The 119,851-nt window shown below is 40.4% G+C and overlaps 1 protein-coding gene across 1 annotated transcript; it reads left to right on the top strand.

Moving 5' to 3' along the window:
- Positions 1–41,933: 41,933 nt before the first annotated feature.
- Positions 41,934–119,306, top strand: LOC128380936 (SRC kinase signaling inhibitor 1-like). Its single transcript, XM_053340828.1, has 19 exons — positions 41,934–42,239; positions 58,178–58,204; positions 75,698–75,899; positions 78,447–78,576; positions 79,386–79,557; positions 86,252–87,180; positions 88,399–88,488; positions 89,788–89,828; positions 90,832–90,855; positions 92,413–92,573; positions 93,375–93,550; positions 94,550–94,680; positions 107,801–107,948; positions 109,418–109,742; positions 110,080–110,413; positions 111,534–111,676; positions 114,658–114,807; positions 114,933–115,040; positions 119,103–119,306. The coding sequence occupies exons 1-19, from the start codon at positions 41,952–41,954 to the stop codon at positions 119,253–119,255; spliced, it is 3,732 nt and encodes a 1,243-aa protein (XP_053196803.1). The 5' UTR covers positions 41,934–41,951; the 3' UTR covers positions 119,256–119,306.
- The last annotated feature ends 545 nt before the right edge of the window (positions 119,307–119,851 follow it).

The following is a 119,851-nucleotide window of genomic DNA, read 5'->3' as shown; positions in this document are numbered from 1 at the left end:
GTCAAGCTGATGGTGAATATTAAGAACACCCGCTGCTCCATCACAAGTCAAACTACTTCAAACGGTTTGTGGTGCTTTTAGACTGTACATTTTGAATTTGAACAGGTCATTACGGTTGTAATATTTAATTTTTTTCCCCCGCAATCAAACGAAAGCTTGAATAAAAAGTGACAACCTGACATTACTTACATTGAAAGTGCATTAGGAAGGAAGTATTAGAGGAGAGGAATGAGTGCAGCCAGTAAAACATCTTTCAATGTTCATTTGGGAACTAATCTTGTAAAATTTTGAACGCCTCCTTTAATCTTTTAATCAGGTTGTGTCTATACTGTAATGGGACTCCACTTTTGCCCTAAATAGACACTTAAATGGGAACCTGGAAATTGAACCATCATGTTGGGGTTCCCCTTTTTGTTATTTTTGCCCCCTAACCCTCAAGAGTCTGTTCACGTCTCTGCTGTCACCTAACATGAACTTGTGCTACTCTTTCTTGACATCTGTCACTTTTCAAGAACACTGCATCAGTCTGTTTTAAAGTCTTCTCCACTTGTCTGTTCCTCTCTGTCTGTAGGTAATCGCCGTCGCTCCCTGTGATGTATGTGGTGTTACCGCATGTGTCTGCAACACCGGCGGCACTGCGATTCATTATTCAGCTCCCCCTGGCCAGACGTAGCGAGAAAGCAGCTGCTCCTGCTGTCACCGGTCAACCAGGAATCCATGAATCTGTAATTATCCTGTCATCTCCGTCCGTCTCGCTGCCTCCTCCCTCCCCATTTTCTCCTCCTCGTACTCTGTATTTATTCCCTCTAACTTCATCTGTCTTTCTACTCTCTTGTTTCTATGCTTTGGTCTGTCATTCACTCAACCTGTCCACCTGTCACCTCTCTCAGTCTCCTGCCCTCCTACTCCTCATACTTCCACATAGTTTTATTCATCACCATCCACTCCTTCATATCCCCAACTGTTTCCCATGTTAGTGCTTCCACATCTGAAAGTATTATGAATATTTAAATTGTGTGTTTTTTGAGGTTAAATCATATGAAAAACTGATGTAAATTCAGGTAATTATACAGTAAATTTTTCTGTTTCTCTCATTCCCTTCACCTATCCCACATCCCCGTAATTACATTACCTCCCTTCTGTCTCTTCAGGGCACAATTTGTCTCTTGCTGAACTGTGACTTAGTGTATTAATTACCCCTGCGCCTACAGAAGGGTGCCGAAGATGTCGCTGCACAAACGATTCTCGATGAGATTCAAGGAGAGGGGGGAAACCAAGGCTGAGCATACATCATACTGATATATTTTTCTATTAACCACCTGTAGCACTTGACATTTGTGTGTGTGTGTGTGTGTGTGTGTGCGTGTGTGCGTGTGCGTGTGTGCAGAAAAGTCATGGTGAGTAGCTCAAGGGCAAAGAGAAAACACTCTCAGAGCATTATGACGAGCACGGGAGATTCAGCTCTCTCAAGGTCCAGCAAGCGCTATCTTTAATTTATCGCTATGTTTTATTTACCAGCAAGTCAATTCAGGCCACCAAGCATTTAACAAGGCACCGTATTGACTGCTGTGCACCGGCCCGTCCACTTTTCTCTTGTTTGAGTATGCAGAGATGTACTTTTGTCCATTTGTTTTTTCATTTATTTATACAGGGGAAGTTTGATGAGATGAGCTTCCCTTTTCTTTTTTTTCTTTTTTTTTTTTTTTACTTCTTGCTTCTTCTCTTCTATGCTGTTCTGTGGTGGCCAAACCTGTCCTTACCGCCCTCCCCTAAGGTGCTATTATCAGGTGTCATAGTGTGCATGACATACAGTCCCTCCGACCCTGAACACACACACACTCACTCCGTCTCATTAATTCATGGCCTTCAACTCAGGATTGAATTACAGCCGGTCCTAGCCTAGAATTTACTTTGACAATATCCTTTGTTGAAGACACACACACACACACACACACACACACACACAAACACATACGCCTGCAGTGTTTCCTCACAAACACAAGCATACACAGCACCCCTCATGATATGCTATCAGTGTTTGCTATGCCACACTATGCGTGCTGGAAATTCATTATTCATCACCACCATTAGTTTGTCTGCAGAAAGTGTCAAAACATCTGCAGTCACTTTTTTTTTTTTTTCCTCTAGATTTCTTTCCCTTGATCAATTCCTTCCTTCCTCTTCCTCAGCTGCACAGCGGAGAAGTGTGAAGCCCTCACAGTGATGCTGAATTTCTCACTCTCACACACACACACTGTATTCTCACAGACACATGTGAGCACGAGTCAAATCCAGTGCGTCTAATGACGGCACAAAGATCAAAGGCAGGGGGGGAAATGGTGTGCTGGCCCTTTAAGAGAGACAGAACGGGGAGGGCTCTGCATCCATAAAACATGAATTTATTCAGTGGCCATGCTAAGACATGGTTAGGAGCGCCTCTGCACTCCAGCGTGCTCTCATACCCATCACACACACACACACACTCACCCACACTCACACACACAGACGGAGCAACCCGAACGCCTCGCACACATGCTGACACAGCTCTGCCAGAAGCCGAGACATGGACGCGCAGAGAAGAAAGGGATAAAACTGGAGCAAGAGAAAAACCAACAACAGTAGAAGAAGCACAGAGTGAATGGGGAAGAAAAGAAGAGGTTAAAAAGGATAAAGAAGACAAGAGAGAAAGTAACGGACTCTGAACAGGTGCATCGAGGCGGAGAATGGGCAATTCCTCCTTCCCAGGCATGTCCCTTCTCTCTCCGTCCATTCTGTAGTTGCAGGTATTTTCTAACTTGAGTGCCTTTCTGACGTGCTGGGGGTGCTGGGAAACTACCGCTGGGTGCTGTTTACCTCCGCTTTCCCTCGCTTCTTCAGTGTCATGCTGTTTTTGTCTTTTGCCGCACATCTGTCTCTACCTGCATGTTTTTTTTGTTTTTCTTTAAAATATAAGGTTGATTTTTACTTTAAGGAGTTAAAGTACATCTTTTCTTACTCAGTTCCTCATCTTCAGTAGTGCTGCAGTGTATGAATATAATATTAAATCTGGGACAGTGAAGCGTTCAATGTTGAAGTTATTTTTTAAGTAAAGCTTCTTGATTTAATCATCTGTATCCTGTTCTAATAATGAGTTTAAGTGCATTGGAAATACATTAGAAGTGCCTTTTTAAATGCATTTTCGAGCAGATATTGACAGGACTGAGTGTCTAGGAGGATGGGGAGGGGGTGTGAGCGTCTGCTGGTGTCGGTTGCGTCTGGCAGCAGGACTTGTTTATCGCCTGTGAGGGAGGGAGACTGTTGATGTTCCGGCTCTCTGTGGTGGGCATCTGGAGCTGCCTGAAAGAGAGCTATTGATGGATTTTCTACCGGCCGCTGTTGGTCAGAGATGGAGAGATGGAAAGAGTGATACAGACAATGCTGCTTGTTTGTGGGCAAATTAGTGAATGTTAATGCGGCGGGTTTAAAAATATAGAAGCAGTGATCTTCTCTTGGAAAGCTTTGCAAGACACACAGCCAGCTGGAAAAAAACAAAAAGTAATTTGCATCCAAAACATGTTTGCCTCGAAATGGGCATCAGCTTTATTCTTCCAGTATGAAAGCGGGTGAAATCCTCACATCTGCTGCTGACTTAGCTCCAGTTTGTCCCTCTCATGTGTTATCATTACATTCAAGTCACTGCCCAAAGCATCAGTCTTTTTTTTATCTAACAGAAATCTCAGACTCAGGCTTAGTGATATGGCCAAAATATCAAATGTTGTTCCTCTTGATGTGATGAGATTCACAAAAAAAAAGAGCCAGCAAAGCATCAGGAGACACAACAGTCCTGTAAACTGTGGTTGGTGCAGATGTGGTTTAACTGTTCATTATAGTTCATGAGAAAGACTCAAAGACAAAATAACTACTTAGAAGCATGTTGGAACATTTTCTCTAGGGATGCACCAATCTGACTGTCCCGAAACAGATCCCTGCTATATTCCTCAACCCAATTCCCGACCTAATGAGAAAGCTCTGTTTTTCCCTCCAAATTTAAAATCAGAATCCCTCACTGCAGGGAGGTTGGGAGGGGGGGCTCGTTGGTGTGATTATTATGTAAGTTAATATGGGGCCAGGGACTGCTGTGGAACTAAAAACTGAGTCACTGAAGCACTAATGACACTGAGAAAGAAACCATATTTAATTTCAGATGAGGAAAAAACTGGAGCACATTGATTTGCTGCCTTTTAATAGTACAGACAGATCGACATTTCGACACCACTTTGTCCTCGTCAGAGTCAAAGGAGGACAAAACGCACATATAGAAGTGCAACCTAGAAGTGCTGTACTTTTGTCATTTGGAGCCATATTTAATGTGGCTCCAATCACATTAAGACCAATATGTGTTTCTCATCATAAAAGTGTTGCTAATGTTCAGTTTTCTCAAGAATCTGTTTAGTAGGGCTACATCTAACAAGTATTTTATCAGTTTATCTGTTATTTACTGTCCTGATTCATTGATTAGTCCTTTTTATTCAATAAAACGTCAGTGGAAGGTGAATAATGTGGATCACTGTTTCCCACAATACAAAGTGACGTCCTAAAATGTCTATTTTTGTCCTGACCATCAGTCTACAACCCAAAGATATTCAGTTTATTAAAAGAAACCAGAAAACATTCACATTTTAAGAATCTGGAACCAGAGAAATTCAACATATTTTTGTTAAAGACTCAATGATTAATCAGCTGGTGACTAATTATCTGGTGAGTAACGGATGCTGTTCTCTCTCTGGTTTGATTTCTTTGCCTTGTGACGTTATCAGCCCGTCTGTCTCCCTGCTTCCTGACTCTATGTACTGTCCTATCAAATCAAAGATATAATGAAATGAATAGAAAATGTTAGAAAAAAAAGTTATTTCTGATACCTGCCTTTGAAAGAACTCCAGTGTCATTTACCAAGATTTACTAGACACCAAATATTTAATTAATATTCTACTAAATATGTAAATATTTTGTCTGTTGCATGATAAAAAGCAGTTTATATCGTTTATTTCTCCTTTTGTACAACATTAGAGAAGCTTTATTTGGATTAAAAATCTGAGTTTTTAAATTTGGCATATTTAGTCTTTGAGGATTCACATTCATATTTTCAAAGCGGTAAATGTAGCCGGATGACCTTGTAGGTATTTCAGATAATCAGGTATTATCTATATCTTTAATAAACTCCCCCCCCCACACACTTATCTCTGTGATCTGAACCTGATGATAACACACGAGAGGCACAATCTGTATACTTAAACTGACTGTAGGCTGGCAGAGTGCAAAATGGAGGTCTTCACTATCTTTAAATCAGTATTGATCTACATGATACATGACTCTCTTTGCCCCCCCTTCTCTCGCTGCACGAATCTGTCAGAGCAAGAAAAGACTGGAGCCTCTTGAACGTGTTGGGAGATAGAATTGGAAAAATACCAGCTATCTTCAAATTTTAACGTAGTTTTGATAAGAGGCCTGTCATATTCTGCATGCTGTTTAAAATCTCAACAGAGCATTTTTTGAAACGCAGACTATATATTCACCCGTGAACGTCTCAAAATTATGTCTTTGTGCCAGATGACTATGTAAGTCATGTCACCTCAATGACATGCCAGAGCCCTCCTCAACTCCCCAGGAGGTTTTGAGAGGGGCGGGGGTTGGGGTTGGGGTGGATGGCGGCGGTGGGTTAGCAGATCAAGCGTGCTGGAATCACAAGTGACTAGGGAGCAGAAAGAAAGGGAGACGGCGTAGAGGATCTGTCAGAGAACTGAGGAGCAGCAGCCAAACAGCAGTTTTCCCATGTCAGCCTGATCAAACTTGTTGACATCTTGGAAGGAGATGGAAAAGAGACGGGGAGAGAGAGGAGAAGATGAAGGGCAGAGCAGAGGGTGCAGACATCACAAGGCTGATTGATGCGGTTGCCACGGAGCCACCAGGTGAGGGTGAGCTGACTGTAATATTGACTCAGGGATGTCTCATCTCCCAAGAGCTGATTTTGCACTCTGACATTTAGAGACTCTGCTGCTTTTTTTTGTCCTTGATGTCACGTCCTTTGACTTCTGTTATAACACAAAACAACATTTTGGAGAAATTGAGGCTGCCAATATCCAAATGCGGCTTTTTGACAGTATAGACTTTTGTCATTTTAGTGAGAAAATGGCGACGCTGCAACTGACAAATACTTTCAAACATTAAAAACGTACATGTCGCTGCTCTGCTAGAACCAGGCGGGGAGTTCTGGTCCTCTGAAATGAGGCCAACGCGGAAGTAACTTAGAACTGCATTCTATCAAAAGGCCACCAGGGGGCGACTGTTTTGGTGTCAAAAGGACTTCCATCTTAATACAAGTCAATGGAGAATTCACTTCTCACTTGATTTCTAACCTCAGTAAACGTTTTCAAAATGTGTTTATGGTCTCAATCGCTAGTTTAAAGCCTTCTTCAATGCAGTATGATGTTCATTTGTGAAATTTTAGCCTCCCTGATTTTATATTTGATGATAAAGCAGGGTATGCATTAGTGGCTACGTTGTGATTGACAGGTTGATTGAGCAATGTCCTCTAGATCCAGACCTCGCAACCATAGCAACCTCCCCGCTCCGCCCATGGCCCCGCCTCATGCCCTTATAAGTAGAATCCATGTTTTCATTTTTCCCAGCATGCACTTGAAATTTTCAAGATGGCGCTGCCTAGATTCGAAACTACGGATGTCACGTCCATTTCTTTTATAATCATCAGTCTATGGCTAGAACCTGATAACTGATACATGATGTGTTTGAAATGTGTCCTGTGAGATGACGTCAGCTTGTAATCTTCATTGTTTAGGTAATTTGCATTGTCAACTCATATTTGAGATCTCATTTTGGCTCCAATATGTAAAGACGTTTTTGAGAAGTCATTTGGAGTCAAGAACAACTAGAATAAGTTCATTTCTATGACTGTCATTTGCTCACATAGCCTCCAGAGAAACAGGCCTTAGAGACAGGAGCGAGAACGGCCTGTTTTCACACAGAGGCTGAACTGAGCGGCTGCATAAAGAGCCAGCGTAAGATAAAAAGGGAGTTTCTTTTTTAAAACACTAAATCATGCAAAGATATTCCAGTCGAGACCCAGAATATAAATGTAGAGCTGGAAATGTGCAGAGTACATTCCCAAAAACATGCTGACAGTTAAGATATCATCCTTCCCTCACACAGCAGCTGTGGATTAGTTTCATCATCAGTTATCTATTAAGCTAAATTGACTAAAGATGCTCGCACCATAGATTAACATTGTAAATAAAATAAAAAAAGAAGTTATTTAAATGATTATTACATCATCAGTAGTCATGGCTGATGCTCATTGCTGCATAATTGTCCTATTTAAGCCCATGATGATGCAATACGAGTGATAGACATCAATCAAACTGCACCTAAGAATAGCAATGTAACTTAACTTGAACTCCGTCTCTAATTAAGCTATGAGTAGAGTCTCTGTTTGCATTGTGGGACAATAGCATCTATCTAGAGCACACACGGAAAACATTTTAATTAAGCATACTAGTTAAAATGTATTGTCTCTTTTCCCCGTGTGAGCGTACTATAGATTTCAGATACCGCTGCTCAGGATGAGTGTCTCATGAGTGTCTTCTCACAATCTCGTATGTATAGTGTTGATTGAAGAGGATGCAACGTCTCCTGCTTTGTGAGTGGAGTGCAGGCTGAGAGCAGCACCTGTGGAGCTGGCAGACATTCAGTTTGACGATCAAGGACGTTTATTCCCTTCAGTTTGAAAGGCTCGCTGTTCATTCACGAGGCCTCTTTTGCAGAGATTGCTCATATTTCACGACACAGAAACTTGTGTCATTGATATAAAACGAGTTGAACTGCACAAGTAGTTATTTTTATTTTTTACTCTTGGATAATATTGTCATTGAGGATTTTAAGGGGCTCATTGTCGCTGGAACCTCTGGTGAGAGCTGTGAGCTTTTTTTAACCTACAAAAGTGTATAATTGAACATCTCTGGCCTTCCCCCTTTTTCAATGGAGGCAATAAAACATTGAGCACACATCACAGCAGAGAGTCATTAACAATAAATCTCAGTTAAATTTGATCTGCCGGCTCTGTAAAGCTGACCCAGGATAAATTTGGCAGTCTGTCTGCACATGTCCTGTAATTTATTCAGCAAAGCTTGTGAAAGTGAACTAGCTAATCAAAAGCTCCACTGCAAGGTGTGAGATGTTCAAGTATTGCATTAATGATTTAAAAAAATAATAAAAATATGCACCTCTGGTTTTTGCAAGTTGTGTTGCGTAAGAGGCATGAAGAGTCTCCACACTTATTTTCTGGGACACACTCGGAACATCTTTCCATCCACTTTACAATTCAATTACTCACTCCACCTGCTGTAGCCTGCAGCACATGTGACTTTTATCTCTTTTCCTGTAAATTACCGCCACCTTTTACCTTAAGCTTGAAATTCCTTTGGCAGATTCAGGCATTAGGGAAACACGCTGACACAGAGGGACATGTGAGGACTTTGGAAAGATAATTTGTCTTATTATTGTTGCAGGACACATGCTGATAACAGTCATATAGAGCAAGGCTCGCCCAGGGAGATATTTTTAAAATAAGAAAAGGTTTCTTTACTGTTAAAATCCCCCTTTGTGAATACAAATGGATAGAAAGAAAAAAAGATGAATAGGGTCTTTTGCTGAAAAAACTAAAAACTGGTCATGAAAAGTAGGAAAGTCAAGTAGAAAGTAAAAGCAGCCTTTTATGTTTCTTTCGGGGTCTGTGTCATCACTATTTTTTTTTCGCATCCCAGCCTCCAGAAGCTGTGTACAAGAAGTGGAAGAAAAATGGAGGAATAAGCAGAGGGAGAAACCCTCGCTGGCAGGGATGGTGGTTGCTTTTCGGTGATAAATCAGCTTAATTGCAAACTACTGCCTCACATTTTTTTCTGAGTAGCAGCCCGTTTCCATTTTCTCCTCCGTTTGACAATCGCTGGACACAAAGTGCAGATAATGACCTATGTTCTCATTTAAAGTGATCTGCACCACATAACATATCTATCACACCAATTATACATTACTCTGTAAGATTCAACCTTTTTAAAATGATAAACGCACACACATTGAGTCCTTATCATTGAACAATAGGATGTATAATAGATTCATGTGGTGGTGTTTTGACCCAGAGCTGTGATTTCACTGACAGAGCAGATGTGGTACAGCAACAGCTTTCTGATGATTCTCCATATTTGTGTTTATATGTGTGAGTGATGTGTTAATACATTTTATTTTTTGACACATTAGAGGAGTTTGTCTGATGAAATGTGATTTTATTTGGCAGGAAGGATGGTTAAGGGAAAAGGGGAGAGAGAAAGGAGGGGGTGAGGGGGTACCTTCTGTCATCTTACGTACATTAAAAGATCAAGTGATACCAGACAGAAGATGTAATCGAGGTACGGTAGCCAGGATGTGCCAATCTGAAGGGCCAATGCGATAAAATTTCTGCTTTTCTGGAGATTTGATGCAAGTCAACGCTGGGAAACAGGACATATAGGTCATCTCTTGATGATTTGCCACACGTTAACCCCTGTTACGCAGCCTGGTCTCCTAGAATTCAGGTTTGTGTGAGGGCTGCAATTACTGCCAGAAAATAGTGAAAATGACCATTGTCATTTCTCAGAGTCAACAGTTATGTCTTTAAATGTCTCATTTTGTCAGCAACAACAACTTAAAACCAACATATATTCAGTTTACTGTCATATATGACGAGTAAAAGCATTTAATCTCCAAATCTCCAACATTTTTACAACTTGCCAGATGCTATGTTCATTAACATTTTCTCAATATGCTGACAGAGGATGTAAGTTGGGCACATTGATTTACCTTTAAAACTTGTTTGCTCCTACAAATCAGTTGTATATCAGCAGTATACAAATAGTAATGCATGTTTTTAAGTGATTTATTTTCATGGTATTGCTGCTTTATTGGATAGAGAAGATGGGTAAGAGAGAGGCTTAGAGGGGTGAGACATGACAAACAGGCTCAACTCTCCCCGAGGACATCATAAGTCCATGTTGTGCTCTGCAGGCTCGCTGCTACCAGGAGACATGAAGGATAAGTAAAGGTGCAGTGTGTAGACTTTAGTGGCGGCAACAAACGAACTTGGCAGAAATGGAATGTACTATTAATAAGTATGCTTTAATCTCATGAAGATAATCATGTTTTTGTAAAGAATGAGCTTTCATATCTACATGAGGAGTGGCTCCTCTTCCACAGAAGCCGCCATGTTGTACCACCATGTTTCTACAGTAGCCCAGAAAGGATAAACCAAACAGGGGCTCTGCAGACGAGCTTTCCTTCCACTTTAAGTTCTTCTACATGCGTGGAAGAGCAGAATGAGGTGGGGAGGATATTTAGCTGGTTGTAATGTTCAACCTTAGCGCTAGAGGCTACCAAATCTTACACACTGGTCCTTTAATGACCTCTCAATAGATTTCTCCAGCGATTTAGTCTCGACTCTGAGATATTCAGTAGCTAAATCCAAAAACATCTGGACTTCAGAAACATAAACTCTCTGGTGTATGTGGTGGAGGTGTACAGACTGTCAAACAGCACACCTCCTTGTTTGTGACCCAGTATAGATAACCCTGCCGACATCACTACACTAGTTATGCTCTCAGATTTGACAAAGCTCCTCCGGAGACACAGAGGATATTTTTAAACTGTTTTCACAGTCTGAGCAGCACTCATCGTCACTGCTAAATTGACTTTGACGTGTAAAATTGGTGAAGTGCCCCTTAAGTCCCACCAGGGACTTGTCACAGTTGTAAAACCCAAAGACCTTTCTCACTACAGAGAGTTTAAATATTTCAAACACAGGTGTAACTAATACCATTAATAAAGGCTGCTTTCCTCTTCAGTTTCAGAGCTGTGGTGTTGTGCACGCTGGCTTACGGACAAAGCTTCCTCAATGGAACAGAGCCATCATTAATGAAATTAATTACACCTGTTATTTTCCTGTTTTTATAAGGTCAAACTGTCTGCTGTGAAAAAAGGTCCATTAATGTTTAACAGAGTTGAAGAATCAGACTAAGAAATCAGTGAAGCAGAATGATGATATCCTTGATTGTTTAAATATGAACAATCTTTAATAAATGTTTAAGTTTTCTATACTTAATGTGCACAATGAACAGTTTGCCTTCATTTTCTGCTAATTGATTAATTGACTAATCGTTGCCGCTCACTGTTGAACTGCACACATTTCCATCAGATAGTTTGGTGTTGTAAAAACAGTGTGAATGATTTTTATTGTCATGGCAACATAAAAGCACAGATTGATTTTTATCACCAAAGAAATATCTCAAATGTTGCTTTCAAGATACCACAGGAAAGAATTGTCATGGGGATGTGTATTTTGTAATGTGTATTTTATTGTGTGTGTGTGTGTGTGTGTATGTGTGTATATGAGGAGGTTACTTAACACACTTCCTGCTGCTGCCATCTCATATTGTGGCATTTCTAGCGCAGTGTGAAATACATTCAGAGTCTTTTCTTTGACAACTTTTCCTTGAAAAGAATGAAATGTGCAGATGAAAATCAGCTCTAACATTTTGTCCTTGATAAAGGTTTGCTATTTCAGTGACATCTCCTGTAGAGGACAGACTATCAGATAGCATTACTGTCACACATCAGGGCACAAAAAGCAAGAGAGGAATCAACTGGCAGAGTGTACGCTGTCACAGGTAAAAGGGGCTATTCTTTTGACATAGGAAGAAGATGTAGGATGGAAAAAGTGCATGTGTGTCTCTTCTGTTTGTGACTTTTAGTTGTTTTTTGTTTTGTGGTCAGACGGATTTCATAATGTCTGCAGATTTAACGGTGTGTGATTGGTTTGGGGGCTGCAGGCGAAGCACCGTACATTGTTTCACATATTTTTTTTACTGTGAATTGTTCATTCTGGACGTGAAGCCAGAGCTGCTCAGTCACCACCAGGGATATCAAGTCTTATTTGTTTATATTACAGGATTATATTGCACGGATAGGGACTGCGGTTTGTAACTTGAATCACATACAAATTGACTTTAGACATGACATTGAGTCTAGATTTGTGACCAATACGTTTCTATAAAGCAGCAGTACTTGAGCTGAATGAAATGATTGTTTTTTCATTTGCAGACTTGGTAGCAGTTCAGCAAGTACACAGCTGTGGCAGATGTTAGAGAGAGAAATAGTTGGTGCAAACAGAACAAAAGGTTAACAAAAGGTTCAGATTAAATGTCAAAATACTGCATGTTGTTGATCCATTCACTCGAGAAAGAGAGTTTTCTGATGTGTAAGCAGTCTGCGTTTGTCTGCTTTCCAAAACAGTTGAAAAATAAATCATTTTTTAAAAAGTTATGGCTTGAGCTTCTCTGATTAGTTGACTAAATCGATTTGTGTTCACAAAGGGGGATTTTACCAGTAAAGAAACTACTAAATTAATCATCAACCATTTTTATAATTGATTAATTTGTCTTAACCCTCCTGTTGTCCTCGAGTCAAGGAAGGAAGGGAGGAAGGAAGGAAGGTAGGAGGGAGGGAGAAAGGAAAACAGGAAGGAAGGAAGAAGGAAGGGAGGAAGGTAGGGGGGAGGAAAGGAAGGAAGGAAGGGAGGAAGGTAGTGGGGAGGAAAAAAAGAGAAGGAGGGAGGAAGGAAGGAAAGGAGGAAGGTAGGGGGGAGGAAAGGGAGGAAGGTAGTGGGCAGGAAAGAAAGAAGGAGGGAGGAAGGAAGGGAGGAAGGTAGTGGGGAGGAAAGAAAGAGGGAGGAAGGAAGGAAAGAAGGGAGGAAGGGAAGAAGGGAGAAAGGTAGGGGGAGGAAAGAAGGAAGGGAGGTAGGAAGGAAGAAAGGGGATGGAGGAAGGAAAGAAAGAAGAGAGGAAAGAAGGAACAGTCAAAACAGACGTGGTCAGTTTGACCCGGGAGGACGACACGAAGGTTAAGTAATTAATTTTTTTGTTTCCAGCTCCTCAGATATGAAGATCTTCTGCTTTTGTTCTCCTTCTTTGACAGTAAACTGAATATCTTTGTCTCGACCAACAGTCCATAAAAAGCCAAAGCCAGATATTTGAGAAGGTCACTACATGCTGTGGGAAACAGTGATTGACATGTTTCACCATCTTATAGACCCATAATTAATGATCAATAATCATTAGTTGGTTAAAGATTAGTTGGGTTTGGGCACACCAGTTCATGGTTACTTAGATGAGCAATGGTGGCTTAGGGAAACATTGCGGTTTGGCTTAAATGACTAATTAGGGGACCTTTATTGTTGTGGTTACAATAATAATCATGTAGTTAAACTTAGGGGACACTGGCTAAAAAAAGCAACAACAAAATGTTGACTCATGGTTGGAAACAGGAAATAAACAGCTGTCTCATATGTTGAAGATCAATCCTGACCTCCCTACACTGAGTTTGTCACTTTATAATGATGTCATAATTACTACAGCTGTCACTTGAATGTAGTTTTGGGACATCGTGATGAAACAGCTGTATTTTCCTGGGAGGACAGTCTCAGGTGTGTCATACCTGTAACCAAACCCAACAGTGACTCCTCCACACTGACTGCACCACCTGGAGTGAACTCATACATTACTGCAGCACTGTGAGAAGTTAAACCACTCCGATTTCCCAGAATTCAGTATTTACAGGCAGCTCAGTCCTAAAGCACAGCTGCTAACCTGCTGTTATCACCCCTGCTGCTCCTCCCTGACCAACCAGAGTAGAAACAGCAACAACTGCACTTCCTTGCTATTATAGAAATTTGACAGGAATTCAAGAGCAAGAAAGCACATGGTTTCTTTAAAAGTAGGGTCTCAAATAACGACTTGATGGGTTAGGGTTATCTTTAAAATGTCAGAAGAGATTGAAAAGTGCTTTTAATATATTCTCACAGCACAGTTGGATGTATTCAAATATCCTGTTTTATTCAACCAACAGTCCAAAACCCAAAGATATTCATTTTACTACCATATTATACAAGAGAGGAAAAACACCCAACGTATTAGAGATGCAAGACTCAGTGAATATTTGGCAGCTTTCCTTAAACAAATTGATTGAAGTGTCACATAGTCGTCTATCATTTGAGATTTGAGAACGAGCTAATTACACTTGAGTCCAAAATCATTCAACTTATTGTAAAATGTGGACGTTTGGCTCTAAATATAAAACTACAGCTTCTCAATCTTGTGAGAGCTTTACAGTTTGAGCTCCTGCCTGCGTCACGTCACGTGCCATCGTTGGTTGTTTTTTCTACATATGCTGTGTGACAGCTCTGATCTCGCCCAGCCCCCCCCCCACTCCGCCGCTCTTCGTTATCTCTGAAGCCGGCGTGACAGCTTTGACACGTTGTCGTCTGAAAGCAAACACAACAAACGCTGCTTGACCCGAGTTGATGAGTAAATTGCAGCCAGGCAACATTTCACAAGCTATTCATTTGCTGATTATACAGAATGGCCCTTCTGAAACCCCCGATCATACACTCAAATCAAAAGCTTCTGTCCAGAGGAATAATGGGAAGTCTGAAATGAGCAGAGAGGGGGGCCGAGGCAGAGATGAGGATGAGGAGGAGGAGGAGGAGGTGGAGGAAATAACTACATTAATGTTGTTGTAGGACTGCAAAACTTTTATCAATAGTCTTTCATCCACATATCAATCAGACAATATCAATATATTATAAGTCCATTTAATATTTCAGATTTTCTAGTAGTGGAGCCAGAATGTGAAAAACTGGCTGCAAACAGAAGATGCATTTAAATAAATAAATAAACATGTAATTCCTTAAAAATCCCACAATTTCTACAACCAATGAGCTCATATTACTGCAGTGACATTCATTAGTTGATTCTCCTCATTATCTATCGTGCATATCTACACAGCATGTCTTGTGGACTATAAAAAGCCACAGCACATGTGTTTCCTTAGTGTTGTTTTTTTCATGGGTTGTAAACTGGAAGAATTAGATGGTAACTTCAGTTTATTGCTGCTGTGCCTCTCTCCTCACTGCAGGATGTAAGCGTCTGGACTCTCTGTGCTTTATTAGACGGTGATGCTTCAGTTAATAAAGTTGAAGTTTGTGGTGTTTCCCATCGTTGCTGCTTCATTATTAACAGTTACTGAGCTGTGTGGCCTGCCGGACGTTGAGGTAAAGTCCAACTAAACTACTGAATTCTTGTTACCTTGATTATCCACAACGACTTCTCTAGGGCTACAGCTAACAATAATAATAATAATTACTACTTAATTTTAATAATTTACAAGTGCTCAAAGACGCTTTATGGAGGACACAAAAAATATAGAGCAAAGTGGAGTAAACAATATAGAAGGTTAAAAAGACACAAAATGAAAAGAGGATAAAAAACAGTTTACAGGTTAAAAGCCAGTTTAAAAAGGTGTTTTTTTAGGAGTGATTTGAAGGTATGGGGGTCCGTACAGTCTCTGATGGGTTTGGGGAGTGAATTCCAGAGGGTGGGGGCGGCAGCGGAGAAGGCTCTGTCCCCCCAAGTTCGGTGCTTGGTCCGAAGGGGTAGGGTAAGGAGATTTCCCTCTGTGGATCGGAGGGCACGGGGTGGTGGTGTAGAGGTGGAGCAGGTCTGTGAGGTAGGTGGGGGACTATTATCAGCATTATTTAACCAAACGATCTTCTCAATTAGTCTTCTGATTTATTAGATGTCAGAAAATAGTGAACAAATGTCAATCAGTGTTTCCAAAGCTCATGTTGAAGTCCTCAAATGTCTTCTTTTATCCAAAACCCAAATATGCTCACTTTACTATCATAGTGGATTAAAGAAAGCAGAACATATGCTGATTTAAGAAGCTGAAATCAGAGACTTGAAAAATCAATTCAACTAATCGTTGCAGTTTTACTCCTCTTCCAGCTTTCGATCTAACTTTTGATCCCAAAACAACAGCAGACGTTGTGTTTAGTTGATTTTTTTTTGGAAAGTGAACTGTCCCTTCTCAAAGTGAATTAAGTGATTCATTAGAAATACGATTGATTATGTGATGTGATTAGCTGTTTGCAAGTTGTCAAAAGATGTTCCGGTATTGAAAGCATATTGAAGTATTCCATCTGCATGAGGAATCAGCTAATGTGACTTTAATGCTCTGCCTGAACAACGCAAAGCTATTTTTCTATTCTTTTCTCTATTTTTAAGCACTTTGAGTTGAACTTTGTGGATGAAAGCTGCCATGTTATGTTAATTAAGCTTATCATTACCAACTGTGGACACTGTTTTTGGTATATTTTTGGAATTTTAAAGCTCACGACTAAAGACTTTATGGCTCTAATATATGGAAGGGTTAGGGTTAGGGTTAGGATAATTGAAATGAACACACTGTTAATACATTCATGTAATAGACACTTTTTAATTAGGATTAGTATATACTGTGTATCGCTGCTATGGCCCAGCTCTTTATTTTAGAAATGACTTTTCACAATTGGCTCCTAGCATAAAGAAACGATTCACTTAATGTCGCTTTGCCTTTTTAGACTCGATGAAAGCTACTTTGGATAAGAGCGTAAGAACAGATTTCACTGGAATAAAATGATTGATTTCATGGATAACTGGAGTAAATGTCGACGTAATACGACGACATGAATCACGTGATGCTATTTGTGCTGTTGAGAGAAGAGAAAGCAGGAAGATGAAGAGTCTGTGTACGTGACAGAAAACACACAGCGGGCGCAATCAGAAAACAGATTATTTTTTGGGTCGTACTTTTCTGTCTCTTTCAGTCGTTTCGCTTTATTTCTTAGCAGAGATACACATTCCCTGCCCTATACAGCGAGAACACACACACACACACACACACACTGATCTCATCTCTGTGCAGCTCTCGCTTTCCTCAGCAGCCTTGGAGAATGATTTCATTGGGATGACAAGTGTGCCTCTCCCTCCATATTTCTGCCACCCGGGCCCTTAGCCTGGATCCAAAAGCAGTCTGAAATAATAGAGGCCCTATTTTTTGCCTCTCTCCTCCTTCTATCTCCCTCCACCCAATCTGATTTTAGCTGTGCTGAAAGTAGCATTTTCTTCCTATCACAACATCGCTAATGCTTACTTTCCTTCCCCTTCTCTTTTTCCTTCCCCATCTCTCTTCATTCCTCTCTGTCCACCAAGCAGAAAATGGGTCCGAGCGCTGTTGTGGGCTATTATCTGTTTGAGCTATCTATCTTGATAATTGACTAGTGAGAGTAAATGTGTCTGTGATCGGTGTGACGCTAATACATTCTGCCAATTTGACACGCTCATAATCCATCGGGCTCGCGTTTCCAGCCCGCAGCCATCACGGGGAGGCGAGAGGTTTGACGTGTTGGAATACTGTAGCATCATGGATACACACAGTATAGGCCGAGTGTGTGTGTAGGTGGGGGAGAAACACTCGCTCTAAATTAGGAATCGGAGCATTTTGAGTGGGCATGTAGGAAGAGGAAATTGGTCCAAACATGCATAGACACATATTATAAAAAGAGACATTCAGGTATAGATGAATATAGATGTCACAATCTGGACTTGTAAAGCACGCTGCAGGAAATAAAAGCATCTTACCATCACAACCAATTTGTTCAGTATGCTGCTGATTGCTCTCGCAGCAGTCAAAAGCAGTGAAACTGAATGATATGAATAGAAGGTATACTGTATATCCAGAGCAAGAGGAGTGATGAGATCTCAAACTTATTCCACCTGGCATGACATCCTATTTTGGCAACTGGAACAAATAACATCGTGGTATATTTATAGGAATACCCGAGGACATCACAAGGTTGGTTTGAGACGTTTTCTTTTGAAACTTCTGCTGCTTACCAAATACAAAGGAGGTCAATGGAAATTTGGGACTGATTAAGCAAAAAAAAAAAAAAAATCACTTGTTCCAGCTTCTCAAAGATGAATATTTTATGGTTTTCGTTGTCTTCGATGATGGTTAACTGAATATCGGTTGGGTTTTTGGGCTGTTATCAATCAAGCAATTGGAAAAGCTTCACAATAAAGTGACACATTTTATACATAAAGCAAAATATAACAACAGTCCGAAAAAGACACTCAGTTAATAATCATGACCGACAGAAAAGCTTCAAATCATGCTGAGAACCAGTCTCCTAAAATTTACATATATATTAGGTCTAAAACTACTGATTATTTTCTGGATTGAAGGATAAAAAGGTAAATCATTTTCTCTATCAGATGCCAAATTTTCAAACAGTCCAAAATAAAAGATGAACAGTTTACCATCATGTATGACAAATAAAAGCTTTAAATCTTCACAGCATATATTTGGCATTTTTGCTAAAAAAAAAAAAAGAGAGACGTATACAATTGTCAATCACCTAATCAATAAATCGACTAATTGGTGCTGATGTAAGTGATAATCCTTAGTTGCAGCCTTTGTGACATTTTTCAGAAAAAATGCTTCTATGGATCTACCGACCTCACTGTGGACTCTTTTCTTTGGTAGAAAACTGAAAACCGCCTCCACTCTCCTGGTTTCAGGCTTTGGATCCTGGCTGCAGGGATTTTCTCCCATTCAGCCACATGAGCATTAGTGTGATCCAACATCCGCCATATATTTCAAAACCTCAGCAGAGAAAAACCAGAACTATCTGCACTAAAAGGGTTAGGTGGAAAAATATACCCTTTCGGTAATTTGTGTTAACTGTTAGGGAGAGCTACTGCATATGTGGGGGAATAAAGTAGTTTAAAGCTTATTGTGTCACCAGAGGGAGCTGCTGTGTGAAATCTGATAAACTTGATGCGTTCCATTTGTACTCAGAAGTCGGAATTTCTGAGTTCCCAATTGGAAATTTCAACCAGAATGACCCTTGAAGTTGGATATCCAGCTCGGATAGTCATAAGAACCTCACCAGCCCTGACCTTAAAATCCAAGCTAGCTACCCAGCGCATCAACTGTGTGAAAGTTGTAGTGATATCCTGTGTATTAGCAGTTTTGTCGTACACACACAGCACTGTCCAGCTTCTATCTGTGGACGTGTTGCTACGCTGTTTGTTCACGCAGAATATAGCTAAATGGGTTTTTATTAACTGCGATTGCTAACAATGGCTAACATAGCTATAACTTTTGGTTTTCTGACTTCTTCAACCGGCATGCTTCAGACTCAGGTGTGATGTCATTCCCAACTCCGACTTCTAACTTCCGAATAAAACGGAGCGCTGCAACTGCCTCGAGTGATGTCACTTGAGTCAGCGTCGGTTGACGAGTTAAAAATCGTGTGGGTGGAGTTAGAAAGAAGTGAGGTTAGCAGACCTTTGTAGCCCACTCCTCATATCTGCTAGAGGCTAGCAGCTGCAGGCTACATCAGCTGCCACTAGCATAACTCATCCCTAACTGTTAATGGTTGAGTTGAATTATGGGTAATGTAGGCATGTAGAATGTGGAGTATAAAAAAATACTTTATCTCTGGTTCTTCTGCATCAATTTTTATCCTAACTTTTCATCATTAGTCAGGAAATGTTACAAGAGCGCAATGCTAAATTAATGAAGAACTCTTTAAATATTAGAAAACTGAACACCTCAGATTAGAAATACAGTTAAATATGTAATATGCAGAACTGTAGGCAGCCAAGACTTCACCTTTAAAGTGAATCGTTGTCTCTTCAGACGCGCAGCATACAGCCTGTTTTGATGTATTTCCAGACATTTCCAGATGGAATAAAGGATAGTCTGAGTCACTAACAACATTTGCATAGTGCATGTTGAAGTGTTACCAGAAATGAGCACACAACTTCAGATATGGCTGAAGCAGCCGCGCAAATGAGCCTGACTCAAAAACGGTGTCAATATCGAAGTGACACTGAGATACTGTCACGTCCCAAGTGCTTGTACAAACAATAAACATGCGTGTCTAAGTAGCACAGCTGGGGCGACACAGAGGAGTCACTGCGACACAAACGAGCGCGGACGCAGCAGCGTTTAAAAGAGTGTGGGGGGAAAAAAGAGAGAGAGAGGGGGAAAAAAAGGGGTGATAGAGTTGTAGCAGTCATTAAGGGCAAGACTGCTCTCTGCAATTCTGGCTTATCTACTGCAAGGTGGAAGCACGGGGAGGGTAATTCTGCTCGGGGCTCATGTGCAAAGCTGAGATACAGAACAAGAGGGAAGTGGAGGGAGAGAGGGAGAGATAGAGCTGGTTCATTTGCAGCTCGTCCCCGTAGACTGTGGAAAGGATTATACTCACACAGAGAGAGAGAGGGAGAGAGAGAGAGGGAGAGAGAGAGAGAGAGAGAGGGAGGGAGATGCACAGGCTCTGTCTTAGCATACACTGAGTACCCAGCCTCCAATCTTCTACACTGCACTGTGCACTCTCCCCGTCTCCTCTATAGGACTCTCTCTTTTCTCCTTCACATACACACACACACGTGCACACACAAACACACCAGTGCCATGTAGAGTCTCGGCCAGAGGGGGACACCAACCTGCTCAGGACCACAAGCCCAGGTATGCTTCATTCATTCCTTCATTTCTCTGCTCAAGCTGCCACATTATGCACCAGCAGATTTTTTTTTTTTTTTTTTGTGGGTTTGTCGCTGTAGTGATCCAGCCACTCATTCACTCTCTGCAGAAGACTCTTGCAGACTGCATGCACCAAGATTATCCGGCTTCTTTGCATAGCCCCAAGAGAACCAAAAAAAAAAAGATAGGAGAGAGAGAGAGAGAGAGAGGAGCCAGAGAAGAGAGAGGACAGAGCAGAGAAAAGCCAAAGTGAGCAGTGTTTTCTCATATAGGGCAAAAGGAAAGTATGCGGTGGGCAGCCGGCTAACCCAGGTTGACCTTCACATAGAAAGGAGTGCTCCAACTTGAGAGCCCCTATCCAACAGTATGTGGGACAGTGTCCACAAAGTCTTATCAAAACCTGTTCTTAAAAGGCACATTTAGTCCTCCCAACTCCTTCCACTGTATCCTCTCTCTCCTGAGGGCCGTATTAATAATCATATGTGCTGAGCATGCTCAGGGGACTTGCTGCAGTTGGTTGAAATTTAAATGCAAATGGACATGCACGCTGATTATTCATTCTAGTGAAATTAATTTGTATTTGTCACAGAACCAGCGTGCAGAGGGGAAATCACAGTGAGGCTGCAGCTGACTGTCTGTTCTCTGGTGGTAACGCTTTCAGTGCTCTTCTGGGCTTCATCTGACAGAATAGTGCTTTTTTATTTCCTTTTTTTTTTTTTTTTTTAAAGGTGTGTCAAGTTTGTACTTCAACCTCCCATGAGAGCAACACCACTGACTAGCAATCAATTTCAAGCTTTTTGAAGTGGATGTACCACTCTGTTTTTTTTTGCTTTTTTTCTGGAGGATCTAGTGACTCAGAATCTGGGGCTTCAGAAATCACTTTGATGCCGGTTTGATATCAGTTTGTACATCTCAAGACCGCAGGGGCCTTTCTCTTTCTGGAATATGTTGGAATGAAGTTGTGATGGCCTGGAGAGAAAAAGCAAAGCAGCAACCGAATGAAGTTTTAATCTGAGTCATTGCTGACGTTTCCCTCCTATTTCTTTGATCTAGCTAGCACTTTGCCAAAAAGGCAGGGCTGCCTTAATAGCTTCAAGATCAGAAAAAGATCCCAGTGTTCTTATGGAGCCTTAAGAACAAGTGAAATATTATATTGCCTTTCCATTATAATGACATCACAGTTCTACTTACTATAAGATGTCAAAAATTCACTGTGTAATTGTCAAATCGCTAAATGATGATGGCATGTTTGTATATTTAGACTGACAGCACACCATAAAGTCATTGTAGTTTAGATTGAAGTTGACCTGCCACCCATGCAGCATCATTACTTTTATATGAAACAAAATGCTAACCCTGTTGTTGTTGGGCTGTGTGATATGGTGATACAAATCATGTGACAATAGACAGTTTAGTTAATAGTTTAATATTATGCTCTATTGTTTATTTTGTTGTATTGCAAATCAAACTCTTATGGCAATATTTTTCATCCCTCTGATTAGGGTTGCGCTGATGTCATCGATGGCCGATAGTCTTCAACCACTGAGCCTCTATCATTTTAACATTTTGATTTAAAAGCTCCCGCTAAAGCTTTTATTGCACTTACAGTAACGTTGTAAAGTAAGTAAAGACACACAACTGGAGTATTTCACCTGGTTCAGTGTCTCTCCTCTGCTCTGCTGTGTGTGCTAACATAGACAGAGAGCTCAGCCCCACTGCAGAGAGATGAGATCAGAGAAATAGCACCACCATAAATGACAGCAAAACACAGTAGACACTGTGTTTGTTATTGACCTAATTTATTTGCACTAATTTCATTTCAGCTCAGTGTGGGAGTCTCTGCTGCATTTTGCTGTCATTTATGGTCGCCACTCCTTTCCACCGAGGGCTCTGCTCCGCTGCGTACAGCACACACAGCAGAGCAGACACAGTGAACCGGGGGAAGCACTCCAGATGAAGACAACCACACTCTTTACGATACTGTGCAATAAAAGCGCTAATAAGAGTATTTTAATAAAAAATGTTCAGAAGAATCAGAAAAACAACCTATATCGGGACATGAGATTTTGATCATATCACACAGGCCTAAGTTAAGGTAGTTGTGCATGGGCTTTATGCCTTTTACAGAGAATCTTAATATGAGTTTTTGGTCTTTCTAGAATCACAGTCATTCAATTGAAATACATCATCAGTTGAGACAATCTTCTAGATTCATAACACGTAACAAACCAGCCACAACAACAGCAAGACCTCACACACAGTCAGAGGTGAATGCTGAATTTATTTTCTCCTCGCCTGTAATAAGAATCGTACACAAACCACACAAATGCCGTCACCTAACTGTATAATTTTAGGTTAATCAGTTTCAGTGAAAACATCCAGCAGATAAATAAATCACCACAAACTAAGTAAAGTGTGTACCAGAGAAAATAATCAAAACACAACAAATGGACCCGAGCCAGACTATGTACACACACACTCTTGGTGATAAATTAAATGCTATTTAAACAAACAAAGTATGCAGTCAACCATAAAGCACACTTGATCACTTGCTAATAAACAGCTACAATTATGGGCTCAGTCAGCACAGTGTTGACTGGCAACGCTGATGTATATTGACGGACTCGGTGGGTGTGAGAAAACCGGGTGCTTGTTAAACAAGGATTTCCTTAAGCCAATTAGTTCAAAAGACCAGTTTGCACAGTGATTCAAGGTCATTTTGTATCACAGTTTGAAACAACAGAGTGCTCACAACCTGTAGGGGAATGCCAGACGCCACCAAGAAAGGTGAACCATAAATTTGGTGATATCCTATATTTTCCACGAAATGACTAAATCACATCCGTCAAATCATATCCTACAAACAAGAACCATGTGTATCCAACGTCTATTATTATTCCTTAATCCCACACACACACACACACGCACACACACACATATACACACACACACACACACAGACTGTCCCACTGCCAGAAATACTCTAGCAGCAAATGTGTATTAATCCACCACTGAAAGTAGTCCCCATCCTCCCGTTTAAGCAACATCTGTTAAAAACTACAGCGCCCAGCTGTTTTTAGGAAATTACTGAGCCCTTTAAAAAAGATCAGAACTATGCATTTGAGCTGTAATTAAAGTTTTACATCTTTAATAAATGAGCTTGGGGCTGAGTGCTGCAGGCAGGGTGGTGGAAGTTATAAAGTATTGAGAGATGGACTAAAGACATTGTCAGTTTTTTCTCTCCAAAGGATTTGTTGACAGTGTTGACACCATCATTAAAATATGGGAGTGGACACTGTGTTGACACATTGGCCATTGGTGTTGGCTATTACTAATACAGCAATATTTATCTGGATTTGATAACTTTACTATTTTAATGAGACCCTTACATTGTAGCACGATTTTCCCATCTCTGTCAGTGCGTTACAGTGCAGCAATCACCTCATACCCAGCACAGATCACACATGTAATATAGCTGCTCTGTGTGCAGCATTGCACGCTCTGCAGTAGATGAATTGAGTAAGCAGTCGTGCATCGGTTGAGTTTGTTTTATTAGCTGCACACAATGGCAGAGCAGCTATGTGAGGGAGAAAAAAGAAGACATATGACACCCACAGCGCTACATGAACATGACCCACTGAGCCATCAGGGCACGGCCTCCTGTTAACCGTGTTGTGATTGTGTGTTTTGCCCCCCACCCTCACAACCCCCCAGAGAGAGGCTGACCTACAACAGACAGTAGTATCAGCTCTGGCTTGGAGCCCACTGAGCTGTCAGGCTCACATGCCAAGGGCTAAGAGGAGACGGGGGACACGAACAGTACGGAGGAGATCAGGGATAACAAGCAGAGACGGAGGTAGCCTGCAGTCTGTCTGAGTCCGGCTCTATTAGTGATGCCAGAGGGAGCTGGAAGGGCACTGAACTGAATCTTTTAGTGGGTTCAAGATGGTAAAGTGAGGAGTTGAGCATTTAGGGTTTGCAATTCACACATGAAACAGTTAAAGGTTAAGGTTTCCCGTCCTGTCAATGTTAGACATAAAGGCAATAGCATGGGTCGATTTCAGGAAGGAGGTTGTTGTTTTATGTTGGGTGTACATTGACATTACTCATATTTTGGGTTGCTTGGATTTAAAGCATTGATCTATAAAGAGAACGCTACAATGTCGGAGAAGGAACCTCGTTCAACACAAAAAAGTTCTTCCCCTTCAGCATAGCTTCCACATTGTTGGGCCCATAGAGCAAGGGCACCTGCAACTTCAGCTAGCCAAGCTGGATACTTCCGATATTGCCCTCCAGCTAACTTTAGAATAAGGATAAAATGATTTAATCTTGCAGCTAAATGTGATCGGACAGAACGGATCAAATTCTGACCATGAAATACATAAAATTAAGCATTGTTGTATTTTTGTTACCTTAGAATGAGCCCTTTATATCTACGTAAGGAGCTGGTCCTCTTCCATTGAGTCCGCCATGTTACGCCACTATCTTTCTACGGTTGCCCAGAAGGGACAAAGCAAACACTGGCTCTAGCAGGGAGCTTTAGCATTTTTCTCTAGTTTTGTGGCTACTATATAACCTATAGGTACTCCTACTGCACCTTTAAATGGACTCAGTATGTGTGGGTTGACAGATGAAAGACATTTTAAAATTTCAGGTATAAAAAACATTCTCAGTAAGTGTCAGAATGAGTTTTAGGATATCAGGGCTCATGGTTATTTTTGGAGTTATGTATTATTTGTACAAGCAGTTATGGAGGTGGGATTTTGTTATCAGCAAGGTAACTTTGTGCTTTGAAATTCTGAAATATGCATATACAGACAGACAGGCAGAGGCAGAGGCAGACACACACTCCTTTGAAACTGCCTCCTCAGCTGAGTGGATTTCCCTCCTGCTTTACTTTTCCTCCGAGCATGTCAGTCTTGTTAATTGCTTGGCCCACTCCGTTTTAACCACACCAATTGATTAATGACCGTTGATGTAACATTGCTGCCAGTTAGGAAATGGCTAATGTGAAAATCAAGCTAAAGCACCGTCTCCAGGCAAAGCATATATTTAGATTACAACCAGTTAAAATGATTTGGTTGAGAACGTCAACATTTTTATGCAGTCAGAAGTTCACACTTTAATGATATCTAAATTACATTTTTTATATGTAGTGTATTTCAGGTTGTGAGATGACAGAATTTAATATTTAGGCAATTAATCACTGGTTTAGTGTTATAACAGTGGTGTAAATGTGCCAGAGTTTAGGGCTGCAGCTACTTGCAAGTACAGAATCACACAGTACACAATACCCAAATGTACATATACAAAAATATACAAGGTTTTACTAATATTTAACATATTAAAATCATATTTCCTGTACTTATTTCCCTTTAAGTAGCTTTAAAATCACTCTCCTTTCATCCAGTCTGACAATATTAGATTAATCTGCACACTGTTATTTTCTTGATTAGTATGTTTTTTTTCAGTTTATTATCCAGTACGGTAAAGTAAACTATTGAATCATTATTTAAAAAAAGACTAAAACCATTGTTTTTTATCATATACTTGGATATTTTCTGACTATCCATTACATCTCTATTATACATTATATCATCTATATACATCATCTTGTTCCAGCTCTTCTTTGAAGTCAAGCCAAACTTTAATTTTATAGCACATTTAAAATCACAGTTGACCAAAGTACTGAACAGGTTCAAAATACCAAAATAAATAAATATAAAGGTAAATAACAAATAACAATGAGAGAAAATAATAAGCATCAGCATATTAATACATTAATTGCGGCACAATAGAAGATGAAGTCACAGTGTTGAGCTCAACTCCAATTGAAGCTATTTTTAACACTGGGTGAAATATTCAAACATGAGACTCAGACTTTAAGTTTTTTTTTATTGCATTGTTCTAGTTGTTGTGTGGGTTTTAATTACACATTCATCAAAATTCAGCCTGACACATTTGGCATCTCTGAAAACTTTGGGTTCTTCATTAGCATCGAAAATAAAGATCTATGATGTTAACAAACAGTTTGGCTGCACAGCGTGAGCTCATAATGACAGAGCCAGAGGTTAAAAACATGCAACACAGAGTAAGCAACGCATGCATAAATAATAAGCAAATCATAAATCTAGATGTGTGTGTATATGAGTATGCATACTGCAGCCTTCCAGCTGAGTTTCATTAGTAAAAAAAAAAGTAAACTTCAAAAAACCTTCTCAGATCCATGATTATTGTCTCTGAGTCAAGCAGTCACGTCGACATGTCACCTCTCTGCAGGATGACATCTTTTAAGTCAGCATGTCGTGTTGTGTCTGAAAAGAGACCCCGAAGGAATTTTTTTTTCTTCCCTCTCTCTACCTGAAGATTGAACACAACAGTCATACAGTAGTTCATTTAATCTTTTCTCGCAGCACTGATTTGGCTCCTTCATTGATATTTATACACAGATGCTGATGTTCTGTTCCAGTATTTATTTCATAAATGAATCATGCTCGTCAGATTTCAAAGACTCAGACTTGCCCCAGTTGCGGCTCAAATGATTTATGTTGCATAATTAATACTGAGGAGTTTTCTTTTTAAAATGTGATTCCACAATCCTGAGAAGAGTAACTTATTATTGCAACTTTTTAAAACATTGTCACACCTGAATGTATTGAGTGACTGCAGTAACAAACACAAGTTTCAATCACTGCTTCTAGGTGTTAATAACTCATACACACAAAATAAAATGTGTGCTTGTCCTTCTCTCAGTCACACACACACACACACACACACTTGCTCTGCGTTCATTTCGTCCGTATTTCTGCACGTTTCCATAAAGCTTACGGATATAGACCAAACGGAGCAGTACCACCGGAAACCATGGGGGGCAGTGTTGCTGTCACTACTCGATACGTAGCTCTAGTGAGACACGAAGAAGAAATAACAATGGAGGAACTTTTTGAGGAAAGGTTGTGCGAGTTGGTTAGAAACTTTAAACATATCGTTTTTGTCTTTTATGCAAGAGGAACATTATCAATATCTCCTCCACAGTCGCCATCTTTGTCTTTGAGTTTGTTGTTGTCATAAACTTTTGACTCTGCGCTGCCCCCTGGTGGATGTATTGGTTAACATCCATGCCAACGTAAAAAACGCATGGAAGTATGTGAGCAGTGATGGTAACATCGTTTGAAACGGACGTATACATTTTGGTACGTCCGTTGAGCATAAATGGGCCCTTACAGTACAGTAGAGTCAGTGCTGCTGCAGGGATCACCGTTTTCCCATCTGTGACACAGCACAAAGCAGAGCTAACAGTCACCCAGCTGGCTGACTCCCAGCGCCCACTGTGAGACTCTGATTAGTGGCCACTAATAGATCTCGATCCCTGACTCATCCTGTCCTACTGTTCACTCAATGATACCAATTACTCACCTTCAGGACAAGTCCTGGCCTGAGACGAGCCAAAATATCACTTTTTAATTACCAGGACTTCCTTTGGAATTGATGTTCAGCCTCAGATCAGGTTTTGTCCTGACATTGGCTGAGAGGTGGGGGGTAGGACGAGGGAGGGAGGAGAGGGAGGTTAGTGAGGTTTGAGTGTTGCCGCGGGTGCATGTTTTAAGTTGTGTAGCCATTAAAGAAGCCATGTGTATTAGCTGATCTAGTCTCCAGGGGATGAATTTAATCATACGCCTGTGATCATACCTGCGCTCCTCTACCCCCTCTCTTCCATCTGACATCCTAATCAGGCAGCCTCTCATCCTAGTTTAATGGTACCGGGGACAGACCACATCCTGAGTGTCGGTAGATTGATGTACTGAGTGGCGTACCAGAGTCAGCCCATCTGAAGTTCTTGAGGGGAGAAAAAAAAGAGCAGATTCACAGTATGGATCCAGTTCAAGACAGTTAAAGGATCACAGAGGCGGGTAAAGTGAGAGTCCCCACTCTTCATCACGAAGGCATGTCACTTTTTTTTTCTTTTTTTTCTTTTTTCCCTCCCAGACTGTCCTAAATTATTATTCTCTTTGAAGATGGATCTCGAGATTTAAGATCTTCTCTCCCAGTGATGTCAGTAAAAATCTGCACAGTGGCTTGTTCTCTCGGTGTAACAAATGGCCAAGTTGGCACAGATTCTCAGCGATGGCGCCCAAAAGAAAGCACCGTGACGTGTGGTAGGCAAATGTTGACACAGTGATAAATGTCAATGTTTACTGACCGTGTAACAGCATCAACGGTGGATAAATGTCACATGGATGTATCATGAGGGATTATTTGTGCTATAAATGTACCTGGCTTTATTGAAGCTGTCTCTTTGCATCTCCTCAGTCTTCAGTGGAAAAACTTCAATAAATAGCTTTTGAATTTCTCATCAGAAGTTAATTACCTGTTTGTGGAGGAAGCACATCATTTAATTCTGCTAGGATCCTCCTTACCACCAAAAAAAAAAAACATGAAACAGAGGAGTGTGAAGCTTGTAGTGTCTCTGTTGGTGTATGATGACATGACTGTACCCGCTCAGTGACAGTGACGTACATGTCTGCACTGCTGGTAGTCACAGGCTGGCCGGCCATGAGCAGCCACTGATGGGCTTTATGAGTCACCGCTGGAAAGGCTGCACAGGCTGGCGGGGCTTTGGCAGCAAATAAAAAGCGTGTTTATGACCCAATGCCAAGTCAAAAGAGCAACAAAAGATGGCAAAGAGACTGGTGCAGGTTTAAGCCGTCTGGACAATTTTTAACTGTGGGACTCGTGGTCATAATTGTGTCCGTTCTTGGGTCATGCTCTCTTTACACTCACCAATAACAATTACCAATGTACTGTTTTCAGCTGGAAGTCAGCCAGAGATGAGCTGTAATGTGAATGCTCTGTAGGCCCAAATACATCATGGGTGCTCAGTGTGTGTGTGTGTGTGTGTGTGTGTGTGTGTGTGTGTGTGCGTGTGGAAAACGCCAGTCTGTAGTCATACCCTTGTTAAAAAACAGCCCTAAATATCTACAGAAGTTTGAGATATAACAACTCAATTAGCCCATGTGTTGACTCACTGTTGTTGTGAGCATTTTAACTTTTCATCTTCCCGCCTGGTGCACTTACTTAAATTGTAGATCCAAGAATAAGCTTTAGAGGATTGTCCTAACAGCTAGCAGAACAGTTGGCAAACTTTAAAAGTCACTGATTTAACTTTTTTTTTATAGAAATCATGAGGAAGAAAGTGAGTATCCTGGCAGAGAGCTCACATCCAGTTTGAGCTCTTGAGCTCCTATAGAGTGCCTCTGACAACTAAGAATGCATTTAAAAATAAAGTATTCTTAATTCTGCCAAGTGACTGATGAGATTTAAGCCATTAACCATCCTTAATGCGTAATGTGAGCTTGTCTCTGTTTGTCATGCAGACTGCCTCATCGTAAGAATCAGGTGAAATGCGTCTTCATGTTTAGGAGAGCTTGAAGACGAGTTTTCCAATCTGGTGCATAATAAAGATCTGATCTATTGTATTCTATTCTGCTGCTCTAAATGTCTGTAAAGGCTTAATGTTACCAGACACAAGCCATGTTAAGTTAAATTAAATTATCTTAAAGAGATTCCCTGCCACCGCTATTGCAGAGTTGCACAGTTCTGGGAAGTTCAGACAGCATCAGTCACTGAAAAAGCCACTGGTGTTTTCCATAAATCATTTACCATTTAGTGAAAGCTGGAGGCTCTCCTGCTTAAAATCTGATCCCACTCACTGTGAAAATTAAAAAGGGAGCAGATTATGATCATGCAAAATCATTGGCCTCATCAATTTCCCTGTAGCACATAACTTTCCTCCCCAAAGATGTAGATTCATACATGTTGATATGAATATTTCTACACCATCAAATATTACATGTGCTGTTTCTTCTTCTTTGCTCTCCCTTTTGTTGCTTTCAAAGATCAGAAACCTTACAAGCTGGGAAACACTCAGGCACTCTGGGAAACTGTATCAGCCCTCCAGTATTGTGATCTAGGGTTTTTTTCTGCTCAAGTTCATGTGCGAGTGGTCATTGGATGAGTCATGTTATTCCCATATGAACAGAAATGTATCGCTGGAAAACACTGGAGCGTGCTTTCACACCATTGTGTCATCTCATTCACTCTCTCGTGATTCACGCTAACGCTGTATGTAAGTCGGCTCCAGGCTCTGGATTTTAACCACGGGGAGTTGAATATTTATGCCATAATTAGCGCTTTATTGAAATTCATATGGAGTGTTATGTAAGACATAGTGGCAGTTATACACATTGTGATGTGCAGGGGTAGGAGAGAGACAGAGAGAGGAGGGGAGGGGGGGGGCGGGGGGGAGGGGGTAGAGGCGTGGGAGGAGAGAAGAAGAAGAAGAGAGACGCTGATGTAGACAAGAGGACGGAGGGATGAGCTGGGTGTGCTTTCCCGGCACAGCAGAGGACATTAAGTTTGCACTGATGTTTATCCACTTTGTCTGGGATGCAAACACACTGGACCAAGGGGGAGGGGAGGGGGGGGGGGGGCTTTTTAAACAATCTGAATCCATTAATTGAATCTAAATCCTCATCAAATCCGTGTTGTGTCAGCTTTTTTAACATCTTTCAGTCATGAAACTTTAAAAATAACCACAACTTGAAGATATAAAATATCACCAACAATTCTGATAATCAATGAATCATTTTGAATCATTTTAAAGAAAAAAATGTCCGAATTCTCTTATTAATTAGTCATCTTTGATAATAAACTCAAATCTTTATGTTATAACAAGACATTTGAGGTCATCCAGGGTTTAGAAAACAGTGATTGACAAGTTTCACATTTTATAGACCAAATGACTAATTGATTAATCGAGTAAATGATTGACAGATTAATCTATAATGAAAAAAGAATCGTTAGTTGCGGCTCTATAAATAACAACGTGAAAATGAGATGAGCAGCATTAGATATGAAATAAATATATTAAATAAGCACTGCGGCTTGTTTATTTTTGCATAACTTATTTTTCAGGAGCTGTTTGCTTCAAATCCTTTAAGTTTTAATGCAGAACACTTTATTTTGGAAAGTTTAAATCCTTGATATGATATGTATGAATGTTATGATTCTGTCTCAGTATGCCAGATGCCCTCAGACTTTTTACCAGCTTGTTGAACTGGACTGAGTGGGAGAAGAACAGATCAGATATGTGGCAGATTATTTTAAAGGACCACTTGAGATGCTGTTACTCACTGCATTGAACCTTTGTCCACATGATTTACTGCCTAGTTCGTGTACGTGTGCTCGATTTGGAAGAGCAAACAGAAATGAAGTGAGGTAATTTCAGTTTTAAATCTGGGTTGTCAGAATAAAGATGAGGTACATCGCTATGGTAACTTATGTTGGAAAGCTTCAGATGGTTTGATCACAACCTGTCAACACTCTCACAGTGACCCTTCACATCACGAGAAAATAAAAAAGTCATCATTCCTACAGGATCCCAACATGGACTAGTAACAAAAAGAGTATACATATATTTCTGTATCAGTAGTCACATTTATTGTTGCTGTGTTTTTTATCCCTGGAGTGACAGCTGACAGTCTGGATGATTTTATACTCTGTCAGAATAAAGTGAGACAACTGTTTCATGATAACCGCAAATAAAATCTTAAATTTGTCTTTTATTATGAAAAATAATCCACACCCCTTTAATTGGCCTCTATCATTAAAAACACAACATTTGAGTCAGACAGACCTCATCAGTCATGACTTTCCCCACTCTTTGCTTTGGTTACATACATATAGGCGGTTTCTTCATCATCCAACTAAAAAAAGAAAGAAAAGAAAGTCCTCCCTCTATTCTAAGTTATATACAATAACTTCTACATGTACATTCATCCTTAGTTTGCTTTTAATATGTGGAAACTATTTCTAGTGTATCCACATCTTCTTCTTCTTCTTCTGTTGTAATTACAGCCTATCATTTACATTTGACTTCATTAAATATGTCTTCTCTCTGTCTCTAAATGTCACCATCTCAGACTATTGCAACTTCTTCACGTACATGTAGACACAAATAGGATGAATTATTTCCCACTGTTACTTAATATTCAGTCTTGCTCTGACTCCCTCCAAACCTCTTACCCTCTGCTCGGTCTGTGCTTATCACCAGATCAGTCATAGCCGACGTTGCCCTGAGGCTTTTGAGCAGACATGTCGAGAGCCGAGTGTCCTTCAGGCCTGTTTATTCTGCTGCTGCAGGCTGAAGATTGACGATGCTCTTGAGCTGGACAAAGCAGGACTGGATGATGTTGTGTTGATCTGAAGGATCTGCTTTGGACTGACTCATGGGGCATAACTTTTTTTTTTTTGGAAAATCAATCTTCTGACTATAAATGAATAATGAAGGTCTCAAAGCCTTGAAAATGAAACTGAAGGTCAAAGAAAGTGGATGGTTTTACATCCTCAACTTAAATCAGTGTCTCTACCCAACATTGGATACTAAAGCTGTTACTTCTAATAATTACTGAAATTATAAATCTGTGCTTTTAGGAAGTACAACTGTGAAACATGAGGCTGTTAAATGTAGGAGTGACCAATCCTGTCATCTAAAGCAAACATGCGGCCCGTGGGCCAGAACCGGCCCGCCGAGGTATCCAATCCGGCCCACTTTCCTTCCTGTCTGTTTTCCTTCCTTCCTTCCTTCCTTCCTTCCTTCCTTCCTTCCTTCCTCCCTTTCTTCCATCTGTCCTTCTTCCCTTTCTTTCTTTCTTTCTTTCTTTCTTTTTTCCATCTTTCCTTCCCATCTTCTTTTCCTTCCTTCCTGCCTGCCTTCCTTTCTCCCTTCCTTCTGTCCTTCCTCCCTTTCTTTCTTTCTTTTTTCCTTCTTTCCTTCCTTCGTTCCTTCCATCTTTCCTTCCCATCTCCTTTTCCTTCCTTCCTGCCTGCCTTCCTTCCTCCCTTCCATCTGTCCTTCCTTCCTTCCATCTTTTCAATGGTCCGGCCCACATCAGTTTAGATTGTTCTGTATGTGGCCTTTGAATGAAAATGAGTTTGACACCCCTGATCTAAAGTGAAAGCATAAGCTGTTCCTTACATGGGTGATTGTAGGGTTGATGTGTGAGGCGTTTTAAGTGTAACAACTGCATGCTGCTCCTCTGTGATACTCAACCAGCGCCTCCCTGCCGGCAACAGTTTGGAGAAATTTTGTATTCAGCAAAGACAGACCTTGTTCCAAATATAGCCTACTCGGCGTTGGTGTTCTGATCTTGTTTGGGTTTTATTTTAATTTTCGAGTGCCCTGGAGAGCTGGAAATTATAATGTGTGGATGGAGGAGCACCGTTTTTTTTTAGTTTAAAAAAACTCCTTTCACTCACTCCTACCACAGTGCCTTCCTTCGTAATTAACGGCCTCTTGTGAATAGAGAATTTGTGATGGAGAGGGAGAGAGAGAGAGAGAGAGAGAGAGAGAGAGAGAAAGAAAGAGGAGAAGGCAGTGATAGAAATGGAGTCAGTTCCAGCTGGTGGGAGGATGCTGCTGACTGGAACTAGGAATATGATTGAGATCATGAAAAAAAATGAAAGCATGAATAAATGGATGATTCAGTGGCAAGAGGGGGTGGGGGTGGGGGGCAGAGGAGGCAGAGGGACACGGAGGCATAAAAGAGGACAGAAGAGAGGAAATCTTCACATTTCAGGACTGAAATATCAATAATAGGAAGGCTGCAACTACTGATTACTTTAATTGTTTATCTCATGATTATTTGCTTGATTAACCGTTTAAAATATCAGAAAATTATGGCAATAAATGTTTCCCAGATGTCCTCAGATTTCTAGTTTGTTGCATGTTTAGTCTGCTTGAATTGAACTCAGCTGTGTTTACCCCCTCCATGAGGTTTGTGTGGGTTGGTGTGAAAAGAGTTTGGGACTTAGGCCAAACTACTGGACTTATAAAGGTGGTCTCGGTCAGCCTGTAAGTAAATCCTGATATGGTTCATTTCTAAATGTGAACCTCTACTGCACCAAGCACAGGAAGCTTACGCGTGGTGGCGGTAATGCACCATGCTGTGTATATATTACATGTTTTAGGTGTGTAACCGAGAGTATAGGGCCTTGCATGCATTTATTCACGATCATATTCATTCATTTATTATTACTACATGTCGTTATTTAGCCTATAGTGGTCATATGTAGGCTAATATTCATTATTAATGACTATTTTAGGTAGCCTACAGTATAGGACCAAGTATGCATTTATTCACGATCATATTCATTCATATATTGTTCCTACATGTTGTTATTTAGCCTATAGTGGTCATATGTAGGCTAATATTAATTATTGATGAAAGGGTATCAGCTATTTATGACTATTTTAGATATGTAGCCTACAGTATAGAGCCAAGTATGCATTTATTCAATTATTCAAGGAGCTACATGGATTCTGTAAACATAAGCTGCTTTTATGAAAGTCATTTTACATGGGTCAATTTAGTGATGTATCATGTGTGCAATTGTGACCTTACTTCATGGATCTCCTTTATATGGTAAATACAAACAAATCATGGTGGGGTCTCATTAGAGCCAGCTGTCTTCTGTGATAAGATCTTCTATGATCTGAGAACATCCTTCATGATTTCACGCAAAGAGCAATTTGATATTTAATTCAATATATTGTACATATTTCCTCCTGGACTATTTACAAGGCTTAAAAATGATTTCTTTAATCTCTGATATATTAAACCAACATGAATTTATCTTCCCTGCAGCACACATGTTGACGACTACCTGAGATTCACAGTGAAATGTAACATCTGACCACAGCATCTGCCTCATGGTTAATACATGGACCACTATAGAAAAGACAATATGCACTGCAGTACTAGACATTCAGCTTATATACAGACATCAGCAGGCTGCACTCCGCTCCTGCAGCCACCTTCCCAAAAACCAGAGTCGCTTCCAAATCAAACGCTCAAGAAGAAAATAATTTGAAATGAATTTGAGTGAGGCACAGACGAGTACAAATGATTAGACCTCAGCCCGATGAAACCATAAAACTAACAAATGGCCTCTGTCAGAGCCTGGCCAACAGTGGCTGGGGTTGTAGTACCATCACACACACTCTCAGCCTTGTAATGAGAAATGTTTGGATGTGGTCTTGAGCAGCTTCTTGGAAAGTGTCCCAGACAGCTGAAATATGGTATCAGCGACACAATGACAATCACTCACTTGGTTTTTAGTCTCCTCTCAACTATAATGAACACGGAATAATAAATCATGTGGACAGGAGAGCATGGTGCATTTTACAAGTGTGTGTGTGTATGTGTGTGTGTGACTGAGAGAAGGACAAGCACACATTTTATTTTTGTGTGTATGAGTTATTAACACCTAGAAGCAGTGATTGAAACTTGAAGACTTTCCTCCATTAAGTTCAGGTTTGATACAAGTTTGCAGTTATTCAGACTCATTCACACTCACATGCCTTTATTCATGTTCAAAAATGCCTGTGTGCACATGAGTGAAGCTGAAATATGACATATTCCCGACGGTGACAACAGCACAGTTAAACATTCAACAGTGCGAATTAAATATGAAAATTAAAAGGTAATTAATCAGCTGGAGTAATAGCACTTTTTAGGAGTGACAGGGTTACAATAACAGAAGGGGAGCCAGGAGCAAGCTGGGAGGAAGTGGCAGCCCATTAACTAGCACCAGGAGCAGTAATGACATGGTAGAGTTAAGAGAAACATGTATTATTTACTGATCTGGGCTTTATTTGTAGTAGTGAGTAAATGCCTCAAGAAGATGAGATTAGACATTCAAGGCCAGAACAGGATAGTTTGAAATGAATGAACTGAATAATTTAAGTATGTAAAGTGTCACATGTCAAGAGATTGCTATTATATTAAAAAGGTAACCTAGGGGCTTTTAAATCTGTAATCAAAAAATGTCCCAAAGGATGTATTTATACAGAAGCCGCAGGTTTTAACAAGCAATGAAAAAAGGATTCAAATCTCAAGTTGACACAGTTAGAGAATGCTTTATTTTAGAGTCAGTCACTTTATAATTTGATAACAATTTATTGGAAAAAAACTGTAATTTGGTACGAATAGAAATAAAATAGAAACATTCTGTACACATATATGAACTGTAACCAAGACCATATCTGTCTGACTGGTACAAGGAGAAGCAATCCAGAGCTGATCTAGAGATACTCACTCACTGTCTGAGCCTTTAAATGAATATATACAGTGGTCCAGAGTATCAGAAGTAGCACTGAGATCTAACAGTACCAGCAGTACAGAGCTGACGATGAGATGAGAGTATAGGAAATGTGTCTTCAGAAGAATTGATACTCAAATGTATCATCAATAGTTGAGACTGTCCAAAATAAAAGAGCTGTAGTCTATAAAATGTCAGAAAATGATGAAAAGTGTCGATCAATGTTTCCCAAAGCTGAAGATGCAACCTAAAATGCCACACATCAGTTTATAACCCAAAGATATTCAGTTACTATCATAGAGAACTAAAGAAATCTAAAAATATTCACATTTAAGCAGCTGGAGCCAAATAATTGTACCTTTTATTTTGAAAAATTATTTTTTAAAAATGACACAAAATGATAAATGTATCATCAAATGAGTTGCTGATTAAGTTTCTGTCAATAAACTAATGGATAAATCAACCAATTGTTGCAGCTTTAACTAAGACAAATACTAGAGCAATGGATTCATACTGAGCAGATACCTCCAATATTACAAAACATATTCATAGTTTTACTAATAAAGACGAATCAGATCTATAAAGGAATATCTGTGCTAGACAAAAAGCGTAATAATCCTTTAATTATTATGAGCTACCACTGAGCAAGCTGTCATCATTTATGTTACAGTTGAGGAAAGCACTGGCCTGGAAAGAATGAAATGAAGCTGCAGGACAGATGTTTTTGGCAGCCATTATCACAGACACGGGCAATAGATTCCAGCAGGTATTGCATCAGATGACCAGCAGTGCCTCTCATGGTAAAATATAGCATCCCTGTGCCCCACATACATACCCCCCCCCCTCCCCCTCTCTCTCTCTCTCTCTCTTGCTTTGTAGGGGTTTGCTCAAGGCTTCACATAAATTAAAGTGACAAGCCCTTGTCTAGATGTTCCCTCCGTCTGCTCCAGACCCCCCTCTGTTTTATAACACTTCTCTCTTTTTTTTTTTTTTTCGTCTACCATGGAAACACACCGACATGCAGCTTCACTCTTCACTCTGCAATATTTACATCTGTGACCAACTCAAACGTCTCTTCTTTTTCTGTCACAGAGCGAGACTCAGCAAATATTGCTGTTGTTAGGCATGAAGCCTCAAAGGAGCACTTTTCAACTTCTCAGGAATGAACAAACATGAATTGTACGCTACTCATGCCGCTGTAGGTTTGAAATATAACAAAATTAATGAAAGTATGGTTGGTGAAGAGCTTTTGATTTTCATTTATCCACGCTGCTCACATCTGGAAACAAACCTTCTTGCTTTTTAATAAATATACTTTCACTAATTCCCTATACACATGCAATCTAAGAGTCAGTTTCTCACTATATAATTAAACATGTATTACTGGTTAAAAGGATAGTGCTTACCCAGGGCAGTGTGCTGCTATGATATGCTGACTTTGATGAATTTATAATAAATAATATAATGTATGCAGTTACTTTGGGGAATCAATTGCTGTAACCAGTTTATAAAGTTTCTTAACTCCAAGCTAATGAGTTTAAGGTCTTGCTTCAGTGCTCGTTATAGGACCTTAAAGCACAGATCAATAATGACTATAGACTTTCTGTCGAAAACACAGCAGGTCATGTAATTTATAGTCTGCCACTTTAAAAAAAACAAAAAAAACCCCACAACCAACAGAAACGTGAACAGGAAGTAAGGAGCTTGGTGTATTCAGCATGTATGAGTATATAGTACATGAGATAGAACTCAGTCTTATTTTCTACTAAATTCAACAATCACTGATGTAATATACATGTTCAACATCACACTAGCACTACGTTATATTATAGAGTTAAAAAAAAGTGTGATATCTATTCATACATCATTTCTACTTTGGTTATATTGTATAGTTATGGGAAAGTAGCTGGGAAGTGTCTTATTTGCTCTATTCTAGACCAAGAAAATTAATTCAGATAACATTGATTATATCAAAAGTAATATGGGTAAGGTAAAGAAAGGTGAGTTTTATCTGTCTGTATTACCACTCCATGCTTTTTATATTCTGACAAAGAAAGAACAACCTTTCAGAAAATTATCCCTCTTAGAAATCGACTTTCATGTCAGAAACTTTAAATAAGTAAATATATTAATGTTTTAAAATGTACTTTAATATACAAGATCGAAGTCTTATTTTCAACCTAATTTAACAGTCAGTCATGTAATTTAAATATATATAAACCTTATATACAGTCACCGGCCACTTCATTAGGAACACCTGTGCAATCTAATTCAATCCAATGCAACAGCTCTGCTTTAAATTCTACAGTTTTGAAGTTTATACATATTCAGTTTGTTGTTAACATTGTCAAAAATGTGATAATTCTACTTTATGTTTATTACTGAGGTCATACTTAGTGGTGGTGGCATACTGAGGTGCATTATATTGACTGATGTTCCCTTATGTATGTTAATGGGGTGGACAAAATATTAGGTTACATTCAATATAATGGTAAATGGACTGTACTTATATAGCGCCTTTCTAGTCTTTACGACCACTCAAAGCGCTTTACATTACATGTCATTCACCCATTCACACACATTCACACACTGATGGCAGGAGCTACCACGCAGGGTGCCAACCTGCTCATCAGGGGGAATTTAACCATTCATTCTCATTCATACACCGTTGGCGCAGCAACAGAGGTTATTTGGGGTTAAGTGTCTTGGAGGACGACCGCTCTACCTCCTGAGCCACAGCCGCCTCAATGCACCCTAAAACACCACCATCGCCCACTATGACCTCAATAATAATCATAAAGTAGAATTATCACCTTCCTGACAATGTTAACAAAAACTGAAAATGTTCATAAATGTAGAATTTAAAGCAGATTTTTTATGTATTGGATTGCATTACATTACACAGGTGTTCCTAATAAAGAGGCAAGTGAGTGTTAAATAACCTACAGTATACATTTACTGTCTACTGTTTGTACCTGTAAAATCTGTGCTGCAAGCTTGTGTAATATACTGTATACTTACCTGCAGGTTGAACATTTGTCAGCCTGCAGGTCTTTGCATTCAAGCTTTCCAGCCTACATTCACGACCTGTGAGGCAAAAACACTTGAAAATACTTGCGTGGGTCTGTGTTTGCATGCACACAGACGTTTGACATGTTTACTGTGTGGTCTGGTTTTATGCTATGAGCTTTGTAAGAAGATCACATCTGATAAAGAGGGTGATACAGAGCATGTAAAAAGAACACGATAATGTAGTTTATTAGGTTATTTTTAGGTTGTAACATATAACACAATATCTTTGACATTGTTAAAGCTCTTCAAAGGGTTTTATCTTCTCCCTGCACATTCCTTCCCACTGTTATTTCTGTCATTTGTGTGATTTTAATTTGTGTAAATAAGCACTATCTTGTTCCTGTGACTGATCAGTAATATTAATTGATCACATTCCCTGATGCACCTTCTCCAAATTAGCTGTGCTTTATATGTCATTGGTCACAAGGGGGCACTAAACCATTCCCCAAACAAGAAGACTTCCTTTCCATTTATGTCGCCTCTCCTTGAATGATTTTGACATATGTGAGACAACACTGCTGTCATAAACTGTAATAGCAAAGGGATGCTGCTCTGCAACAATTTTTTTTTCTTTTACTTGCCTCAGGGTTCCCAGAATAGTTGCAGTTGTTGGAATAGACAGATGTTGCAGCTGTTTTCACAGAGGGTGTATTGCTAGAGGTGTGTTTGTGTTTTTGTGGTGTTCTCATATGTCTGTGTGTGTGTGTGTGTGTGTGTGTGTGTTTGTGTACAGAACAATGGGACTGTGTATGAGTGTTTAGGGACAAACAAGACACAAACAAGGAGAACAGTGTTCTTTCTAGGCATTAATATACTGTTGCAGGATGCTCAAGGACAGAATCAGTGCAGGGATGTTACGGCTGGAGCATTGTTAGTCCTCACATTAACACTCTCGCTGCTGCTCGCTTGACATGCCTCAAGGCCTAACCTATTAACTCATGTGTTTAAACAATACACTGTGTGCCTGCCGTATTAGTGCTAACCTTCTCTCTTATTTACAGTGCAATGAGCAAGTAAAAGCACGTCTGGTTATCCCTCCTTTTTTGTCTGTTTATGATACATCATGTATACTTTTACATTATTGCTGACCATTTCTTTAATGCTTCTTCATTGATTTTCCATCTTTCAGGCAGCCATTGCTTCTGTTCATTTCAGTAAGCTGTGGAAATGTACTTGCCGAGACTTGAAGCCTCTTGATATGTGTAATCCATCACAATGAACAATTTGTTGCCTTGAGTGTTTATTCAAGAGATGTTGTGGTTGTAAGCAGGAGCCATTTTCTGCATTTTTGTGATGCTCCAACATTTGAGAATTTATATTTATCTGTCTAAAAGCATCAAACTGAATCAAATCTGGGAGACAAACACAGAGCACACAGGTAAAGAAGGTATAATATGAATTTGGTTGTGTCATGCATTGAAAATAATGCTGTTCAACAGCCAATTTTAATCCTAAGGGGATATTGAGCCATTCTCTTAAACCTCTCCTCTTGAATGTCCCTCTCTTATAGGCACTAAATGTCTGATTTACTGATGTATTAATGTTGTGATGTGGCTGATCCTCCTGTGACTTTTACATTTCCTCCATTTTAGGGGGCCATTCTCACACTTTACTATTATTTTCTAGCATCTCAGGCATCTATTGAAATGTGTTTTCATATTCTGCTGCTTCCCAACTCATAAAATATATATGTTATAATCACTTTAACCATTTTTGAAATGAAATGTGATGTAAATTGAGCTTAAAATGTTATCCCTGACCTTGGAAACAGCTTCACTTCAAGGTCTCTTTAAGTATCTTTCTATCTGAACTGTTGTATTTGCTTGATTATACAGACATGTTATTCATTTTGTGTCTATATATACCATACCAGACCTTAGCCATGGGAACCAACACTGCAGAAACATTCACTTTGAAAAATAAGCAGCTGTAATATGTGAAAACGTTTTTTTCCCCTTTCAACAATATACAGGTGACTGCATGGGCTGTACACTGTGATTGATTAAGTTAGGATGAGGTTGAAGTCCTAAAATCAACCAGTGGCAGTCTACAAATGAATGTTATACTTTATAAAAGTGGTTAGTAGTGAAGTAAAGTGTTTATATTAGAGGTTTATGTTCTAAAACAGGCACAACCATCATTACAGTATGTGTCTGAAACGGTTATTTTCCTGTCCTCACACTCCCACTGCAGGTCGAGAGAAGAGAAAGGGTCCCATGATCTCTGCCGGTGATGCCGAGTTCCCGCGGGATTACCACACCATGGCCGCCAGCGGTGGCGGCCGCGGGGCCCGGCGGTTCCCCGACAACACCAACGGGGGGTTCACATCATCCTCACTGGACCGCCGGCACAACTCCGTGGCCGCCAAGAGCCTGGAGGCCTTAAACAGCATCCACAAGGCCGACATCGAGCGCCAACGGGACGCGCTCATGGATCTCCAGAAAAACAAATACTCCAACAGCCCCGGCAGCATGTCGCAAGGGTCCGCTGCTGTTGGAAGACAGGTAACTTCACTGTCCGGCACCTCATTAGCTGACAACAAACAGAATAAACCAAGGATGCTTGAATGTTTTGGCATGGTATGATAGGTATTATTACACCAAGGCAGCATACAGTAGCTCATAATCAATTAATTTCCATAAAAACAGACCAAGGTTGGATTATTTTTCTTATTGTCTCAAATCGTTTTCAGAGCCAAAAGATATGTAGGACTCCCTCAGCAGCATTCATTCATATCATGTATGAAATTACTGTTGTTTATCCTGGTGAGCACAAAGATTAACAAGCTACAGTTTATGCACTGTTTGTTTGACAGTAAATCACTACACAGTCCTTCGAGAACACCAAGAGACAATACCAACAAACACTGAGATTTTATCATTTAAACTGAGATTGAAGGTGTCCGTCTGAACTGTCAGGATACACTAAATACATCATAAACTGTTCTCAGAAATACTGCTGCTAAAACAAATACAACAGAAACTGTGTATATAACAGATAGACTAAGACAGAAAAGGACCAAACTGGGTGTTTTTATGCCTCATTATCCTGACTATAGTTGGTGTATTCCTGATGTTTTTTGTTGGAGTTTCATTATTCAGATTTTAGTTTAGTTGTCAGAGAGGCGATGCTTTTCGTTCGTGTTTGTTTGTCTGCATTTTTAATGTTTTTCCATCTGCCAGTTTTTTAAGTGAACTTTTCAATATGCGCATAACAAGACCTGAGAGGAAGGGTCAGAGATGTAAAAAAAAAGAAAAGGCAAAACATTACGAAAAAAATCTTTATACATAGATGTGTTAAATACTGGTTGAAAGAACGTCATTGAAGCACATTCCTGCCAGATTACTTTGTGGCCAAATTTCTGCTGTTTATGCCGCAATCATTAAGCTAGTGAGATAATTACTGCAGTGATAACGTTCCAGAGTTTGAGTCCAGATGCGGGTCCTTGATCTATCATTTTACACATATTTATTTTAGGACTTGTGTTGTGTGATGGTGATGTTTTGCTCTGTTTTGAAGTAGCACTCCTAATTTCGTTGCATTTACAATACAATGACGATAAAGGCTTTTCTATTCTATTGTTGCACGGCAGCCCCTCGCAATCACTGAAGTGGCTGAGTTTAAAGCAATAGTGTAGGGCTCCTTTAAAATCTCAGGCCATTGTTGTTATGAAAATAAATAAATAAATCAGGACTATTTATGGTAATATTGGAGTTTTTATGATTTTTGCATCAATTTTATAAAGTTCTCTGATTGGTCAGGTATTTAATTTGTTTAATCTATTCTGGATTAGCAGAAAAAAACCAGGCGGGGAGTTCTGGTCCTCTGAAATGAGGCCAACACGGAAGTAAATTAGAACTGCATTCTATCAAAAGGCCACCAGGGGGCGACCATTTTGGTGTCAAAAGGACTTCCATCTTAATACAAGTCAATGGAGAATTCACCAACTTCTCACTTGATTTCTAACTTCAGTAAACGTTTTCAAAATGTGTTTATGGTCTCAATCGCTAGTTTAAAGCCTTCTTCAATGCAGTATGATGTTCATTTGTGAAATTTTGGCCTCCCTGATTTCATATTTGACGACAAAGCAGGGTATGCATTAGGGAGTGGCTACGTCGTGATTGACAGGTTGATTGACCAATGTCCTCGAGATCCAGCCCTTGCAACCTATCGCAACCTCCCCGCTCCGCCTCATGCCCATATAAGTAGAATCCATGTTTTTATTTTTCCCAGCATGCACCTGAAATTTGTAACGTGTTTATTCTATCCATCATAAAAAAATGTTTTAATTAACTTGCCAGAAATTTGACCTAATCATCATAATGAATTTGTTTTAAAAAAACTTATAAAATTACATAAACTGTCTTGAACCCTGTTGTCCACTCCTACACTGGTCACATGAAAATCAGAGGAAACAAATTACTTCATTAAAAACACAAATTGATCTTTGGTGGGAAGCAACAGTAACATTTTGTGATGTACCTGACAAACAGATGCTTGATTCTTGAGTATATTTGCATAATAACAGTTTATGGAAACCTCAGAAATTCACCTGGAAACAAAACTATTGTTAGCAGAATATATATTAAAAAAAATGTAATTCGATGTAAAGTAGAGAGCCAAGGAGCAGATTTTTTAGTTTAACGTCACCAAAACACCACAAAATACACATTTGCACACTATGCCTTTAGTCTCCTAACAGAGCCTAAAATGGGTATTTTTGAAAATGCACTCCCCTATTTGAATAATCTTGTAAATGCTTATTCTGAGATTGTCTGTAACTATATGTGGTTAGATGCAGATCCAGACACACATTTCTTTACAATAACAAATCTGGAAGAGAGTGCAGCCCTGGGGGAGATATGAGCTCTCTGAGTGCTTTTTATTTCCACATGTGAACATTTTCTCCCTGTTGGATAATAACAGCACATTGGTGGGCTCGGAAACCCACACAAGCGCATTATGTGGCGAGGTGCCTCTGGGGTTTTACACACAGACAGTAGAGGTATTTTCACGACCAGCTCGCAGGGTCAGTAATGGGCACTTTTTTTTTTTATTGTTTAGTATCTGACATATGGAGAAAAGGATTTAACAAAGACAGTGAGAAAATGTCAGAATGTGATATATTAAACTCTTCACTCACGTCAAATCCCTCGCCTCTCTGTCTCTCTGCTGTTCATATCCTCCTTTTCATTCTGCCATCAATCACCGCAGGCTCTGACTTGATACCTGTGACAGATGGTCAAAACAGAACAGGCTGCTTCGGCTTCTCTCCGTGGAGCTCAAAGGAATAGTTTGGGGGAAAAACATGTTTATTTGCTTTCTTTTCCACAGTTAGGTGATCTCATGTTTGTGCTTTTTTTTTTTTTTTTTAGTGATGGAGCTGAGTCAGGATGCGTTTCGCCTAGCTTAGCATAAAAATTGTGAAAAAAAAAGAATGAGCCATATCACTGCCTTATAAGGCTAGCTCGCTATACATGTTGCATCTCATTAGTTTAATCCGTTCATGTTAAGAAAACAACTTGGCGGCAACAGAAAGCTGAGTAGCTGAAAAAAAATCCTTGCTTCATCAGCGAATTTTAGCGCAGGGCCTTTCATCAGTGTGATTAAATGATATTTAAACTATATGCAAACAGTAATATAAAAACAGCATTTCTTCATGCTAGAACTGGAGAATAATTTATCCTTCTATGGCGAGGTAGAGTCCCTAAACACAGATTTTGGATCCCTGATGTTAGACATTATTTGGAATCAGACTCAATTTCCATTTTGTTTCCGTTTAGACTAAATGTCTAAAGTTCAATATTCACTTTCCATTTATCTGTGTTTTGCTCTCCACTAGCTCCTGAGTTTTTTACTAAAAAACTGCTGCCTGTGTCTGGACTTCATGCTGATGAGATCAGTGAGAGTGAACCACAGTAAAGATGCTAAATAGCTCAGTAGAGCTGATGTTAAACTGCACAGTCAGATTATAATTGTGTTGATTTGTCTTTACAAGCTATGTGTTTCCTTTACATGATAAAAAATATTGATTTTGAGCTTTAATATCTTTGGTTGGTCAAAGCAATATTGTATTGATTTCAAGAGTTGTCATTTCTATGAGTCATCCTACAACAACCTGAACAGCTGCATTGATCTTATCCATGCTGGTTACCTTGTGGCAATTTTCCTGTAGTTATGATAAAAACTTCATACTTAATGGGTCAAAACTCCAAGCAACACTTGTAGTCTCTTTCCATATACTTACTTACTTAATTACCTACTTCCTTAATCCTCTTTGCTCCCTGTGGAACATAACAAGGCTGCAACTATCTGCTTCCATCTGGTCCTACCCTGTCCAGTATTTTGCGCCTCGCCCCAAGTTAGATTAGTCGTTTTCATTCCCGAGGTCACAGTTTCTCTGCCAGGTTGTTTTTGGCCTCCTTTGTTTCCTCTTTCCAGGTGGAGTCCATCTCGAGGCTACTTTAGGAATGTGGTCCTGATCCATTTTGAGGACATGTCTGAGCCATTTGAGCTGCTGATGTTTAATATAAAGCACCACATTGTGATAGTTTGTGTTTTTGTACAGATCGACTTTGGAGATCAGTTTCTGGCTAAAAGATTCAACATCCATTTGTGGAATTGATCGATCCACTCACTGCAACTCTGAGCCGTACAGCAGCACTGATTTAACATTGCTGTTACACAGTTGGATCTTGATTTTTTTCTTTTTCTTTATTACGGCTGCACTGCTTTGACTTTCAGATGCTTGCAAATGCACTGCAGGCTTTCCTGAGTCTGAGCTTGATGCTGATGTCTTTGCTGCATGCATTGTGCTCACTTAGGAGGCCTCCCTAATATATGTAAACTCCTTGACATAGTCAGGAAAAGGGGCTGTTTTTAATTAAAGTGATTTTAAAGTATGCACCCACCATTAAATAGGCTCATTTTGGGTTAATACCGCTTCTGTACAAACCCAACTATCACCCCTTACTAGCAAATATGGTGTCACCCATGTCTCTTATTGGACTCTCCCCTATCCTCTCTGCCAGTCTCATCTTTTTAGGTGCCCTATTGGTTGATATGTGTATGGATGTATATGATAGGTTATCCTTTATAGTATTCTTTTTACCTTTTTGAATGTTTTTCTGCTTCATACTGGTCTTGTTTAAGTGTTTCATGAGGACTCGGATGAAGGCCACAAACAGAAATACATTGGTCTAACTATATAGCTCTATAAACTATAAGTGTTGCTGGAGTTTTGACCACTTAAGACTTTTTTCTTTCCTTCTCCTTGCACCTTTAAAGTAGGTGAAGTTGTTCTAGAAAGGTGTACTCTGACCCCATTCTGAATGCCATAAAGGTCTGATTGGCTCGGTTGTTTTCCCAGTCAGGAACGCAGTGGTCAAAGAGCACAACACCAGACCTATTTTAATTTGCTAAAGAAAACTGTGACACAGGCATCCATTTAGAGGTCTGGAACAAGAAAAAACATGAAACTTCAATGCACTGTAATTTCTGTCCATGCACAATATTTGCTTATTAGAGATTTTAGAGGTGTTGGTATAAGCCTGACTAGCTGCTTCCAGTCTTTATAGTAAGACTGCAACACTGTACATAACACAGAGGACATTAGATTGATATTGATCTTCTTATCTCACTCAAGGCAAGAAAACAAACACATCTCCACAAAATGTTGAGCTATTCCTTTAAGTCTGCTTCCCTTCAAATATTACTCAACTGTCCCTCTCCTCTCATCTCATCTCATCTCATCTCATCTCACCCGTCCAACTCCTCCTTCCTCTCCTCCCACTCTTTGCTTTCCATGTGCTGTGTCTATTTACCCACACGAGCCTCCATCTATCTCCTGATGGAAAAAGGTGGACACAGCAAGAGAGAGAGGGGAGAGAGAGAGATAGAGAGAGAGAGAGGGGAGAGATGGAGAAACAGGTGGAGTCTGCTGTCGTCATGGCAACCCACCATTTCCCATATAAGGCAACTGAGTGATATCATATGGTTGGCAATGCCTGGGCTTTGGAGGGAGGCACACACTGTACTGAGTGAGAGGCAACAGCAGCGGGAGAGAGAACGACAGGGAGAGAGACGGTGAAGGAAAGAGGGAGGGTTTTCTTTTAACGTTTATGTTAGGGACGAGAGAGAGAGAGAGAGAGAGAGAGAGAGAGAGAGAGTGACATACAGAGGAAGTGAGGAGAGAGAGTGAGAGGACAGGAGGAAGAGGAGGAGGGGCAGGAAGAGATGCTAACTGCCTCTTAGGCGCTACTACGGGTACCAGCGAGGGGGGACTCTGGCAGATCCTCAGGGCGCGGGAAAGACACCGAGCCGCAGTGAGGAGAGGAAAAAAAAAAAGAGAGGAAAAAAGATGGATAGGGGGGAGGAGGAAGAGGGAGGCGTGTGGAGCAGGAGGATGCACCAGGCGGCCGATGTGCTCATTAAGTAGCAACGGTAACTCTCTCTATCCCCTGTCTTTGCATCCTCAGCTGAGACCTTTCAGCGTTGCTCTCTGTGGTGCTGCCATGACTGTGTGTGTGATGCTTCTGTCGCTGCGTGTGAGACGAACGAGCAGAGGGTGCAGGAGTGATGTAAAGTGCAAGGAGTGTGTGTGTGTGTGTGTGTGTGTGCGTGTGAGTGTGCGCTTCTGCTTAATGTATTTAGTGCAAATGATGTAAAGACAGGTAGACCTGATGAGGCACACAACTCATCTCATGCTGCTTCTCTGTTTTTAATGTGTGAGTAAGTGTATAACTAAGTGTGTGTGTGTGTGTGTGTGTGTGTGTGTGTTTTTAGGGGAGGGTCCATTTGCTCCCAGGCAGGCAGGCAGGTGTTGTCCAGGTGTGTCTGTGCTGCCGCAGTGATGTGTGTTCATGTTACTGTGCACATGCATGTGTGTGGCAGCCTGTCAGCGGGGGGGTGGGGGGTGGGGGGTGGGGGGTGTGGGAAAGAAATGTGTTGTGAAAGCAATTAAAACAATGTGAGTTAATGCACATGTGTGTGTGTGTGTGTGTGTGTGTGTATGTGTGTGAGTGTCTGTGTGTGTGTGTGTTTGGGCTAGAAAGGAAGGAAGGCAGACTCTGAGTGAGAGGAAAAGGGGAAAAAAAGAGGGTGGGTACAAAGATGGCTACTTGGCATGCAGGTCAGGGATGAATGTCTCTCTGCTCATCCCTATCTGTCTCTCTCTTATGCTTTTTCTCTTTTTCTTTTCCCTTCTTTCTCCCCCGTCTTCTCTCTTAAGCCCTGTCTGTCTCTGTGCTTATGTGCGCCTTGGGATTTCAGCTCAAGTGATTGAGAAATATTGCAGGCAGTAATCACTGAGTCACGGTGCATAGGGGGCCTGTTTGTGTTAGATGAGACAGGTTTTATGTTCCAAAAAATGTCCGCTTGTTGGTGCATTAAATTATTTGTGGAGTGACTTGGCGGTAGATTTTGCCATTTCAATTTAAGGTGAATAAATGAAGCGGGTGGGTGATTACACAGTGCACACAGCTCTCTGAATGGTAAGATATATTAGGGATTATAACACTGTGGGTGCTTGACATTCAGAATTATCAGCTGTTTGTTTCTGTCTCAATAATTCTGACAAGAACCTGTGAGAGAGGTGATAATATGAACGCCTATTTCCCTGCTGTCAACTCAGAATTACAAAGCTGTCGCCTGCAAGTGCTTCAAAGTTACAGGAGGTTACAGAGGTTGTTGGCTCTATATCTTGAGAAATGATTATGGACGGCATTGTTTTGTTTTTTTGTGTGTGTGCAAGGATTAGGCAGAAAACTAAAGTGGTTAGAAATGAATGGAAGTAGGCTGTTTATTTATTGTAAACTCTCAATTATAGGAAGGCAAATGGTCAGTTTGAAGAAAATCAGGTAAAAGTCAAAACTCTTCCCCAATGTGTCAGAAAGCAGGATGTGATAGATGTTGTTTTATTCATAAATAGACAAATATACTGTGACAAATTTAAGGAAAGACTAATATTTGTGTGTCTTAATATTGTGTTAGACCACCGTGTGCCACCAGAACAGCTTCATTGTGCCTTAAAAAAAAGAAAAATCTCCAATAGGTGTTTAATTGGGTTGAGATCTGGTGACTGTGAAGGCCATAGTAATGATTCACATCATCTTATAATGCTCATCAAACCATTCAGTGACCCCTCATGTCCTTTGGATGAGGGGGGGGGGGGGGTATTTTCATCCTAGAAGAAACCACTCCCATCAGCATCACTCGGATTATCTTTGTATTGATTTGCATTGACCTTTCCCTGTAAGAGTACGAGTAGAAAATACCCCCCCCCCCCCCCCCCCCCCCCCCCCCACACACACACACACACAGCATAACAGAACCAGTGAATCCCCTCACTCCTCACTGTAGGGGTCAAACATTCAGGCCTGTACCGTTCTCCCTCTGTGAATGCCACACATTCCCTCGCCCACTTGTTGAGAGGTGAAGGATGACTCATCTTATCGTATCACTTTTTATCTCTGTATACCAGTGCAGATGTTTCTTGCACCACTGAACTCTAAAATGTGCATTGATCTTTGTAATGATGGGTTTATGCACTGCAGGCCTATTATAATACCCCTCTCTATCTAATTGTCGACAGACTGTTCTTGCTGACAGTCTGATCGCATCCTGTATTGGCAATCTCAGTCATCTGAGGGAGAGCTGATGATCTGTTGATGATCTGGTTTTTATCTTGCATGTGACACTAATGAAGGACCATCATGCTACTTACTGACGTCTTTCCCCTAGATCTAAATGCAGATGTCACTTAAGTCATTTTTCCTATTGAAACACTGACCGAAGCTCCGGCCATCCATTCCTCAACAGTAAACCCTCTTCCTTCATCAAATCAGAATTAACTGGGCCTGCAAATCAGCATTTTCATACATGCCACAGAGCATGATTGGATGTTAATTACTAAATTGTACCATGCAGTGCACCTGTGTGGAAGCATCTGCATTTGTTATGTGCCCCCATTCATTTATTCAGGTTTTTCCTTTTAATTATTCCGCCATCTGTATGTTTCTCTGGCGGGTCTGTCTGTAACTTACCCGCTGCTGCTATCGTTGACAGACAGATACTTAAACTATCATAACTACAAAACAGCCAATTTATGTTTAAAGACGCTGATGCAAAAAGTATTGGTATGAACAGAAGCAAGTACGAGAAGTTTAGGATGAAAATAGGAAAATGTTCTCACATGAAACTCAATCTCAGTTAACATTGAGGCAGAGAAAAAGAAAGTAAAATAAAACTGTAGCACACGTCCTCGTTTGACTTTATCATCAAATTACCAAATTTCATTAGAGTCATCAAACACTCCTAATTAAACTCTCTTGAATGAATCATTTCTTCAGTGTCATTCTGAAGGGTTTTTCATGAAAGATTAGTCAGAATAATTTGTAACCTGTCCGCCTGGGTCAGAACAGACAGTCAAACGTGACAATAATACTTAAAGAAAGGTCTGAACAATTAAATTATTATTTATGTAGCATGATGGTGTGATGGATGCTGTAAATATAAGATAGAATATAAGAAATCTAACAAATGGAAGTACCCTTTTCAAATTTCAGGAAAGGTCAATCATTTTCTGTAGAAAGACTGAAGAAAAACTTGGCTGCATGTTTTTATTTATGGTATAAAAAGTGCAAATACAAATTAAAAATGTGCTGCTTTTCTGGGTAATCTATTACAGGAAATTGAAAATGTTGACCAGACTGTTTTCTGATGTTTTATAGACCAAATGATTAATCATGAATATAATCAGCAGGTTAGTGGGTAATAATTGTCAAAGCATGTCCATGTGTATGATGTTTAACCTTTTGTTGTCCTCCCGGGTCAAATTGACCCCGTCTGTTTCGATTGTTCCTTCCTCCCTCTGTTCCTTCCTTCTTCCTCCCTTCTTTCCTTCTTTCCTTCCTTCCGTCTGTCCTTCCTTTCTTCCTCCCTTCCTCTTTTCCTTCCTCCCTCCCTCCTCCCTTGTTTCCTCCCTCCCTCCTACCTTCCTTCCTTATTTCCCCCGTCCTTCCTTCCTCCCTCCCTCTTTTCCTTCATTCCTCCCTTTCTTCCTTCCTTCCCTCCTTCCTTTCTCCCTCCCTCCTTTACTTCCTTCTTCCTCCCTCCTCCCTCCCTCCCTCCTTCCTTGTTTCCTGCCTCCCTCCTACCTTCCTTCCTTCTCTCCCCCGTCCTTCCTTCCTCCCTTTCTCCTTTCCTTCCTTCTTCCTCCTTTCCTTCCTTCTTCCTCCCTTTCTTCCTTGACTTGAGGACAACAGGAGGGTTAAGTTGGGTTGTAGACATCCTGAAAGACATTATATCTCTTCTCAGGTAAGGGGATCCCAGGCAAATTTAATATGGCCTCTTTAATCCAAGATATTCACTTCACTGTAGTAGATATCATCCAAAATCTGAATGGAATTTGTGTACATAAAGACAAAAAAATAGCATTTAGGGGTCAGTATCTTGCAGCGTATATTTAAAATGTTTGTATAAATGTGAGAACAGAAGCTTGATTCTTTTGTTTTGGTTGTTGTGCAATTGAGTTTAATTTGGACACCAGGCTTGGACAGAGGCCTACAAGCCACACTGAGCTCTAAAATCTGGGTCACATCAGCCCACAGGCTTGTTGGTCTTTCTTTCTCGAAAGACTGTTCCCTCTATCCTGCTCCCTCCACTTTATATTCAAAAAGAAAAGTGAGATGATTTTCACAAGTTTCTAGTGAGATTTCAGGAGAGAGAAGAGAGAAAATATCGGGGATCCAAACAGCTCCCAGACCAGCTGCTCAGAAATTAATTAAGAGTTCCACCTATGCCTTAGTTTAATTATTGAGGGAATTAGTATATTCAAAAGCTCTTTCAGCGTATGTGATGGAATTTTGACAACATTAACTTTCGTGTCGTCCTCCGTCAGTTTTGACTGTTTTTTTCTTTCCTCCCTTTCATCTGTCCTTCCTTCCTCCCTCCTTCTCTCTTTCTTTCCTCCCTTCTTTCCTTCCTTCCTTCCGTCTATACTTCCTCTATCCCCCTTCCTCCCTTTCTTCTTTCCTCTGTCTCCTACCTTCCTCCCTCCTTTCCTCCCTTCCTTCCTTCCCTCCTTTCCTTCCATCTTCCTCCCTCCCTTCCTCCTTTCCTTCCTTCTTCCTCCCTTCCTTCCTCCTTTCCTTCCGTCTTCCTTCCACCCTCCTTTCCTTCCTTCTTCCTCCCTTCCTTCCTCCTTTCCTTTCATCTTCCTTCCACCCTTCCTCCTTTCCTTCCTCCTTTCCTTCCTTCCTCCCTCCCTCCTTTTGTGCCTTCTTCCTCCCTTCCTTCCTTCCTTCCTTCCTTCCTCCCTCCTTTCCTTCCTTTCTTTTCCTCCTTTCCTTCCTTCCTTCTTCCTCCCTTCCTTCCTTCCTTGACTCAAGGACAACAGGAGGGTTAACACACCTGTGCTCTCCTTTTCTTTCTTTTTTTTAGGGTACTCAAAAGTGCAAGTAAAGTATTTGTACTAATACAAGCAGCAGCCGAATTATTAACATCAAATCTGCACAGGCTCAGTTTTGCTGAAATAGTTGCAAAACATTTGTTGTGGCAGTTATTTGAGGATTTGTTCATTGCAACCCAAACAACAGCTGAGAGTGAAACAATAGCTCGCAAAACATTTAACACAATCCACTGTGAATATATTAGGAAGTGCGGAGAGGTGGTTAAAGTGGGAACACTCTGGATAGGGGGGGGGGGGGATGTATGAGGTTTATATGATAGAAGTGAGGAACTATGATTCTTAGTGTGGAAAGCATCTGCAGCAAGTCACGAATGAGTTCTGTCTAAATGTGATGAGACAGGCTCAGAGCTGTCTTTCTGATAATGTGGACTGTAAGTTTGACTCCTCGGTCTCGATCTTCTCCCTCCATTCCTAATTCATGCTGATAAGCCCACGGCGCCGCTTTATTGTTTGTTACTTTGACCATTATTTTTCATTACGAGTCAGATGTGATATTAGACTCTGCTCTGAGACAAATTGGCGGTGATGAGGCCTATACATCATTCAATTACAGTTGACTTGACCTCTAACAGATGTCGGCATTCATTCAAACACTGTAGAGAAATCTTTTGTCAGGCTATCGACAGCAATGCAAGTTATATTCACACCTGACTCAGATAATAATGTATGGAAGCAGCCATCTTGGCACAAACAGTAGCAGCCAGATCCAGACATCGTCCTCTTTTCCAGCTCCATCATGTGTGATTGATTGTTTGAAGATTGCTGATGCTTCTACTTTTGAAGCACAGGACTTGAATAAACATGAACAGACTGTAATCTATTAAACAGGATGCTTTGATTGGTCAATACAAAGATAGTTTTGTATTTTAGCATTGCATCACATGGGACTTTATTGACATGATTGAACAGGCAGTAATGATGGTTGGAGTAGAGTTATTACCACTGTTGATAATGAGACTTTAAATGATATATATTCACACATACACACATAAACATATATATCCATGTTGACATGATTAAAGTTCTAATACTTGAGATTTGCAGTGTTTTTTTAATACTTAATCGTCTGTTTATGATCTTTGTTGCTGAGGTGATTGTTGTATGATCATGGCTCAAACAGGTATGGATGTATATGACAAGTTGACAAGTAAATATTAGGAAAAAGAAGTGAAGTCCTGCTGTTATACTTTGTTGACCTCTGAAGCTCCCTGAAGCTGGCCAATGAGAACAGAGGCTGAACTAAGGGGAGTCAGTATAAGATAAATAAGGAGGTTTTTTTCTTACTTTAAATCAGTGGTAGGTGAATATTGGCTCTTTGGCCGAATCCAGCCCTCCAAAAAAAAAATTGGCCCCTTTAATAAAAGTTTTCCCTTTTTCAAACATTACATCGAATCTTTTACATGACAATTCATAACAATATAAACATAAAGCTCATGGACATTCCAGTAAGTATTAACCTGTATCATCTTATACATTTATGACATGAGTAAAAATTATTGACAAAACTATATAACATAATTGCTGACCTGAAATGTGAATATTCCCCTTTAACTACAGAAGATCAGAAGGTATAGTTGTCAAGTGTCAGTTATCATCTTGCTGGTTTAACATGAAGGACTACATTGGACTTTATTGTGTTACAGCTGGTAACTAAACTGATCTGAATTTGGCAAATAAACTAATCTGTAGATGATGTACGCCTGTATGGATGCTGATATCAGTTTAATGGTCGGTCGTTCCGCCACTGGGTCCAAAATGAAATATCTTTAACAACTTTTGGATTGATTTCCATGAAGTTTTGTCCAGAGAGTCATACTCCCCTTTAGATAAACTGTAATACATTTGGTGACCTCTTTACTTTTTGTCTAGCACCATTATCCGGTCAAAATCTTAATTTGCACCATAGTTTGATTCATAGCTGTACCTAAATACAGTCTGACTGATCTGCAGGCATGACTGTAAGCTCTTATTCTTTTGTCTTTTTATAATGCATCTGGTGAAGAGAATCATTAGAAGCAATTATTTTCTTTTCTTAAAGTGATGCAGAAGGTTCAGTAGTTCACAAAACTGTTAAAAAAATATATTTCAGAATGATAATTAACTGTATAACTGACAGGTTTTGGAGATGTGTTGCTTAATAACTTACAAATGAGGTTTAAAACATAACTAAAGTAGAAAAATTTGATAATGAAGTAATTTCACAACACGAAACAGCCTGGTATAGGCACACAAGGCCACTCCACTTAGAGTAGACACATCCATTATTTCTCTTTCGTACATTTTTCTTTCTCTTTGGTTTGGAACTTACATACTCTGAATTGAAGAACACTTCAAGAGACCTTCTCTAAGATCTGATTCAATACATTCATCCAAAGCGATGAGTGGATATTTCTCAGTAAATAGTGTTGTTACCTTTCATTCAGGATAAAAATGTAATACTCTTGAGCAGGTTACGAACATGAACCTGAAAGTGCAGCATCTTTTCCATGCTGCTCATCTGGTTTCAGTCTTTCCATCTGATTTCTGAACCTGGTTGCAGGGTTTTGCTCCCATTTAGCCACAAGAGCATTGGTGAGGTCCAACACTGACTCAGATGGTGTTTGAGTTCGCCCTAAAGGCTCATTTATGCTCAACGGATGTACAAAAATGTATATGTCCGTTTCAAGCGATCTTACCATCACTGCTCACATACTTCCATGCATCCTTTATGTTGGCATGGATGTTAACCAAAACATCCACCAGGAGGCAGCACAGAGTCAAAAGTTTATGACAACAACAAACTCAAAAACAAAGATGGCGACTGTGGAGGAGATATTGATCATGTTCCTCTTGCATAAAAGATTAAAACGATATGTTTAAAGTTTCTAACCAACTCGCACAACCTTTCCTCAAAAAGTTCCTCCATTGTTATTTCTTCTTCGTGTCTCACTAGAGCTACGTATCGAGTAGTGACAGCAACACTGCCCCCCCATGGTTTCCGCTGGTACTGCTCCGTTTGGTCCGTATCCGTAAGCTTTATGGAAACGTGCAGAAATACATCCATATTTAACGTTGAGCATAAATGGACCTTAAAGGTGTTGGTAGGGGTTGTGGTCACAGCTCTGTGCAGGACAGTCAAGTTAGGAAAAATCTTCCTTTTGGACCTGGCTGTCACACACTACTGTCTAAATAAGCATTGTACTGTCTGCTGAGGCATTAAAGATTTAATGCCTCAGCATTAATTGACTGATTATAAGCGTGACACCCCGAGCTACGGCAGTCAATAATTCACAATTTCTTTAAATCAGGGACTGTGTCACAAGGGTTTCAGGACAGCAAGACTTTATTTGAAGATAACTGATCCCGTATTCAAGGCAAACTCTTTGCTTGGAGAGCTCCAATCATCCCACAGTAAGAGCTGATCAACCTCCCGCTGTTTGATAAACAACTCACAAAGCAACACTGCTCCTCTCTGGAGTTTGTAAGCCTTAAAAAAATCACTTTGGTGACTTTCTTTATTTTCCTAGTTATCAAGAATTCTCATTAAAAGACCAAACACAACAATGAACTGATCTACTAAGTCTGCATCCCCAAAGCCTGATTTATCTTATTCCTCTGTGCCATAGTCCTCTGTTGTTCTCCAAAAACTATTAAAAACACGCCAATGAGCCACACTGGTACGCTGCCTGACAGGACACATCACCATAAACACACACTGTAGTTTATTTTAACTCAATCTCATACACACCATCCTTCTGCTGTATATACTCACCAAAGCACTAAAAGTGGATTAATCCGCAACTGAAAATAGTCTCCAACAAATGCAATATGTCTCCTGTTTGAGTAACGTTTTCTGAAATCTACATTGCCCAGCTGTTGTAGGAAATTACTGAGCTTTTTTTTTTTTTTAAATTAAACTATATATTTGTGACCCATTTTCAAAGATTTACGTCTGGCTGAGAGCCACGGGTTGGATAAGTTGGAAATACATAAAGAGAGAATGGCAAAACTCATTGTTGGTTTTGGCATTTTCATGGGATTTGTTGGCAGTAACAAATATATAGAATATTGCCAGCTTTATCCTTTTAATGTCAACTGAGGCATTTTGAATGGATGGAAGTTGCCTGAGTTGATGCTGTGAGTGTATTAGGGGGAAAGGGGGGCAGTATTTGGATGGTGTCGTCCACATACTTTTGGCCACAAAGCGGATGAACATATTAATTATTGGCCATCAACTGAATGTCACGGATGAGCGCACACATGCAGCTTCAGTAGCCGTACAGTATCTTAACGAATCGGAGGAACATTGACCTGAATGTTGGCTTCCTCCCTAGATGAAGTGAAAATGGCAGCGTCTTAATCCAGTGTCTGTGCATCACTTTAATCCTGCTCCTGGGTCCATGCCAGCCAACTCTGCATTGAGGGGAGTGTGCAGGGCTGAATTTAGGGAGCTGCCTGGGCCTGTATCATTAGTGTGTGTGTGAAGTCATTGTAAACATTTGATTAATTGCTGAGAAGCAATTACAAGCAATTAAAGTCCTATTATGATGGCAGTGAAGGACAACATAAATTAATCTGGCTATCATCACAATAATTAGCCTATCATTTTCTCACCATGCCTAATGTATAAAAAATAAGCCATTTATCGGTTTGTTTGCTTAAGCTTTGCCATGATTTGTGGTCATTTAAAGCACACTGGTGTAGACATTTTGGGGCGTAGCTCACTCTCTGCCTAAAATACTAAACCTCTTAAACTTTATTAGTCACACTTTGTGGTATCACTTATATATCTCCACATGGGAGCTAAGTGACAAAGCATTTTCTCTTAGTCTTTCCTCTCAGTTCTGTTACCATCCAGTTTTATTTTAATACTGTACTGTTTTACAGCTTAACACATGAGCAAATGTCTCACACCCAGTCTTTTTCTCCCTCTTTTACCCTCCCCGTCCCCTTTCTGTCTCCTTTGCTCTTTGTTTTTCTTTCCCCCCCTCCTAGCAACAACCAAACTACTGGAGCTTCAAGGTCAGTGCCAATATTGTGTTTGTGTTTCAGCGTAAATCTGTGCCTCTGTGTGGATTTGTCTCTAATAGGATAACTCTCCATTGTGTCTTTTGCATGCCCGCTTGCCTCTTCTCCATCGCATTTAGTGTTGGTCACATGTTGGCACACACTTTTTTGTGTTTAACTCTGCACCAAGGTTGGATTGCTCTTGTACCACTGTGACATTTCTGTCTTAGCAAGTTAACCGAATTCTTGACTAGAAATGGAGATTAACTGGTGGGCAGGCAGGAAAATCCCTTCTTCTGTGTATTGGGGTGAGTGTAAGTGCTATTTCAATTGGGATTTCTGTCCAACTGAATACTATTACAGTACTTATAACTTACTACAGCCACTTTCTAATCATGTTCCTCAGAGTTTAGTTATTGTAACTATCAAACAAAATATGAGGGGGTTCTTGCACGAGGAGACAAAATTGTTCTGCTGCCGTTTGAGGTACAATATGTGGTTTAGTTTAGCCAGAAAGCTGCTGGTTAGAGCTCAGATTTCTGTTGTTGCTTACAAAATCCTTTGTCTATAAAGACGCTATACAGAGCTCATCATAACCTGTTTACAGGTCTTTGGATCGCTGCCCAAACCTCCAATCTTGTCAGTGATTCAAATAGGTCTGATATTATGCTCATTGACTGCTGTTTTCCTGGTTGTATCAAGTATGCTAAGCCAATCAGAGCTTGGTAGGCGGGATGCACAATGGGAACGTTATCTTCTCGTGCCAGAATGAGATTGATGCTGGTGTGCAGATTGTTACAGGTCAGCTCATAGACAGAAAAACAGAAAAAAATGATGTTGGCGGGATGAATACATCACTCATGATTAACTGGTTAAGGTAGAATATGATTAAATAAAGCTGTCTTACCAAATGGAAATGTTTTAATATAAATATGATGTCAGAATTAAGAAGGAAGAAATGGCCAAGTCTGATTATTAGGCTAAACCCAACAAGTGTTGAGTCATGCTAATAGCAATGTTCATTTAGATGTTTGGTCCACTATTTGAGTCCAGACTGAAATGTGCCAACTATCAAACAGATTTTATGGCCCCTCAGAGGATGAATACTAATTTTATGACTCTCCTCCAGCGCTAACTAGCTCAAAATGTCCACTTATCCTGTGAAATATCTCAAAGTCTACTTGATAAGTAGGAGCAAAATTTTGTACAAACATTCATGATTCCCCGATGATGAATCCTAAAGACCCATCTAGAGACTGATGTGCTTCTTCTAGTGCTATCATGAGGTTGACAATTTTTATTTATTAACCTTTATTTAACCAGGAAAAATCTCATTAAGATTAAAAACCTCTTTTTATAACATCATCCTGGGCCAAGAAAGGCAGCAGCACATTTAACAAGGTTGCAGGCATTAAAAAAAATGAACAAATTACAGTGAAAATAAAGGATTTCTGGTTGGACTCACATTCATTTCTCTCACAGGATGAATTGTGATGACTTTGGGGATCACTTGATGTTTCATCCAGCGCCATCATCCATTTGTGCCCCCGAGTGCTGTATGTGCTTACTGTGCAACATTCACAATTTTTTTTTACTCCAATTCAAGCAGAGCCTAGGTGTAAAGTGTCACTTAATGTGCCTCACTTGCAAGTTTTCACTGCTTTCAGCCCTCGGGGCAGCTACACCCGGGTTACTTGATTAGCTAAAGAAGATCTTCTGAAGCAGTCCCAAGTGTAGCTATGGAGACAGCTGTGAAAGTGATGTGTGTGTCAGTGGTGAAAGATTATCCATGCCCTCCTATTTCTTCAAGTAATATAAATGTAATCTGCACTGTATGTCAACGTTTACTTTACCTAGTGACAGAGAATACGGGAGATGGGGATTAGCTGACGTGAAGCAAACAATCCTGAGCCAACTTTAAGCCCACGCTGTTGCAAACACATGGTCTGCTTCCAGGTTTTTTTGGAACCACTCTGATACCTCTGATGGTTTGCCCACATTGAATGCTTTGCAACCATCAAAATGAAACCTAATTTTCAGTTGGAGTCAGATATTTTACCAAGCACTGGCAAGGCTGGGGTGTAAATAGTGTGAAATGTGAAATGCTCTAGCTAATCTGAAAATGGGGCCATTAGTGGTCATCAGTCAGTGCCAGCTGCATGCTATCTCTTTTTTTTATTAGTTTGTGGCTCTGGCTGTGGCTCTATTGACTAGTTTCAAGTTTCCAAACTGCAGAATTTGACTCTATTTTTATGTTGAACTAGCAAACGCAAAGAGACCAGGTGTGTTGCAACCACATTTACTAAGGTGAGTGTTTGCTACTTGGGTTGTGTTATATCAGCATGTGAAAAGGATGTCATTTAAATCGGAGTGTGAACCAATTAATGGGCAAGCTGCTGTGAGGTTTATGACGAGTGAGAATGTAATCCTACCAATTACAGGGAAGAACCTATGTTTGTTCGTCATGGCTGCTCTGTGCAGTTTTATGGGTATACGGAGTGTAATGAGCATCTGAGCTCATGTGAATGTGTTTATGGAGTTGGTTCATCCAATGATGGAAAAATGCATATTTTCTCATATTTTTCTCACTTACTGCTTGTGGTGTCTTGTCATGCAGATTGCCACCACTACAGAACAATGAGGGTAATCTAGTTTGTGGTCCTCACAGCATAGAAACATTACATTAAAAGAACAGAAACACTGTGTTTGTTACTCTGGATGAGCCACAGTCCTCACTCTGTCATTATTAGAAGGACTATTTCTTTGCCAGAAAGTAGTTCCTATGAAAATGTACAAATGAAACCAAAAGTATCTAAACACTACTAGAGGTATGTGAGAAAATCCTTTTATTTTTATTATCTACATTCACCAATCCTTTAAAATGAACCCTCCTGTTGTCCTCGAGTCAAGGATGGAAGGGAGAAAGAAGGAAGGAAGGAAGGGAGGAAGAAGGAAGGGAGGAAAGGAGGGAGGAAGGAAATGAGGGAGGAAGGAAGGAAGAAGGAAAGAAATGAGAGAGGAAGGACAGAGGAAAGAAGGAAGGAAGGTAGGAGGGAGGGAGAAAGAAATGAGAGAGGAAGGACAGAGGAAAGAAGGAAGGAAGGTAGGAGGGAGGGAGAAAGAAATAGAGGAAGGGAGGAAGGAAGGAAAGAAGGACAGAGGAAAGAAGGGAGGGAGGAAGGAAAGAAGGAGGGAGGGAGAGAGGGAGAAAGGAAAAGAGGAAGGAAGGAAAGAAGGGAGGAAGGAAGGAAAGAAGGGAGGAAGGAAAGAAGGAGGGAGGGAGGAAGGGAGGAAGGGAGGAAAGAAGGAAAGAAGGAAAAATAATAATAAATCTGTTCAACTGTTTCACTATAGAGAAGCAAAACATGTAATTTCAACCTACAATTTTGTCAGTTTCTCTCTCAGCTTGACAAACTGATGCCAAAGCTCAGTTGAGAGTAACACAATGCTGCAACGCTCGAATGCATTATCAGTTCCACCTCAGACTAGAATATATTATACATTACTCATTGAACAGACCCTTTTGACCCTTACTTCACTGTAGCCTGAGGGAAATTGTACTGTGGTGCATATGAAAAAAACCTTAAGCACTTACTGCAGCTTACATCATCTTAACCAGAAAAATTACTTGATATTCTGGTTCCTTGCATACATTTTTTGCTGATACAGCGAATATAAACACTGCCGAGGATTTTCTGAAACCGAACAATAGAAGTGCTGCTTCTGTAGAATTAAAGTAGAGCTTCATTGTTGTCCAAAAGCTAATAGAAACACATCAGTAAGTCCCACTGTTACACTGAGTAACACCAACAATCCAAGTATAAGGCTAGCAACTAAGTAAACTAAGTAAAATGTAAGGTGATACTACACCGATAAAAAAATCCATGTAGTTAAATTTTAAAAGATCATTAAAAATACATAAAAGAACAAAAAAAGAAAATCATTAAAAAATCTTTTTCATACACAAAGGTTTTCAAAAGCACTCACAGAGTTAACTAACCTGTAATGCCAACATGTCAAACTGAGCCCAAGAAATTAAACAATTTTGACAACTGTTTTATCTTTTCAGTAGGAAATAAATGAGTTTGGCAATGTGACGAGAAAAAGCCACTATAAATGAAGCCTTCATAGCAGGTTGAAGTCCTGGGATTTGACATTTTTAGTATAGATATCTGACATCATAACTGTATGCGAATAACAGGAGATCACAAAAAGCACGATATGTCCCCTTTAACAATAAGACATATCAAGAATAATGATAGTCTTGTCTTGGTATCCTGATGCTCGTAGTATTTTAAGTACTAATCCAGTGAAAACCATCCTCCATTATTATATCATATGCATTATCTTGTCATGCTTGAGTTGTGTCGTGTGTTCCTTTTTATATACAGTGGCAGCAGCTTCCTTCGTACCTTCTCTGTTTAGCTGGTGACACACACACACACACACACACACTCACGCACACGTACACACATGCTGGCATTTTTTCAATTCCCCCCATTTGTTGCTGGTCTGCAGCTCGTACAGGATTGGTTATCGCTCCCCCTTCCTCTCAGGGAGTCGGGGAGTCTCGCCTCCTCTTCTGATGCAATAGAAACCCCTGCAGCAGTGCACTGCTGTGCTCGTGTGTGTGAGGGTGTGTGTGTGTTTAATACCGTAGTCTCCCACAGCTCCGCTTTGATGTTTCATTGGTTTGCCAGCTCACTAAATGCACACACAGGCATGGCTGATACCCACACTGGAAAAACACATCATAGATTAGCAAACAATTATGTTAGATGCAGACACGCACACATTTTCATGCACACATGGACTTTGCAATGCAGCGGTCATGGAAACCGTAAATATGGATGAAGTGTGTTGTATATGTGTGTGTGTGTGTGTGTGTGTGTGTGTGTGTGTGTGTGTATATTCTACACACATTTCAAGACGCCCTCTCACATCTTCTCCAACATCCTCAAACCAAACAAAAAGAAGGGATTGTCAGCTTGTCCATGGGGGTGAACATGGATTCGAACACCAGCCTGCTGCTGCTGCTGCTGCTGCCACTGACAGTGTCAAAAACACAATGGAGCCGAGTGCTGCATAATTATCTCCTTTTCATTGCTCCCAGCCTCACTTATACAAATATTAATACTCAATTTTTGTGTCTCTTGTGCTCTTGTATTTTTCGTCTGGAGTGGCCAAAGTAATCACGGCCCATTGTCTCCTCTGTACGCCTCGGTGTTGAATTTGGACGAATGCACCATACTGTGGGCTTAGACAGGGGGAAAGTGGATCCTATTGAAGTTGTCTCCAGTTTTCCAATTATTCACCAGCCATCTTCATTTCCGAGGGCATTATAATGGAGCCTATTGCTTGTGGGATTTTTTCGTGTGCTTGCTAATGTAACCATAGTGACAAAGCAGAGGAGAGGGTTGATTAAAGGGGAATATCACTGGGTGTTAGTTAGTAAGGGGTATCACTCTCTCTATATATAATGTAATGTACCACATTACACAGAAACCACTTCACATTACGCATTACAGGCTGGAGAAGAGCTTTATTTTCTTAAATATGTAATGACACAGAGGTGTGAAGACTCAGAAATATGAGACAGATCATTGATAAGTGGAGGATTTAGGACAAATATAATGATTTTTTTAAAGCAGAAATGCTCCGCTCAGCTTGTTGGGACTGAGGAATGTTAACATTTGTCATTAGGAAATGTCAGCTGGTGCCAGTTTCAAAGCTCTTCAACCCTTGTGCGAACACTCAGCAACCACCGTTTCCATCTAAGCAACTGTGTAAGACTCTGAAAATGAAAGTGATTGATGCCCACAATTCAGGGGAAGGCTACAAGAAGGTAGCAAAGTGTTATCATATATCTTGCAGTGGATCCACAGTGCAAAATGTAATTAAGAGATGGCAGTTTAGGGCAGCTGTGGAGGTCAAGATGAGCTCTGAAAGACTTAAGAAAACGTGGAGAGAACTGCTTGTACGCTGGTCAGAAAGGAAAATCAAATCAGCTGTTTAACTGCAGAACATTTGCAGCTGGATTTAGCAGAGTTCAGGAGAGGTGGTGCCAGTAGAATAAAACCTTACCCGTGTCCTCAACATGAAATCCAACATCAGAAGTATGCTACAGAACATCTACAGGAGCCCAGATGTGTTTTTGGAAGCGAGTACGATGGACTGTTGGACTGTTGAAGTTTGGCCACAATCAGCAAAGGTATGTTTGAAGAAAAAAAGGAGCAGCGTTGCATGAAAAGAACACCTTGCCAACTGCTCAGCATGGGGATGGATGTATCGTGCTTCGGGGTTGTGTTGCAGCCAGTGGCACAGGAAACATTGCGAGGGTGGAGGGAAGAATGGATTCCACTAAACACCGGCAAATTTTGGAAACAAACATCACAGCATCTGTAAAAAGAAAAAAGCTGAAGCTGTAAAGAGGATGGCTTCTACGACAGGATAATGATCCTAAACATACCACAAAATCCAACCATGGACTACCTCAAGAGACAAAGGTTTTGGAATGGCCATCACAGTCCCTTGATTTAAACACAATTGAAAATCTGTGGGTTGATCTTAAAAGAGCTGTACATGCTATACAGCCCAAGAATATATTGCAGAACTAGAAGCCATTTTTGCCAAGAAGAATGGGAGAAAATCCCAAATAGAAGAACTGAAAGAGTTTTTAGCTGGCTACAAAAAGTGTTAGCAAGCTGTGATATCTACCCGAGGGGGGTGTTACTATGTGGGGTGCCCAAACTTTTTGCACATTGTGGCATGTGCATGATGTTTCTATTTTTACTATTTTTGCTCAATACATGACAAAAAAAATGCATTCATGTTTCCCCATGTCCCAGAGAAGCTGTGGTTACATCTTCTCAATTACAAAAAATCAGCTAAATGTTATTCGCCCAAACTTTTGCACACAATTATATATATATGTATATATTTAACAGTCTACCTCTAGTTTATACCAACTGTAAAACAACAGTTTATTGTTGCTACGGTAACATAACATAACTAACCCTAACCCTAACTCTAACAAAATAACAGTTTTTGCAAAAAGCAACAATCAAAGTACTTTTATTTGTTTCTGGATCAAACAATCAACTGAAATAGTGTCAGTTTCAATTATATCCTGATTTATTGTAGATCTATCAAATGGCAGATGAATCATTTAATAAAAAGGATAAGTTTTCACACCACTTTTAGGATCAAGGATGGTAAAGTTAACTTTCTTCTCCAAACTGTTCAGAGAATTCAAAATTACTGATGTGATTCTTTACTCGGCTATCTTGGACAGAATGGTAAGATGATGATGAAAAGAGTCATCTGCAATTATCCACGATAAAACTTTTTTTCAGAAAGGATTATTATTATAATTTTCTTTTTTCTTTTTTGCAAAGGATTTGTGTCACGTCAGGGAGCCTGGAAGCTTTGCAAGGCGATCATTTGTGTTTCACGTGTCTAATGTACAGACTGTGACCAGGGCATTTTCTGTACGGAGAGGCATTCCCAGACTACCCCTGCCATATTTGTCCCAGTGAGCTAGCTCAACTCTAACCCATTCAGACAGCTGCTTTTGTTGCCCTTGTGCTGTTTGGCTGTTGATATGATGCTCGGTGGAAAATCGCTATTCCCCAATCTGACGTGGAGAATAGCGGGAGTGTTTTCCACCGCTAAAAGGCTTAGGAGGACGACTGCTGCAGTGTTCCCTCGACCGGCTCGTCGGCTGGCACTGTGCTGAGGCACGTGCCCAGAATCACTTATTGACACTCCACTGCCATCTGCCAAGACTGTAAGGTTTGTTTGGCAGGCTACACATTAATAAGGTTGAACTTTGGTGGAAACCAATAGCAAGAAAGAAAAGTTACCACTGAATTTCATGTGAAAGACAAATATCTTCCTCAGGAGGATGTGTTTACACTGTAGGCTTGACTTTTATGGTGTGTTGTGTTTAAAAAAAGAAAAAAAAATCCAGTAAAACTCAGGAGGTCACACAGGTCACACACACTCTGGAGATATCAAGGTCAAACCCATCATTGCACAAAGTGTACATGACATCCGATCGAAAATACTACAACCCTGTCTGACACTGGTTCAGCAGGGACTGTCTAGGCAGGAGAGTGAAGAACAGGGTTCCCTCCTCTCTCTCTTTCTAAAACAAGTGCCCTTGTGCAAGACAATTAACCCCCAGCTGCTCCCGTGGAGCTGCTCAGTGGGAAATGGAACAACACACTGGCTATATTGGGAAACTCCCAAGTGAACGTACCATGTGCTCCTCGCCTCCTTCACCTGCCTCTCCTCCCTCAGGTCATTGTTATAAAGGTGTGTGGTGTGTTGACATCCCTCATTCAGTAATAGCTGCATTGTTAAAGCTGATTCATATTATGTTACACAAGAGTTTAAAAGAAAAACATGTCCGTAAACAGACGCTTGCAGATGCTTTAAGTCTCAGTGGAAAGGAATGCCACGGTACGTCATGGTAATGCCCATGAAATATCAGACTTCGTGGGGTGTGGCAGCTGTGTCGAAGTACAGCTGTGCACAGCTGCCTCATCAATCAAGACCCTGTGTATCAGTTGGTGGGAAATCTGCATCGAAGTAGCCAATCGGCGCTTGAAAGGTGGAGTCATAACTCTCAGAAAAAGGACGAGTCTGCTGTTAAAGATTTGAAACAGACGTAAAAGATACAGGTTTTGAGTTTAAAAAGCGATAGAAAGAGCTGTGGATTAATATGCAACAGACCTCTAAAGACGTGTTACATCACGGTGTGAAGGAGACGAGCTAATGGAGCTAAAGAGTAAATGATGAGGCTGTTTTCATGCTTTTAAATAAGATCCTGGAAGCAGAGGTAAGGGTCAGCTGTACATAATGAAAGCTGATATTTAATGTAAATCTGCAGAAGCTCCTCAAATCATCTACTTAGAATTCACTGCTGCTTTCTAATGGGTTCAGTCAGAGGTGATTCATATCATAAAACATTGAATATTTTTATTATTACACAAAAATAATATCACCTAGCCAGACTTTGTGGTGCTTTTTTTTCCCATCTGCAGCATGCAAAATTATGGTTAAGGCTGTAATTAATGATTATTTTCATTACTGATTAAATTGATGAGTACTTGTTTGTTCAATTAATTAATCTTATATTCTGCAAACTGTCTGAGTTTGAGCCCAATTTCTCCCATTTCCAAGCCGGAATAAGAGTATTTTTGGCACTTTTACCTCATCAGTGACTTGAACATTTATTATATTATCAATTTTTTTGTTGAATGTCTGTGGTTATGGTCATATCTTATTATCTCAGACTGTCCAACCCTCCACATAATGCATCTGCAGTAGCCACCACTCAAGTCATAAAACTCTACCAGGCATTAGAAGCTACTTATGATAATGTAATCAAAAGCAAGGTGTTTTCCAGTCTCCCGTTTAAAAAGGAGTCTGCTGCTTGGTTGGCTCGAGGTTGTTGCTGTTGTTATTACCATCAGTGCAGCAGCAGATATGTGAACTGCTCTCTGTGTTTGTGCTGAGAAGAGGTTGCTAATATATGCAACCAGCTGTTCATTTGTTATGGTAAAAAAAAAAAAGAAAAAGACTAGTTGAGTAAATGCTCATTTGAATTATTTTATCAATGAATAATGAAATCACAGTAATCAGTGTCGCACACAGCATGAACATTTTTGGGCTATCTGTTTGAATCTTGTAATTATAGGCTGTGATGTTGAAATGAGAAACAGAAATTGAATGACTTTTTTTCACTTTTCAAGTCTTCACAAAAATAATAATGTAGTTACTGTGCAACTCCATCCTGGTTGTGATGCTGAGAGATAAGAGGCTGCTATCTTGAAGGAGTCCAGATGAACATTGAAACATGTTTTTTCTTGCTGTAATCATTCGTCCTGTTCATACTGACCATTAGAAGATCCTTTCATAATGCACTTACATCTATCTTATCTAAGTGATGGGAGACAGTCCTCCTTCTTCTTCTGTGTAAAAATGTATTTAATAGTTTATCTGAAGTTAATTTGAAGCTTCAGTCGTCCAAATGAGTCAAATCAAGTAGATATCTTTCAACATTACAGTCTTTTTAGTGTCAAAGTTCCTCTTTTTGTTAATATACTTCCACCACAGCTAAACAGGGAAACACAAAGAGGGAATTTGATGCTGAATAGTCTGTAAATGTGTCAGATATCCACTTGATATGACTAATTCTGTCACTTCCATTAAAAGCACATTTGAAGATCTTTTAACAGTCAGTATAACAGCATGAATGATCATAGTGAGGAAAACCTATTTTACTCTTCATATGGTCACCTGACCGCTGGTTTAACCCTTGTGTCGTCCTTCCTTCCTTCCTTCCTTCCTTCTTCCCTCTTTCTTTAATTTTTCTTTCCTTCTTCCCTCCCCTATTTCTTTGCTCCCTCCTCCTTCCACCCTTCCTTGCTTGCTTGCTTCCTTCCTTCCTCTTTTCGTCCTCACTCCTTTTCTTCCTTCCTTCCTTCCTTCTCTCCTAAATTCCTTCCTCTTTTCGTCCTTCCTTCCTTCCGTCCTTCCATCCTTCCTTCCTTCCTTCCTTCCTTCCTTCCTTCCTTCCTTCTCTCCTTACTTCCTTCCTCTTTTCCTCCTTACTCCTTTCTAGGGATGTCCCGATCCGATATTGATATCGGAAATCAGTCCGATATCAGCCAAAAAAGTGAATATCGGATTTTATCGGACTGAATCTAAAAACTCCGATATAAACGCTCCGATATAAGCTGTCCATTTACCGCTCCAGCACTTCTATAATAATAGGTGACTCTGGTTTGATCACACTCCAGCATGCACAGCCCACGTGATCACAACAACGACAACGCGTGTGCCTGCAGCAAGGTGTAGTGATGTCGGCTGTGTGGAAGTATTTTACTGTAAACTCGGACAAAGACGTTGCAGCTAAATGCAACATTTGTCAGGCGCAAGTGTCCCGTGGAGGGACAGAACCGGGAAGGTTCAGTACAACCAACCTCATCGCACATTTGAAAAAACACCACAAAAAAGAACATGAGGATTTTCGCGTGAGCAGCAAGGCGAAGCAACAAGCCTCTGGCTCGCTTCAGCAACCCACGCTGGCCGAAAGCTTTGCAAGACGTGACAAACTACCACGGGACAGCAAAAAGGCAATGGCCATAACAGAGAAGATAGCCCAGTTTATTGTGCTTGATGACCAGCCCCTGTCGGTGGTGAGTAATGTCGGGTTTAAACGCTTAATGGAGCACCTCGAACCTCGCTACATTATTCCTAGCCGCCACTACATTGTAGATAAAACTATACCCCAGATGCACGAAGAGGTTAAAAAGTGTATTGCTATTATTATTTGTTTTATGCTCTTGTTATTAGAGTGATATGTTTATTGTGTTTACACTCTATTCTTCAGTGAAGACTAAGAGTAATTACTACATTGTTTTGGGCACAGTCAGTCAGTGAAACTGGAGCTGTGTGAACTCTTAACTTAGAGCAGTTGGACAGTGGACAATATTGTGTTGTTGTTGTTGTTTTTGTCCCTGCCCACAGTTGTTTCCAACATATGCTGACAGTAAAAAAAATAACTGGAGTGAACTTGAATTGTTTGCACTTTAAAATTTAATTTATTCTATTCAATTGTATAATGATGTTGGTAACCAGTGGTTATTTTGCACTTTAAATATAACATTTTGTTTTTATTGGATTTGTTGAGGTAATACTCTTATGTTGAAGGTTAAAATTTATGTAACCAATTGGTTAATAATAAATGGGTCAGTTTTTCCTATACCTACTGTTGCTGACTATTGTTTTCTGTTATATCACTACAACATCAGTAACAGTAACAGTAACATCACTTTATCAAGCCTTTTCTAACATTCCACACAACAAAATAAGGAATAAATATATGTATGATTCGTGCCTATATCGTATCGTATTGATATCGGTATCGGCCAATACTCAAGGCTACAATATCGGTATCGTATCGGAAGTGAAAAAGTCATATCGGGACATCCCTACTCCTTTCCTTCCTTCATTCTGTCCTTCCTTGACCTGAGGACAACAGGAGGGTTAAGACAGACTTGAAAAATTGCGAACTTGTCCTTTACAATAAAAACATGAATCACACTCAATGATGAACCTAACAAACCAGCTCTGGACTCTGATTTAAAGTAAATATTTTTGACACTACAATATAATAATGACAAATGGAGCCATGCTTGTTTTCTATATTGAAGCTCATTAATAGAAACTGTTGAGTTCTATTCTTGAGCAGTCACAGAAAGCCATTATACACCTCTTTTCATTGTCAGCCTTCAGTGATTACAATTTAATTTTAAGTCTCGAAATTCAATGTGATGTAGGTTTTTTTTACATTTTTTTTTATCAGAAGTCTTGCATGACTGTTCAGCCCTTGTGAAATTCATGGAAGCTTTTATGCAAGAAAATATGAATAGACATTTTCCAGACTGAATTTACTCAGTACTTTTCTCCAATTGCAGAAGAAACTGATGTTTTATGCACACTTTGTAGCTGTTGGTTCAACTTCAGAGACCTTTGTGGCGTTCATTATTTGGTACGATGACTGCGTGCGTGTGCTTTGTACTGTGCACACACCCTCGAGATATTGAAGTCAGACACAGATGTGATGCTCTGCACTGAGCGGAGTAGCAATTTGTCACTTTGAACCCAGCGTTGCTACACGTTGTTAAGGTGCGTCTGGAGCTGAAGTGTCTAGTTGAGTAATGGATTAGTCGATCAAAAGAAAATTAATTGGCTACTATTTTTGTAATTGATTAATTGCTTGTCATTATTGTTCTTTTTTATTTTTTAAAGGGGGAATTTGCAGCTTTTCATGGCTTTAAATGATAGTGAATTGAATAAGTTTTGGTCAGAATGAACAGATATTAGACTTGTGCTGTTGGGAACTGTGACTGCCATTTTTCACTGTTGTCTGATGTTCATTAATTAATTTTCCAAACCGCTTATCCTTCAGAGGGTTGGGGTTGGGGGGCGAGGGGCGGGGGGGGGGGAGTCTGGAGCCAATCCCAACTCATTTGGCGAGAGGCAGGGTACATCCTGGACATGTCGCCAGTCCATCACAGGCTTAACAGAGTAGACAGGCAACCATTCACACTCACGTTCACACCTACGGGCAATTTAGAGTGACCTAAGCTGTATCTTTTTGGTCTGTGGGAGGAAGCTGGAGTATCCTGAATGAACCCACACAGACTCCAGGAGAACATGCAAACTCCACACATAGGGGCCCAAGCACAAGCCTAATTATTCTGACCGAATCATTGATGGATTGAGAAAATGAGTAGCAGATTAATTGATAATATAAATCACACTTTTTGTAGTTTTTTTGTAGTTTAGCTTTACAGTGTAATGATAATAATAATGATGATAATAATAATAGTGATAATAATGGTCACATCTCCTATAATTACTGTTGTTGTGTCTGTCAGGCTTTGCATTTTATCCTGACACATTTTCAGTTTACTATGACAACAGTGGCAGATTTCCCACTTAAATTTTCTAAACCACAGTTCTTTCATTTTACTGCTAAAATGACAACTCTAGCTGAGTGATTTTGTCAGCTGCAGATAATTAACGTTACCTCCATAGTTTGGTTGAACATTCATTCTGCAGCTGACTTATTAGATGCTTTCTGTCTGACTCATTTTAAAATCAGAGCCATGCATGAGGGTCCTGGCCACAATTATGATGATATACTGATTCAGTGTGAGTCATGGTCATGCAGAAAGACTGAGGTTAAAGCTTACAGCAAAAAAAGTCAGCACCCTCAGTGATGATCCAAGTAGAAGACATGGGAAACAACTTTGTATTGCAAACCAGACATTAGGGTTGAATACTGGGGGTTGAGATGACGGTGGCATCCGGGTTTCTCACCAAACCCTGCTCCTGTGTGCTGGGATTTGAAGCATCTGTGTGTCTTTATGTAGTGAAGAATGTAGCACTGACATAAAGACACTTTCTCCTTCTGAGATCAGACGAGATTGGGGGTGTTGAGGGTGGTATGGCCTTATCTCTTTGATGTTGTAGCTATATAGAACAATCTGAAATGCTGTTACGAGCCCAAAGTAATGTGAATGGATCAACTTTTAAGCTGTAACTTTCACAAATTGAATTAAATTAAACAACTTTCCATTCTAAAATGAGTCTCATGATATTAGACATGGGAGGTATTCTCCTACCAAAGTATGTAGTTGCTTGAATGGTGAAAACAACAAACGCTAACAAGCCTTACCAGGAATGATGCTCTCTCTCCCTTTTTTCCTGTATGTCAATGCCCCAAAATGAAGGACCGCCCTAAAGACTTTGGATTGGTTTTGTATTTTTTTAAAACTCTAATTGTTTCCACCAAGTTTTAACAAAGAAAGCTGGGAGATTCTCCTCAGTATCTATGAGCCAAGCCGATTAGAAACTGACCTGTGAGTCAGTTCTTAGATGGGTGAAGCACCGAGTAGTAGTAGAAAATCACCCTTATGTCAAATCTGTGGCCAAACACAGTTCCTTTTTTCTTCCAACTTAAAAAATTGGAAGAAAAGAAAATGTAACTGCAAAGCAATGACATCAGGTCAGCTTTATAAAGATGCAGAAGCTCTCACACAGAAAGTTAGCATACTGTTGGTTTTTTATTACCTCAAAAACAGCATATCAATACCACATAATATGAGCTTTTAAAATTATTGAAAACCCCAAACACACCCTCTTAAAAATAACAAAAAGATCATCAGATTATGTTTTCTAACATTAATTCATTGGTATGTTTATTATAGTGAAACATACTTTGACAAGCAACACAAAGGTTTGATTTATGAGTTATGCTTTGAGGTATAACCCAGGTAAACTTTCCAAATCCGATAAAAAGCAGAAGACAGATTTACAACAGAGAAATATCAGATTTCAGCAGCAGTAGTTTTGGATCCGTTAGACTTGGATTCTCACGTTGAAAACAATGAGGTTATTTGAAAAATTAATCAAGTCCTCTGGGATACCGTCTGAATTTACCCCAACCAGAACATCTCTCTTCATTAGTAACAGTGATATTGTAACGTGGAGTGTCTCTACAGTCTGCTGCTGGTAAAACTCCCTCTGATCTTATCTCTCACTACCTTTTCCACCAGGACTTAAAGATGATTATTGAATGTTTGATGATACATTTGTACATCAGAAATCATTTTTACAGCAGTCAAAATGAAAGCAAGATGAACGGAATAGAGAATTTTAGCAATTTAGCATTATTGAACTTCTATACAAGTGCAATGCAAATAAAGTCTCTTGGACCCATATCCTCACAAGGCAAAATGGCTCAATAGCGCCCCCTAGAAAATTAAAAAATTTAGCCCCTCGACTCAGATTGACATAGACAAACGAAATTCGGTACACATATGTATCGTGTAAAGACGCACAAAAAAGTCTCTTGGATCCATACCCTCACTCCAACAGGAAGTCGGCCATTTTGAATTGAATTTGCGATTTTGGCGCTGTTTGTTTCCATTTGACTCAGAAGATGCATCGGGGGAGCTTGGGCCCGGTCATCGCAAATAATTTAAACCTTTTTGACATTTTCTTGCTTTCTTGACACAATTAATTTCACTTATGCATCATCAGTCATCACATATTCACACTACTATAAATCTAATCACTGTCTGAGCGTCCTTGTGGTTTGCATCGACTATTTCTTGCAACCCAAGTCACTTATAATATGACGACTGCAGTGACTGACTTGCTTGATGATTGCTTGGAGCTTGTGAGAGGGAGGAGGAGGTCCGCTGAGAGATTCTGTGGGAAGGTTTATTGACCGTTACTGTGGAAAAATAAAATACTCCACTGAAGCGTGCAACCAACTTTGCCTTCTCTCTTTTTAACATCCTGCAGCAAATTAGAGAGAAAATGGAAACTAGTTAGAGAATCTGTTGCTTCATCCATCTCTGAGCTGCTCTCTGTGCTGGTCTGTTTATCTCTTCTTCATGTTTCATTTCTCCTGTGCATATGAGTGTTTTTTGCCCCCCCCCCCCCCCCACACTCTCTACTCTTTCCCTAATCTCTATCTGCTCTTCTTTTCCCTCCTTTTCTTTACAGTTCACTAAACAAAAACTTTATAATTCCCGCTTGCTGTATATTCTTCTCTCTTCAGTAGCTCGGTTATCGTGTGGTTGAAGGCAGAAGGTGTGCAGTTTCCGGCTGACATAAATCTCAAAACATATGAGTGGCGGCACATATAATCTGTCAGGCTGTTCTGGGTGTTAAGACGTGTGTGTGTGTGTGTGTGTATGTGTGTGTGTGTATGATCACTTTTAATAAAGAACGAACAAAAGCCCCAAGAGATAATTAAGTGCAACAGCTTGTATGTGTGCATGCGTGTGTTTCTGCACTGCATTTCATCCATCATGTTTATGTCTTTCGATGTGAATTTGAGCGTTTCCTATATGTTTGCGTACACATGCATGGCTGAATACCACGCCTGCATGCTCTCAGCTTGTTCTAGCCTCAAGAAATCAAACATCGCCCATATAGCATTTGTAAAGACTAAGCAAAGACCACAGATGCATAAGGCAATCGGTGCTGGCTTCACATAGCACTGTGGGAGCTCATTACTGTATTCTTTGGGCTGGAAAATGTCTGTCAGTAAGGATTCATTAAAAACCAACCTGTTGCAGCAGCTCCTGGTAGAGCTGTAATGAGAGGTCCTTCACAATTTGGGCTCCCCCGGTGGTTCAAAATTGGACAGGTGAAATATCAGTGGTAATCTTCATTACTGATATAGAAGGTGTCTAGATTGAGTTTGGCTTTGTTGTGGTCATTAGCATTACAATGCTCCCGTTTGCTCAATTTAAGGAGCGGTTGAAACCAGCTCGTTGTCTGCTCGGGCCAGTGTGCTTCCTACACGCTGCAGAATAACAATCATTTATTTTATCTTTCCCTCCACAACTGCTGCCGCTTGCCCACTTTCTGTCATCATTTCCATACACTCCACTCGCCTCTTTTTAAAAAATTACATTGAACCGTTGCTCAATAGCTTCTGTGTTTCCATCATTATTAATGCAGGTGGACATACTGAGGGCATTCAGGGTTTATTGTGACTCTGATGTTGGTTGGGGTTGGTTTGTTTAACCTGGCGGGCTGTGCTGCTCTGCTCTGTCTGCTCTGTCTGCAGTGCTCTAATTTTATCTTCGGGACTCAGCTTTCTTTTTGTTGAGCTTCTGTTGGTAGGAAGATGGTAAAAGCTGCTTTGTCTGAGGTAAACTGTGTATTTTGTCTTTGCCCGTGTGCAAAAGCTTTCTTTTTTTATAGCCGCTCTTTTGTTTCTGTGCATTGATTTCCTGGAGCCATGTTGTTTGCCTTTGTTTTGTATTGTATGTGTTTTTTGATGTCAGCTCATTATTTACTGTACTGCCATCACAGTAGAAATAAATGTGTTTTCTTTCTTCATCAGCCCACTCTACCTGTTTGTTTTTCTCACTCCTTAACTTCTTATCATGTGTCTCGCAGACTCGTACACCACGTGTGACACGACTCAGCCCAACACAGCCGGCTCTTGCTGACCAGGCCAGCAGGGTATCCTTTGCATCAGCTGAAAATCTGGAGACCATGTCCGAGCCTGATATCCCCATCGGCTTTAACCGGATGAACCGGCTTCGCCAGAGTCTGCCCCTGGCCCGTTCCTCCAGCCAGGCCAAACTGCGGGCGCCAGGTCAGACCATCATCTTTATTGTCCACATGATATTATTTATTTTCCTTCCCTGCACACATAATCACATGGATTGTTGTTGGCATGTGATATTAAAAAGAGGTGATTTTCCAATATTGTGTTTTAGCTCGTGTGGGATTTGAAAGTTCAGTTCAGCCAAAGTTTCCTGCCCTTCCCTGACAGTGATATAAAAGAGAAGACCTGAGGCATATGTTGTACCATTAACCTCCCAACTGTTGTATCTAAACTGTTTAAACACCATGCTGGAACACAGGTAATCCAGTTTGTTACCCAGTGGCTTTACATTAGGTAGCAGGATGCTTGACAGAGAAGATTCACGTGGATGGGATTGCAGCCGGTGTTTAATCCCCTGACATTTACCTCGCTGATGTTGAGATAGACACAGAGATGGTCGTGCTTGTCTATCTGATCAGGATCATAGCCAGTGTTTATCCCCTTCACCTTTTACTCAGTGTTTACAGACAGGACAGGAGGAGAGTTTACAACTTGTTGATTTGACCATTTCACTGTTCTGATGAGTGATTTATACATTGTAAAAATAAATGTAAAGAGCATACATTTAGTGGAGCTGGACTGGAAAGGTACAAGCTTTTTAGAAATTAGAGCCTGACTGATATTGGTCAACCGATATTGGCCTATCACACATATACATCATATTGATGTTTATGCGGATCGATATGTGCCAATATATTTCTTAAAGATATATAAGCAATATTTTATGTATAATCCTTTTTCCTAATTGTAGTTTAAGATATACTAAACTCCCAGTCAAGTTTACTGCTTCAGAGCACTACTATCAGTTTTGTACTGTAAAATATCATGTCTCTGTTACATATCCTTGTCTTTGTGTTTGGTAAACACATCTGGGGAGAAAAAGTGCATTTATGGACATGTTCTGTAAGATATTATATTCTGTCAATATTGGAATTTTTTTAACCCCAAAATCGGTATTGGCCCCAAAAATCCAGTATCGGTCGGGCCCTACTAGTAATTCAAAGCCTTTCATGCTGTTTTCCTACATTGTGATGGCACTGTGAGACGAATGGAGGAATTGGATTGACAGCATGAGGTGAAACAGGAACTCCTCGACTCATGTTTCAATGAAAATGTAATTTTTTGCTGTCTTGATTCTGCCTGCAGAAAAATCCATAAAATTGCTTTGATTGACAAGTTGAGAGCCAATCACATGCAGGATGTGTCCACACATGTAAACTATTAACCTTGTTTGTTTCTGACAGAAGGTAGCAAAACAAGAGGCAGTAATTGTGACTGTTGATTGAAGGCATTGAGTGTTAATTTAGTAAACCTGCCACAGCCTCTAAGTGTCACGTCAAAGTCAGACTTCAGCCCACTTCCTATAAGGACTTCTCAGTAGAAACAGAGCCCTCTAATGCTGCCAGATGATGGTGCCAACCTACCTGTCATGTTTTATTAATGGCTTTGGCAGGAACCAAAATCATCTCCTCTTTTTAAAAGTAGCACTCTAGCATATGAGAGGGAGGGTGATGCATTTGCAGGAATTAGAAAAGGTGGGACAAAATGCAACCGAGGGTTTACTTTAAGCTTTGATCGAGCATACTTTTCCAGAGCCAGTTCCCTAACTGCCAGGAGACTGTTAAGACTTATTAATTTATTATAATACACATTTTAACCAAACTAGAAGATTAAAATATGGAAAGGGTTTTAAGCACCATGCAACAAACTTGCTCCAACAGGCAACCCTTTATAGCGCATTTATCACTGTGACCCAAAACTTCCTGGAATTGACAGAAATACAGTCATTATAAATCTTTTAGTAGTTCCTTTCTAATCCCCTTCAGAGTGCTCTGCTTGAGCTGCGAAACACTCGTCCCAAAGCTTCTCCCATTCCTGGAAACATTTCCCGTGGTCATCTTTTGTCACCGTGTGGCAAATATTCTCCCTCTTCCATTCCCAGTTTTGATTGGATTTCTTCACCCAGCTGTAGGCATACCTGTAATTACACCCTTCTCCTGTGTTATCAGTGGCTTCAGGAAATATTTTGGCCCCCTCCTCGTACATGAAGCACACATGACTTAACCGTCTACTGAAGAGACTAAAAATGGTGCCAGACGAAGAATAAATCCTCAAATTTATACATGAAACAAATAGAAACGTCATATATTTCCATTATCTAAATTGTTTTTCACTCTTTTAGGTTTTGACTGGCGTTCTTTTAATGACACCATCTTGCTGCGCCTGCTTCTTCTGCAGTTGTTGAGCACCACATGTATTATGCAGGGATTAACACAGCAGAAATGCATCAGTGCTGACAGTCAGAGTAAAGATAAAGAGATGCTGGAGCTGTAAAGGTGGTAGAGGGTCACTGGGTTGACCAGTGGGTGAGATGTACAGTACCTGGGTTTGAATGTTTTTTGTATGTGATGGAGGATATACAGTATAAGCTAAAATGGTTCTCCAGATGTTTCTTCCACATTCTCAGTTGGCAAACCATTCCCTCTCTCTCTCTCTCTCTCTTCATCCCTGTTTCCTCCCCTTCCATACATGCAGGGATCCTGTTCCTCCAGCTTGGGGAGGAGACTCGCAGGGTGCACCTGACCCACGAGCTCACCAGCCTGGATACTCTGAGGGCCCTCATTGTGCACATGTTCCCCCAGAGGCTCACCATGGCCATGCTCAGGTACACTTGCACTACATTTAACTGACTCTAGCTGACTTAAACTGAACGATACGTGTTGATATGTGTGTATTTATGTGCATGCTATGGCTATATTTTAATTGGTTTCATGATTTTATCGTTTAGCCAATTAAACGTCTGGGAATCTCTTTAACTGTCTGATTTGTAGCTCTACATTTGCACTTCATTTTGTCCAAGATGAGCAGTGTGAGCAGCTGTTTCAACCTCACACACACACACAATTAATAAGTAAACAGACGGAGAAGGAAAGCAGGAAAAGTGAAACAGCCATAAAAATCAATATGCCAAAGGTGATGTGAAGCCGCCTGTTTCAGGCCTCTAGTCACCATAAATAAATAAAATCTCATTTCTAGGGTCAAAGCTCATAAAAATCATGTTGCAATGATAGACTTTAGACATTGCAAAGTGTATAAAAGCCTATTTGTCCTTAGCTAGGTCAGAAAAATCAATTTTCATCAAATTGTCAAGAGTTAATTATAGATTATTGTACAATCTGCTCTGAAACTGAAGTGTCAATACATACAGTTCATATTGCTATTATCAGCAGAAGCCTGTTACCTCCAAACTCACTGAATATTAGATTCTGAGTTCGATATCAGACCGCGTCCTCATTACATGCTCCTCATGCGTTAAAGATTCTCCAATTCTCCTCCGCGACTGTAAATGACTTTACATCTCTGGTTATTATAAAGTAATAGGTGCTCAAATTATTTTTGCATGGACTATTTATCAGTGTTTCATTCTTTTTTTTTCTTCTCCTTGTTTTTCTTTTGATGACTATTGGCGTTCAGGTCACCCAGCACGGCTCTGCTGATCAAAGATGAGACACGTAACGTCTTCTATGAGCTGGAGGACCCACGAGACGTTCAGGACCGCTGCGTAATTAAGATTTACTGCAAAGAGCCCGTCTACGGCACCTACCCCGGACACCACAACCCACACCTGGCTAATGGAGACCTGCGGGTAAGTGTGTGTGTGTGTATGTATGTGTGTGTATATTTCATTGAGTTCTCTTCATTTTAATGATTTAAATAATAAAATATAGAAAGGTTCAAGCTGAGTTCCTGAGAGAAGAAGACAATGACTGAGACGTTATACAGTATTTGTGACTTCTCATCCAAATTAGCTTTGCATTATAGCGATGCCAAAATAAAAAAATTAAAAAAAACAGATGCCAAGAAAATGATCCCCCTTTCGTTACAGTCACCTTTTCTTTCATTACCAATTCATTTTCTGTGCAGCTGGCTTATGACTCATAGATTAGGCAGCGAGACAAACACTTGTCTCTTTCTGGCAGTCGTAGATAGCAGCAAACCAAAATCATGCCACGAATAAAACATTTTGTAATTCCCCTTGAAAATTTGTGTTTATTTTTTTCCCCCCACGCCAATATCCATCTCCCACATAACGCTGATATTATGTCTGTGTGTTTACAAACATTAATTTGGGTTACATAATGTGTCCAAGCAGAAGTTACTTTCATCTACTCTCTCTCTCTCAAGAGGGTCTGAGTGAGTCACGTGACCTTCCTCCTGCACTACTGCTTTTGGATTAATGCCAGTCCTTCACATGAGCGCTGCTGACGAGGCTGGATGTAGACAGACTGTAAAATTGCATAAACACTGTTCCGAGATGATGGACTGCGGTCCGGGTCAGCTGAGGATCGGGTCATGGATGCAGACCCGTGTTGGTAAAATGGAAAATGGACTGCAGTTACGCGTATCGTAAATTTAAACCAAAGAGCGGAGGAGAACGCTTCACCGGTGACTCAACATCGTGTTCACACAGAGATGATGCTGACCTGCAGTGTGAGGTTTAGGAGGAGCCACGCCAACCCTGTGACTCCCTCCTGATAATAATGTCACCATTACATGCAGTGTTACATCTAATGGTGATATTAGTACCACTCATATTGGCTGCAATGTTCTTACATACTAATCAATAGCTATAAACATGAGCTCATACAGACCATAGACTGTATATAAAGATGGATGTAGCCAGGTGTGACATCACCCGGTAGTTTCATTGCACCCAGTTTGAAGCCCAGAGTTGTACCTCATGGTCAAGGTCATTTTCTCCATTTAAAGCCATTTTCAGTGCAGGCTGCTTCCTTTCACCCTCTGGAAACACGTCCTGCTATCCTGGACGGGGTCATCCCTATGTTCCCCCCATCAAAATTAGGCCCTATGGTCCCTTAAGGATTTTCCACCAAATTAGGCCCTATGTTTCCTCAGGCCTGTATTTCCACAGCACAGGTATGACCATTCCCTAATGCACATAACATGTTGTTGCCCCCCAACTTGTTTTTCATCTACTGTATTAAAATGCTTAAAAGACAGGTGAAATTCTTTATCTTATTATTAAACTGAGGGAACATAGACACAATCCCCCTCAAACCTAGGCTAATGCTAGCTTAATGGGAGCACTAAGGGGAGCACACTTGGGCTAAAAGTTAGCTACTTTAGCTAAACTGTGCTAACAGGGAGGTATCATAATCATGTAACATTAAACTGAGTAAAATATTGCGACAATGGTTCGACTCATTTTAGATCCCGGAGCCAGGGAGAACAGCTGGTGAGTGAACTGTCAATCACAGCTGTCAATCAACGTCCATATGGCAGACATCAAAGCTACTATTAGTCAATCTTATTAACGGAGCAATGATTTCCTAAATGACCACCAGTGCACTTATTAGAGGGCTTTGATTGAATGATTGAGACCGGAGTGACTCATTGAAAAAATTAGACTTTCTAGAGAGCAGTTGAGGCTTTTTGAATGGGAGTCAGTTGGAGCATCTAGCGGCCGTCAGTGGCTCTTAAATGTACTTTTGTACTGACTTCAGCCTCAAGCAGTGATAGTTGACGCTTGACACAGACTGACAGGTATCTCATTGATTGGACTGTTTTGGCAACTGTCATCCTGCGTTATCATTGCCGCCTGGGCCCACGTGGGGAAATAAAATTTTCAGCGAGTGACATCATCATGCAGCATTGTTAAACCTTTTCTGTGTGCAAATTTTTGTTCTCCAGTGTCACGAAGAGCTCATTAAGAAATAACTAAGCATTACTATCAGTCATTTATTCATTTATTGAACTGTAAATTGAATGTGTGTTATGATAATGACAAACACACAATCACAAAAATCTCACAGTGGGTTCGCTATGTCACGCACTATTTAATGGATTTAATGAACAGGTGAAGCACATGAAGTAGGATACAAGCATAACACTCTGCAGTTTTAACAGCTTTTGACCTTCAGATCGATCGGGGGAAAATCTCTGCACTCACCTGCTGACGTGCATACATGTGTGTTACCATGGTTACCAAACGATTTGCATAAATACAAGCATCACTCAAACGGATTGGCCATGAAACGTCTCCCCGAGCAGCTCACGATCAGTAGATGGACTGAAAAGTAGTGAAGGTTTTGAAATCATGCTAAAAAGATTTTTTTTTGCTTTCAGATCACAAACAAACTGCATCATTTAGCTTCAAACAGACTAAGACCCTTTGTTCAAGTTCGGAGAGTTTGATTTGCATTTTATATACCAGCCCAAATGGATCATACTCAACTGGAGAACACACCAAAGTTTGTTTTCACTAATCCAAACAAGTGTGAAAGCACCTGAAGGACTTTTTCAAACCGAGGACCTTTGTTGGTTAGTTTGGTTCCATTGAATCAGATTGTAGTTTGTTTTCTCTGTTGGTTTGACTCCTTTAGGCAGACTAAACTAATCTGAGTTTTGTTTGGTGTGGGAACATAATCCAACCTGAGCTAGCACAATGAAAGACATTGAATTTGGCCATTGGGCTTCTTCTGAACCTCCTTCCCCTCATGTGGTTTGTAGTGACGCATTTTGCTTTACTTGATGTATTCTGTGTGAAAAGGAAACATAAAAATTGACCAACTACTGATTTGGACCAAACTATAGGTTTGAAAATAGAGACCCTGACAGTTTCTCTGGAGGAGATAAAAGGTGTGAGTCTAACCTTTGTTTTGGTCGTGAAACCCCCCTGTTGGCTGATTCACACCAGCTATCAGTATAAAAACTCTTGGTGGTACAAAAACAGATTCGGAGCCCCTGATTCAACCAATTCCAATTGCTGTCTAATTGTATCAGCACTACATAGTAATCATGGCAAATGGGTGCAGGTAGGTGCAATGTTTGAAAATGACTTGAAGCTTTTTTTCCTTCCTGTTTGCAGCGTGTCCTAGCTTAATGTGACACAAGCGACAAAACCAGTTTAGTTACTTTTTGCTTTTGAAATCTCCTAACTGGCTGAGACCCAGTTTTCTATTTACTTCCTGACAGTCATGTTGATGGCACATCATGAACGAGGAACAGCTGATTCATTTAGTTGTAATAAGTGATCTCTGTTGCCAACAGCTGGAAGGGAAATCTTCAGACAGCTGGAAGTTTCTGATGAAGTTGCTGTTGGCTTAATAGTGTGTCATTTCAAGTAAAGAAACATCTAAATATCAGAATATAAAACATTTTCTTACACGATGTGATGTGATAGTCGGACACTTGATTGCTGTTAAGACACAGTGTTCCCCTCGCAGTGTTCCCAGTACCTGTAATAACCCTCCTGTTCAGTCGCTGTGCTCTTATTGATGAACCACAACAGGTTTTATCTTAATTTATCAGTCAGCTGCTGGCAAAATAAATGTGGCATGAGCCTGATTAGCATGATTACTAATCCTTTATGCATTTTGGTTACAGCTGCAGCAAAATAACCCTTTTTGCCAACAGATAGACAGACAGAGTGCCTGATGTCATTCAATTTTGCAGTGTTAGTGTTTTCTGTTACAAGGCCCTGTATTTTTGTTTGCCTCTAATTACACTGTGATTATGGAAATGAGAAAGCAGTAATTGAACGTGTTTGAGAATGCTGCTTTTATACAATAAAACAAATTATAAACTCGATAAATTACATTTCAGGAAAACATTGGGGACACGTGCGACACACACTGAGAAATGAATTTGCATGTTAAACAGCTGAAATGAAGCGAGCGTTGTAGACAGCAGGTCATTTTTTTGACACATTTGTTGCCGTCAATCAAACAACCCTGGGGCATTTTTTGTTTACATGCTCGTTTTGTGTGTGTGTGTGTGTGTGTGTGTGTGTGTGTCGGTGATTGCTTTTTTGCCTGCTGGTGTGCATGACTCGCAGCTGACGTTTTGGAGGTCAACTGTTCAGTGTCTCATGGGATCGGTCACCATCTTCAGCTTCAGCACAGCTCTAAAAAATCTTCCTAGCATTTTACAGCCTTATCAAAACCAACCGGCTAACCTTGAGTTTTATGTGTGTGTGTGTTGGCTGCATCTGCCATTGCCAAGGTGAGTGACTAGGACGCTTGTGTGTGTGTGTGTGTGTGTGTGTGTGTAAGCTTATTGAACCCTATCCCAGCAGAGCCAAGATTACTCCCAGATTGCAGATCACAAAAGCATGACCAGGATTACTGAAGTCCATCCAAGTCAGGAGCACAGAATATGGTTAAAGGAAAGAGATTGATTTGCAGATTTTTTCCGCAGCGGGAGAACGATCAGTTTTGAACACAGCAGAGAGACGAACCTTTCAGGAGGTACCTGCGATAGAAATCTGATGACTTCAGGGGGTCTTGAAGGTGGAATGAAATGCCCGTGTGTCTTCAGCACAGTTAAAGGATGGTGTCGATACGAGGTTGTTGCTAAGATACAAGCTGGAAGATGATGGCACTAGAGTCATTAGTCTGCTGTGAGGCTGTCTACAGGGTGTTGTTCTAAGAGGGCCTACAGGCTATTGTGTGGAAATATTGGCTTTTCAATTTGCATCAACTTCAGGAGATAGCCTTGTGCGTCACAAGCAATAACAATGTTGTCTTCTTTTGTGTTTCTTTGCTATATCTATTACTTCAAGCTGGTACCCTCTGATGCATGGCTTTCACTTACACCACACCCAGCTGCTGCTACCGCTGTTGCTGCTGCTCTCCATTTCGCTCCACTTTGTTTTACCTTTCTCTGTGACATTTAGGATTGATGCCAAAAGATAATCCCTTCATGCTAGGTATGTCGATAAGCTATCAAGTGCAACTTAAAACACACTTAAGGGAGCAGGGACTCTTTCCTGTCAATCTGAAAGCAGTATCTCAATTGCTGTGAAATATTACAGTAAATTGCACCAGCGTATTCTGATATATAGAAGTTACTTATATCACTAGTTTCCTCCTCGCCATTTCTCACCGTGCAATTGCTGAAAAATAGAAAATAGACTAAATTGAATAAACTTTCAAACTCTAACTGGATTATTCCTGCAGGAGAGTGTGATGTTGCTGTTTCTTTGACAGCTGCAGGTTGAAATATATGATAATCATGTTATTCAAAATGCAGCGAAAAGCATCTTTTTTTTTATATAATGTGTTGACCTTTATGTAAATATGCAAATAGTTGAGCTGACTAGGATATCTAGGTCATATATGCAAAAATATGCCAAATTTAAAAAAAAAATGCTTACATAAAGTCTTCAACATACAACAACAGTGTAATAGATGCAAAGAACAAACAAGAACTATAACAAGAAATCAAATAATGAAGAAGTAATTGTTTTTCTCATTTGGCATTCAGTCAACATTACAATAAGAACACCACTTCCACTCTGTGTGGGTATAAGGTTATAATAAAATATGAATACATTTCCCAGCAGCAACTTCAATTTTATTATGATGGCAAATTTAATAAGCAGCTTAAATCTCACAATGACATTTACCAATAAGCCATTTGCATTAGACTGGGAGTAAACATCAGCACACCACCACCAGTGTAGCTTCAACAAAAAATTTTAAAATAAAGGAGAAGATATTTTGGCTCAGGTGACATTTCTTAGTCAGCTCCATTCGCCATTGTCTTACAGTGACTATATTAGCTCCACATGTTGTTTGTATTGTGGGATAATTAACACATGGCAATGACAAACCCATCACAAACATATCATTTCTCTGCTCTTCCACTGTCTACTTTCCTCCTGGTGCAGTTTTCCTGTAAACAGACTTTCTGTGTATTTCTTAAGCCTAAAAAATGTGTTGTAGACTTTCTTCCAAAAAAAATGTCTGCAGAGAGAATTTTCAATACTTTTAAAGCCTGCATGGTTTATATTAATGTTTACTAGCTGTCTTCTTCTTTTGCTGCCTTTTGCTGGCACTCATTTCTTTACAGTGGCAGGAATGTGTGAGACTCGCTCATGATATTTTACAGGTGGGGAAAAAACATTTACTTCTGTAATGTCACCAAGTGTAAGCCACACATATGCAACAATATAAACATATTTCTTAAATATAGCTTGTCTGTCATTATACACTATTAATGCAATCAATCAATGTCGAATTTATTGCAGCTGAAATGGTCAAATCATAACTCCTGCAGATGTGCAAAGTTCCTCCAAGAACAATCTTTTAATAAGCTTACTGTCATGAATTAATATTTCTCCTCCCACAGAATGTGAACCAAGAAAGAGAGAAGTCATTTCCTAGGTTAAAAAAGTCAGTAAAATCCTCTCTCAGGCCTCAAAGTTGGACTAAAATGTCAGATGTTTTTTTCCAGTTGGTACTTTTGTCCTCCTCTGAGATGCAGGATATATACACACTCAGTTTTGTGACTCTTGTTCTTTTATTTATTCATAGAGGGAGATGGTGTACGCACCTCAGGACTCACCTAACCGCCGCCTCAGCAACCCCCCCATGTCTTCCCAGCATTCATCCTCCTCTGCCTCGCCTCCCCAAGGCTCACCGTCCCGCGCCCGCCTCCTCTACAGCGGCGGCAGGCCTTCCTCTTATGCCGGGCCGCCCCACCACACCCACTCCCTGCCGCACCCGCACTCCCAGTCCCACCACTCCTCTCCCCACCAGCAACCACAGCTCCACCAGCCCCCTCACAACCAGTCGGCCTTCTGCGCCTCCTCCAGCGCCATCCTGGAGCGCAGGGATGTGAAGCCCGACGATGAAGTGGGGGGATCAAGGAGCATGGTGCTGTTGCGGGGAGACGACCGTGGGGGAGGGGGGATCTACGCGGACCCTTACTCTCTGGGTCCCGAGGCGAGTCGGCTGAGTCTCGCAGGAGGGCCTCACTCCCCTCTTCCTGCCAGAGCAGACCCTTACGGCTCCTTATACCGCCGTGGAGGGGGAGGTGGAGGAGGAGGAGGAGCTGGGTCGGTGCGTTCACTCACTTCCTATTCAGCAGCTGCTTTACAAGGAGAGCTGATTGAAAGTGGTGCTCTCTACAGACCAGGAGGACAGCTCTATAACGACGCCTACGCTGCGTCTATGTTGGCCATGGGGCTCCGGGTGCCACCGCCCTCCTCCCCACAAAAAATACCCGATATGAGGGATTCCTACGGGGGCACCATGCCCGGTCGGGGCTCCCCTGGGAGGCAGAGTTTGAGAAGGGACTCTGTGACCTCCTCTGTGTTTGGGGATAGTCCCAAAGCCAGAGGTCAGGGCTCAGGGTTGGGTCTCACCTCAGAGCAGCTGTGCTTGATGGCCGGGCCTGGAGGGGAGGGAGGGAGCGCTGGGGGCTTCGGATCACCTCTGCTGGGCAACGAGACGGAGACCAGGTAGGACAGTTTCACCTCATGTTTCTTTTTATGTACACGCTGGTATTCACTGGAGTGAGACTGTGATATGCATATTCAGCTCACATCTGCTGTAGTTACAGTGTAGAGAATATACTTAGTATGCATGATAGATATTAGCACCATACAATATTTAACCATTAAAGTCAAATTATGTAACAGCTGAAAGAAATAGCTCATCTATTCTCTTATAAATGAAAAGCTGAACTCATTAGCTCAACTAAACATGCAGTATTTTACTCCTTTAGTCTTATTTACACCAAATAAGACTAAAAGTGATGGATGTGACCTAATGTTTGCATACTTTACTCAAATAAAATGAGTTGTTTGTTTCTCTGGTTAGAGAAAAAGAAAAAGTGCACACTGTGGACACTTGGTGACAGAAACATATTTTTATCATCAGTTCCTGGCTTACTGCAGATCATAGTGAAGCACTTTTCACTGCAGTAGAGCTGGGTTATATAAAATTAGATGGTGTGACACAGTTAATAGCAGACACTGTCCATTTTGACAGTGACAGACATTTTGTAACCGGTCGGAGGAGCAAAATTTGGTCAAATATCAGGGCGGGTTTACTTTGCACCAGTGATCGAGCTCTAAAAAATGGTAAATGGACTGCACTTATATAGCAGCTTTCTTCTTCTTCTTCTTCTGACCACTCAAAGCACTTTACACTACATGCCAACATTCACCCATTCACACACACACACACACTGATGGTGCAGCCTTCAGGAGCAATTTGGGGTTCAGTAATTTTGAGATGTGGACTGGAGGAGCCGGTGATGTCACTAATCCACAGATTGATGAAACACCTGCTCAACCTCTGAGCCACAGCCGCCCTATAATAAAACTAAAAGCAGTGTGAATTTCAAAGTAAAATTATAATTTAGCTTGATTCTCCAGTGCTGGCCAGTATTAAAAAAATATTATTTTAAGGAGGACCCCTGGTGGCCTGCTGGTTGATCAATGGGTTGATTCTGTCGGTGGACTTGTGTTGCATGTCTCACCTCTCTTTCCACCTGTTTTCTGTCTCTCTGCAACTTCAGTTATCAATCGTGCAGCAAGTACAAAAAGTATAACCCTTTCACTCTGACTTTCACTTATAAATGTGGCTAAAAAAGGAGGAAAATATTTATCAATGTTTAAACATTTATCAGAAATCGTTTACTGTACAGTTTATCTTTCGGTGTGTGAAACCAGGGAGCGTATGGAGGCTATGGAGAAGCAGATAGCCAGCCTGACCGGGCTGCTGCAGAGAGTTCTGAGCAGAGCGCCTGAGGCAGAAAGCCCGTAAGAGACACACACACACACACACACACACACACACACGCGCACTTATGCATTTCCTAGACCTAAGCTTAAAGGGGACATGTGTGTTTTTCTCTCATTTATATATTGATATATTGTTCTGATGTTGGATTTTAATATGGCTTAGTTCCAAAATGTAATGAGTAATCTATGTAAAAATGTTCCCTGAAAGTCAAAAGTCAGTTATCGCTACTTCCTCCTGGTGATGACAACAGATTGTTCACACATGCCCACAAACGGCCATCTGTTCTGTAGCCTTTGTTGCTAAGGTTGCTCCATGTGGTGTCAATTTGCATATTTCTGATCAGATTCAAGCTCCAACATGTACAGATGCATTTAAGAAGTTACCATTTCCAAAAATCCTGCTGCTATAGTTTGTTGATGTAGCTTCAAAAGCTGGCTAAAGCTTTGTGAAGTTGACCAATCAGAACAGAGAGGGCTCATCGGGAGGGGGCGGGCCTTAAGGAGACCGGAGCTAAAACGGCTTGTTTCAGACAGAGGCTGAACTGAGGGGCTTCATATAGAGCCAGTATTCGATCAATCATCCGTTTTGACTCTAAATCATGCAAAGATATTCCAGTGGAGGCCCAGATTATAAATATAGACTGGGAAATGTCCTGAATATGTCCCCTTCAAAATGAAATTTGAGGTATTGAGGACAAGCCATAATATATTGACGATGGTTTTAAACAAAAAAAATCCTCCTCAAAAAGATAAAAAGCTAAGCATGAACATGCAGTCTTGTTGCCATCACTTTAGAGGACATTACACTGACTCACATTCATTTCCTAGAGATTAACCCAAACATTAACCACCACTTGCCTGACCATTACTGTTACATTTATCAATTTGCAGTGTGGAAACTTGATTTTTGTGATATGTAATACAATTATACACACAGGAAATATGAAAATAAACTCCACATGAGTAAAACTTCAAGCACAACATTTATTACCCTGTTTGTGTATATAGCGCCCTTAAAACCTGAGATGTCCATAACAAGCACATCACTTCTAATTTATTGTTTAGCCAGACAGCATCTGTCAGCGGCGGCAGTAAACGGTGATGATTCACGTCGGAAAACGTCCACACCGCAGTTTATTCTCTTGAGAATATTGAATGAGCCAACGAGGAAGTGATTTCAGACACGTCCGTTTCACAAGCAACAGAGTCGCAGCACATATATTTTCCAACATTTCTCGTCATATATCAACAACTTCTCAGTAGCAAAGTCGATAGTGTGTTCTGGCTTGTAAGTACTTTAACACTTGCCTCTTCCAGGGAGAAGATTGAGTCAGCCAGCGACTGCTCTGCAACTGACAGTAAGTGCTCACTATCAAAAAAAAGAAAAAAAAAAGACAAACTATTTCCTATCACTGCCTGTCACTGCTCCTCACTGCTGCCTGTTTGATAGCCACATAAATTGCCCCCTCTTCCTCTCACAGGGCTGCCGCTATTTCATTATTTCTGCATAATTGTTAAAATGCCTCACATGTGATGGTAATGGCTGACTCTGCAGGCTTCTTCGTACTGTGTGGGTCTGTTCGAAACCGCATACTTTCCTACTACTCGTACTAACTCTGACGTCATTTGAAGTATGTAGTGTGTTTCAACTGCGTAGTATGTGATTTAGAGTATGTGAGAAGTTCCTGGATGGTTTACTAGATTCTCCAGAAATGTAGAGTATGCATCAAGAGCTGAGTACCCACACTCAAATTACCAAAGATGCAACGCAACTTCTGAAAAAAAACACAAAATGCAATCGTCACAGATCGCCACCTCGGTGGTTTCAAGGTAGCTACAGCGAGGGTATGTTCGCTTCCTGTTTTCAAAATAAAAGCACCAATTCTATCGTTATGGTTTTCTTTATAATAAAGGGCAACGAGTGTTTTATTTTTGTGAATATGACCGGAAGTGCGTTACTCGCTATGGCTAACTTGTGCGGCTCCGAATTCGCAGGAACAAAACTTTAAACAGGTGTTATTTGGACAAATTAGCGTCACATTGTGGATCTAAAGGGCCACTTTCTCGCCTAAAAGGGTTAGAAATGTGGATAAAATGGTATATTTACAGAGTTAGACCTAAAATGAAATCAGCTTCAGCCTACTGATTTCAGCTCGGGTAGGGACGAAATGCATTGTGGGTTATCGTGTCTGCTTACTATCTGGACGTTTAGTGTGTAGTGTGTAGGATGGAAGTATGTAGTATAGAAGTATGTAGTATGTAGTATGCGGTTTCGAACACAGCCTATGTGTCGGCTTTTGTTGCTGCTGCTGCTTCTGCTGCTGCTGCTGTTGTAACTGGTGTCCATGCTTCTTGTTTTAGCTGGACGAACTAATAAAAAGAAAGGTAGCTATGTGTTCCTGAAGTGCTAATCTGTTCCCTCGTCTACCCCCCGCTCCCTCCCCCCTCTGTGTTCTTTATGCTTTATTTTTGGATCCCCACTGGTTTTCTTCACTTTTCCCTTCCCTTTGTTTTTTTATATATATATATTTGAGTTAGAAACCATTTGAGTTGCATTAAATCAGACAATGTTTTCTTCTTTTTTTGTTGCTCTATTTGTGGGAGCTAGAAATGTTTTATATTCACAAAAGTCTGTTGAGGTATTTAGTGGCACTTTTGTAAAAAAAAAAAATCTTCCTCATGAAACTGCGTGATTTGGAGGCAAAATGAACTGCTTTGTTAAAATGAAGAGATTTCTCCGATTTAAATTCATGTCCTTCTTTCTTATCTGATTTCATATAAACATTGGAAAAGTGTGATCTCGTATAAAGAATACAGATAAGCCTGGATATTTTTAATCTGTTGCAACTTAAAACAGATTTTTATTTTTCTTGAGTCTTTTTTTTTTGACCATTAATTCCCATTTAAATTTGAACTGAAGCTTCACAGATTTTCTTTAAATGTTAAAAACTGTGACGTCAGCTCTTTTAACATTTTTCTATCTCCCTCCTGTTAAGATCTGTCAGATACTTATCTGTTGGACTGCCAGAATGATGAAAGTGTGTATTATCCTCAGTCAGTAACAGTCAAATTGACTCACGCTCTTATCTGCTCGGACCGTCTTTGTGCTTGCAGTTAAAATCTTATTCATCTAAACTGGTGAAGCAGCAGAAAGACGTTTGGGGTAACAACGGCGCTCCCCATTGTCACGGTTACGTGCTCTACCAAAGCCGGCCTGAAATATGCTCACATAAAGGATAGACTCTGCAGCTAAAGTTGTCTGCAGAGGTTTTAGCACTAGGGTGTTGGAGATATTACTGGAGTATAAGTGTTGATCTGGTGGTGCTTTTTTCACAGTCTTGATTGTTTGGAGTGAAAACAGCGTTAAAATGCAACTCTGATAAACCACTCTGTGTTATCAATTGATTGTCCTCTAGTTACTCTCCCTTTTTGTCTTCGTTCTGCATGATGCATTTGACTCAACACCTCAATTACTTTCAGAGCATAGCATTCATTGTCATTTCAAAGGATTATCTGAGTTGGAAACACTCATACATTCGGGCTGTCTGGGGGTTCTTTATAATGAGAAACTTGGATTTAGTGAAAATGTAGTTTTTTCACTACTGACCCTGTTTGTCCTCAAAGCCTTCCCATGCTGTTTATCATTAAATCTGTGTAAGACTGTAATCTCCACCCTTGACCTATAGCACAGATAGAACTTGTCCTGAATTGCTGTCGGCAAATCCTCATAACCTGAAAAAATTAATATTCAGCATCCAGACAGACAAATTGTTGTTTAACTGGATGAAGATATTTGAGGTCATGAGAAACAAACCTTTTGAGGATTTGGCTTTCACTGTGTTTTGGGACAACTTCTATCAGTTCCAGTGTGCTCTAAGGGAAACCAAAAAACCAAACATAGAGAAAGTCTCCTGTATTAAAATATTGTTTTTTGATGGGCAGCTTTGACACCGTCTGCTCCCTTGGCCCTGATGCCACCTCCACCCTCAGGGGGCAATCAGCCGGTGATGGTGTCCAGACTGCAGATGCAGCTCCACCTACAAGGCCTGCAGCAAAACACCAACGCTCTGCGCAAACAGCTCTCACAGCTGCGCAACATGCAGGTGTGTAAACATGTGAATAAAAAGGGTTTAAACTGCAGTTGAATTTCTTTTTTTATGTGTGTGTATTTATGACTGTAAGTTTACAAGTGTATTATATACTGTACAATAAGTTAGCGGTTTATCTCTAAAACAAATATAATCTGATATAATACAACAGCCCTGCAGTAAATTATAAATTTATGGCGATTATAAATTTTTAATTGACCCTAACCATTTTTTTAAAACAATTGTTTATTATGTTTAGATTACAGAACATACTGAGACTATTTTAAGAACATCAATAAGAATATCAAAAAACTAATTAATAGATAAATAAAATAAGAAGCAACAGCCAAAATAAGGATAATAATTATTGTAATAATAATAAATAATTCAACTTTACAGTGATTCTGTGTATAGCAAAGATGCTATATAAATTGAGAGATAGAGAATTATTATTATTAGTATGATTAGTATCATTATTATTATTATTATTATTATTATTATTATTATTTGATAGAATAGAATAGATCTTTATTGTCATTGTCACCAGGTACAACGAAATTAAAAGTGCTCTCCAGTCAGTGCATCATATATTTGAATCTCTATTGAAGAGTTTAGACAAAATCTGATCATTATAACCTTCATTAAAGTACTTATTTTAGGGCTGTTGAATTAAACTGCATTAGTTGTAACTACAGTATGTGTACCTAATAATAAACTGAGTGTATTATTCAGCGTGTGTACTCAAACATCAATGTAAAAACTTTGTAAATTGTAGATGAATGGCAGGTAAAAATAACCATGTTACTTTGTGTCCAGCTGGAGAACCAGGACTCAGTCCTGTCCCTGCTGAGGCAGACGGAGTCAGAGCTGAGCCTCATGATGCTGGACGCCATGCGCACCCAGGAGGACCCGCTCCAGAGACAGCGCCTCCTAGTGGAGGAGGAGAGACTCAAGTACCTCAACCAGGAGGAGCTGCTCATCCAACAGCTGCAGTGAGTTCAGAGAACAATTGATTTATTCAGCAAGGACGAGCTTTACAGAGAGTAATTAGTCTTGGTTGCACTAATGTGACGGGACCACACAGGGACTGCAGGACCTCACACAGTGTCAGGGGACATCCAAAGACATCAGACTATGGCTGGGCATCCAAACTCTGCACTTTTGTTGTTATCTATCACAATGTGTCTGTAGTAGTATTGAAAGTTGCCATCAAAAAGCCTGGTTAGATGTGTAGTCTTATTTACTTAATATTTAATCATTGAGTTCCCAGTTTAAATCAGATTTGTGCCAGGTTTATTTTGGCTCATTCTCTGTACAGCTGCTCGGGTTTAGACAACATTTAACATGAGAAGTTTATCTTCTTTTGTCAGATGAAACATATGGTTTTGGAGAAAAAAAGATGTAGTTCTGGTATCTCTACAAACAACAGATTTTTTTTCACTATCTGCAGTCAAGAGACAGGCTGCTTTAGAGGAGAGACAACTAGAGTCCAAAAATAACTTGTTTGCAGCAGCAAACGGAGGATGTAATCAAAGAGGACCTACCTATAGGAATGCAGGTCTAGAAAATTAGGAACATGTATGTTTAAATGTAAAGTTTAAGGTCAAATAAGTCTATATTGATGCACCTGTTTGACCCCATAGTGCCAACAGTGCATGTGATCCCCAAAATTACAGATATTAGATTAAATGATATTTTGACACTGATTCTGATTACATTATTACACAAAAACAAAATCCAGTAGATATAATGTTAAAGTGAAAACATTAATTCTCCCAAGATGTTAAAAGACAACATTAAGCTAAATAATAATATCCTGAAATCCAAAAAACATTAATATAAGAAAATAATAACTCCTGCATTAAGGTTAGTGCTGCAAACTCAACCTGCTGAAAATGAGACATATTTAAACAGCATGAAGGTGCTGGAAGTCAAATTATTCAGCACATGTAGTGTAGAGTGACGTGAATCTGTGACCTGCTCCTCCACAGCGACCTGGAGAAGTCTGTGGAGGAGCTGCAGAGGAACTCTTCGGTCAACCACGGCCTGGTGACCGAGCAGGATGTGGAGCAGAAGAGCAAAGAGTTGAGGATGCTGGGTGAGACGCTCACCGAGCTCAAAAGTAGGTGCTCTGTTAATGACCACCTGTGTGTGTGTATTTATGTGTGTGTTTGTGTGTGTTTGGAGATGCACTGTGGTGTTTCAAGTATCCATGTTGTTTCCTGAAACCCTCATTAGTGTTTCCTGTTGTGCTTTAATGAGTTTGTCCACCAGTTGGTTTGCTTCCTGCTCATCTGCAGTCCATGAGTAGCCTTCCCTGCTGTCTCAGTTGTAGCTTTAACTGTTTGTTTTTACTCCTAAAGTGCAATAAATTTAAGGATAATTAGTCTCAGAAAGTGCAACTACTGCCAGACTTCCTCTCAGTTTCCATCCCTGCTGCTTCACTTATTCAGTGTGTTACTCTTTATACTGTTTATTTTTTATTATTGTCAGCAAATCCCACAATAAGAACTAAACTAACAACCAATTGATCCTTTTAACAAGTTAATCCAAAGCTCGATGTATCTTAGAGCTCCACGGCTGTCCAAAAACCATAGCTCCCTAAAGTAAACATATCAATGACTAAAACACATAAAGCCCAATCCTAATATCCTCTGTAATACCTGACTCAATATGACACTGAAATCTTGTTGGCCCAGAACAAATCTTTGAAGAATTTCACAGATGACTTACTGCACATTATGGGCAATATTTCCTTGCAGCCATAGACTCTGTATATAAAGATGGATGTAATGAGGTGTGACATCATCCATTGGTTTCATTGGAGCCAGGTTGAATGGATCTGTAGTGAACACAGCATCAGGACGGCTCAGAACATCCTCTGGTCAGAGTCACCTTTGACCCTCAGATGAGGAAATTGAACCAGTTCTGATCGAGACAAACAGGGTCTTTCTCTTGGACAAACAAAGATCCATTAACATTCCATGGGACAGAATCAAGGCTTTGAGCTAATTGCAAAGGGACCATTAAGTGATAATTCACCGTGTAAGAATGAGCCAGTTTGTCCCCCCTTCCCATTCTTCCGGTCATAAGGTTAACCCGAGGCATGGAAGATGGCCTTTCTCACCCCAAACCCGGAGACTCTGGTCTTATGAGGGGTCTCATGAGAAGCTTGTAAGCCATCCAGTCTTCCAACGGGCAACCAAGGGTGAACAGAACTACATAAAGTAACGAAAAACAGACGTGGTGTCTCCTTCGGACGTCACAATTTATCAAAGAGACTCCTTCCCCTCAGAGAAGAATCACACAAACAACGGTCGTAAACTAAAAAAGGACACATTCCTGAGTTCTCCCCCCTCTGTGCCTCCTGAAACCACACAGAGCATGAAAGTGAGAAAATTAGTGTTAAATACTCAAGTAAGAACATCTTAGTGAAAAGTATGGTTTAAACAATACCAATTACTTATATCATTATCAATTACCTAAACCTCCACTGTAACAACTATTACAGCGATCATAGATAAATGTGTATTTGAAGAACTGTGATTATACTTTCTTACTTACTTTAGTTTACTTACTTACTAAATTTTGGTATGAAAATGTTTGTTTAATGTGAGAAAGTGTTACACTGATGTTATGCTTACATTTTGGTGATAATCAATTATCTATCATGGAATAAGTAGAATAACTATGTGTTATGTTTGATAATATTAATCCTCTTCAGGTTTTAATGAATGGCAGCTTGATGAATCAAGCTGATGTCATATTAATAACAGAATAATACATCCTGTGTTCTGTGTTAATAGATTATAGTATGCATTTTATAATCAGGATTAAATACTGAATGAATGATGATGATGAAAAGTTACATGGTAAAAGCTGGAAATTAGATCCTCAGAGTAGCTGTGATGAATCTGATTGGCTGACACAACAGCCCTCCCAAGGGACAAAAACCAGCTGCACGCTGTCTCCGCTCTCTTGCCTCTTGCTCTCCCCCTCTTGTCCTCTTCCCTTCTTGGTCTTAGCATGACCTGAACCGGACTCAGCATGACCCGAACCAGCGGTCTTGCTCTGTCCATCTTTTCTTTTTTCACCTCACACATTCATAGTTTAATCTTTAGTTATTCTTTATCTAAGTTTTCCTAAGTTTTGTAATCTTGTAACTTTCACCAGCAACGTCTAGAGAAAAGGCCCTTTAAGTAAACACGTCATTAAGTTTTGCATTCAGCCTGTTTTTAACATTTTTGATGATTTTGACGCTGAGATCTCTCCAGAAAGAGAACTAGTTAAATTAGACCTTTCCTCCATCTTTCATCAACCCGAGAGAACTTTTGAGCAGACAAACGTCTGTCAACCCTACGACTCATCATAACCGAGAGGAACAAAGTCGGCCAGCGGACAACGACCGGAACCAAGGCAGTCTGACGAAAAGGCCAGGCCAGCCGACCCGGACATCGAACCCCGCCCGGACCTGCGACGCTGTCTGAGATTTTCCACTTGGGGTGCGTACGCGTGGTTCTGCAGGACGGACAGCTGAGACCCTCCACGGATGAAAGTAGGATCCAAACATTGCATTAATCAAGGGTTGATGTCAGATCGAGTAATTCAAATTTCCTTTAAAATTAAGGCTCAATAAAACTTATAGACTAAGTTTCTTAGCTTCCACATAATTACATATCTTTCATTTAAGTTCATCATTCACCATCATCTTTCATTCATGTTGCTATATCGAGTAACCTCTTGAATTCATATTGTATTGTACCATCGCATTTATTTATACATCATTTGCTAGTAGTGTGTAGTTAATAAAACCCATAAAACTCAATCAATTGTGTATGTCTATTCTTTGAAGTGATACAGGGGATCTATTGAACCGTAGAGCCACGAACTTTAGATATTTGACTGATTCAGAAATGTATTGATTTATTAATTATTATGATTTATTGCTTTATTAATTGGCTAATCAAACAACCAATTAAGTAAAAATCTTTTCCTTCATACGAAGGTGGTGCCCCTTATTACGAGAGCTATTTTCAATATCTTTAAGATATACCATTCGACGCTACATTATTTTGGTGCCCCGTGTGAGGCGGTTTTTAATATCACTGTATTCACTTCAAAGAAAAATATGACGATTGAATGAACACTCATGGCATATCTCTGCTGTTGCTGACTTTCTGCTTGTTGCTGGTTGGTGTGTGAGCATCTTTAAATCTTTAAGCCTGTAAACTCATGATTTAAACTAAGCATTTGAATTGTGAAGATGGAAAAAATTAATTCGCTTAGCCGTAAGTCACCCCTCGCCCTGCGGTGGCGATAGAGTGCAGGAAGCGCATAAATCGACTTTAAAACAATAGATGTAGCGTCTGCAGCCTACACATGTTGTTGTTTTCAAAGTCTGCATGCATATAGCGTAATACACGCTTATTATTAATAGGCCTTTGGTGGATAACGGCTATCTGCGTGTTCCAGTAGTCCGTTAATCCGCTCTGAGTTGTTGGTAAATTTATCTGCGTGTCCCAGAGAATTTAACCTGCCTAAAAACCTCTGCGTTGTCGGTTAGCTTAGCTAACTAGCCTGCTAACAACCGGAGCTGCGTGTTGTAGTTTGGCCAAGAGGTTTATTTCTGCTCGGTGTGTCCCGACACCGCGCTGTGTTACATCGGGAAAAGCCCGTGTTGATCCAGGAATAAATACAAGTGTTTGAGCCATTTGTTTTACGCCCCAGAGAGGACGTGTGTTGATAGTAGCAGCTAAATGCTGACGCTAACGCTGTGGAAATACCCTCTACTTCGACTAGTGTGTTAAATTGCTAGTTGCATTTTGTCCAGAGACGGATGTAAAAGAAGCCCGTCTCTGACCTGTCCAAAGCTGCTGTGGTTTGAACCGTTAAGAAATAAAATAGCTGCTTAAACGGACCTGTTGAGCATTATCAGCTAAATGCTGAACCAGCTCTGAGAATATCTCATTATTTTAACTAGTGCTTCATAAGTGCTAGCTGCTAAAATACCAGAAGAGACTTCTGTGAATAATCACGGTTGCTAACGTAACTTCGGTTTGTTGAAGCTGCTGAGGTGAAAGTTTAAAACTGTGCTTTAAGACGGTGCAGAGAGCCGTCCAACACTCTGCTCAGAGACAGAGTAAAGTACACGAGGCCGCCGAGCCTCGTGGCCTATTGTTCAGAAGGCCAAAAGGGTTATTTTTAGAGAGTGAAGCTCTTTCTGTGTCCTGAATCAAAGTGAATAGCCTTTAGCTTAGCAACGGAGGTCCTTCGGTGGGCGGTGCTAAATTCGTCAGCTCTGACGACACTGCCTCTGTCTTCCTCTTCCGCTGCCCCACAAATTCGAGAGAATAAAATCCCTATCGCCCCCTAATGGCTGATTTGGTCAACTGTGTTTGAATACCTTTTTGATGCAAATCTTTGTCCATGTAAAAGTAAAGAAGCTGTGTGAACTTTAACCAATTTATTCAAATCTGGTTTAAAGATAATAATTAATTAACAGATGAATTAATTACTAATTTTGGCATTACCTTTTGCCATTGAAATAAATTTGTGTGAAATCTGTTTAAGATTAATAACACTTGTAAACATTACAGCAAACTAGTACAAACTAGTCCTAACAGATCACATTATTTTACATTTGAATTAAACTGTGACTCTTAAAGTGACTTTGAATTTCAGTACACATATATTCATATGTGCCCTCCCATCCTCACATCACTTTAAGTTGATTGATTTATTTCATAAAACAAATAAACAAATAAATTCAATAAATGACTACACATAGTCTATTTGCTTGCTTCCATACTTTAATATCACATTAATTTTTACAGGAGCAAAGCTTACTATTTTAAATTTACTGTAAAAGCAAACAACAGTAAAATTTAAAACCCTTATCCAAAGTAATTTCAAAGGATTACTTATTAAACTGAATAACTTTAACCATCATAATAATAATCCTTCTTTGTTTCTGCTTTACAGCAAACATATACAAGCCTATCTATAGTTGTTTACAAACAACTAATATACAGATCTTAACTTCAATCTGCGTATTTAACACAAATTAATTTAAAATTTAATTAAGATTCTTCACTGAACATCAGATTTCTTAACCAAGTCACTGTCATGTCCAACTCTCGAAATTTAGACATGACTTCTTCAACTGTACCTGAAATCTCAAGTTATGAGGACCCCCTTGAGAATTTGGAGACTACATTAGCAGACATAACTGAGAGTTTGCTGCCTGGCTATGCAACGCATATCCAGCAAACCAACCCCTTTGAAGTTGTGTCAATAATGACTGGCCTTGTTTCAAAGTCCATGTCCAAGCCACTGAAAGATAAAGCACTAACTAAAATGTTAGGTAGTTTAGCTTTTGTAGCAGCCGCACGACTCAAAAATGCCTATGAATTGATTGAACAAACCAGAGCCAATCTGGCAACGCGTGCGCAACAAGCTAAGCAGTTACAACAAGAGAATGAACTTCTCAAACACCACCTGGAGGTGTCCAAACAATCTGCAGCTCAAGCTGAAAAAGAGCTAACAGCTCAATGCATTGAACTTAACAAAGCAAAAGTTGAGTTACAAGAACAGCTGGGTGAGGTAAGTAAGACCCGAGACGAGATCCACACCCACCTTGAACTCGCCGTGGATGAAATTGATAACTTAAAGTTACGAAACCAAGCTTACGCTACCCACCTGGAAGCCAAAGAAAAACAAAATCAACAGCTAAAACAACAATTAGCTGAAGCTAGGGACAGCGCTAAAGAAGCTCGCAAACAACTGGAGATCACTCAGAGTGAGCTCATTTCAGCTAAAAGAGAGCTACAATACTCCCTTGAGATAGATCAAACACGACGAAACGTGTTCAACGACTCTTTCCAGGAGAGCAGACGTGGAGGTGGGTCCTTGCCAGTTTTCTCACCACATATGCCGGCTCCCTTCTGGGCTAGCCAAAATTCTTTTGACCCAGCCAATATGACTCCCCCTCCACCAGCTCACCTGCCATCAGGCACCTATGGTGCACACAGTCTCTCAGATCGAGACCTTGACAAGATCGCACGTAACATACTGCGTTTCGAACCCACTCCTGGTGATTTCCATGACATCACCATGTACTTGAAGGACATCGACTTCTTCTTACGAAAGTTTCCCAACGCTAACCTTGACGACCGACTATACCTTATTAAGGTCACGTCCAACAGCCACGTTAGCAAGTTTATTGAGCGACAGTCTGACTATGTCAGAAACAGCTATGCCCTGCTCCGCCAGGCATTAGAAAGAGAGTTTTCTGACCACACCTTACAGTCTGGCTTAACCGCGGCCTTGGTTGTCAAACAGGAGAGGCAAGAATCTCCTCAACAGTACTACCATCGCCTCCTTCAGGCCTACTTTGGTTCCAGAAATGAGCCTGGGATGGAGGAAGACTTGAACTTCAAAACCCTCTTCATCCAAAACCTCCATCCTGGGACCAGTCGCCATCTTGGAATCATGGCAAACCCACGCACGTCAACCATCCAACAACTGCGTGAACTTGCTTCCTTGGGATTTGCTAAACAAAAGCAATCTCAGATCAAACAATCTAATCCTGTCATCTTAGCCACTGACTCAGAGTCCTTGCCCATGGAACTAGAAGGGGCTTATAATAATATAGGACACAATTCGGCAGCGCCTGCCTCCCAACCTTATCAGTTGGCCAAGTCATCTAGCCAGTCAAGGTCCCCACGAACCCACAAAGGTCGTGTACACACAAGACCATCCTGGCCCAATAGAATACAAGGTCACTCAAAGACCATGAACCTTTACCCTGTGAAATCCCGCCAAGACAGGTTTTCACCTAACAACAGGGAAAATCGTAAAGATGCAAGACGAGACGATGACTCACAAACTCTCTCACAGAAAAACTCCCACGTGACAGGTGAGTCTGAAACCCCAGACCTCAGTCACGAAGAACTTGAAATGCTACGACGTATACTTCGCAAAATACAGAAAGAAAAGGAAGAAGAAATTCAAAAATCTGACATCTTTGTCATTGATTCGGTGAAACTTGATCCGACTCCTCTTGACCACGCCTCCAACCAGCCCCACGAGGTGGTTGAAGTGCTTTGCTTGAACCTCAAGGAACCTGAACTTAAGCCAGCCCAGAACTTGGCTCGAAAAGCTATGACTGATAAACCTGACCAACCACATCAGGGGGGTGAAAAATCCCTTTCCCCCACTGCAGTCTTGGCAGTACAGTCAGACCCAAAAGCTTCGCCTCCTCACAAGGATGCGACAACTATCCTTACTGACCCACCAGTTACACAATTTCTGGGTCACTTGACAGAGAAAGGAGTCAGCCGAAAACATTACATATCCTTGACACTTGAAAATGTCCTTGAACATGAAGCACTCCTGGACTCTGCCGCTGATATCACCTTGATGTCATCAGCACTTTTCACAAACTTGCAGTCCATCATGCATGAGTCAAACAATGACTTGAAGCTTCAGACTTGTGTTCCGAAGGTCCAACCGTATTCTGTCACAAGTACTACTTTGACAACATTAGCTTGGATAAAGATAACCATTGGACCAATGAGTGTTGTACACCCAGTGTACCTGTCACCTCTCAACAACATTCCTTTCCTCATTGGCAAAGACTTCCTTGATCGATTTGAGCCTCTGATAGACTTTAAAGGGCTGAAGATCTGGACACAGGTCCGCCAGCCCCTGCCCAGTTCTTTCCCACACGACACAGACTTTCTTTCCCACCCACCCACCCCTTCGATCCTTGCCGTCAATCGGTGTCCACTGGATGTAGAAACTGCGTCTTCTCTTCCCCTTCAGTCCTTACCTGCCATGTCTGCCACGCCCCCGCGTTCCATTCCTGGCCTGGTCTCACAGGTCAAGGGCAACCTGGTCGATGCTTCCGACCCACTCACTTCCCTTTCGGCAGTGGTCCCTCGAAAGCACAGGGGGGTACTGCGCAGGCATGCCCATGACTTAACCGAAGTGAGCCACAGAGGTGCCACAGTCACAGACAGTGCACTGAAAGAAGCCACCTACTGTCCACATGTGGAAAAAGACATAGCAGACAACAGCAAAGACTGTTTAATCCCCTATCAGTCTCAACCAACAAACATAGGTTACAGAGCAACTACGCACAAAACAATGCGGCTCTCCCCCTGTCAAACAATGACAGACAGACGAACCACTCGTCCGCAACACCTGCCCTATCAACCAGGCAAATCTAATGTTGCGATAGCACATACTAAACACCTTCAGGCTACCTTTGCTTTCGCGCAAAAACACAGAAACAAAAGCGCAGAGAAACAAAACGCCTACTATTACCAAAGAGCGCCCCATGACAAACTCCAAGTGGGGGACAAAGTGTTTAACTACACCATAGCTAAACCCATCGTAAAGACTGGCCTGAGAACAGCAAAACATGCTCAGAAAGAACCAACTTTCAAATGGGTCAGCCCTAACCAAATAAAACTAGACAAAAACCCTATGAGATTTGCTGGAAAACAACACATCCCAGTTAAATCATAAACAGAATAAAGTCCATAAACACCCTGAGGTGCAAATCACTAACAGGGGGGTGGAAATAAATTGTCCTGTATCACAGTCTCCTCAAAATTTCAGAAATCTTTGATAGCAAATTAAAATCAGCAGACCACAAGTCTGAAACTCAGGACACTTAGAAACCAAGTGACACCTCCATCTGAAGTTAAGCCAACCACCTACAATTACTCTGCCATTGAGTACAAGTGGGGGTGAATATTCAAATCAGTTCAAATTATGAGCTCACCTCAGCAGGTTAAACAACCACTTACAAAAGAGAAACCGCTAATTGGGGCTATGCTAACCACAGCCTCAACTGTGTATTGTCCTCTTTTATGTTTAAAATTTACCCTAGTCAACGCCATAAACATCTACGCCATCAAACAGCGTATGAATGAGTTACAGATTAAAATCTCTGGGATCCGAGAACAAATAATCAAGCGAAAATCATAATCAGAAACCATCCAGAAATGTGTAAGGCACAATCTTGGTATTTAACACCCAGAGTGAGATGTTGCTCAAGGCTCTGGGCACAGTAGAATATTTTAATGTTGTACTACAGGTTGATCATGCTCACACACAACTGGTTGCAATGTTACTGTCTGATATGCTGTGATATGATGGGTCTTATGTTGACAAGTGTAAGTGTATATAGTGTGTATCTTTTACCTCATGTCTCCCTATTGAGTACTAAACCATTACAACACTTTCAAATGACACTAGAGTTTAGCTACCCTCAAGCTACTTAGCAACTATTGATTATTACTGATAAAGTTAATCATTGTAGCTTGAGTGATTTACTGTTATTATTATTTTTCATTTTCTCACCTTAATGTCTAACCACTAGATACCCAGGTACCTCTCTGTAGTTATACAGTTTTGAATAATTGAATTTGCCAAGACATCAACCCTGGTTATAGCAATGTCATCATGTGCCACCTGCTTCGCCGCCTTGGATGTCCTCAACTTGGTGATTCAAAGCTCCCCATCGAAGGCGAGATTTGTATCAAGTGGGGGATATGTAGTGAACACAGCATCAGGACGGCTCAGAACATCCTCTGGTCAGAGTCACCTTTGACCCTCAGATGAGGAAATTGAACCAGTTCTGATCGAGACAAACAGGGTCTTTCTCTTGGACAAACAAAGATCCATTAACATTCCATGGGACAGAATCAAGGCTTTGAGCTAATTGCAAAGGGACCATTAAGTGATAATTCACCGTGTAAGAATGAGCCAGTTTGTCCCCCCTTCCCATTCTTCCGGTCATAAGGTTAACCCGAGGCATGGAAGATGGCCTTTCTCACCCCAAACCCGGAGACTCTGGTCTTATGAGGGGTCTCATGAGAAGCTTGTAAGCCATCCAGTCTTCCAACGGGCAACCAAGGGTGAACAGAACTACATAAAGTAACGAAAAACAGACGTGGTGTCTCCTTCGGACGTCACAATTTATCAAAGAGACTCCTTCCCCTCAGAGAAGAATCACACAAACAACGGTCGTAAACTAAAAAAGGACACATTCCTGAGTTCTCCCCCCTCTGTGCCTCCTGAAACCACACAGAGCATGAAAGTGAGAAAATTAGTGTTAAATACTCAAGTAAGAACATCTTAGTGAAAAGTATGGTTTAAACAATACCAATTACTTATATCATTATCAATTACCTAAACCTCCACTGTAACAACTATTACAGCGATCATAGATAAATGTGTATTTGAAGAACTGTGATTATACTTTCTTACTTACTTTAGTTTACTTACTTACTAAATTTTGGTATGAAAATGTTTGTTTAATGTGAGAAAGTGTTACACTGATGTTATGCTTACATTTTGGTGATAATCAATTATCTATCATGGAATAAGTAGAATAACTATGTGTTATGTTTGATAATATTAATCCTCTTCAGGTTTTAATGAATGGCAGCTTGATGAATCAAGCTGATGTCATATTAATAACAGAATAATACATCCTGTGTTCTGTGTTAATAGATTATAGTATGCATTTTATAATCAGGATTAAATACTGAATGAATGATGATGATGAAAAGTTACATGGTAAAAGCTGGAAATTAGATCCTCAGAGTAGCTGTGATGAATCTGATTGGCTGACACAACAGCCCTCCCAAGGGACAAAAACCAGCTGCACGCTGTCTCCGCTCTCTTGCCTCTTGCTCTCCCCCTCTTGTCCTCTTCCCTTCTTGGTCTTAGCATGACCTGAACCGGACTCAGCATGACCCGAACCAGCGGTCTTGCTCTGTCCATCTTTTCTTTTTTCACCTCACACATTCATAGTTTAATCTTTAGTTATTCTTTATCTAAGTTTTCCTAAGTTTTGTAATCTTGTAACTTTCACCAGCAACGTCTAGAGAAAAGGCCCTTTAAGTAAACACGTCATTAAGTTTTGCATTCAGCCTGTTTTTAACATTTTTGATGATTTTGACGCTGAGATCTCTCCAGAAAGAGAACTAGTTAAATTAGACCTTTCCTCCATCTTTCATCAACCCGAGAGAACTTTTGAGCAGACAAACGTCTGTCAACCCTACGACTCATCATAACCGAGAGGAACAAAGTCGGCCAGCGGACAACGACCGGAACCAAGGCAGTCTGACGAAAAGGCCAGGCCAGCCGACCCGGACATCGAACCCCGCCCGGACCTGCGACGCTGTCTGAGATTTTCCACTTGGGGTGCGTACGCGTGGTTCTGCAGGACGGACAGCTGAGACCCTCCACGGATGAAAGTAGGATCCAAACATTGCATTAATCAAGGGTTGATGTCAGATCGAGTAATTCAAATTTCCTTTAAAATTAAGGCTCAATAAAACTTATAGACTAAGTTTCTTAGCTTCCACATAATTACATATCTTTCATTTAAGTTCATCATTCACCATCATCTTTCATTCATGTTGCTATATCGAGTAACCTCTTGAATTCATATTGTATTGTACCATCGCATTTATTTATACATCATTTGCTAGTAGTGTGTAGTTAATAAAACCCATAAAACTCAATCAATTGTGTATGTCTATTCTTTGAAGTGATACAGGGGATCTATTGAACCGTAGAGCCACGAACTTTAGATATTTGACTGATTCAGAAATGTATTGATTTATTAATTATTATGATTTATTGCTTTATTAATTGGCTAATCAAACAACCAATTAAGTAAAAATCTTTTCCTTCATACGAAGGTGGTGCCCCTTATTACGAGAGCTATTTTCAATATCTTTAAGATATACCATTCGACGCTACAGATCTGTTAATCACAGCTGTCAATCAATGCCCCCCCCCCCACACACACACACAATAACTTCCAAAATGACCACCAGCACACTTATTAAAGCCAGATTTTAGTGATTGAGACCATGACGACTCAAGAGTAGTTGAGGCTCTTTGAATGGGATTTGGAGCCAGCATCCAGCAGCCATCTTTAAGCTACTTCCACATTAGCTTCACACTCAATTTGTGCTTGTTGCCACTTGCTAAAGTGTGCCTAAAAGTTGTGAGTGCCTGTATATAAGTGTGATTTTCCCTCTCAGATTGTTTCATTTGAATAATGAAGAGAGTCTGAAGAGAGCAAGCTATTCAGTATTTCACAGAAAAGAAGCAAAGAGTAGAGAAAAATCTAAAACATAAACATAAATCTGTGTATCTGAATTAGTTTGGTTCTTATTTCTTACCCAGACAATCATCTCATGACCCTCTAGGTTTATCTCCCAACCCCTTGTGGAGGAGTTATTAAACACAAGATATAAAACTCCATTATCCTTTTATTGGTTCAGTTTTATCTTAGTATTCTTTTTGCTGCAAGTCTTATAAACAGTCTTGCTAAAGTAAAGCTGCTGCGTGATGTAAATACTTACCTCTATTTTTAGTCACTTAAATGGTCCCAAATACCAAGAATAACACATTTTATTACTCATGAAATCATTAGCTGTGTTTTTGTGTAGTTGCAGGTCATAGTTCAAGTGTTGCAACAGCATGTGAACTGTATGTCAAGGTGATGTTATACAAAGTCTCAGATGAATATTCATGGGTTTAGTTTTTTTGTTTTTTTTTTAAACTTGAATTTATATTCATGAAGTTGTGGTTGTAGCCTCTTGTCCTGTTTCTCTGACCTGTGCACGTCTTCTCTCCATCTTGAATATTAATGGCTAAATCCAAAGCTCAGTGGGGGAACCTCATTAAAATAATATGAAGAATGACAATCACTGATTACATTTCCACCTACATGTAGAGCCTACAAATCCAAACCTGTGCTTTGGTTCAGCATTTGAGTGGCAGGTGGATAGTAAAGCTAAAAGTAAAGCTCATTTTAAAAATAGTAACAGTGTGTTTCTGCCTTGCACAAAACAAACATGTCCACATATTTGAACAGACACTTTGTTTATGTAGCTGCACATCAAGCATGCCCTTTCCTTTCATCTGACTGACCTCCACTGAATCCTCCTCGCTGAAGCCTTCATATGACAGAAAATCTAATGCCTTCAAATAGCAGCATCCTGCCCAGTTTTCTCTTCATGTCTTCTTACCTGTAATCTCGCCTCCACTCCTCTTTTCCTCTTTTCCTCTGTCACTCTCCGCCTCCATTCTTCCACATATCAACAACTCAACACATGCCTCTTACACGCCACTTTCCCCATTCATCCAATCCGTCTCCTCTCCTTCTCCTGATCCTCTTTGCTCTCTCTCTCTCTCCCGTGCAGACCAGTTCCCCAGCCTGCAGAGTAAAATGCGAGTGGTGCTGAGGGTGGAGGTGGAGGCTGTTAAGTTCCTGAAAGAGGAGCCTCACCGCCTGGATGCCCTGCTGAAGCGCTGCAACACCATGACTGATGCGCTCAGCACGCTACGCAGGTACACACACATCAAACACTTCTCTGTTAACTCAGATAATGCTTTACTTTTTTATTGCAGTATTTCCTCAAATAAAAGATGGCGGTCAATTAAAAGTTTGGACAAATAAAAGCTGGCCCTAAAATCGGGCAGGGTGAGATAACAAGGGTGCTTGGTGCCTGTTATATAATGTTCATGCCAGTTAAACCTGAATGTGTTGCCCTCTAGCAGACTGTCACAGCGGTGGGAGAGGAATGTGGAGGTGTAAATACGTGGCGCATATTTTAATAATAATGACAGCAGTGACTCCATGAGCAGCGGTAACCCGGGTGACTAGACTAAGCCGGCAAGTTTTCATCCAATGGATATATTATCTGAGCTGGATACCTGAGAGAAAAAATGGCATTCATTCAGTCCAATAAGGATTGCTCAGCTGGTGCATACTTAAAAAAACATTTCTAGCTCCTGGGTTTACATCCACATTATGTGGCCCACTGAATATGTGCAGTAGTGTTTGCCCCGCTGGGACTCTCCACAAGTTCCTGCTCGACCCATAGACTTCATATTGTGATGATGTTACTGTTTTGAAATCGCTATTCTTGACTTGAGGACAGTTTTACAAATATAAAACCTCCATGGATCAAAAATTCATAATAAAAAAGGGTCATAATTGACATAATTTAGCTTTCCATACATCTATCGTGGTCTATGTGGAAACTACTCTTTGGGTGGCAGGTGTGATTTTTCACTGTAATACTGTGAGTGACCAATCCAGCTCTTATAATAGAAGAGTCATGACCTACTATAAATAATCATCTTCAAAGTCCTGTTGGAAAAGGTTCTGTCTGAATACTGAGAGATAAGATCAGAGGAGGTTTACACTGTTTTCATAATGATGTGTCTCATGCTGTTAATAGTGAGATGATCTGGTCAGGAAGAAAAGATTGTATCATCAACGCATGTGGTTAATAACGATGTTGAGAATCCGCTGATGTCTTGGAAATTGTCAATTCAATACCTGAGTTTGTCCTTTACTGTTATCCTTTTTCACTGTATTGTTTACATTATGTATATTTACATATTTATTATGTCCAAAATGTAGTAGCCTGTGGATGAAGTACTTTTGTATAAGTGTTGTCATTGAAATAGTTATTTTAATATTAGTTTATCATAATAAGAATAAATGCCATTTATCAAGTAATACATTGAACATTTGATCAGGCTTCTAAAATGCATGAAATTTCTGCTCTTCTTTGTTTTATATTATTGTGAATTGAAGATGTTTGGGTTTTGGACTGTTGGTCAAACATTTGAAGATGTCACTTTGGGCTCTGGAAAATATTTTTTGAGACAAAACAATTAAGTTATTAATAATACAAAGTGAATGTCAGATTAACTGATGCCCAAACTTGAAGTTGAAGTTGTTGTAGTTTCCTGATTGTTTCTCTAAAGCAGTCTAGGAACTTCATGGTGTTCTGTGTGTATTGTAGTCTTTTGTATCCCTCCTACATGTACAGACAAGTCACCGAGGGCATGTGGAAAGGCCCTGAAGATGTCTCCAGCCAACAGCAGAAGAGAGCGGAGGACCTGAGCCGCAGCTCTGACCTAGATATCCTGAACAGCCCTCCTCTCAGTCTCACCGACCTGAGCACCAGCGCCGGCCTGGCCAACTGGATGCCCGTGTCCGCCGGTGACACGGATGCTTCGGGCCCCGAGCAGGACATCCAGTCTTCGATGACCTTCAGAAACCGGGTTCTCGATGATCTGCCGAGCCGACGTCCTGGCGATAAATCTGTGTCGGCCGAAGTCAGACTGGTAATCAGCTGATGATTTAGGGGCAGTGTGTGGTTGTGTTTTAAATGAGCTTTTCTTCATTTTTAATGGTCATTATGCAACACCGTGTGTGGAGATGTCAGGGCGAGCCAGATTGCAAACCTCCATTTACATTTGAAATTGCATCTGAAGGTAGTTAGATTTCCTATTGAGACCCGGTGAACACGCTAGCAGCAGCAGTTACTTAATAATCCCATTTGTCCATGTAATATTAGAAAACACAATGCATGAATGCGTCTCCATTATGTTTCTGCAGCTGCGCCTGTTAGCAGTTTGCATGTCACAGCCCATTATTCGTCTGTATCTGTTTATACGTCAGGCAGCAGAGCGGGACTGGGAAGAGAAGCGTGCCAGCTTGACCCAGTTCAGCGCCCAGGACATCAATCGCTTGTTGGAAGAGACCCAGGCTGAGCTGATGAAGGCCATCCCGGACCTCGACTTTGCTGCCAGGCACATCAACAAACCGGCAGTGCCCCCGAAGCCCCACATCACCATCCCAATAACCTCCACCACGGTCTCTTCTCCTGCAGCTGGGAGCACCGGGACCACAGCCACCACCACCACACCCAGCGGGGACCAGCAGCCCGGCAAAGTGCAGCTGGCTGCCCAGAAGCTCAACAGCATGGAGGGGGGCGGCTCACATCGAGGGTCTGGTGAGCTCTATTGTCAGTCGTCAATAAATTCTCCTCATGCACATTTAAATGAATTTGTGGTAAGAAGAAGAATACATTTACACACTGATGGATAAATTAATCATAATAAATCTCCCTGGTCAGCCTCTATTCCTTTAACCCTTACATACTGTTCATACTTGGGCATTTCACATTATCCCCTCATATTTAATATTAGTATCTATTAGGGCCCAACCGATACTGGATGTTGGGGAGTAAAATAATATTGGCAGATAATATTACATGTACAGTATAATAAACTTAAAAACACATTTCTTTTGTGTAGTGGTCCCCAAAAATGTAGTTATCACTTCTGCTATGATACTTTACAGTTTAACAATAAACTTTACTGTATAAAATGACCTTCACTGGGATTTTATAATGCTGCATATAGCTATGAATAAAAACATATATCGGCACATGTCATACAACATATTCACCAATACCTATATGTCCATGATATGTGGATATCAGCTGATAATATCGGCTGATTGATACATCGGTCAGGCTTTAGTCTCTATGCATAATTCCCAACCCACAAATCATTCATGTGTACCTCATCAATCATTAATAGATTGATGATTAATTCTTAATGATGCTTGAGACTGTAATCTTTAGTTTTTTATGTTTTTTGTTGATGGAGAAAAATATATTTACAATCAACATAGAACATAATACTTTTAATGACTGATGATGATGATGATGATGATGATGATGGATAAACAGTATTTTTGAACAGTGTTTTCTTTATTTTTTTGAATAAATATGAGTCAAACACTCCCATCGTAGTCTAAGTCTGCGTATCAGCTCCACAAAAACATTTTTAGACAGTTGATTTTTGTATACGAGGATAAATTATCAAATTTCTGGCTAAAAGGAAAGTTTTAAAGTGTTTTTTTCTTTTCTCAATTGTAAAAAATGGGTCGAATTAGACCCTGAACAGTATGTAGAAATTAAGTTACTTTAATTTTTAATTTTTACTTTAATTCTTGATCTTACAATAATTCAGCATTCCAGTACATATTAATAATCCATACATTTACAACACAGACTATTCATTTTAGAGTGCTTTAGTTCTGAAAGTGTTATTCTCTGTTTCCAGTTGACCTCAATGTAGCTAGATACCGCACAGAAAAGCCCTCCAAGTCTCCGCCTCCACCTCCACCTCGCCGCAGCTTCCCGTCGGTACACGGCCTCACCACCAACCGCACCGGTGATGTCATCGTCACCAACAAGAATCTGAAGGTGAGATGCCTTTAGGAGCAGGCGGAATTTCAGACATCTGTTCTTTTACATGCATTTCACGCTCAAGTGGAGTCACGTACTGTAGAGGTTAATGGAAAATAAGAAATACTGACAAATGATGGTTAATACTCTGAAATTAGTATGAAAGTAAGCATGAAGGCCAAGCCAGGAATCTTTTAGAACAATAGTCACGGTATGAACTACTAAGCCAGATGTTTGCTGCTGGAATAACAGCTGATAAAAGCACCTCAATGCCCTCCTTTTTAAAACACTGACCAGGTTTGTATGAGCAACAAAATAAACCAGCAGCCTGTGATTTCAATTAAGGCGACAGCAAGAATCTGAGTGAGCCATTAGATTTTGTCATTTTGCATCTGTTTCAGTGACATTTTACAGGTGAACCACACCTCTCACAGCTGCTGGAGGTGTTTGTTGAGCTTTGCAGCGGTGTGTCTCTTTCCACACTGACAACCTCTCTCTGTGGTTTTTTATACTAAATACTACAAGATGTTAAACAAAATATAGCAAGAAAGCAGTAAATAATCTTTTAAACCCTAGATATGTTCAGTCAGTGAAGCCTCTAGTTGCCTCTACAGTACATTATGCAGCTTCACTTTGTAAAACAATCTCGACGGAGCATTTTCCAGGAGACACGTTGGATTCTGACCCACATATTAAGAAGCCAGACGCTCTCATGTACAACAGAGTGAGATTCCTGTTGTCTAGGGGCGGTTTTAGGTTTGGTTGTCAGGCAAAGCACAGGCTACCACTCCTCTAAAGCCCTGCTGATCTCTCTCTGTGGAGAAACTCGCTAAGCAGAATTCACTTTTCTGTCCAGAGCATGGTCTGAAATCTTTAAAGCACTGACTCAACAAAGACCTGTGACTGAATGCAGGGCAGGTTTATTTGTATGGCGCCTTTCAACAACAAGGCAATTCAAAGCGCTTTATATAAAACATAAAAAGACTAAATGTGGAAGATTTACAATATAAAACACTATAAAAAGGAACATTTCAATAGAATAGAGGTTTTTTATTGGTATATTTTGGCGCAGATGCTTCTATATTTCAGCAGTAAAAAGCACCCTCGGGATTTCTTTACAGCTTTCTGTCGAGCATCATGTTGTGATAACCTCACAATCAGTCAAATAAAAGTGGGAAGATATAACAGGCAAATTTTGTGTGGTCATTTCAATTTATTTATTTGTTATTTTGCCGATATATTCATACACAAATCCTGTTTTTTATATTGGTAATGGAGGTACTCTGTTAAAATGATGACCTTAAATCTAAAGGAAAACATGCTATTGGCTGTGCTGGATGGATAAGTCTCCCTCCTGCATCATAAACATTTTACCAAAAACATTTTTCTTTCTTAAACTTCAATATTGTGATTTTCTTTTAGCCATGTTTGCACAATGTCAGCCATTTTTTTCCCACCGCTTTGTTTCAGACTGAAACTGTCAACAACTATCAGATGGATTGACATGAAATTTGACACTCACATGCTCTTCTCCCTCAGGAGGAACTGTAATAACTTCGACTATCCCTTTACGTTTTTTTTTCCCGTAGCGGCATCATCTTGTCAAATGAAGCTAAGTGGAGCCTCTCAGAGCTCCTAACCACAGCTCTTTGTCTTATTAGTAGTTACTTCATGTCTCACCTCCATGCTGAAGTTGTGCTTTCTCAGCTTTCTTTCTGCACCTTGATGCTACAATAAGCTCTCCTTGTTTACTTCTGGCTCCTCTGTCAGTTCGAATAAGCCAGTCTGCTGTCCTGTGACCTTTATCAGTAATACACCCGCAGGAGTGCAACGGATTGAAGTTTCTGTTGTTATTTTGGAGCCGTTCTCAACTAGAGACACCAAAGTACATAAAACTCTATTAGAAGCTTTCAGCTGTTTGCAAACCCTTGAACAGAGGTAGTGTTACAGTAGAAGTTGCTTTTAGTTGTATGTCCAAAGCTAACTGACTGTCTTGGCTCCGTCTGTAAACATGATTCACCAAACTAGCTTTTCTTTTTTTCTTATAGATTTTATTTATGAGTTTTGCATTTTCACAACATGGAGAACAAAAAAGACAGAGCGACACAACAAAACATAACATAGTAAAATAATGGAGAAAAACAAACAAACAAACAACACCCCCCCCCCCACACACAAATTGAGCGTCAGGGGTTAAGTCCATATAAGGACTTCCTTCCTTCCTTCCTTCCTTCCTTCCTTCCCTCCTTTCCTTTCTTCTTCCTCCCTTCCTCCTTTCCTTCCTTCTTCTTCCCTTCTTTCCTCCTTTCCTTCCTTCCTTCCTTCCCTCCTTTCCTTCCTTCTTCCTCCCTCCCTTCCTCCTTTCCTTCTCCCTTCCTTCCTTCCTTCCTTTCCTTCCTTCTTCCTCCCTCCCTTCTTCCTTTCCTTCCTTCTTCCTCCCTTCCTTCCTGCTTTCCTTCCATCTTCCTTCCTCCCTTCTTTCCGTCCAGCTTCCTCTCTTCCTCCTTTCCTTCTGTCTTCCTTCCACCCTTACTCCTTTCTTTCCTTCTTCCTCCCTTCCTTCCTCCTTTCCTTTCTTCCTCCCTCCCTAATTTCCTTCCTTCTTCCGCCCTTCCTTCCTTCCTCCCTCCCTCCTTTCCTTCCTTTCCTTTCCTCCTTTCCTTCCTTCTTCCTCCCTTCCTTCCTTCATTGACTTAAGACAGAGAGGTCAAGGAAGGTCAGGAAAAAAAAAAGTTAACCAAGTGGATTACAGCACATTACAATACAATGCAATACAGCATAATACAATATAGTCCAATTGAATTAGGTCCCAGTGAGACGCTTCTCATTCCTAATACGGTCAATAAAGGGTCCTCAGACATTAAGAAACTTTTTAGACAAGGTGACCAAAGTAGCTTTTCTGACTCAAGTTTGGTGCAGCAAACCTTGAAATGTAAACATTGATGTGCTGTAATAACTCAATCTGTAGATGCTTGAATGTCTTTATTTTGTCTTTGCAGCTGGAAGAAGATGGTGACATGCCTAAAACTCTTGTAAAGCTTAGACGGACCGCCTCTGACACCCCTCGACCCGCCTCGACCCCGCCTGTGATCGCAGCATCGGCCATTCAAGACGAGGACGATGAAGAGAGGATTATCGCTGAGCTCGAGGTAAGATAGTTAAACGGCGGTGTGTGTGTGTGTGTGTGTTCCTCATTTCTGTTTTCATGCACATTTGATATCAGTGTGATAACATGTCTTTGTCACACTCTTCCGCAACAAACCGTGGATCAAAGATATTTCAGAGAGCACCTGTAAAAGATTCCCCTTGTAATAAACCGTACAGCACCCTACCAAAGGCCACACCCACTCCTCCATGCACCTTTGGGTCGTTGGGCAGACAGGTAAATTTAAAAGTCCTCTGCCACACCTGTGGATTTTGCCTTTTAATTCTTCTACCTGTTGCTGTTTTCCTCCCTTTTATATTCACAACTTTGCTTACCATAATAAACCTTTATACTCACTAACACAGTGTAAGCACCTCTATTCAGTCTAGGAGTCAGAGTGCAAATGAAAACTCTTGAAGCAGCACAGGAAATAAATCCAGTAGTCAGTAATGTAACCTTGATTTTTTTTAAAGACATGTCCAACACGTAGAAATCTTTTTAAAAGTATTCTTTCACTCCAATGTCAAAGTGTTAAGATTGTGTTAGAAAAGAAAATTGCTCCGAGTTTGTCCTTTAGAGAAAATCTAATTATAATATGAGCTCAATTTCACTTGAATAGATAAAGAGGAGATGAGTTCAATGGAAAGAACTCAAGCAAATACAATAAATGGATCTGTAGAGTCTTAGTTAGTTTTTTGGTTAAATATGTTGGGTTATCCCACATGACATTTCAAGACAATGCTATTTATTCAAACACCAAAAAATATACAACACGTACAAGTGGGGACCCCAACATTTCTGGTCCAGTATTATCTTTCTAATCCCCTTTAAAGTGCTCTCCTTGAGATGTGCTACACTCATCTTTTATCACTGGGTCCAGAGCCTCCTGTGATTCTTCCTGGATTTCTTCCACGATAGCCAAGCTTCTCCATCCCAAATTTTACTTTACACCGAGCCGTAGGGATACACTTCCTAGCACTTCCTAGCAGATTAATCCCATTACTCCATCATACTCCCGTGCTGTCATTGGCTTCCAACAATTTTTGGGCTCCAACTCATATCTCCTGGGATCTCATGTAGAAAACCAAAAGGAAAAAACAACATTGTATTCACATTACAGGAGACAGAAAGAGGTATAAATACTGTACGTCATTGTATTACATCACATAGCATGCAGTGTGGTTGCAGCTGTAGGTGCTATACTGAACTTCTCTTTCTAACCTTGTTAACAGTTCCTCTCTGCTGACTCAGCCTTTTGTTTCCTCTGAACACCTTACACATGATATTTGTGAACTTAAAGTCTTTTTTGTGTGTGGCTTTATTCTCTCAGTTAACCACTGCTGTAGCTTTGTAAACATGCACTCTTGTAATTGATGGTGTGAGTTGCAGTGAGTCAGCGTGGACTGAAGCAGATGATTAGTTTTGCCTGGCAGACTTTGAGCCAGCGAAGGGCAAATCTTGACAGCTCCGGTGACACATTTTTAGCTGAGTAAAGAGGTCTTGTTTTTGTTGGAATTATCACACAATGGCGTTAAGAAGGTACCTGTCAAAACGCAGGAGAGCGACAGGGAGGGAGGGAGAGAGGGAGAGAGAGAGAGGGTTGGGATGGGCACTTCAGAAATGTTTCTCTGAGACAATCTATTTCAATCCAGACCCTCTTTTTTTTTTTGTACTGGCTGAAGGCATTTAGGGCACAGTGCTATCTTTAAAGTTCTTGCCAACAGTGATCAGTGTCAGCAGAATAAAAAAGGAAAGATAAGATCCTAATATTGGTCATTAAAATTATATTTCCCGTTGTAGAGCGTTTTCATTTTCAGTGCACATCCTGATTATGAATTCATGAATGGTTTAGAGCCAAAAGTAGACACTGCAGGGATTGTCTGTAACATTGTTTTCACTTTGTTTGTTTGTTCAACATGAACTTAAAAAAAACACAGATGTGAAAAAGCAGGAGCTCAATTCCAAAGGGTTGAAACACAAGAAAAGAATCACACAGTGACAAAAGACATGCACGTTGAGCCAAGAGGCTTAGTGTGTGTGGCTCCTCTTGATTTCAAAAGCAAACAAACAACAATCATATAAGCATCCGTGCAAACCTGATTGTACTGTTATTGATGCAAAAGCAATCAAACAGTTGGCGATGAGGAAGCTTTTACACATTTTCAAAACTCTCTGAGTAAACTCTAAAAAAATCAGTAAGAAACTCAGAATTTGGCATTTAAAGTTCTTAAAGACACAGACCCAAGCTTTTCCTCATTTGGTAATTGTTTATGGTGCTGTTTAACCCTCCTGTTGTCCTCGAGTCAAGGAAGGAAGGAAGGAAGGAAAGGAGGAAAGGAGGAAGGGAGGAAGGAAGAAGGAAAGGAAGAAGGAAGGAAAGGAGGAAGGGAGGAAGGAAGATGGAAGGAAAGGAAGAAGGAAGGAAAGAAGGAAGGGAAGAAGATGGAAGGAAAGGAGGAAGGGAGGGAGGAAGAAGGAAGGAAAGGAGCAAAGAAGATGGAAGGAAACGAGGAAGGGAGGGAGGAAGAAGGAAGGAAAGGAGGGAGGGAGGAAGAAGGAACGAAAGGAGGAAGGGAGGAAGGAAGATGGAAGGAAAGGAGGGAGGGAGGGAGGGAGGGAGGAAGGAAGGAAGGAAGGAAGGAAGGAAGGGAGGGAGGGAGGGAGGGAGAAGGAAGGAAAGGAGGAAAGGAGGAAGGAAGATGGAAGGAAGGAAGGAAGGAAAGGAGGGAGGAAAGGAGGGAGGGAGGAAGCAAGGGAGGAAGGGGGATAGAGGAAGTACAGATGGAAGGAAGGAAGGGAGGAAAGAAAAAACAGTCAAAACAGACGGGGTCAATTTGACCCAGGAGGACAACACGAAGGTTAAAATGTTATATTATTATAATTATATTACTATTTTTTTATATTGAAAAATGGAGAATTAACATAATGCCTGCCAGCAGATGTGCACACTTTATGTTTAATTTGTGGCAACAATATGTAAATAATATTGGTTTCAGGGCATTTAACAATTATTTTCTCAATTAAAGCTTTTTGTCTTTAAAATAACAGAAACAGCTGCAGGTGATGTCTTCAGATATCTTGTTTTCTCTAATTAAGAGTCCAAAGATAATGAGTTGACTATAAAGTATGACACACAAAAACAACCTTAATCTTAAAAAATCTTAATATTGAGAAGCTGCAACCATTGAATAGTTGTTATTTTTTCATAATATTTGCGATAAAAATGACAAAATATTATTTGTTTATAAAAATAATAATAGCCAGTTCAAATTAATGCAAATCAATGCACAGTGGAGCATGTATTTAGACATTGCTGCAGTACTTTCTTGTTATCTTATCTACCTTCAGGCTTTCATACTCTAATTTAAAAACAAAAACTTCCGTCAGCTACCTGAGTATTTGTACTGTACCACAGTTCTTTTGAGTCTTTGTCCTCCAGTTCTTGATTATCTTGCTTTGCTTATAAGCATAATGGACAAAAGCATCTTTCAAATGACTAAATGTGAATGAAGTCAGTCAGTCAGTGCTGCACATACGTCATCTACGTATATTTGCATCATTTAAAACTAGAGCTGTGTTTGATGAAGGGAAGCTTTTGTGTGGCTGGTTTTCTTCATAGAGCTTGGTACAGAAGACAGAGTACTTGTGTTTGCAGCGTAATGTGAGGAGTTTTGTTCTTGTCACTGCTGCAGCTGCACTATAGAGCTTTTTCCTCAACCCTGTCTAACACCTCTGGGATGAACTGGAACTAGTTTTAGAGTTCAGCCATCATTTCTGGGTGTTATACTTAGATGTTCACATGCTTTTGGCCATGTAGTGACCATTTATGTTAGTGGTCACTTTAACCTTCCTGTCGTCCTCGAGTCAAGGAAGGAAGGAAAGGAGGAAGGAGGAAGGAAAGGAGGAAAGGAAAGGAAGGAAAGGAGGGAGGGAGGGAGGGAGGGAGGAAGGAAGGAAGGGAAGAAGAAGGAAGGAAAGGAGGAAGGGTGGAAGGAAGATGGAAGGAAAGGAGGAAGGGTGGAAGGAAGACAGAAGGAAAGGAGGAAGGGAGGGAGGAAGAAGGGAGGAAGGAAGGAAAGGAGGAAGGGAGGAAGGAAGGGAGGAAGGATGGACAGAGGAAAGAATGAAGGGAGGAAGGGGGATAGAGGAAGTACAGACAGAAGGAAGGATGGGAGGAAAGAAAAAACAGTCAAAACAGACGGGGTCAATTTGACCCGAGAGGACGACACAAAGGTTAAAAAAGCTCATATTTTAATGGCATTTCTATTAATACCCACCCTCTTTTTTTTGCTCCCACAGAATAGCAGTAACTCTCCAGGGCCGACGAAGGGTCCCACAGTGGCAGCCAGGCTCAAACACCTTCAACAGGGCAGCCTGGAGAGGCCCAAAACCCGCAAACAGAAAGAGGATTTCCCCAAAGTCCAGGGCCAGCAGCAGGTATTCCACTTCTAAAAACCTCCACCTCTGATGCTTCGTCTGACTCTCCTCCTCTCTGCTGTCACTTCAAAAGGAGGTTTCCCCCCCTGCGACTTGGCCCTACCAGCAGACAATATGAGATAACACAAAAACCAGAGGGGGAACTATCTACAAAAAAACATTGATTTTTACCAGTTCTTGATGTGTGTTTTGACATTTGAGTTACTGGATCTAAACTAGCTTGCTTAGAGAACAAGTTTTTGTCGTGCGAGTATGTCGATGTTTTGATTTCCAGAGGAAGGTCTTGGTGGTGCTTTGGACTGATTAAACTAGCTTTACTCTAATAATAATAGTCAGATCACTTCAGATACATCCTTTTTGCCTCCATTGTTCGACATAATCTTCAATAATGCCACGGAACGATTTCATATCTCATGGTCAAAGTGGTGATATTTCAGCCATGTAATCTCTCCCTGAATCCTCACCTCTCATCTCTCTCTCTCTCTATTTCTCTCTACTCATCCAATAATTACCTCATGCTGCTCTTTTTGTATCACCCATCCTTTAAATCTCTATAGGTTAGCAGTGGCAGTGCTGAAGTTGTTGCACGGTATTTTACTACTAACAACGTG

Source organism: Scomber japonicus, chromosome 20, assembly GCF_027409825.1.
Source record: "Scomber japonicus isolate fScoJap1 chromosome 20, fScoJap1.pri, whole genome shotgun sequence".
Classification (NCBI taxonomy): domain Eukaryota; kingdom Metazoa; phylum Chordata; class Actinopteri; order Scombriformes; family Scombridae; genus Scomber; species Scomber japonicus.
This window is presented reverse-complemented; position numbering and strand designations above follow the sequence as displayed.

What these genes read in the sequence shown, in the direction of transcription:
- LOC128380936 (XM_053340828.1), top strand. Translation starts at nt 41,952, where the DNA reads ATGATCTCTGCCGGTGATGCCGAGTTCCCGCGGGATTACCACACCATG. An exon ending in GACGCTCACCGAGCTCAAAA is followed by an intron (nt 94,681 to 107,800) that starts GTAGGTGCTCTG and finishes TCTCCCGTGCAG; the next exon opens with ACCAGTTCCCCAGCCTGCAG. An exon ending in TTGGGTCGTTGGGCAGACAG is followed by an intron (nt 115,041 to 119,102) that starts GTAAATTTAAAA and finishes TTGCTCCCACAG; the next exon opens with AATAGCAGTAACTCTCCAGG.